Below are 144,179 nucleotides of genomic sequence, written 5' to 3' on the forward strand. Positions count from 1 at the left end.
TTTATTACTGACACTCGCAAATAACGCGAAATTCTTAAGAAATTAAATTTCTAATATGCAGCTGTTTGCTTATTATTTCATTACAAACTCTGTTGCGTTTATTCTGCTTCGCCGATTAATGTGGGGGAAATGGTAGTGCGCTTTCGTGAATAGTTGTATTTGTAACTACACGGTCCACAAATATAAATGTGGCCACCGCCTGTGTTCAACGTCAACGTGCAATAACCACTCACAGGCAGCAGGTAGCTGCACTAGTATTTGATGGTGTATAAAGCTGTCGGGTGGACTGGAAAACAGGGCAGTCGTTGTAAGAGTGATTTCAGGTGTGCCGCAGGGGAGTGTCGTAGGACCGTTGCTATTCACAATATACACAAATAACCTTGTGGATAACATCTGAAGTTCACTGAGGCTTTTTGCGGATGATGCTGTAGTATATTGAGAGGTTGTAACAATGGAAAATTGTACTGAAATTAAGGAGGATCTGCAACGAATTGACGCATGGTGCAGGGAATGTCAACTGAATCTCAATGTAAACAAGTATAATATGCTGTGAATACATAGATAGATCATCTATCATTTAGCTACAAATAGCAGGTCAGCAACTGGAAGCAGTTAATTCCATAAATTATTTGGGAGTAGGCATTAGGAGGGATTTAAAATGGAATGACCGTATAAAATTAATCGTCGGTAAAGTAGATGCCAGACTGAGATTCATTGGAAGAATCCTAAGGAAATGCAATCCGAAAACAAAGCAAGTAGGTTACAGTATACTTGTTCGCCCACCGCTTGAATACTGCTCACCGGTGTGGGATCCGTACCAGATAAGGTCGATAGAAGAGATAGAGAAGATCCAACGGAGAGCAGCGTGCTTCGTTACAGCATCATTTAGTAATCGCGAATGCGTTACGGAGATTGTAGGTAACAGTGGAAGACTCTGCAGGAGAGACGCTTAGTAGCTCGGTACGGGTTTTTATTGAAGTTTCGAGAACATACCTACACCGAGGAGTCAAGCAGTATATTGCTCCCTCCTACGTATATCTCGCGAAGAGACCATGAGGATAAAATCAGAGAGATTAGAGATCACACAGAGGCATACTGACAATCTTTCTTTCCACGAACAATACGAGACTGGAACAGAAGGGAGACCCGATAGAGGTACTCAAAGTACCCTCCTCCACACACCGTCAGGTGACTTGCGGAGAATGGATGTAGATGTAGATGTAATGGAGAAACGCAGAGATTTATCTGACGCGCAAAAGCTTACGAACATTGGTTTCGGGTCAAGGGCGGAAGCATTTCCGAAACTGCTAAGTTTGTAAACTGTTAGAGTGCCACCATGCTTAAAATAGGGTATAACCTGCATGGGAAAATGGTGCTATCTTAAAGCCGGCGTCGAAGCAACTGTGGTGCGCCACGGGCCATAGATGGCAGGAGTGTCCGACGGCCGCCGAGATATGTATGGGTAAATAGATATGCAACTGGTGAGCAACTGACCACACAGAAAAAACAAGGAGATATCAACAGTGTCTCCTCAACGCCCGTTCAGCGAACGAAGACTGAATTTTTCATGTCGACACGGCATGTCATGTCGACCGCAGACAGACGTCCAGTGAGTGGCGTCAGGGGGCGTTTTCAGACGAATAACGTTTTATGCTCCATCGGGCAAATGAACGTTGGCGTGTATGGCGTGAAACTCTGAAAGCAAATACCCTGCACCAGGATGGAAAGTTATAACCTTGGGAAGATTCTGTGGCATTTCCTGGGTGATCTCGTCATTCTTGAAGACGCAGTTGATCAACATAAGTATGCATCTATCCTTGAGGACCATGCCCACCACTACATGCAGATTGTATCTCCTAGGCACGAAGGCATCTACCAGCAGGACAATGCAATGTGTCACATAGCTCGCAGTGTCCATTCATGGATCGAAGAGACGCAGGGTGAGTTTAGCGTAGTCCTATGTCCACTGAACTCCTCGGATTTAAATCTAATCGAAAATCTGCAGGACCATCTCTATCGAACTTATTCGCGCCATGGATCCTCAATCGAGACACCTAGCGCATCCCTTACGGTACCTTCCAGAACCTCATCTTATCTCTTCCTGCACGTCTCACACTGCAAAAAGCCGTTATTCATGCTCGTGACAGGTGGTTACATTAATGTGCTGGACAGTGCATTTTGCGAAGAGTTCAGAGAATCATTATCTGGCGAGACGATAAATGTTTGGAGACACAGGTTGGTCTGAATATCTGCTCTGAAGATTATGTACCCGGTGGTTATAATTAAACTGACGGTGTTCCGAGAGCTACAGTGCGGGCTGTATACATAGCAGGACACTGAAACATCACAGGTATGCCCATTAAGCGGTGCGCTCGTGGAGTGTCCTGAAAAAAAGTAATAAAAAAAATGCAAATGGCTCTGAGCACTATGGGACTTAACTGCTGAGGTCATCAATCCCCTAGAACTTAGAACTACTTAAACCTAACTAACCTAAGGACATCACACACATCCATGCCCGAGGCAGGATTCGAGCCTGCGACCGCAACGGCCGCGCAGTTCCAGAATGAAGCGCCTAGAACCGCTCGGCCACTTCGGCCGGCTGAAAAAAGTAACAGTTGAACTTCCTGCCACCAGGCGAAAAGACGACTTTGTAGGCAGTCAGAATTTGGTGTGGGTGCAGAAATAGAGGAGGAACATATGATGACAGTGATTCCTTAATAGGATGTGGTCACTGATTACAAAATCTGTTCAGTATCGTTTCTCTGAATAGGTGCCCGTGGTCTAGGGGTAGCCGGCACGATAGCTCAGCGTGTTCGATCACAGAGCCGGTTGGCCTCTGTAATAAAAAAACTGAGTGGAAGGATCAACCACCGAACTTGAACAGGATGTCTTGCGGGGTCCACAACGACCAAACACAACGATCAATATCGAAAAAAAAAAGGGATAGCGTCTTTGATTCATACTCAAAACGTGTTCGGTCCCGGCTTCGATCCCCTCCACTGCCTAAATTTTGATAAATAATCAGCATTGGCGGCCGAAGACTTCCGGCGTATGAAGTCAGCCTCATTCTGCCAACGGCCTTGTCAAAGAGGGCGGAGAAGCGGATAGAGGTTCAGGGCACTCTCTTGTCCTAGGGGTGGGAAATTGCCCCTAAAGGCGGAAGAATCAGCAATGATCAACGACATGAGGATGCAGAAGGCAATGGAAACCACTGCATTAAAGACACGTAACGTGTATCCACAGGACATGTGGCCTGTAATTGAAGAAGTGTCATGATGATCTCTCCATTGGCAAAAGATTCCAGAATAGTCCCCCATTCGGATCTCCGGGAGGGGATTGCGAAGGGGGAGGGTACCATGAGAAAAAGATTGAATAATCTACGAAAGGATAACGTTCTACGAGTCGGGGCGTGGAATATCAGAAGCTTGAACGTGGTAGGGAAACTAGAAAATCTGAAAAGGGAAATGCAAAGGTTCAATCTAGATATAGTAGGGGTCAGTGAAGTGAAGTGGAAGGAAGACAAGGATTTATGGTTAGATGAGTATCGGGTAATATCAACAGCAGCAGAAAATGGTATAACAGGTGTAGGATTCGTTAGGAATAGGAAGGTAGGGCAGAGGGTGTGTTACTGTGAACAGTTCAGTGACCAGGTTATTCTAATCAGAATCGACAGCAGATCAACACCGACAACGATAGTTCAGGTATACATGCCGACGTCGCAAGCTGAAGATGAACAGATAGAGAAAGTGTATGAGGATATTGAAAGGGTAATGCAGTATGTAAAGGGGGACGAAAATCTAATAGTCATGGGCGACTGGAATGCAGGGGAAGGAGTAGAAGAAAAGGTTACAGGAGAATATGGGCTTGGGACAAGGAATGAAAGAGGAGAAAGACTAATTGAGTTCTGTAACAAGTTTCAGCTAGTAATAGCGAATACCCTGTTCAAGAATCACAAGAGGAGGAGGTATACTTGGAAAATGCCGGGTGATACGGGAAGATTTCAATTAGATTACATCATGGTCAGACAGAGATTCCGAAATCAGATACTGGATTGTAAGGCGTACCCAGGAGCAGATATAGATTCAGATCACAATATAGTAGTGATGAAGAGTAGGCTGAAGTTCAAGACATTAGTCAGGAAAAATCAATACGCAAAGAAGTGGGATACGGAAGTACTAAATAATGACGAGATACGTTTGAAGTTCTCTAACGCTATAGATACAGCAATAAGGAATAGCGCAGTAGGCAGTACAGTTGAAGAGGAATGGACATCTCTAAAAAGGGCCATCACAGAAGTTGGGAAGGAAAACATAGGTACAAAGAAGGTAGCTGCGAAGAAACCATGGGTAACAGAAGAAATACTTCAATTGATTGATGAAAGGAGGAAGCACAAACATGTTCCGGGAAAATCAGGAATACAGAAATACAAGTTGCTGAGGAATGAAATAAATAGGAAGTACAGGGAAGCTAAGACGAAATGGCTGCAGGAAAAATGTGAAGAGATCGAAAAAGATATGATTGTCGGAAGGACAGATTCAGCATACAGGAAAGTCAAAACAACCTTTGGTGACATTAACAGCAACGGTGGTAACATTAAGAGTGCAACGGGAATTCCACTGTTAAATGCAGAGGAGATAGCAGATAGGTGGATAGAATACATTGAAAGCCTCTATGAGGGTGAAGATTTGTCTGATGTGATAGAAGGAGAAACAGGAGTCGATTTAGAAGAGATAGGGGATCCAGTATTAGAATCGGAATTTAAAAGAGCTTTGGAGGACTTACGGTCAAATAAGGCAGAAGGGATAGATAACATTCCATCAGAATTTCTAAAATCATTGGGGGAAGTGGCAACAAAACGATATTCACGTTGGTGTGTAGAATATGTGAGTCTGACGATATACCATCTGACTTTCGGAAAAGCATCATCCACACAATTCTGAAGACGGAAAGAGCTGACAAGTGCGAGAATTATCGCACAATCAGCTTAACAGCTCATGCATTGAAGCTGCTTACAAGAATAATATACAGAAGAATGGAAAAGAAAATTGAGAATGCGCTAGGTGACGATCAGTTTGGCGTTAGGAAAAGTAAAAGGACGAGAGAGGTAATTCTGACGTTACGGCTAATAATGGAAGCAAGACTAAAGAAAAATCAGGACACTTTCATTGGATTTGTCGACCTGGAAAAAGCGTTCGACAATATAAAATGGTGCAAGCTGTTCGAGATTCTGAAAAAAGTAGGGGTAAGCTATAGGGAGAGACGGGTCATATACAATATGTACATAAACCAAGAGGGAATAATAAGAGTGGACGATCAAGAACGAAGTGCTCGTATTAAGAAGGGTGCAAGACAAAGCTGTAGCCTTTCTCCCCTACTCTTCAATCTGTACACCGAGGAAGCAATGATGGAAATAAAAGAAAGGCTCAGGAGTGGAATTAAAATACAAGGTGAAAGGATATCAATGATAAGATTCGCTGATGACATTGCTATCCTGAGTGAAAGTGAAGAAGAATTAAATGATCTGCTGAACGGAATGAATAGTCTGATGAGTACACAGTATGGTTTGAGAGTAAATCAGAGAAAGACGAAGGTAATGAGAAGTAGTAGAAATGAGAACAGCGAGAAACTTAACATCAGGATTGATGGTCACGAAGTCAATGAAGTTAAGGAATTCTGCTACTTAGGCAGTAAAATAACCAATGACGGACGGAGCAAGGAGGACATCAAAAATAGACTCGCTATGGCAAAAAAGGCATTCTGGCCGTCTACTAATATCAAATACCGGCCTTAATTTGAGGAAGAAATTTCTGAGGATGTGCGTCTGGAGTACAGCATTGTATGGTAGTGAAACATGGACTGTGGGAAAACCGGAACAGAAGAGAATCGAAGCATTTGAGATGTGGTGCTATAGACGAATGTTGAAAATTAGGTGGACTGATAAGGTAAGGAATGAGGAGGTTCTACGCAGAATCGGAGAGGAAAGGAATATGTGGAAAACACTGATAAGGAGAAGGGACAGGATGATAGGACATCTGCTAAGACATGAGGGAATTACTTCCATGGTACTAGAGGGAGCTGTAGAGGGCACAAACTGTGGAGGAAGACAGAGATTGGAATACGTCAAGCAAATAATTGAAGACGTAGGTTGCAAGTGCTACTCTGAGATGAAGAGGTTAGCACAGGAAAGGAGTTTGTGGCGGGCCGCATCAAACCAGTCAGTAGACTGATGACTAAAAAAAAAAAATCGTTTCTCTATTCGTCTACATAATGCATCCCTAACGTGACATGGTCGACGGTTGTTAACAGTGTATCCATTGCAGTCAGCGCGATATGTCAGTGTATGCTATCCTTCAGAACAGGAAGCGACCGGATACATCCCTGATACATACGATCTTTCAGATATCCCTACTAACAGAACTCATATTGATTTAGGTCAGGGGATCTGTAACGCCCCACACCTTGGTATTTTATCGAGATCACGTGGTTCTTACCGAATTTTTCTCGAAGCAAATCTGTCACCTGGCAAGCGACACGTAGTGTCGCCCCATCTTGCATGAAGATAGTTGTATCGACACAGTTGAGTTCTTGCAAAGCTGGAATAACATGTTGCACAAGGAGGTCCTTTTAGCGTTCTGACGTCAGTGTACGCCTAAGGGCGCGCGAGGCAGTGTACTGCGCCACCCTTTAGATGCCGTTAACTCATAGGAGATATATTGTACGAACAAGGTCTAACAGCACTGCAACACGTAGACGAAAAGCAACGCCAGAAAATGTAGCTCACTCTCGTAATACTACAATAACGCGTCCTGACAAGACTTTGCCTACACTCAGCGACATAATCTGCATCACTTTATGTGGTGTGCATACTGTAAGACCTTCGGTACACACACCATCAGGTTATTTGACTTGTCGCTCTTACGAAGTAGGCGAGTGTCAGCAATATGTCTCGTGGTCTTATCGTGGCGTGTTCATCTTCTGCCGTTAGGTCAGATGATAGAAATGCCACTCGCACGCTGAGGCTAGGCGCAAATTGAGACACGTATAGCACGTGTGACGTGACACGACACTACAGCGCGACACGCACGTGCCGCACTGGTCGCGCGGGTCCAGCGCATATTGCGACGCGTCCACCATACTTCGCACGCGCCGACTGGCGTAGCTCTGCGCTGACTGAACCGAAGCGCGCGCAATCTCTCAAACGATTTTGCAGAAACTATTCTCTGAAAATATATGATTTCTGCCTTACTTGTAGCGTTATATGTCAGCTTCGTGACGAAGTGCCCATCACCTCGCTAATGACCATTCTTATTGTGATGTACACATTTTAGTAAAACACTACGCAAAACTCAAAAAGTTTGCAACGAAAATTAGGGGTCGCTATGATTTCGCGTTTGGTGCGTATTACACCACTTGTTGCTGCGTATGAAATTTAGCTAACATGCTGAATTTTTGTTTAGACTTGGGAGGAGATCCCTATCTGCCTCCGATCTCGAGAAAATGGATCCCATGTAGCGCGCTCACTTCCGATCCCACGCCCGCGAGAATGAAATACTCGCAACACCTCTCGTATCTCCTAAACCGCTCGAGACATCGAAACGAAAGTTTGGCGAATGATAGCACACAAGGAGGAGAGTGTTTTGCCAATTATTAAACACACGCAACTTTCTTATCTATGGCGATATATCACTACTTATACTTCTTTTTTTATTTATTTCACTCCAGTGACTGTAATGTTTTAAGAGTTATGGACAGCTAGCGAAACAAGAGCTTCCTAGTATGAAAATAAACATGAAATTTCTTCTTTTATGTTACTGCAAACCGATACTATGAGGTTTTCCTAAGCTATTGAGCTCTGTGATTGCCAATTACTTGTTTAATGAGGCCCTCCGTTTCGGAATTCTGTCTCAATAGCTGCTGTGAGATGAGTTTGGCAAATTACATTGTGACAAAGGAAGTACAATTAAACCAGTCACCAAGAGAAATGTGGCCTTTACTCATAAATGGTGATGCTTCTTCGAATGAGAAAAGGTCAACAACTCACACAAAAACAGATTGGCAATTCTGTTGGAATTTTGGTGGAATCCCCGTAACCCATCGTATTTTTAGTACTGAGCGACTGGAATGGAAACTTACCAAAGGATTTTATTCCTTCTCTTGATCTGAGCAGTATTAAAATAATGAGAGCGTTCCTTCAGGCGAAATGATAGGCACATGCCAGATACTGTTTACTCACCTAGGGCTTGCCAAACTGACAATGCGTGATCGCGAATAAAATAGTTGTTATTGAGAAAAATAAACAATTGATCTGTCGCCCAACTCAATGGTCAGTGTATCGTCAGCAGTGAAGGATAATGCGCGCGACAGGAATGCACAAGCTAGCCATGTGTGCCTTGTGAGATGGAGTTCGAAAAACATTGTCATGAAAGTAGATCTGCCTTTGTCACCAGCACATTTCAACAAATTAAATATATCTAATCATAACACTCTTTTAGGATATTCCTACTTTCGTAATAACGCCGACCATTTTCTTCATTTGTGTAGCCTGTTGTTGTATAATTAGTTTATTAATGCTGATAATGTCCATGCAACAATTGAAATGCTTTTTCTCATCACGGCGAACCAATTAAAACATTGTTATTTGTGACTGCTTTTCGACTGTTTCTAACTTGCAGTGGAAATATGTTGTTCACATGCATGTAGTACAGTGTGTCGTTTTACATTATTACATCCATATCAGAGTAATCACAATGAAACTTCTATACTTCAGATCTTGGACGCTTTTTACCACAAGAACAAAGGGATCACACCTGTGGAGATTATCCCTTTCTAAATTTTTGTAACAGATCGTACAGATACGCTAGCTTACTAGGCAGCGAGAACATAACCTTGCTTTACTTTCCTGCCTTGATTCTTAATCACATGATTTTATAATATTCCTTGCTTCCTTATTCACTACCCTCTGTCCCTTCTTGCGATCTGAAAACATCGCGGAGGCATATGGTGCAATTCCAGCGGCCAATGGCTCATCAGTTACTGAAGTATACATTTTTCTTGACAGAAGAAAAACAAAACAAAACTATGCAGATATAAATAACAGAAAAGTATAACGTGCTAACGAAGAAAGCTGTAGCATTTAAATGGCGAAAAACGAAACACTACCCAAATGCAATACAATTCAGTACACAGTAAGGCAAAATTTATCGTATTGGCAATACTACCACTGCTGATATGCGCCGTTCCGATGTGAGCATATGGCCGGGCTACTTTTCCGCTCCCCTCCTCAAATTTCCCACGGTGCTAGCGAGGCAAGCGCCATGCGCGGCGCGAGAAACTGTGCCTCAACCACAACGCCGCGCGACCTGGCGCACGCGCGTGTCGCGTCCCAGTCGCGTCGCGTCGCTATTTGTGCGGTCCCATTTGAACCCGTGATGTTACAAAAACGCGCGGTGCGCTGCGTCGCGCCACACGCGTTATACGCGTCTCAATTTGCGCCTAGCCTTAGAGTAGCAGATTGACGGTGACCAACTTTAAACAGAACTTGATTAATTTTCACACACATTTATTGTTGTTGTTGTTGTTGTGGTCTTCAGTCCTGAGACTGGTTTGATGCAGCTCTCCATGCTACTCTATCCTGTGCAAGCTTTTTCATCTCCCAGTACCTACTGCAACCTACATCCTTCTGAATCTGCTTAGTGTATTCATCTCTTGGTCTCCCTCTACGATTTTTACCCTCCACGCTGCCCTCCAATACTAAATTGGTGATCCCTTGATGCCTCAGAACATGTCCTACCAACCGATCCCTTCTTCTGGTCAGGTTGTGCCACAAACTTCTCTTCTCCCCAATCCTATTTATTAAAATAATAAAAATCATAGAAATTATGTAACATGATTCTGGATGTTGTTTACAATTGACAGTCTGAAGTTCCTTTGGTCTTGGTACGTTAATCTTATTCTCACATATCTCTGATACTTGACAAAGTGTCTATTCATTTATCTTCATGGCTATGTACAGGAATATGGTAATCTTATTAGGCGCAGACTGAAACTTGACTACAGACTAATGCAGACTGACTAATCGGAGGTCTGTACACTTGTTATAATACCTCGAGCGTTCAGGTATCATTGTGCGAGTGTGATCCGCGAGGAGAAAAGGTTCTACGTTAGCAGCAATCTCATATGCTGCGTTACATATTAATACGCGGATTGGCGGAAGCAGAATTTGGTCAGTCTCTTAAGACAGCGCCATCTCGTAGTGCGGAGACGGACGAACGCTGCGCCTGCGCTGTTGTGCTTAGCGGGGCGCGCTCTAGTGGGAAAGTTGTGTACGCGCTGACTACGCGGAACTATGTACACAACACGTTCAATAAACGTCTGCACCAATACAACGACGTTACGTAAGATTTGATATTCAACTTCTCAAACTATAAGCCACACTATAGTTCATAACAAAATCACTATGTATGAAAGGATGGACACAATAACACTTTATGTGGTAAAGTGGGGTCAGTTGGATATTAATTACAGCAACGTATCTGACTATCAGGGCTCACTAGGTTTGAACGATAAATTACCACCAAAGCTAGTATCAGTCACCAGAAAAATACTAAATGCGAGATTCTACGGAGAGTAGGAATGATGTATTTGCTTTACCAATAACAACTACCTACAGTGAAGCTTATTCTGTGTACTCTGACAATACAACTAAACACTTTCCCAGCAATTTAGGTACCACAGAAAATAGCTTCCGTATATAACTGATGAATACGGTCATATAGATCCGTTACCTCTCGTAGTTGCTCCTCTTTTAAAGCTTCAACAAATGATCGTATATACACTCAATCAGTGTGAACGTTATAAACTTTTATAATCGGAGAATCACAAGACAAAGATATAATTTTATATTGTTTAAATCTCGTTGACAATGAACGATAACCTCTATAAGCAGCGACTTGTTACAACAATATCCTTGACTCTATTGAAATTTTGCCATAATAAAACTATTTCTTTAATCTCAGCCCCCAGAATTAAATAGAATAACTTTTCATTTTTAAGTATTCACTTTTCAAGAAAACGTTAACTTTCTTTCCATTGCAAGTTATTATCAGAAAAATCCCATTCCTTCTCTTTAATTACTTTAAACTTTGCTTTTACCAATATTCCAATCTTTTACTTTGTTGGCCTTTGGATTTACTTCGTTCCGAAAAGATATATTCAAAGTGTTAGTATGCTTACAAATAAGTCTTTGATTATTGTTTTCTTGTAATAGTTTGGGGATAAAGGACAAGTCGGGTACTGCATTTTTCAGTTTAAAATGGTTTTTTTTATTTCCTGCAATTAAATCATTTATAGGTACAAGTCAGCGTTTTGTTTTACGAGTGCTGGTTTTCTGTTCAAAACCTCACTAAGCGGAAATGTAATTAAAAAAATAAAACAAAGACCTGAGTGTCACCGCCACTTTGAACTTCAAATAATCAGACAAAGTTTAACCACTTCAAGAGTTGACTTCCGCAATCCACTAACATTTAAAACTCAAAACACAGCACTCGACGATCTCTTTCAAAGGGAATTAGCGTGTTCTCTCATAAATGATTCTTGATTTGTCGTTTAGAGAAAAGGGGACAAGCTATCAAATTCTTATTAAACTTCCGACTGTTTCTCAATAAAGAACTATTACGTAGGACGACCGTTCTCTTTAATGTAGATTACACATTCACTGCATCCAACGAGATTTCCGGAATTTCCAAAGTTACAAAGTCACGCCGAAGTTACAAAATAACACCCAAACAAATACCGCTACGTCGCTATTCCTCAGTGCTTGCGTACACCTTTATAACCGCGATAACGCAATGCAACGCTACTATCCCTTAGTGCGTGCTTTAATCCTCAACCACAAAATAACCAAACTTTGCGTGAACAGTCTCTTCACATACACCATCCAACGGAAAATCTCACAGAAATATTGAAACACAGGTCGCCTACCATCGCGTAGCTATTAAGCAGCACAAGGTCCTATTAATTACAAATAGGAGAAACTAATCTCACGGGGCTTTTCCTATACCTAACGAGCTACACTCTACCGAAATCGGCGAAACGCACATTTTTTACACCAGCCGATAATCATCTCAAAATATCTTTCGAAACGACTCAGAACTGATTTTAAACTCACTTGACTTGTATCCCCATTGCAGACTAATTCACGTGTCGTACATGTGAGTCGATCTCATCAAACTCTTGAGATAATCTCGCTCGAGGCTCACTACTCGAACAATACTCGGATACTACTACTGAAATTCTAAAAGGACTAGCCAAGAACCATTCTCGAGAAAAAGTATATCACGCTAATTCTGTCTTTAACAATAAGTGTTTCTTCTTAGCAGTCACCGGCAAACGTTCGCAGTGGCCATTGCATGATGTTTCAGCATACTGATATGTATACCGCCAGCACTATGCGCATGGAACACTGTCCGTTTAACTATAACCACCCGATATGTTTTGTGAAACACATGCTGTCACTGGTACTGTATTCAAGATGTTGCAACCAGTCGCTGCTGCTGAATGCACGAGTGTGTGTCGATATGTAATACCTCTGAATTTTTATGTGAAAACTCTTAAAGCTTTTTAAATAAAACAAACGTTATTAACATTCTACACCTTTCTTCTTCGTGTCTATATATTTATTTCTCAACAAAGTCACTCTGGCAACAAACACATTTCTCCCAAAGAGAGACCCGTTTGTTGGTACCGTCACTGTAGAACGGCTGACTTTGTTGATGGAGCCACAACCTTACTTCTGCTGGCACCATTTCATCACACTCAAAGTGAAGTTCTCAAAGGAATCAGATGAAAACCGGATGAGGCCACATCAGGACTGTAAGCAGAATAATGGATGACAGTGTACCCAAGGTGTCGGACTGCCCACATATCACAGCCCTCATGGCTGGCCTGACATTGTCATGCAGAAGGAGAGGGTGCTCTATGTGTGCACTCGATTACAGCACATGTTTCTCACTGCTCCGACATAGTTACTTTACAATCTGCCTTATTACACACTACAATCAGAGTCCTCTAACGGCAGAGGGCTACAAGTACATACACATGAAGAACAAGAATTAGAATGTTAATAAGGTTTGTTTTATTTAAAAATCTTTAAGAGATTTTATGTAAATAAATCGTAGGCATTACTTTTCAGCACGCCCTCATGGTAGGACATTTGAAAGTGTTCCAGTCTTCAACTTTATTTTACAATGAAATGGTACATTTCCATGCGCGAATTCCTTATTGAATCTTTATCTATTAACTCACCTTTATCATCCCAAAAAGCCTGTACCAACAATTTTGTTGCAGACCGTCAATGGTTGAACCCGGGACTCCAGATGGCCGAGCTGAAGTCGGGACCCTCCATGCTGTATTTCGTCAGGAGGCCGAGCAAGTTCAATAGCGTCAAGGGGCAGTGCAGAGTGAGACAGCGGTATTCGGAAGTATTCCTTTATTCAGATTGTTAACAGAAGCGTAATGTCGGCGCACCGCCTGCGCACTGTTCTGCGAGTCCTGCTGTCTCAGCACTCCTGGACTGCTGACACCACTGCTGCGGCCATCAAGGCCAGCCGACGATGGAAGCCAGCCGCACTCGCCCAGTCACCACCTGCCGAGGCGTAGCGATGGGCGCCGCTCTACTGCCCACGATTCTGGAGACTGTCACAGTCCCTGGTCCCCGCTGCCCTCCACCACGTTTGGCCTGCTTTGTCCGACCGAGGGACAAAGGTGGTTGACCGGGCCACCCGTGCCCTTTGGCTGCTGCTGCTTCCAGGACAGGGCTGGCCTCGAACCCGCGCCCTCCTGGACGCCATGCTGCACCTTGCCGCTAGTGGTGCTTGCCGGATGCCGACACCCACCACCATCCCTAATGCTGTTTCAGCACTGCTGCGCCTTGCACAGTGTACACCTCGTACACCTCACCCGGACTCCAGTACGCCAGGTGGGAAGTGAACGTGGCCCATCCTGGACCCGCTGCAGACCGCTGTCACTGCCCTCCTTTAGGCAGACCGTGCAATCTCCAAGTACCCAGCTGCCATTCCATCCCGCCCCGGTGTGGTGTCCCCAGAGGTGGAATACATCCCGAACAAGTACACAGAAACAAAGTACAGGTTTACACAGAAATTTACAACATCGCAGCGTAGACCAGCACAGGTCCGACCCAACTCTCAACTGACCTGGCACACATCCTCGAGCTAAAGGTGCCTGACTGTTTATACTGCTTTTCCCCTTGCTTCTGTCATAGTGTCAGAGAGAGACAGAAACTACGGCAGGGGTAAATTCCCGTATGTCAGCTACTTACACATTGCCACTCCCGGCTCTGGCCTACTGCCTTGCCTCATACATCGCAATAACTTAAAGCAGCGCTACAGTTCCCTGCCTCACTGTTGCTCCACTCCAAAAAATCGTATGTTCAATACGCTGCTACAGCTCTGCGCCATGTTTACCCTGCGTGGCCTACTGGCTGCCAACTATTACCACACACTGCCAGAGGCCCCAGATTTCATCGCCCAACCGCGCCTTTACTGAGTTTCAACAAAATTTCCCTTTCCTACGACTAAGACAAATACTAGCGCAGCAGTTTTGAAACACCAATATGAGATGATTCAAAGTTTTTGCACTAAATGTATAGGACTGATATAGATCACCTCATAGGGAAAACTTTTGTTGGAGCCAAAATGTGCACTGATGCTTCCCGGCGATACCAGGCATTTGTTGCCTTACTCTGCCCAGAACGTATTCTTCCCGTGATGTGCAATACCTCTGTTGTAGCGTCTACCATTGGAGTTTGTTGAGCATCTCCATGATGCTCTCACGCTTTCTAATCGATCCCGCGAACAAACACGCCGCCCTTAATGGGATGACGTGTACCCCTCCTACTGATACAGTCTGGAAAGGGTCTCAGACTGCAACGTGAAGTTTACGAGAAAAACGGTGACAAGCGAAATAATAATAAGTACAGTGGACTTGCAAGATACAACTGATTTATTACTGATCAACAGTTTAACCCAAAGGGCACAGTATTTACCAAACGTTTTGTACAAGCGTCTCTTATTCACAAGTCAGAAAAATACATTACACAATACCTTTCTAATTGAATTAGGGGCACTTGAATAATAAAGGTGAAATAAGTTTCTTTTAAATAGGTCACCTGGGGAAGCGCAACAGGACAATTCACATAATTTCCAATTTCTCATACCCATCAAATATTTCTCTTTAACATGTACATAAGTTCAACCCCCGCTGCACGTAAGGTATAATTCAGAACACTAGTCTCCTTCCTTCATGGTTTTGAAGGTAAATGTATATAAGCAGCATAGGAAACGGAACAGACGCCTTGGCGTGCCAATGCAGAGGAAACTTAATGCAAGATCCCCACTCACTGCAACCCGAAGAACTCAGTGGCCGCCGTATCGGTTGCCATTTTCCCCACGGCCAAAAGAACCTCCCGTTCCCTCTGGTACTGGTCGGCCAAGGCGTCGTACTCCGGACATCGATTTAGACTTGGACTAGGTGCCCGCTGCAGTGCTGCAACAGAAAAGCACAAACACACAGCCACAGCCAAAAGAAACAATGTTAACAGCCCTAGAATACAGTAAGACAAAATTCTGCAAAGATAGATCGCATCAACACAAAGGCAAATTAAAAATGGTTAAAAGAATTACCTGTAGGCTTCAAATTTCAAAATATGTAAAATTGCCCCAGCACAAACAGACTAGTTTTAAAAGGGTAACGATAATACAAAGCATAATATTATCACACCAGTACGTTGCAGTTCCAATACAATATTGACACTCATAAGAAAAGGTAGATGCTAGTGATAACACGGGAAGGCCCGAGCGCAAAACTAGAAAGCTTGAATCTCTACTTCTTCAATAGACAGCTGCGTGGTACATTTTCAAACAGCTGAGCGAAACTGAACGTACTCAGACATTTCTCTCTTTACTTATTCTTATCAACACTAAACTGACACACAACATTTTTAGCGCAACGCAATCTGACTTTCAATAATCCATACAAAAGAATGGTCCTCACTAACAATAACCTATACCTTTCATGAATCACGTACCTCACAAAAATCTTCGTTACTCGAACTACTGCAATACAGCGAGCGCCAATACTGCCAGCTAAATAAAAGATTCAAACTACTGAAGGCACTAACAACTGATAGGCATAGTTAGCAAATGAAAGATTTTGATAGAGAACAAACAATATATTTACCTTAATCATGTTCAAAAGTCATCATATATATATCAGTTCATGATATCCAATATTACAAATTTACTCTTTCTGATGGACACACGTCCAGATCGTCCGCTCTCAAAATTCTGCTATCGCTCTCCCCACATCCACCACTGCTGGCGGCTCATCTCCAACTGCGCAACGCTACGCGCTGTTCACATCCAACTGCCCAACACTAGAATAGCGAATATTCCAACAGTGCCATCCAGCCACAGACTTCACACAGCACAGTCAGTGATTTTCATATAGAGCGCTACGTGGCGTTACCAACATAGAAACCTAAACAGCCTACTCACACACTGACACCAAACTACCGTCACTGACGACTTTAGTGGTGTCAAGTGAGACCTGTTTGGAAGGCAGGTTGTAGGTGTGTTGTGTTTTCAGATGACAGCTGGGTCTTCCTCTGTGCCAGTGATGGCCTATGTTGGTATGATTCCGTATGGCAGCAGGAGCACTCTCGCGCTTGTCCCGCGCACCCTGATCGCAAAATTGTACGTCAGTCTGGTGATACGACCTGCCGTGCTGCCATTCATGACTATCATTCCAAAGGCTATTTTCCAACAGGTTAACGCTCGCCCACATACTGCTGTTGTGACCCAACATGCTCTACAGAGTTTCTGTAAATTAATTACATTTTGATGCTGTGATTTTTTTCTATCTATATTTAAAAAATTTCACACATATTTGTTCACATAATTCTTCTTTAATTACAGCGATTTTCGCCGTGTAACCAAGGTTTCGCACAGCTCAATGTTTATGACGTCACAACTCCTGAACTATGTATCATACAAGGATATAATCTTGTAGGTACATTCATTGGTAGGTGTGGGCACTGTCTCCGAAGTGTGTTATGAATAGAATTAGTAGTAAAGAAGCAATAAATTAAAACGCCGTGGCTGATGCGGCAGTTTTACTTCATGGGCAGCGATAATGTAGTAAACTATAAACTTTTCTCCTTTTATCCTCTTATCGGAATTGTCAGCGAGAAAAAGTTTCGTAAAGCTTCGAAATTGTGTCTAAAGTTTGTCGCAAGTCAGTAAGTGCTCTCGTTCTCAAACAACTGATGAATAAAATTTGGATATTTGCCCTTATTGGGTACACTTCTTTCTTCAGCACCGCTCATTTCATAGGTATGTGGTTCTTACCCCCACAGTCATTATTTCTCAGACAGTAAGTGATATGTGTACAAAGTTTAGCTGAAATCAGTTAATTGGTTTAGGGGAAGACGTGAAACATACATACATGGTATACATTGATTTTTATAGTACGTATGGATTCCACTCTAAGTCAAACCGGATGGTTACGCCTAGGTATGTTAGGGTAGTTATTGTTTAGAGTGATCTGTCACCAACAGTCTGATCTTGCAGTAGCGGATTTCTTTGCCTACTCACGCGCAATATATTTACGAATTAATAAATAAACAAACGGCGTCTGTAAGTGTTTATTTACGTTCAGGATCACGTGACCGTCCTTCCACCAATCATCAGTCATCTGCAGGTCTTTCTGCAGTTCACTACAGTTTCCTAGCGTTGTTACCTTCTTATAGACAACAGCATCTGTAAACACGCTGAAGGAGCTTTCGACGTTGTACAGTAGTTCATTTGAATATATAGTAAACACTAGCGAGACTCTCACACTTGTTTGGTGTACTAATGAAATTGCATTTATGTGTCGCTCTTGTGCCGTTAAGTGGGATGAGTTCAGTTCTACCTACAAGGAAGTCCTGGTTTCAGTCACAAACTCGGTTCGATTCTCGGTAAACTAGTATTTTGTTCGCTGTGACAAAAGTCTTCGGATAGCAGAACACAAACATACATGTGGCGGTAGTATCGCGTACACAAGGTATAAAAGGGCAGGGAATTGGCGGAGCTGTCGTTTGTACTCGGCTGGCTCATGTTGAAAGGTTTCCGACATGATTATGGCTCCACGACGAGAATTAACAGACTTTTGACGGGGAGTAGTAAGTGTATCTAGACGCATGGGACAGTCCATTTCGGAAATCGTTAGGAAATTCAGTACTCCGTGATACACAGTGTGAAGAGTGTGCTGAGAATACAAAATTTCAGGCACTACCTCTCACCACGGAGAACGCTGTGGCCCTTTACCCTTACTTAGCGACCGAGAGCAGCGTCGTTTGCGCAGTACGTCAGTGTTAACAGGCAAACAACACTGAGTCAAATAAGCGCATAAATCAATGCGGGACGTGCGATGAACAAATGCGTTAGTACAGTGCGTTAATGGGCTATGGCAGCAGACGACCGAACTGAGTGCCTTTCCTAACAGTACGATATCGCCTGCAGCGCCTCTCCTGGGGTCGTGGTTATTTAGGTTGGACCCTAGATGAGTGGAAAACCGTGGCCTTGTGAGATGAGTACCGATATCCTACTGGTAAGAGCTGTTGGTAGGGTTCTACATCTACATCTACATTTATACTCCGCAAGCCACCCAACGGTGTGTGGCGGAGGGCAATTTACGTGCCACTGTCATTACCTCCCTTTTCTGTTCCAGTCGTGTATGGTTCGCGGGAAGAACGACTGTCTGAAAGCCTCCGTGCGCGTTCGAATCTCTCTAATTTTACATTCGTGATCTCCTCGGGAGGTATAAGTAGAGGGAAACAATATATTCGATACCTCATCCAGAAACGCACCCTCTCGAAACCTGGCGAGCAAGCTACACCGCGATGCAGAGCGCCTCTCTTGCGGAGTCTGCCACTTGAGTTTGCTAAACATCTCCGTAACGCTATCACGGTTACCAAATAACCCTGTGACGAAACGCGCCGCTCTTCTTTGGATCTTCTCTATCTCCTCCGTCAACCCGATCTGGTACGGATCCCACACTGTTGAGCAATACTCAAGTATAGGTCGAACGAGTGTTTTGTAAGCCACCTCCTTTGTTGATGGACTACATTTTCTAAGGACTCTCCCAATGAATCTCAACCTGGTACCCGCCTTACCAACAATTAATTTTATATGATCATTCCACTTCAAATCGTTTCGCACGCTTATTCGGCACGCATACTCGGCAAACCTTCTCCCTGGATTTTAATTCCTACTCCAAATTTTTCTTTTGTTTCCTTTACTGCTATCTCACCATACAGATTGAATAACATCGGGGTAGGCTACAACTCTGTCTCACTCACATCTCAAGCACTGCCTCCCTTTCATGCCCTTCGACTTTTTCGTAACATCATCTGGCAGACCGGAATTCTTCAGTGACTCCATGGTTTTTCTGCTGTACGTCAAAGTTGGGTCCCGTTTAAGACATTTGTTCGTACTGTCCTCCAACAGTTGATGTAACTTTGCTATGACATTCGGTAGTATTAAGAACGACGGTGGCATTTCCTTTGTCAGCTGATAATGCGACAAGATCTTCATCTCTCTGACGTAAACGGAGCCCCTCCCTCTCCTCTCAGCTGAGGCCAAAAAGCGACTGGTAACAAGTCTCACGTCGTCGGCGTCGTCTCGTGCGAGATGCCGCACCGCCTGTTCATGAAATGATGGACGGTATGGCGATGGGCTCTCCGTTTTCTTCATCATTGGCTAACTTTTTTATGGAGAATTTTGAGGACCGTGCATTAAATTCGGCTCCACTCTGTCCATCCTTATTTTAGCGTTATGTTGAGGATACATTTATGGTCTGACCACACGACGCAGAAGCTCTCGAACAATTCATCGAACACGTGAACAGCATACAGCCGAACATCCTGTTCACTGTCGAGATCGAGAAGGAAGGAAGGTTGCCATTCTTAGATGTTTTACTACAACGACAGGCGGACGGGCGTCTCGGCCACTCTGTGTACCGCAAGCCGACGCGTACCGACGTTTACCTTAATGTACAGAGTTTCCATCATCCTGTTCAGAAGAGAGCCGTTTTGAACAAGTTGGATAGAGCAAAAACTGTTTCTGACGAGGACCACTTGAAGTTCTAAATTAACCCTCTGAAGTACGTGTTCTGAAAAAATGGTTATGGTGCACGCGATATAAAGGCAGCGTTCTCCAAGAAAAGGAAAATATGAAAATGCTGCACACTCACAGGATGAAACACCGACTGCGGTTCTTCCTTTTTGTGGCCCTATATCCAGAAAAATAGGAAGAGGGCTTGGTAGACGGGGTATAAGACCAATTTTTTGCTCTCCTAACAAGGGAACCTCCCCATCGCACCCTCCTCAGATTTAGTTATAAGTTGGCAAAGTGGATAGGCCTTGAAAAACTGAACACAGGTCAATCGAGAAAACAGCAAGAAGTTGTCTGGAACTATCAAAAACGTAAGCAAAATATACGAACTGAGTAGTCCGTGCGCAGGATAGGCAACATACAGGAACCTTCGAAATGAGGAGCGCCGTGGTCCCGTGGTTACCGTGAGTAGCTAAGGAACGAAAGGTCCCTGGTTCAATCCTCCCTCGAGTGAAAAGTTTCAAGTTTTTATTTTCAGACGATTATCAAAGTTCATGCATTCAAACATGATCAACTTCGCTCTGCCAAATTCAAGGACATGTTCAGATTTGCTTGGACACATGCGGGATTTGACGGTCTACACACGGAAAAATTTGAAAACGTTAAAAACGTATGTTTTGACAGAGCACAGGGAAAACTGTGCGACTCTGAAACTGTTGCATTTATTTGTTGCAGTTTATGTGACAAACTCTTATGTTTTCATCACTTATCTGGGAGTGATTATCACATCCACGTTGTTGTTGTTGTTGTTGTTGTTGTGGTCTTCAGTCATCAGACTGGTTTGATGCAGTTCTCCATGCTACTCTATCCTGTGCAAGCTTTTTCATCTCCCAGTACCTACTGCAACCTACATCCTTCTGAATCTGCTTAGTGTATTCGTCTCTTTGTCTCCCTCTACGATTTTTACCCTCCACGCTGCCCTCCAATACTAAATTGGTGATCCCTTGATACCTCAGAACATGTCCTACCAACCGATCCCTTCTTCTGGTCAAGTTGTGCCACAAACTTCTCTTCTCCCCAATCCTATTCAATACTTCCTCATTAGTTATGTGATCTACCCATCTAATCTTCAGCATTCTTCTGTAGCACCACATTTCGAAAGCTTCTATTCTCTTCTTGTCCAAACTATTTATCGTCCATGTTTCACTTCCATACATGGCTACACTCCATACGAATACTTTCAGAAATGACTTCCTGACACTTAAATCAATACTGGATGTTAACAAACTTCTCTTCTTCAGACACGCTTTTTATGCCATTGCCAGTCTATATTTTATATCCTCTCTACTTCGACCATCATCAGTTATTTTGCTCCCCAAATAGCAAAACTCCTTTACTACTTTAAGTGCCTCATTTCCTAATCTAATTCCCTCAGCATCACCCGACTTAATTAGACTACATTCCATTATCCTTGTTTTGCTTTTGTTGATGTTCATCTTATATCCTCCTTTCAAGACACTGTCCATTCCATTCAACTGCTCTTCCAAGTCCTTTGCTGTCTCTGACAGAATTACAATGTCATCGGCGAACCTCAAAGTTTTTATTTCTTCTCCATGAATTTTAATACCTACTCCGAATTTTTCCTTTGTTTCCTTTACTGCTTGCTCAATATATAGATTGAACAACATCGGGGAGAGGCTACAACCCTGTCTTACTCCCTTCCCAACCACTGCTTCCCTTTCATGTCCCTCGACTCTTATAAGTGCCACCTGTTTTCTGTACAAATTGTAAATAGCCTTTCGCTCCCTGTATTTTACCCCTGCCACCCTTAGAATTTGAAAGAGAGTATTCCAGTCAACATTGTCAAAACCTAAGTCGGGCAAGGTAGAAGAATCTTTTTACCCATTCGCCAAGTGTACAAATTAAATAGGTCGACAACATATTCCTGTCAGGTGACGCACATGCCATCACCAGTGTCGTATAGAATATATCAGACATGTTTTCCTGTGGAGGAATCGGTTGACCTATGACCTTGCGAGCAAATGTTTTCGGTGCCCATTGGAGAGGCACGTCCTTTCGTCCACTAATCGCACGGTATTGCGGTGCGATAGCAAAACACATACACTAAACTTATTACAGTGAACAGAGACGTTAATGAACGAACGGACGGATCATAACTTTGCAAAAATAAAGAAAGTAAACTTTTCACTCGAGGAAAGACTTGAACCAAGGACCTCTCATTCCGGAGCTGCTCACGCTAACCACAGGACCACGGCGCTCCTTAGCTAACATTATCCTTAATGTTGCCTGTCTTGCGCTTGGACTACTCAGTTCGTATATTTTGCTTATTTTTTTCATAGTTCCACACAACTTCTTCCTGTTTTCTCGATTGATCTGTGTTCAGTTTTTCAAGGCCTATCCACTGTGCCAACTTATAACAAAATCTGAGGGGGGTGCGATGGGGAGGTTCCCTTGTAAGAAAATTAAGGAGATGATGCGCCCTGTTAAGGACAGTCTCGGCCTCAGGGTCCCTGGAATTTATAATATCCCCTGTGGGTGTGGAAGCAGTTACATAGGTCAGACCATTAGTACCGTTTGTGCCCGCTGTGCAGAACACCAACCGCATATTAAAAGTAGAGAACTGAAGCAATTGGCAATTGCGTAGCACAACCTCACGAACAAATAAAAAATACTGTTTGATGAAACAAAAATTTTGTCCAATGCCTCCATATACTGGGATTCTGTTATTAAGGAGGCTGTTGAAATGGGAATGAGCGAGAAAAACTTTAACCGTGATGGCGGATACTATGTGAGTGGTGCATGGAAACGAGCGCTCGATGCAGAGAAGCAGCAGAGACATTCCTTGCAGGGTTTACGTTCTCACGGAAGCGGTGGCGCCACCAGCGCACACATTGACACCATCTGCAACAGCATTACGTAATCGCCGACCAATCACAAGCCGACCAGTCAGAAGCCATCCATGGGCTATATAAGACCACCACAACAGCAGTGAAGGCAGTCAGTTGCTCCTGACGATGACGAAGGAGGCTATGGTCGAAAGCTTGATATTTTATCCCGAACTGAGAAGGCAAGAAAACCGAAAATGTTTTGCACATTATATAATCAATCTGAAACCTTCCGGTGAATCCAGGTCTCTTCAACATATACAGCCTTCTCTCATGATTGTTAAACTATTTATTAGCTATGATTAAATTATGCTCTGTGCAAAATTCTACCAGGCTGCTTTCTCTTTCATTCCTTTCCTCCAGTCCATATTCACCTAGTACTTTCCCTTCTCTTTCTTTCCTACTACCGAATTCCATTTCCCCACCGCTAATAAATTTTCATCTCCCTTAACTATCTGAATAATTTCTTTTACCACATCATACATTTCCTCAATCTCCTCCTCATCTGCAGAGCTAGTTGTCATATAAACTTGTACTACTGTGGTGGGTGTGGGTTTCGTGTATATCTTGGCTACAATAATGCGATCACTATGCTGTTCACAGTAGCTTATTCACGTTCCCATTTTGTTTTACTCATTATTAAACCCATTCCTGCAATGTCCCTATTTGATTTTGTGTTTATAACCCTATATTCACCTGACCAGAAGTCTTGTTACTGCTGCCACCGAACTTCACTAATTCCCACTATATCTAACTTTAACCTATCCGTTTCCCTTTTCTAACCTACGGGCCCGATTAAGGGATCGCCGGCCGGTGAGGCCGAGCGGTTCTAGGCGCTTCAGTCTGGAACCGTGCGACCGCTACGGTCGCAGGTTCGAATACTGCCTCGGGCACGGATGTGTGTGATGTCCTTAGGTTAGTTAGATTTAAGTAGTACTAAGTTGTAGGGGACTGATGACCTCAGACGTTAAGCCCCATAGTGCTCAGAGCCATTTCAACCATTTTTTTGATTAAGGAATCTGGCATTCCACTCTCCGATTTGTAGAGCGCTAGTTTTGTTTTTCGTGATATCGATGTCCTCCTGAGTAGTTCCAGCCCAGAGATCCGAATGAGGGACTATTTTGCCGGCCGCACTGGCCATGCGGTTCTAGGCGCTTCAGTCTGGAACCGCGCGACCGCTACGATCGCAGGTTCGAATCCTGCTTCGGGCATGGATGTGTGATGGCCTTAGGTTAGTTAGGTTTAAGTAGTTCTACGTTCTAGGGGACTGATGACCTCAGAAGTTAAGTCCCATAGTGCTCAGAGCCATTTGAACCATTTCTTCCGCCATGGCGGATTTGGAGGCGGACATGACTTCTTGTACAGCGTCCTTTAGACGCCTGGAAACGACAAGAGATAAGAGACCACCTCTTCATGTGTGATGGTCACTTGCTTCTGCGTCTTCTTCTTTTCCGGTCAGCGCCAATTTCTCTTGTAGGCGCAGGAACGGGTGTTCGCTGCGTGTGCACCGTCACAGTTGACGCAGGTACAAGGGGTATCCTTCTCTTTCTTGCAGTCACGTTTGTCACGTGCTTGCGCACACTTCAGGCGCGCAACCGAGCCGCAGCAGTGCTTGGCGACGTGGCCGAGCTTTTGGCGGAGGAAGCACTGCCCTACAGTCTTCTTATTCTTGTTGCCGGACGTTCTTGCTAGCGTGAGCAGCGACTCCGCTACAGCTGCAGCTATGCGTCCCCTTCCGCGTCCCGACATCTCGAGCGGCAACAGCGACAGCAGCGATGCGTACCTCTCCGCAGTCTGAGCGGGAATGTAGGGATGCTGTGATCAGCGTTTCTGTTTAGCTGCTGGAGTGCTGACCTCTTCCGTGATCGGGCCAATCACGCGCCTCCGGAATCGAGTGCCGCACCGGTGATTGGGGAACGCGACGCCACCCCGGGCCGGGTGTCGAATCCCGGTGCCTGTCCATTCTGACCGCTGACGCCGCCGCCTACAGAACAAATCGTTCCTGTCATATTTTCGTAGCTCCAGAACCCCACGCTGTGCTGAATTGAAATCCGCTGTCCCGGCTTGTTACCCTTTGTGCAGACGTATTTCTACCACCTCTTTGGCAACCGAATCCCAGAACCTGTTCGCGCTGCATAGCTTCTTAGTTTGTTCAAAGTCTAAGAAGCCGAGCGGTATGGCCGCGCGGTTTGAGGCATCCTGTCACGGACTTCACAGCCCTCCCGTCGGAGATTCGAGTCCTCTCATAGGTATTTGTGTGTGTGTGTGTTTTTCTTAGCATAAGTTAGTTTAAGTAGTGTGTAAGTCTAGGGACCTTAGCAGTTTGGTCCCTTAGGAATTCAAACACATTTGAACATTTTGAAAATCTAAGATGTGTTCCTCGTTGATGCTATGTTTTGCCACAGCAGACACGTCTGTCTGCCCTAGTGGAACGTCTCTGATGTGTGCCGTAAGGCGTTTTGTGATGTATCGATGTTCCTGTCCGATTTACAGCGCTGCACATTCATACTTAATACTCTATACGCCCAGCGTCTGCATTCTTCAACTGGCCCGCGCCATGTTTCCCCATCCTGGTGCGGCACCCGCTTGTGATTTTAGCAGTTAAAATATTTTTTGCATGATTTCTTATAATTAGATTTAACTACTTTCTTGGGGAAACAGTTTTCAAATTCTCTTACAAGTGTATCATGAAATAAGTTATATTTTAAATTAGCATCGAGTTCCTTGTACACCTCATCCCAGTCTAACTGCTGAAGATTTTCTCTGAAATTTGTAATTGTTGAGTCATTAATTGAACGCACAACTTTGGAGGGTAGTTTTGAATTACTCAATGGAGCTATGTCATATACTGTAACTAGCTGAGCATCATCATCAGAAAGGCCATTCTCAACAGGACAATAATTTATGTTTTTAAACCTATCTTGGTCTATAAAAGTGTTATCTATCAATGTGCTGCTGTCCTTTACTACCAGAGTAGGAAAATTAATGACAGATGTCAAATTGAAAGAACCGAGCAAGACTTCCAGGTCATTCTTCCTATTACACTCTTTCAGTGAATCAACATTGAAGTCCCCACAAATAATGATTTGCTTTACTCTATCTGACACATAGCACAACAAGGCATCCAAGTTTTCCAGGAATAAATGAAAGTTTCCTGAAGGGGACCTATATACTGTTACAATTATAAAAGAGCCCTCAATCAGTTTAAGTTGACAGGCACATGCTTGTATATGTTGCTCTAGACAAAACTTTTTTGTATATAGGCTTTCTACACAGTGATAACTTTTGACATATATGGCAACTCCTCCTCCCACCTTATTCTCTCTACTCATACGTACAGCTAGTTTATAACCACGGATATTTACCTTTTCCATATCAGACACAATGTGATGCTCAGACAGGCATAGTATATCTATTACATTATCAGATTCAATGTCATCTAAACAAACCAGGAACTCATCTACTTTCAATCCCGGAATATTTTGGTAAAAAATGGTAACATTATTTTTTACTTTACTTTTGTGAGAATCTACTTTTTTCTTTAATCCACCAATATTTTGGTTAAATATGGTAACATTATTATTTACTTTCCTGTTGTGAGAATTTTATGAGTTTGGGACCTCTTTAGCACCTGCCTACCTGAACTTCTCATTGGACACTGATATTAATCTAAAAAGAGGTACATCCATGAGTACTAGTGTCCCCCCCTATGGATTTCTCTAACAACCCTGCCAGTTTACCCTTCCCTTTCCTATTGAGATGTAGGTCATGCCTTGTGAAATCCCCCCTATCAATAGCCTCGTAGGAACCAATGTCTGACAGAGTGGCCGCCCTACACAACTGATCCAACTCCATATTTACCCTCCTGACAGAGCGGTTCAACTGGGGCTGATCATGCCGCCCGAAAGCAGGCACCAGCCCAACATTGGTATGGGTCGTTGCCAAGGCTATTTTCACCAGGTCACACTCAATACTGTAGCCCTGATCCCTATCAATACTGTTTCCCACTCCACCCACTATCATCACATGATCCTGCTTTGTGAATCCCTTGCACAAGGAACCTATACCCTCTACCACCTGGCTACGACTTGCACTTGGCTTGAAAATGTTTGTGACCTGGTACCTGTCACCTAATTTTTCCTGCAAAATCTGGCCCACACCTCTTCCATGGCTGCTACCTAGCAACAGAACTTTCCTCTTACTTTCTACTTTTTTGAAACAGTTGGTTTCCTAGTGAGATTCTGTTGCATCTTAACTACATCTACTTCTACTGGAGCCTCTTCCTTACCTAACTGTGGTAGCAAGGCAAATCTATTGGTTGTGCCAATTGAGAAACTGTCAGATACTGTCCTCTTTCTGTGGCCCCTCGTTCCCAGCTGCCACTTCCCTCTGCTGTTTGCCATCCTCCCCCCTTAACCTCTTCAGTTCCTCCCTCGCTCTGTCCAAATCAGCCTGAAGGGCTCTAATTTTCTCCTCCTGTTCAGCTATAATCCTATCTCTTGAGCAAACCCTGCAAAAGAATGGAAGAGTCTCGTTTGCTTCCCCAATTCCCACGCCGCTACAATTTCCCCAGTGAAACCACCTGTCACAACAGCTGCAAAAAACCCCTGAACTAACTTTCCTACTGCATCTCACATACTTAGTATCCATGGTAGTTTGGAAATTAGTTAAGAGATTTACTAAGTGATAACGATAATATATTAAATACAGATGCAAAAGGACACTAAATATGTTTTGGAAACTAATATGTAAGTAAACTATTACCAAATGCACTTAAATTTGTGGTATAACGCTAAATATGCACGATCAAAAATTAGGCCTAAACAGCCGAATGTAACCAAAACGAACTTTTCCGATAAGTGGAAGAATACGTAAATAAAAGAAAAACCTTTAATGGCAAGCTTGAAGAGCACACTAATTAATGTATTTAATTAGTTAATCTATACCAAATGCACTTAAGATTGCGGTACAACGCTAAGTATGCACACTCGGAAAGTAAGGCAAAGCCGCGAAATATAAACAAAACGAACTTTTCGCGATTACAGGAACAATACGCAAATAAAATAAAAACCTTTAATGGTGAGCTTGAAATGTACCCTAATGAACGTATTTAATCAGTTAAACTACAGCAAATGCACTTCCAATTGCGGTATAACGCTAAATATGCACACTCGAAAAATTAGGCCTAAGCAGCAGTAAGTAAACAAACGAACTTTTCGCGATTACTAGAACACTACGCAAGTAAGAGAAAAACTTTTAACGTTGAGCTTGAAGAGTACGCTAAAGAACGTATCTAATTAGTTAAAAGTGTTCAACTACAATTAATTACAACCTAGATTACTTATCTTTCACGAGAGCTCTGTCTCCGTACGTGCGGCCTTTAGCAGGGCTACTATAGGTGAGAGCAAAACCCGAAGGTTTTAAAGAGCGCAGGGCACGACAATTCCCATACCTCCAATAGCAGCTGCCAATCACAAAAGCTACTTTCAGCGTCCCGCCAACAAACAAAAATTAAGCTGACGCTGCTGCACTCCCACAAGCGTAGAGAAATTGTGGGCATTCCACTCAAGTGTACTGAAGCTCCACTTACAAAAACTTGCGTCTTATACGCTTTATGTCGTGATGCTACAGCCACTCTCAATATCTTACTTTTAGTGCACTTGGAGCGCTGTTTTCCAGTGAAGGGACACAAGAAGAAGTAAAAACGATGGACTAGATACCGAAGTGGGGTCGAACCGTGTAACCATTATTTCCAGTGACTGCCCCTGTCTTAGAAACCTTTCGAGATCTGTATTTCCCTAGAATGTCCGCGCTGTTTAAGAGTCGCCTTTCCGCGAAGGAAATATTTTCCGGGTGTCCGTAGCAGCAAACGTTTAGCAGAGGGCATCTGGCCGGCAACGACTCTTCAGCAGGAAGCTGACGGCACACGACAGGCGGCTGGTGCCCTATCACCCGTCCTCAAAAAAAAAAAAAAAAAAAAAAAAAAAAAAAAAAAAAAAAAAAAAAAAGGTTCAAATGGCTCTAAGCACTATGGGACTTAACTTCTGAGGTCATCAGTCCCCTAGACTTAGAACTACTTAAACCTAACTAATCTAAGGACATCACACACATCCATGCCCGAGGCAGGATTCGAACCTGCGACCGTAGCGGTTGCGCGGTTCTAAAGTGCCTAGAACCGCTCGGCCACAGCGGCCGGTCGCACGTCCTCCATACGAAGTCCAGCACCTGATATCTGGCACTTTCCCTACTTCCTAAGCCAGTAGGGTGTTAGCACGACTCTTCTGCTGGTATGTTCCGCCTGCTCTGAGCCTCACTCAGCTCACCGCAATTGTTCTAAACCACATCCAGCACACATGTAAGGCTTACGTACGAGTGCAGAGATGAAAGACGGGGAGAAATCACTTACGCAATCACTGTTGTTGTGTTGCAACTGGGAATAAACATGTGTTTCCATAGTCACCCCGATTTCGACTGGATTTAATCGCATTTTAATTAATTTGCATATCAAACTGCCTCTAATTTGCTTATCAAAAAATGTAGCTAACTTGCATAATAAGGTATCGTGGAATGAAAAGAAATGAGTCATACTGCTTCGACGCTTTTCAGTTTTCACAACCAACTCAAAATCTTTCTGAACTCATTACAGAATGATTCTAGGTTAAAGTGGGTTGAGAGAGATGTTCCGCTCCTAAGACGCATGTATCGTTGTAGCGATGCAAGCATTTGATAGAAAGATTAGAAAAAACGCGACTTGAATGCATAGCCACCCAGATCTCTCACCAATCAAACAGCTGAATCAAACGGGATGACTGTTTGCAACAGCAGTTTGATCGATCCTACCTTATTGATAAGTACATGTTCGTATTAGCATGAGGACGATGGTTCAAATCCGCGTTCGGTCATCCAGATTTTGGTTTTCGTGATTTTACTAAATCGCTTAAGGCAAATGCCAGGATTGTTTCTTCGAAAGGGCACAGCCGCTTTCCATCTCCATCATTCCTTAATCCGAGCTCGTGCCCCGTCTCTAATGATGTCGATGGGACATTAAACAATAATCTCCTCCTCGTCTCTTCCGCGGAGATGCTGTGGAACTGCTACCAGCCGGTAATGTGACCGTACACTGCAGACGTAAGTCCTGACAGCGAAGTGTGGTGTATGTGCCAGACGATTCCACGGAACCAGACCAGTAAGGTTGGTCGACGTGGAAACCTGACTATGGCAGAAACTACCTGTTTTGTTTCGTTTTGACAGTTTTGTTTCGAAATGTCCACGAGCCCACTGTGAATGGAGTTGCCCAATTTGTTGTTGTATCAAATTGGATCTTCCAACGTGTCAACAAGGAATGAAGCATTCGCGTCCATGTAACATGGCCTACGAACAGTTGTAAAAAGATCCTAACGACACAGGGACTCGAAACGATTGTCACGCCTCGTCGATGACAACCGGTTTCAAGGCCGACAAAAATGTCGCTTTCAGTGAATGTCGGTCCATCTCAATTACTTTTCTAGCGATCATTGTGAGGGGAACTGCGTACAAATGACTTTGGACTTACACTATGTGATCAAAAGTATCTGGCTGAAAATGACTTACAATTTCGTGGTGCGCTCCAACGATAATGCTGGAATGTCAGATGGTGTTGGCCGACCCTTAGACTGGAAGGTTTCTTGGGGAATGGCAGCCTGTTCTTCACGGAGTGCTGCACTGAGGAGAGGTATCGATGTCAGTCGCTGAGGCCTGGCACGAACTCGGCGTTCCAAAACATCCCATAGGTGCCCTACAGGATTCAGGTCAGGACTCTGTTCAGGCCAGTCCCTTACAGGGATGTTATTGTCGTGTAACCACTCCAACACAGGCCGTGCATTATGAACAGGTGCTCGATCGTGTTGAGAGATGCAGTCGCCACCCCCGAATTGCTCTTCAACAGTGTGAAGCAAGAAGGTGCTTAAAACATCAATCTAGGCCTGTGCTGTGATAGCGCCACGCAAAACAACAAGTGGTGCAAGCCCCCTCCATGAAAACCACGACCACACCATAACACCACCGTCTTCGAATTTTAATGTTGGCACAACACAAGCTGGCAGATGACGTTCACCGGGCATTCGCCATACCCACACCCTGCCATCGGATCGCCCCATTGTGTACCGGGATTCGTCACTCCACACAACATTTTTCCGATGTTCAATCGTCCAATGTTTACGCTCCTTACACCAAGCGAGGCGTCGTTTGGCAGTTACCGGCGTGATGTGTGGCTTATGAGCAGCTGCTCGACCATAAAATCCAAGTTTTCTCACCTCCCGCCTAACTCTCATAGTGCTTGCAGTGGATCCTGATGCAGTTCGGAATTCGTGTGTGACGGTCTGGATAGGTGTCTGCCTATTACACATTCCGACCCTCTTCAACTGTCGGCGGTCTCTGTCAGTAAACAGACGAGGTCGGCCTGTACGCTTCTGTGCTGTACGTCTCCCTTCACGTTTCCACTTTACCATCACATCGGAAACAGTGGACGTAGGGATGTTCAGGAGTCTGGAAATCTCGCGTACAGACGTGTGACACAAGTGACACCAATTACCTGACCGTGTTCGACATCGGTGAGTTCCGCGGAGCACCCGATTCTACTCTCTAACGGTGTCTAATGACTACTGAGGTCGCTGATATGGAGTACCTGGCAGGAAGTGACAAAAATGCACTTAATACGAAAAATGTATGTTTTTGGGGGTGTCCGTATACTTTAGGTCATATAGTGTAAGTACCTTGCAAAACGCCATTGCTCACAGCGACACATACGGCTGCACGCGTTCGACGGACCAAAGAATACATAAATGTAGACAGCTCTCTCCGCGGAGCTGCAACGATCTGGTACATTACTTTGATGAAACCAACAGTCGAGATTTCAATAATATTTGTTTATTACGACTCGTTTCGGCTTATGTTAAAGCCATCCTCAGATTTTTTGGACCCCCTATGGCTGATACTGGCGGCTCCTCGGGTTTTCACGTGATACCACTATCGTACAGTGTACTGTGACCAAAGAAACTGGATAGTATGTGAGTAGTAGCATGTAGAGTGGCCCGGCTAGTTACTATTTTGTCTCACCTCAAATGAGCCAATTCGTCGAGTGCAACGACCGACCAAAGAGGCGTGTAACCCCTAGCGTTTGGAGAATTTAGTGCAACTACTTCAGCGATATTTTGGGGGTGTTTCTCGTACCGTGACTTTTGCCCCCTCATTTAGGCTACTGTAAACATAAATCCAAAAAGATGGTTCAAATGGCTGTGAGTACTATGGGACTTAAAATCTGAGGTCATCAGTCCCCTTGAACTTAGAACTACTTAAACCTAACTAACCTAAGGACATCACACACATCCATACCCGAGGCAGGATTCGAACCTGCGACCGTAGCGGTCGCGCGGTTCCAAACTGTAGCGCCTAGAACCACTCTGCCACCTAGGTCGGCTAAACATAAATGAACATTTTCCGTTACCTCAGTGCTGCCCTCCCGTCTACATCATGATGGGTATGCTGTGGATATTTCTGTCCTCTAAGATGACAACATCCGATTTGACAGGTCTACACACTGTAAGTGGGCTGCTTATGTTTTCTTACTGGTAACGCCACGTAGCGCTCTGTATGAAAATCACTGGCTGTGCTGTGTGCAGTCTGTGGATAGTTTGCATTGTTGTCTGCCACTGTAGTGTTGGGCAACTCGATGTTAACAGCGCGTAGCGTTGCGCAGTTGGAGGTGAGCCGCCAGCAGTGGTGGATGTGGGGAGAGAGATGGCGGAATTTTGAGAGCGGCGATCTGGACGTGTGTCCATCAGAAAGAGTAAATTTGTAGTATTGGATATCATGGACTGATATATATATTATGACTTTTGAACCCTATTAAGGTAAATACATTGTTTGTTCTCTATCAAAATCTTTCATTTGCTAACTGTGCCTATCAGTAGTTAGTGCCTTCAGTAGTTTGAATCTTTTATTTAGCTGGCAGTAGTGGCGCTCGCTGTATTGCAGTAGTTGGAGTAACGAAGATTTTTGTGAGGTAAGTGATTTGTGAAAGGTATAGGTTAATGTTAGTCAGGGCCATTCTCTTGTAGGGATTATTGAAAGTCAGATTCCGTTGCGCTAAAAATATTGTGTGTCAGTTTAAGCACAGTCATGTACAATTTTTCCAAGGGGACGTTTCATATGCATGTGTGGCCGAGCGGTTCTAGGCGCTGCAGTCTGGAACCGCGCGACCACTCCGGTCGCAGGTTCGAATCCTGCCTCGGGCATGGATGTGTGTGATGTCCTTAGGTTAGTTAGGTTTAAGTAGTTCTAAGTTCTACGGGACTGATGACCTCAGATTTTAAGTCCCATAGTGCTCAGAGCCATTTGAACCATTTGACAGAAGTCATGGGATACCACCTCACATCGTATTGGACCTCCTCTTGCCCAGCGCAGCAACTAGTTCCGACAGTACAGCGCCTTTTTATACCTTGTGTACGCTATACTACTACCGTCTCTTGCTATCCCACAACTATTGTCAGCTCAGTGTAAGTGACTGCTACAATGCCTTACATTCGTAGAAGTAGCTCAGTGTACTACTCGATGTCTCTGTCTTGCATTGGCGTCGGTGGTTTCATGCTAAATGCACTGATACTTAGAAACAATATTAATAAGATTGTGGTTCCAGGCAGAAACCACAGTACTCAAAGGATTGAAGGGTGGTTTCTCTGGCAGTGCCGTGTCAGGTGATCGTGTCAATGGAAGTGGGCAGGGCAGCTGGGCAGAGCTCTGCGCTCCCTGTGAGCCGTGAGCTCTGACGGCTGCCGTCTTGGGTGTCGGGTTTCAGGTCGCTGCGCCCCTCTTCCCCCCCTCCCCCCCCCCCCCTGCGACCGACGGCGCTAACGGTGGGTCTGGTCGGACGCAGCCTGCCCCCCACACGTCCCTCCAGCAAGGCCTGCACACACCTGCTACCTTCCAGTTCTGCGCCTGCAGCCCTGGGTCATTGTTGCAGCAGCGAACAGGCTGCCATTACCTGTTTCATCTTCGGTTGCTAATCTTTTCTTTATCTTCATATTGACCAACTACGATCATGCAAAGACTTCAGTTCCTCTTCTTACCAGCCGGCCGAGGTGGCCGAGCGGTTCTAGGCGCTACAGTCTGGAACCGCGCGCCCGCTGCGGTCGCAGGTTCGAATCCTGCCTCGGGCATGGATCTTTGTGATGTCCTTAGGTTAGTTAGGTTTAAGTAGTTCTAAGATCTAGGGGACTGATGACCGCAGAAGCTAAGTCCCATAGTGCTCAGAGCCATTTGAACCATTTTGAAGCTCTTCTTACCTTGGTGTTTCCAATTCTTCTAGGACGTCTGCATCTCCAAAAATGTTCAAATGTGTGTGAAATAGTATGGGACTTAACTGCTATGGTCATCAGTCCCTAAGCTTACACACTACTTAACCTAAATTATTCTAAGAACAAACACACACACCCATGCCCCAGGGAGGACTCCAACCTGCGCCGGGACTAGCCGCACAGTCCATGACTGCAGCGCCCCTGACCGGTCGGCTAATCCCGCGCGGCACTGCATATCCTTCTCATGTTGTATTTACCTTTCTTCTGCCAATATTGTCACTGATTTCTTACTTTTTCTGCCTTTAAAGCCATATGAATTTAGTATGTTATTCTTAACATTTTTTCTATTACTTCCGATTCTTTCGTGTTGGTCCCTTCCAGTAACACTAACTGAAAAAAAATTGTAACACGAAAAAATAGTTAATGTAGAGTACTGAAATTTTGGGAATGCATTTGTTCAAGTAACATAGGTATTTAAGTGATAAACAATAAACATAGCAAGATTTCAGGTTCAGGAGGGTAGGACGTCAAATGGGCCGACTTGGAGCAGCAGAGGCACCACAGGACATTTTAATTTCCACTGTCTATACTTTTACAAATACATTCATAAAAATTTGAAAGCATGATCAGGAAGGATTCAGTATTCATACTCATAGTAGTGATAGCTCATAGTAGTGTGAAATTTCATCATTTTTTCACTTACTACTGGCTGCTTTTGTTGCTATAAGTACACTTTTCTTTCTAAGTAAGAGAGATTCTTCGATGAATTTTGCACAGCATACAAACTATAGTTACATGTGTATGAAACTCTAGACTTTATTTAATTTATGAAAAAATGAATTAATTGTTACATTATAAACTTCTTGTTTAGAAAAAACTCAAATTTTATAGTTAATTATCTCAATTTTTACCATAGTTTTTAATAGATTTGAAAAATTCTAGAGTTTCATACACCTGTAAGTACTGCTTGTATGCTGTGCAAAATTCATCGAAGAATCTCTCTTACTTAGCAAGAAAAGTGTACCTACAGAAACAAATGCAGCAAGTAGTAAGTGAAAAGATGATGAAATCTCACATGTAAAAAAAGGTATTTTGCTACGTTTTTGAACTTTCACTGCTATGAGTGTGAGTCCTCAGTTCTTCCTGGTCATGCTAACAAAGTTTTATGAATTTATTTGTAAAAGTATAGACAGTAGAAATTGAAATGTCCTGTGGTGCCTCTCCTGCTCCAATCCGGCCCGTTTGACGTCCTACCCCCCTTAATGTAAGCGTGAGATAAGCAAGTGCAAATGTGAAATGCACTTGGTCGCTGAATACATGGATGGTTAGTGCTTGTAACACCCCAGTTATAGGACCCATAATAAACCCCCTTTTGTTGCAAAAAGAAATACACTCCTGGAAATGGAAAAAAGAACACATTGACACCGGTGTGTCAGACCCACCATACTTGCTCCGGACACTGCGAGAGGGCTGTACAAGCAATGATCACACGCACGGCACAGCGGACACACCAGGAACCGCGGTGTTGGCCATCGAATGGCGCTAGCTGCGCAGCATTTGTGCACCGCCGCCGTCAGTGTCAGCCAGTTTGCCGTGGCATACGGAGCTCCATCGCAGTCTTTAACACTGGTAGCATGCCGCGACAGCATGGACGTGAACCGTATGTGCAGTTGACGGACTTTGAGCGAGGGCGTATAGTGGGCATGCAGGAGGCCGGGTGGACGTACCGCCGAATTGCTCAACACGTGGGGCGTGAGGTCTCCACAGTACATCGATGTTGTCGCCAGTGGTCGGCGGAAGGTGCACGTGCCCGTCGACCTGGGACCGGACCGCAGCGACGCACGGATGCACGCCAAGACCGTAGGATCCTACGCAGTGCCGTAGGGGACCGCACCGCCACTTCCCAGCAAATTAGGGACACTGTTGCTCCTGGGGTATCCAAACTTTACAGAAGCTCTCCTGCGAACCTTGCAGAACTAGCACTCCTGAAAGAAAGGATATTGCGGAAACATGGCTTAGCCACAGCCTGGGGGATGTTTCCAGAATGAGATTTTCACTCTGCAGCGGAGTGTGCGCTGATATGGAACTTCCTGGCAGAGTACGGAGTACGATGCGCCATAGTCATACGCTCACTACGATGGTCTTCCCTCTCGGTGGTGCAACGTGGCCGTCAATAGCCCGGTCTTCTTGCGACCGTACATTCTTGTGACCACCGCTGCCGGCAGTCATGTACAGGGGTTACATTCCCGCCTATCTCTACTGTATCACAGAATGAACACACAGCTTCCCTTAGCCTCATTACACGACCTCATTCAAACTCGATGAGGTGCTGATAATGGCATCTTAGTCGCCCCAAAGGCATTCTCGACTAACGTCAACTCATCACGTCTAGTTTAAAGATAACTAAAGTTCATGACCACTACGAAGTGCACTCAGAGTAAACCTGATTTGCATCCTGATAGTGGCAACACTAGCGTCATTCTTATGCGACTGGTGCCAAATTTTAATAGTCATCGTCTTTCGTATGTAGAGACACGCCTATCAACTTTCCTTTACGTCGCACAACTCCTTCTTGATGTTGTGATTTTTTCCGTCGGCTTATTTTCTTATTCCTGTAATCCATGCTAGTGTTCACTTCTTTTGCTGAAATACAGTTCTGATTCCTTCAGTAGAGATGTCCAAAGATGATTAAGCGTCTCTTTGAGATTGTTTCTAATAGTCTCCCTATATTTTGGTGGATGTTTGCATCTCTTCTAATTTTCAAACAACAACTCCTTTCTTTCAGGAGTGCTAGTTCTGCAAGGTTTGCAGGAGAGCTTCTGTAAAGTTTGGAAGGTAGGAGACGAGGTACTGGCAGAAGTAAAGCTGTGAGTACCGGCCGTGAGTCGTGCTTCGGTAGCTCAGTTGGTAGAGCGCTTGCCCGCGAAAGGCAAAGGTCCCGAGTTCGAGTCTCGGTCGGGCACACAGTTTTAATCTGCCAGGAAGTTTCATATCAGCGCACACTCCGCTGCAGAGTGAAAATCTCATTCTGGAAACATCCCCCAGGCTGTGGCTAAGCCATGTTTCCGCAATATCCTTTCTTTCAGGAGTGCTAGTTCTGCAAGGTTCGCAGGAGAGCTTCTGTAAAGTTTGGAAGGTAGGAGACGAGGTACTGGCAGAAGTAAAGCTGTGAGTATCGGGCGTGAGTCGTGCTTCGGTAGCTCAGTTGGTAGAGCACTTGCCCGCGAAAGGCAAAGGTCCCGAGTTCGAGTCTCGGTCAGGCACACAGTTTTAATCTGCCAGGAAGTTTCATATCAGCGCACACTCCGCTGCAGAGTGAAAATCTCATTCTGGAAACATCCCCCAGGCTGTGGCTAAGCCATGTTTCCGCAATATCCTTTCTTTCAGGAGTGCTAGTTCTGCAAGGTTCGCAGGAGAGCTTCTGTAAAGTTTGGAAGGTAGGAGACGAGGTACTGGCAGAAGTAAAGCTGTGAGTATCGGGCGTGAGTCGTGCTTCGGTAGCTCAGTTGGTAGAGCACTTGCCCGCGAAAGGCAAAGGTCCCGAGTTCGAGTCTCGGTCAGGCACACAGTTTTAATCTGCCAGGAAGTTTCATATCAGCGCACACTCCGCTGCAGAGTGAAAATCTCATTCTGGAAACATCCCCCAGGCTGTGGCTAAGCCATGTTTCCGCAATATCCTTTCTTTCAGGAGTGCTAGTTCTGCAAGGTTCGCAGGAGAGCTTCTGTAAAGTTTGGAAGGTAGGAGACGAGGTACTGGCAGAAGTAAAGCTGTGAGTACCGGGCGTGAGTCGTGCTTCGGTAGCTCAGTTGGTAGAGCACTTGCCCGCGAAAGGCAAAGGTCCCGAGTTCGAGTCTCGGTCGGGCACACAGTTTTAATCTGCCAGGAAGTTTCATATCAGCGCACACTCCGCTGCAGAGTGAAAATCTCATTCTGGAACAAATTGTAGTTTGTATTGCACCCGTTATTTTTCAGAAAATTCATCTTTCAGATATCTCTGTTCTGTCCACTTTAAGGTTCATCGTTAAGCAATCACAAGTATGTAAATCATTGTTTTACTCTGTTTTAGTTTTATATTCCTAGATATGCGTTCCTCGTTACTGATACTCATATGCTTTATCCATTTTGTTAACTCTTACATCCATTGCAAATTGTTCTAATCCATTCTGTCATACGGTTTCCTCAAGAGATATAAATTTACTAAGTTGCTCTGTTTTGCTTATTTGTGTTCCCATAAATTTGGTTGCATTTTTTTATAATTGTCGTCAATTTTGTGTTTCTAGCTGAAATCCCAAGACCAGTTTTATTCACTAATCTCTCCTGAAGATTTACTAGAGGAATGATGGCTTTGGACTTTCTGAAAGTATTCCAAAATCATCAAGAAGTTATTCACAGAATTATTTGTTCAATTTTGTCATATTGAGCTCTAAAATACGGCTAAATACTAAATGTGGTAAGTTGCCCCTGGTGCAACAACGGTTTTTATTTCATATAGCTGAGACATTTCTCTCATAAATATCACGTTACGCATTGTGTTAAGAGTTTCACTAATTATGTTAATCACTTCTGGTTCAGTACCAAATGATTTCATCTGTTGTATCTCTCTCTACAGAATAAAGTCCTTATTTGTAACCAATAAACATTACTGTTTAGGTTTGGTGGTTAACATTACATGACGAATTATTGATTTTAAGTTAAAAATCTATTAGCGCATGAGGAGTCCGTCTACAGGGTGTTACAAAAAGGTACGGCCAAACTTTCAGGAAACAATCCACACTCACAAATAAAGAAAAGGTGTCATGTGGACATGTGTCCGGAAACGCTTAATTTCCATGTTAGAGCTCATTTTAGTTTCGTCAGTATGTACTGTACTTCCTCGATTTACCGCCAGTTGGCCCAATTGAAGGAAGGTAATGTTGACTTCGGTGCTTGTGTTGACATGCGACTCATTGCTCTACATTTTGGGCAGGCATTGTTGGTGATGTCTTGCTTGGGCCCCATGTTCTTCCACCTACGCTCAATGGAGCACGTTATCATGATTTCATACGGGATACTATACCTGTGCTGCTAGAAAATGTGTCTTTACAAATACGACACAACATGTGGTACATGCACGATGGAGCTCCTGCACATTTCAGTCGAAGTGTTCGTACGCTTCTCAACAACAGACTCGGTGACCGATGGATTGGTAGAGGCGGACCAATTCCATGGCCTCCACGCTCTCCTGACCTCAACCCTTTTGACTTTCATTTATGGGGGCATTTGAAAGCTCTTGTCTACGCAACCCCGGTACCAAATGTAGAGACTCTTCGTGTTCGTATTGTGGACGGCTGTGATACAATACGCCATTCTCCAGGGCTGCATCAGTGATTCCATGCGACGGAGGGTGGATGCATGTATCCTCGCTAACGGAGGACATTTTGAACATTTCCTGTAACAAAGTGTTTGAAGTCACGCTGGTACGTTCTGTTGCTGTGTGTTTCCATTCCCTGATTAATGTGATTTGAAGAGAAGTAATAAAATGAGCTCTAACATGGAAAGTAAGCGTTTCCGGACACATGTCCACATAACATATTTCCTTTCTTTGTGTGTGAGGAATGTTTCCTGAAAGTTTGGCCGTACCTTTTTGTAACACCCTGTATAGTTTACTCAATTCTGCACGGGAGAATTTTTGGCAGTTTTTAATTGTCACTTGTAGAACTGACACTCCCCTGTAGTTATTGCTATTTTGTCTCACTTTTTACATTGTGTGTGGATTAATTGTATTTTCCTCTCTTCTGTAATCTTTTCTGTTTTCCAAATATTCTCAAAAAGCATATGCAGATTCTGCTGCCAGCATTAATTTCCAGCGACGTATCCATAAAGCCATTACTTCAGAATTTTCTGTAACGCGTGCTTCCAATGCAAAGCTGCCATCGTGCTCCAAGCATTTCGATGCATTAAATTCATAATATACTGGTCAGCCAGAACATTATGGCCACCGACCTGCTATCGATATAAACCAGTCCAGGCGATAGCAGCGTCACCTGCCGATGAAAGACAGCCAGTTAGACACGCGCACTGTGTATGCAGTGGCAGTGAGCATGCTTTCCCTGTCTAGAATAAGGAAGACGCACGATCTATTTTAGTTTGACTGATGGCAGACTGTGATGTGCCGGAGGCTCGGCACTAGTATTACGGAAACTGCGCGACTTGGGTGTTCAAGGAGTGCTGTGGTGAATGTCTTCAAATGTATAGAAACCACGGTGAAATTACATCCAAACATATATCGGACGTCGTAGGCTGGGCAGACCGGTAAAACAGGATAGGCGTGGAACTGTGGCGGAAATGACATCAGATTTTAATGCTGGACAGAGTACAAGTGTATCTGAACACAAAGTGCACTGAACCCTCCTAACGATGAACATCTGCAGCCGACGACCCATGCATGTGCCAATGTTAATACCACGACATCGGCAACTACGACTGGAATGGTCATGTGACCATCGGCACTAGACACTGGCGCAGTGGCGGAGCGTCGCATAGTCTCACGAATCGCAATACCTTCTTCATCGTGCCGATGTGAGGGCGCGAATACGTCGTCTTCCAGGGGAACGGCTCCTTGGCACCTGTACTGTGGGACAGAGACAAGCTGGTTGCGGCACCATTATGCTCAAGGGAAGATTCTCGTGGGCATCCATGGCGCCAGTGGAGCTCGTGCAAGGAAACATGACACCCAAGGAGTTTCGTACATTGGTTCCAGACCACGTACACCCCTTTCTCGACGGCAGTGGCACTGTTCAGCAACATAATTCGCCATGTCATAAGGCCAGGAGAGTGGTGGAGTGGTTCGAGTAACACAGAGGCGAGTTACAATTGATATCCTGGCCTCCCGAGTCTCCAGATCTGAACCAAACGGAACACATCTAAGGTGTGACTGAACGTAGCGTCAGACCTCATCGCCCCCCTCCCAGAAATTTACGAGAATCAGGTGACTTTAGTGTGCGGAAGGGGTACAAACGCCCTGCAGCATGCCACCAAAGCTTAACTGCTTCCGTGCCTGAACGCGTCGTTGCTGTTATCTGTCCCAAAAGTGGACATACTGGCCGTTAGGTAGGTGGTCACGATGTTGTGGCTGATCAATATACACTCCTGGAAATTGAAATAAGAGCACCGTGAATTCATTGTCCCAGGAAGGGGAAACTTTATTGACACATTCCTGGGGTCAGATACATCACATGATCACACTGACAGAACCACAGGCACATAGACACAGGCAATAGAGCATGCACAATGTCGGCACTAGTACAGTGTATATACACCTTTCGCAGCAATGCAGGCTGCTATTCTCCCATGGAGACGATCGTAGAGATGCTGGATGTAGTCCCGTGGAACGGCTTGCCATGCCATTTCCACCTGGCGCCTCAGTTGGACCAGCGTTCGTGCTGGACGTGCAGACCGCGTGAGACGACGCTTCATCCAGTCCCAAACATGCTCAATGGGGGACATATCCGGAGATCTTGCTGGCCAGGGTAGTTGACTTACACCTTCTAGAGCACGTTGGGTGGCACGGGATACATGCGGACGTGCATTGTCCTGTTGGAACAGCAAGTTCCCTTGCCGGTCTAGGAATGGTAGAACGATGGGTTCGATGACGGTTTGGATGTACCGTGCACTATTCAGTGTCCCCTCGACGATCACCAGTGGTGTACGGCCAGTGTAGGAGATCGCTCCCCACACCATGATGCCGGGTGTTGGCCCTGTGTGCCTCGGTCGTATGCAGTCCTGATTGTGGCGCTCACCTGCACGGCGCCAAACACGCATACGACCATCATTGGCACCAAGGCAGAAGCGACTCTCATCGCTGAAGACGACACGTCTCCATTCGTCCCTCCATTCACGCCTGTCGCGACACCACTGGAGGCGGGCTGCACGATGTTGGGGCGTGAGCGGAAGACGGCCTAACGGTGTGCGGGACCGTAGCCCAGCTTCATGGAGACGGTTGCGAATGGTCCTCGCCGATACCCCAGGAGCAACAGTATCCCTAATTTGCTGGGAAGTGGCGGTGCGGTCCCCTACGGCACTGCGTAGGATCCTACGGTCTTGGCGTGCATCCGTGCGTCGCTGCGGTCCGGTCCCAGGTCGACGGGCACGTGCACCTTCCGCCGACCACTGGCGACAACATCTATGTACTGTGGAGACCTCACGCCCCACGTGTTGAGCAATTCGGCGGTACGTCCACCCGGCCTCCCGCATGCCCACTATACTCCCTCGCTCAAAGTCCGTGAACTGCACATACGGTTTACGTCCACGCTGTCGCGGCATGCTACCAGTGTTAAAGACTGCGATGGAGCTCCGTATGCCACGGCAAACTGGCTGACACTGACGGCGGCGGTGCACAAATGCTGCGCAGCTAGCGCCATTCGACGGCCAACACCGCGGTTGCTGGTGTGTCCGCTGTGCCGTGCGTGTGATCATTGCTTGTACAGCCCTCTCGCAGTGTCCGGAGGAAGTATGGTGGGTCTGACACACCGGTGTCAATGTGTTCTTTTTTCCATTTCCAGGAGTGTATATTGATTTTTATGGAACCTGCAGAAAGTATAAGAAACGCACATTGTCTATTTAACAGAGGGTTTTACTATGATTCCAGTGCCTTCATTTGTCCACAATTTCAATTCCAAAGAAGGTAGATGCTGACAGGTGTGAACACTACTGAACTATCAGTTTAAAAAGTCATGCCTGAAAAATATGGTCGAGAAGTATTTACAGAAGAATCGATAGAAGACGATCTTGAGGAATATTAAGTTTGCATTCCATAGAAACGTAGAAACACTCGAGGCAATACTGAGCCTACGAATTATCTTAGATGATAGATAAAAGAATGGCACAACTACGTTCGTGGAGTTTGCAGATTTACGGACAGTTTTCGACAAAGGACGACATCGTTAGAGACGGAACACAAGTTCGTACAGCTCAAGAGTGGGAAGAAAACTCGATCCCGACTTATGCAAAGAATCTATACCAGCATTTGCCCCAGTCGACTCAGAGAAAATTCGGAAAACATAAATCTGGATGGTCCTACCGGTATTGAGACTCATCTCTTCCACTGAGCCGTCTTGTTCAGTTTTTCACTTGTCTCGTAAAACAGTATATAGCGGTGTGAGTGTTAGCGTCATTTCAGCTCTGAGCGTGCGTGCTGCTATTGTCACGGCTTGCTCATAATTTCTCTCTCTGTGACGCTCTTTACTATTCATATCAGCAGGAACACCTGTTACACCACTGACCGAGAAGGCGGTTATTACTCAATGCTTACCTGACAAGAAGTCATTTTTCTCTTACAATTGCTTCAGTGATATTCATGGCGGCTAACTATAATCGCTTGAGTAAACGAACGTTTGCAGTCTGCGCTGTTACGGTACCAGTCACGAATATGCAGATAACCGCAGAAGTCGCTAGGTCTTCACTGAGCCACTGCAGTGTGTAAAAGTGGAAATGATGTTTAATATCCATAATTCACGGGTATGTGCTGGGAGTAAGCTATGCCAAAAGGAACATTTAGGGTGTGTCGAGAACAGTGTGTATTTTTCTGAATAAACGTCGAAATAAACATCTCAATGAAGATTTTAAATTAGATGAGCTATGTCTCTTGGTAAGTAATTATTGTCCACTGCCAAATGAATCGCATTCACAGGATGAGATCAGGACGTTTGGATTTAATTTTGTGAAGTATTTGGTGATAATGTTCGCATACCACCTGGCGCTGAGCAGAACGAACTGAGGTTCTCTTGTATGAGGCGTTACTTGTGCAGTCTGCTAAGTGTAGGTCTCAAAGCGTAAGTCATTGACGGGAAGAAAGCTGACATTATTAGTCCAATATTACGATGGACTACATTTTCTAAGCACTCTCCCAATGAATCTCAACCTGGTACCCGCCTTACCAACAATTAATTTTATATGATCATTCCACTTCAAATCGTTCCGCACGCATACTCCCAGATATTTTACAGAAGTAACTGCTACCAGTGTTTGTTCCGCTATCATATAATCATACAATAAAGGATCCTTCTTTCTATGTATTCGCAATACATTACATTTGTCTATGTTAAGGGTCAGTTGCCACTCCCTGCACCAAGTGCCTATCCGCTGCAGATCTTCCTGCATTTCGCTACAATTTTCTAATGCTGCAACTTCTCTGTATACTACAGCATCATCCGCGACAAGCCGCATGGAACTTCCGACACTATCTACTAGGTCAGCATTGCGCTGACTGCACATTTTCTTCAAATGATCGCATAACTCCTTCGTGACTCTATGTCGCAGCTATCAGACGTTATTTGTGCACACATAATTCAGTAAAATGTCGTGAAAGATAAAAAATAGTGCCAGACGAGATTCGTCTTCTTATCGCTAGCAGTCACTTTAACCATTTAGGCCAGTACGATATTGCAGTGCCTGTGTTAACACAGGAACTGTAACGTCGTATTTATTCGCCGACGCCGAACGAGCGACTTCCAAATAAAAGGTCTCCACTGTACGGGAATATACATAATGCATCTACGAGTACAGGCTGCAGACACATGGTAGACAACACGTGGAAGTTTGGGTCGTGCTAGCGTAGCCAGATGGTAAGACGATCGCTCGCGGTGAAAGGGATATCCTGGTTTGATCCCCGGCGCGGCACAAATTTTCATTGTTGCCATTTCATTATAAGCTGATGGTAGTCCATATTCGCAAATGCGGACACATTTGATGTACGAGGGCGGTTCAGAAAGTAACCTCCGATGGGTCACAGTGCGGGTTGTGGGGGGAGTAGCGACGCCATCTGTGCGTTCACGCACTCAACAGGTCAGTCGGCATCAAGCCGTGGTCGAGTGAACGTCGTACCTGCGCTAGTTTAGTTTTTGTGGCAGTTTGAAATGTGTGCTGCAATAGAAAACCCCGCCAAATGTGAAGTGCGTGCTGTCATAAGGTTTTTTACAGCCAAAGGATATTCTGCAGCAGCTATTCATCGTGAGCTTTGTGCCGTGTACAGACCAAGAGTTATGAGTGAAGGAGTTGTCCGTGAATGGGTACGTTTATTTAAAAGTGGACGAGAAAACGTTCATGATGAAGAGAGGAGTGGTAGACCATCATTGGTGACTGACGAACTCGTTCAGACAGTTGATGCAAAAGTTCGTGAAAATCGACGTTTCTCAATGTCGGAGTTGTCTACTGGTTTTCCACAGATTTCTAAGACTCTCTTGTACGAGATAGTGACAGCAAGATTAGGTTACCGTAAGTTCTGTGCACGATGGGTGCCCAAAATTCTTACCGACCACAACAAAACTCAAAGAGTGGCCTCTGCATTAGACTTTCTGTCACGTTATGAGGACGAAGGAGAACCATTGTTAAACAGAATCGTGACCGGTGACGAAACCTGGATTAAGTACGTGAACCCTGAGACAAAAGAACAATCAAAGATGTGGGCACATTCAAATTCGCCTACCAAACCAAGAAAAGCCTCGCAAGATTTTTCTGCCAGAAAACTGATGGCAACGGTGTTTTGGGATGCCAAAGGGGTGTTGTTGGTTGAATTCATGGAACGTGGTACGACCATTAATCAAGACGTGTACTGTGAAACAATAAAAAAGTTACGACGGGCTATACAGAACAAACGCCGTGGTATGCTGACTTCCGGTATCGTTTTTTTGCACGATAACGCCTGTCCTCTCACTCTGCTCGCAGAACAACGGCCCTTCTTGAGTCCTTCAAGTGGGACGTTATCAACCATCCACCTTATAGCCCAGACCTGGCGCCAAGTGATTATCACCTCTTCATGCATTTGAAGAAATGGCTCGGGTCACAGCGGTTTGATGACGACGAAGAGCTCAAAGATGCGGTCACAGGCTGGCTCCAGGCACAAGCGGGTGATTTTTATGCAGAAGGAATTTCAAAGCTTGTGAAGAGATACGATAAGTGCCTCAATCGCTATGGAGACTATGTAGAAAAATAGTGCAAAGATGTAATTGTAAGATGTATATATTAAAATATTTTTATTTAACTTGGTGTATTTTTTTAAATCAACCGGAGGTTACTTTTTGAACGGCCCTCGTATTTATGCCAGTGGTTGTCAAACTGCGACCCGAGGGCCGCATGAGACCCGAATCAAGTGTTTGCCAGGCCCGCGATTCCTAGCTTTGTTTTATAATAACGTTGTTCGAGCATCTAACAGCAAGATCCAAAATCGTCAACCAACGTTAAGAGCTTCTTAAAAGTGTATTTTTCTTGCTCAGTATCAGACACTCGTCGGTGAATTTGGCTGTAAGCTACATAAAGTTTGCCGCCTTCCTCAGGAAGAGAGTAGTAAGTAACCTGACCATTGCGAGGTTACTCACGAGCGTGTGCAACTCGCAGCAATGCTGCCATGTTTTTAAATTTCAAACGAAAGTAACTGGATTCATCACTGCTCATTATCGAGATGGAAATCTTCAAATGTGTACATGTTTTGTGATCGTGTCTCAGAATGCAATTAGTGTTTTATTAATTAATATAACGTACTAATTTTTGTAAGTTAGCAACTAATAGTAAGATCAACACAAGAAGGTGTGGTAAAGTGGCGGGTTGGGAAAAGTGTGGTTGGGAAAAGTGTCAATTTCATTTTTTTTTTTTTTTTTTGTCCTGAACAGCACTGCTGCCTGCCGAGAAGTGGTCAGACTAGTTCTAATATACCTCTTCCTTTTCGTCAGTGACACTGACAGAGGAAGCTTGTTTCGTTATTTTTTATTAAAAATGTTTTTGATTTTGAGTTATCTGACGCAAGTGAAGTCATTAATATTATTCTTGTTACCTTACTTGTATGAAGAGTAATGACTTTTTTACAATATCAGTGCCTGAACAAATGTAATTGCTTGTTATTTATTTCAGTTTCATAGTTTATTCAGTGAATGACTAATGCCCAGATGGCGTCAGCTAGGGAAAAGTGACCACCACTACACGTCGAGGAAAGTGGCGGAGTTGTTTACGCCAGTGAGAGTAAGTTACTTCCATAAAGCCCACACAGTACACCAGATGAAACGGTCTTCCAAACACTTTTATATATAGTTATCACCCGCCACTGCATACCTTTGTGACAATTTTTAATTATTGCATAGGCTGAAAATACCATTTCAGTTTTGAGGTTCTTTTATTTTCCAGCGCTTAAACCACGACCCCGAACACCGCGATGGACGAGCATAGGACGCGATGTACCGGCAACGAGCGCAGAGCTCGTGGAACACCACGTCTTATACTCGTCCATCGCGGCGCTCGGGCTCACAGCACAAAATTGTCACACCTAATGAAGGGCAGGTGAGAGACCGAAACTGGTCGTGGTCTAAGCACTGGAAAATAAAAAGAACCGTACAACTGAAGCGGTATTTTCAGGCTCTGCTATAATGTTCAGTTGCGAATGTTCCTCCAGTAGGAATGTTTGTAATTTTGAGTTAAAGAACTTACACAATTTACAACCGTTTATGTTCTGTTGTATTTAGCCTGAAACAGAAGACCGATTGTAAACGTACTGCTGCAGCCGCTTTTCTTTCTTATTTTAACCAGGCCGTGAAGCCGCATAGGCCGGCCGCGGTGATCTCGCGGTTCTAGGCGCGCAGTCCGCAACCGTGCGATCGCTACGGTCGCAGTTTCGAATCCTGCCTCGGGCATGGATGTGTGTGATATCCTTAGGTTAGTTAGGTTTAAGTAGTTCTAAGTTCTAGGGGACTGATGACCACAGCAGTTGAGTCCCATAGTGCTCAGAGCCATTTTTGAAGCCGCATAAAAAATGTGTCTATGGCACTGACCACATTACCCGCCTACGTACAGGAAACTGGTCAGTATGTAAACCATGCGAAAAATGCGTGTAATTTCAGTCTATTATTTTCTTTTTAACTTAAAAATATTTGGAGTAATACTTTATATTTTGTAGAGTCAAAACGTGTTTGTGCTTAGTTTCTATCAATAACCGTGGTTTGACGAAAATTCGATTTCCCTTTGAGTGGCTATTTTATCCCTCCCTTCCCACGTTCTTACCAATGCTGCCGGAGGTTTCGCCGTACAATGTCAGCATTGACTCTCGAGCAAAAAGTTTTGACGACCACTGATTTAGGCCGTCTATTTTTTTTTTTTTTTTTTGAGGTCAAAAGTGTACCTTCAGGCCTCTGCATCTTAGCATTCCTTTCCAAAAAAAGGTTCGTTAGCAGCGTACAGTCGAAGCAATCTTGTAATACTACTCAATTAATTTATAAACAAAAACCTTTAAATATACTTGATACTAACAATAAGACGTTTGTCAACATTCTCAGCTAAGAGCGGGACATACAGCTCTTGGTACTTCTAAGTACTAGAGTAATGCCGCGCGGTCTGAGGCTCCTTGTCACGGTCCGTGCGGCTCCTCCCGTCGGAGGTTCGAGTCCTCCCTCGGGCATGGGGTGTGTGTTGTCCGTAGTGTAAGTTAGTTTAAGTTAGATTAAGTAGTGTGTAGGCTTAAGGAACGATGACCTCTGCAGTTTGGTCCCATAAGACCTTACCACAAATTTAAATTTTTTTTACTAGAGTAATACACGTGACACTTACGAAACACACTGTCTGACACGATAAGTGAAGTATACAGAAGAAAAGGTCGGATGTCAACGTAACTTCGTACACGTACACACTGTCGTCGGGTATTAACTGATTAGAGTACAAACTGTTTGTGATAGGAAGATTTGGTTCGTATTTAGTGTTCTTATAGGCCCCAGGTAGGGTATGTAACGGGCGTGAACAGCGTGACATGTACAGTGGTCACAGTGAAGGACACGGAGATGCTACGTACTCGTGTGAGACAGCATTATCAGTATCTGACAGAGTTTGAAGGAGTGAAGGACACGGGGATGCTACGTACTCGTGTGAGACAGCGTTATCAGTATCTGACAGAGGAGTGAAGGACACGGAGATGCTACGTACTCGTATGAGACAGCGTTATCAGTATCTGACAGAGTTTGAAGGAGTGAAGGACACGGAGATGCTACGTACTCGTGTGAGACAGCGTTATCATTATGTGACAGAGTTTGAAGGAGGCTCGTTGTGGGCCTCCATTTGGCCAGCTGATCAAATCGTGCAGATTCCAGATTTGTGAGGCATGCGAATGTGACAGTGCCCCGATGTTGTACTGCATGAGAACGTGGGGGCAGACATACTCGTCGCCAAGTTTCCAGTCGACTGTCATCCGAGTACAAGTAATAGACTCAGAGCAACATTCTTTGTCATCATGCACCACTAGTCAGAGAATAGCAGCTGCCCGACTAGGAAATTACAATGAGGAGACAAAAGTCATGGGATACCTCCTAGCTTTGAGTCGGATATCTTTTTGCCTGGCGTAGTGGCATGGACCGTCGTTCGAAGTCCCCTGCAGAAATACTGTACCATGCTGTCTCTGTGGCCATCCAGAATCGCGAAAGGAATGCCGGTGCAGGATTTTGTGCACGAACTGACAGCTCGATTACGTGCCATAAATGTTACATGGGATCCATGTCGGGCGATTTGTGTGGCCAAATCATTGGCTAGAACTGTCTAGCCTGTTCTTCAAACCAGTCTCGAAAAACTGTGGTGTGTTGACATGGCGCGTTGCCTTTCGTAAAAGTTCCATCATAGCTTGGGAACATGAAGTTCATGAATGGCAGATGGTCTCCAAGTAGCCGAACATAACAATTTGCAGTCAATTACCGGTTCAGCTGGACTATAGGACTCGGTTCAATTCATGTAATCACGCCCCACACCGTGACGGAGCCATCACCAGCTTCCACAGTGCCTTGCTGATAAACTGTATCCATGGCTTAGTGGGGTCTGCGCCACACTCCAATCCTACCATCAGACCTTACCAACTGAAATCGGGACTCGTCTGACGAGGCCTCGGTTTTTCAGTAGTCTATGATCCAACTGATACGGTCGCGAACGCAGGACAGGCGCTGTAGGCGATGTCGTGCTGTTAGCAAAGGCACTCGTGTCGATCGTCTGCTGTCATAGCCCGTTAACGCCAAATTTTGCACACTACCCTAACGGATACGTTCGTCATACGCCCCTCATTGATTTCTGCGGTTATGTCACGCAGTATTGGTTTCTACTGAGCACTGACAACTCTAGGCAAACGCCGCTGCTCTCGGTCATTAAGTGAACGCCGTCGGCCACTGCGTTGTCAGTGGTGGGTGGTAATTCCTAATATCTGGTATTCTCGCCATACTCTTGACACTGTGGGTCTCGGAATATTGAATTCCCTAACGATTTCCGAAATGGAATATCCCATGCGTCTACCATTCCGTGTTCAAAGTCTGTTAATGGGGCAATAATCACGTCAGACACCATTTCACATGCGTCATCGAGTACAAATGACAGCTCCGCCACTGTCCTTTTATACCTTCTGTACGCGACGCTACCGCCAGCTGTATATGTTCATGTCGTTATCTCATGACTTTTTGTCACCTCGATGTATAGTTCCACGCGCGGCGCCAAATTTGCGAAGAACTTAGCAGTACGAGCCCACTTAAGAATATGGCTGTGCATGCCTTCTGGCCTGGTTGCATACACTAATTCCGTTGTGAAGGGTTATCACAAGTTATTGTATCGGAGGCAAGCTGGCCCACAACTGCTGTAATTGGACCTTTACATCCGTGATAGTGGCCCTGGGACAGAGAGGACGTTCGAGTTGGTAGAGTGGAGACAGATCTGGGGATCTTGCTGGCCATTGTAGTACCTTAAAATCACGCACACGGTTAATAGAGACACTATTCCTGTGTAGACGACCATTGTTGTGTTAAAAAATGGCACCACGATATTGTCGTATGAGAGGTAACATATGAGGACGCAGAGTCTCCGTGACACACCGTTGTGCCATCAGAGTTCCCTCACGCTACCAGCCTCGATCTCAAATCATACCCTATAGCTCCTCACACAAAGGCGCCAGTAGTAACACTACTGTGCTTCTCCAAAAAATTGGAAGAATGAGACTTCTCCCGGGGTCGCCACTATACTCGCCAGTGTAGTGCAGAACGGTGTTTTATCGATTAACACCATGCATTATCATCCAGCAGAGTCCAGGCTTCCTGGTCACGAAACAACTCCAAACGTAGTAGTTTTTATCTTGATATTAACTGCACCCTGCATTTGTTCAGTAATAGCGTGGGCTGGCTCCTGCTCCAACCAAAGCTGGGAGTGACACAGAATGTTGCTGGCAGTCCATCGTTTGCACGATAAATCATATATCGTAGTGGTGTGGAACAAGTCATTTTAAATTCTGGTGGCATAATATAATTTCTTCTACGAAGCTGAAACTGTTGAGGAGGAACATTTTCAGTTGGTGTTCACTTGTAATCATGTACGTCATTGTTCCTTTTGAACTGCAGTGAATTATTTCCAACAAACTTCATGACTGAAAAAATATACTGTCAAGCAGTAGTCAGAATACCCAACACCTTAAACAGATATTTACAAAATGTTCGTGAGTGAGCGCCGCATATTTTTGTTACAGCACATTTCTGAGCAATCAGTACTTCCTTTCTTAAAGAGAAGTTGCCCCAGAACATTACATCATCTGACGTTACCGAATGAAAACATGCAAAATACACCCCCCCCCCCTCCCCCCGTGGATTTGCGATGATTATCAGTACAAATGTAGCTGAAGGAATTTGGGGAAGAAATATTGAGAATGTATGTTTGGACTGCAGCATTGGATGGTAGTAAAACATGGATGATGGGAAACCGGAGTGGAAGGGAACCAAAGCATTTCAGATGTGGTTCTACAAAAGATTGCTGAAAATTAGGTGTACCGATAAGTTAAGGAATGAGGAAATTCTCCGTAGAACTGGCGAGGAAAGGAATATATGAAGAACACTTACAAGAAGAAGGGACAACATGATAAGCATGTATTAAGCGCATCAAGGAATAACTTCAGTGGTTCTAGAGCGAGCAGTGGAGGATAATAAGTGTAGAGGAAGACTAAGATTGGAATACTTCGACCAAATAATTGAGGGCATAATTTGCAATTACTACTCTCAGACGAAAAAGTTGGCACAGGAGAGAAATTCGTGGCAGACCACATCAAACCAGTCAGAACGCTAGTAACCTATCCGAAAAAAAAAATAATCCTGATAATAATACTGACTATTTCTCTTTCTTAGTTTCGTCAAAAACGTGGCATAAACGTAATATGACACGGGGAATCAGTTACGGTGAACGCAGATATGCTGCACATCATACACTCTGCTTCAGAGGCGCTCAATAGCAAGCTAATTTAATTTAGGTACACGTTAAACTACTAATGTATCATAATGTGAAAGCAATTACAGGCACTCGCTCCTGTTGTCGGACTAATTTCTACGGTTTGTTGTAATGTAGCTTCGAAAATTCGGTTATTTTGTGCAGTCGTTTATGTTTCGCACGTCACATATTGCTAATATTTGGAAAAGCTACTGTACCTTGTTGGTAATTTTATAGGAAGATCAAAGCTTTAGTAAAAGTTTTGGTCCATCGAATGCATCAGATTGGAGCATCTCGAAGGACTTCCAATTTAAATTCTCATCAATGTGAACACTTACAATTTTGACGTTTTTGCTCTATTTCTTTTTCCCTCAAAATGTAGTGGTGTAGTACGTCTAGATATGTAGAACTGAATATGTTATGTCTTTCTGAAACTAAGACTGAGACCACTTGCAGAAAACCACTTAACAGTACTTTTAAGAACATTATTTAACATTTTCCTTTTGCTAGGTGTATAGATTGATTACAGTGCTAGTGTCATCTACAGAAATAACTAATTCTACTTGTTGCATGTTAGACGAAGAGCGTTTACACATATGAGAAACAATAGTAGACCTAAGATAGAGCCTTGTGGAATAGCATAAGCATTTTCCCTTAGAACAATCTCCCCTGCTCATATTGGTTGAATTATTTAGAAGTACTTTCTGCATTCTTTTGGTTAAATATGACATTATCCATTGGCTGGCTGTAGCATCAGTTCCATAAAACGTTGGTTTAGCTGTGTGAATATTGTGGTTCACGCAGTCAGATCCCTTGGATAGGTCACAGAAAACCCCAACTCGTCCTATTCGTCCTATTTTGTTATTTAATGCTTGTGAAATATGGTGGCTTTTCAAAAGTGTTGGAAAATGTTGTTAGTAGTGAAGTGGATCGGTATTTATTGACACCTCTCCTGTCCTCTTTCTTATAGAGTGATTTAACAATAGCATATTTCACTCTCTCTGGAAAAATGCCCTGAGTTAGTGATGCATTACATTTTTCAGAAAAGGCAGCGCTTATTATGTGGGACCAAGTCTTCAGAGCTCTGTTGGAAACAATACCAAATGCAGAGGAGCTGTCATTTTTGAGAGAATACATACACTCTTAATTTCATAAGGAGAAGTCAATGAAACGTCCTTATGACTAAATATTATTTGAGTGGATTTATCAACATACTTCCTTGATTTTTCTCTTGAACCACTGCCCTTTATTTTCTATATTTAAGAAATGATTGTTAGATATACCTGTTACTAGTGGCTGATCATTTACAGGCCTACCATTTACATCAGTAGAGATGTTATCTTGTTCTGAGCCCAGCTGTACTGTGACTTACTTTACTACATTCTATGCGGACTTAATTCAGTTGTGGATATGGCTTGTTTCTGACATAATATGCATGTTCGCTGATTTTAATAACTTTCCTAAAAGTTTTAAGTAGCGTTTCTAATGTGCAGGATGTTTAGTTGGTCTTGCCAACAGATGCATTGCGCTTTTATTTCACAAGGTACGAGACGTGTTTTTTAAGTAAGTACCGTTTTGAAATTTAAAAAATGACGTGCTAAGAGGCCGCGCGGGATTAGCCGAGCGGTCTAGGGCGCTGCAGTCATGGACTGTGCGTCTGGTCCCGGCAGAGGTTCGAGTCCTCCCTCGGGCATGGGTGTGCGTGTTTGTCCTTAGGATAATTTTTAGGTTAAGTAGTGTGTAAGCTTAGGGAATGATGACCTTAGCAGTTAAGTCCCATAAGATTTCACACACATTTGAACATTTTGAACGTGCTAAGATCTCTCAATAATTTTATTTTCACATGAAAGCCTGTACCTTAATCTACGCATTGACGCCATTACAGTCTGATTCTTCCTTGTTTACGTTGCGTACAGAGTGTTTAAGATTCCTCCGATAATCGTGAGTCCCGCCGACTGTGAAGTACGGGCTGTTATTAGATTTCTTAGTGCTAAAGGCCTAAAAGCGATCGATAATCATCGTGAGATATGTGCAGTTTACGGAGAAAACATTATGAGTGATAGAATGGTAAGAAAGTGGGTGACAACATTTAAAGATGGCCGCACAAATGTGCATGATGAACAACGGAGTCGGCGTCCTTCGGCCGTTAATGAAAGCTTGGTGCAGGAAGTGGACAATAAGGTGAGAGAAAACAGAATCTTTACGATTTCCTCCTTGCGGGATGACTTTCCTAATGTTTCTCGTAGTGTTTTGTATGGCATTGTGACCGAGAACTTGAATTACCGAAAATTGTGCGCACGTTGGGTACCGAAAATGTTGACGGATGTGCACAAAACTAAACGTTTAGACAGTGCATTGACTTTATTTGAGCGCTACCACAACGACGGTGATGATTTCTTAAGCCAAATTGTTACGGGCGATGAAACATGGGTGGCCTACGTCACACCAGAATCAAACCAACAGTCCATGGAAGTTGAGCAAGGGCGTCGTTTTGCTGCAAGACAATGCCCGTCCGCATGTGGCGAATCAGACCAAAGATCTTATCACATCTTTTCGATGGGAAACTCTAGATCATCCTCCGTACAGCCCCGATCTTGAACCCAGTGACTACCATCTGTTCCTGCACTTGAAGAAACACCTGGGCGGTCAGCGTCTTCAAGACGATGACGAAGTCAAAACAGTGATGATGCAGTGGTTAACAAGTCAGGCGGCATACTTCTAAGAGGAGGGTATTCAAAAACTCGTACAATTTTATGACAAGTGCGTCAATATTGACGGAAATTATGTAGAAAAGTAAATTAAGGTACAGGCTTTCATGTAAATATAAAATTATTGAGATATCTTAGCACGCCTTTTTTAAATTTCAAAATGGTACTTACTAAAAAAACACACGTCGTACTTTAATTCCTCTAGTGATGCATGATGTTTTACATGGCTACTTAATACTCTTTCTTATTGATTTATGACGAAAGCTATTAAAATAATGATGTTGATTTATCGTGAAGTCGATTAAATTTTATGTCAGTATTTGGTTCATTATAAATTTCATTCCAGATCATCTCTAGTAAACTATTCTTAAAAATATTTGTCCTGGAGTCATTATTTGTGGTGATTACACTCTAAGACAAAAAAAAAAAAAGACGCACCACGAAGGAATTATCGGAATGGGACGGTAATCGGTGGATGTGATTACATGTACAGACAAAAAAATGGATATAGCCTGAGAAAACCTAGGTGATTTGTCAAAGAAAAAGAGCTTCACAAAGATAGAGTAAGTGAATAACTCGTTGGTCAACCTCTGGCCCTCATGCAAGCAGTTATTCGGCTTGGCATTGATTGAAAGAATTGTGGGATGTCCTCCTGACGGATATCGTGACAGACTCTGTCCAGATGGCGCATTAGATCTTCAGAATCCCGAGCTGGTTATCAACCCTGTACATAATGCTCCAGACGTTCTCATTTCGAGAGAGATCCGGCGATCTTGCTGGCCGAGGTTGGTTTTGTCAACCGCGAATCCTAGCAGCAGAAACTGTCACTGCGTGCGATCGAGTATTATCTTGCTGAAATGTAAGCCCAGGATGGCTTGCCATGAATGACGAAGCAACGGAACGTCCTGCTACGAAAAGAAATGACAACCTAGAACACCAGTCTTGGTTGTCGTGCCGTATAGCGAGCGACAGTCAGGTTGGTTTCCGACTGTTGTCCGAGGCGTCAGCAGACACGTGTTCGGCCTGGAATCTTATTGACTGGAGTAGAATTGTCTTCAGTGATGAGTCCCGCTTCGAACTGAGACCCGATGACCAGTGAACACCTGTCCGGAGACGCCCCAGACATTGGTGGGATACCTGAGGCGTGCTGGCCCGCATCGATCAATCGATTGCTAGGTCGCGGTGGTGGGGTACGATCTTTGGTAGTTCTCCGCTAGAGGAATTTTGATGGCACGAAGGAGGACAGTTATAATCTGTGGGCCAAAATGGAAGAAGGACTTGCGGAGCGCGAGACCAGTTTACCTCCGCTGTCTGCAACCGATAGTAAATGTCTTTTGCAGAACACAGAGCTCATTCCGTGAAGACGGTGTTTTGAATTGGCTGTGGGGGCGATGGGACTCTGGAAATTTGCCTGCTCCGAGAGTGCCACATTGTTACCGATTCATCAAATCTTTTGGTAAGACTCTTTCTGCGGCTTCTGCGTCCTGTTTTGTCAAAGTCGTACTGCTGCGACTAGTCTCTCCTTCCCGGAAGGTCTGCTGTGTTTGCTGTTTATGAGGGTTCGCTATGAAAGAACTGAAGTTTTCCTTAATGGAAGCAACTCCGTTTCATTACAGATGTTAGACGCAACTGTTTGTGAAATGTGTGGAAGTTGTGTGATTTGTGTTACAAAACTAACGGAGTTACGTCAATCAGAACTGCCTGTTTAAATCGGTTATACTTCGAGTGGCTTACCGTCGACTACGAAGAGGGCTGAACTGTGTGTTGTTCTTCCTTTCAGATACAGTGAAGTCTAATCTAATCAGAGCCCCTTTCACTGTAACCATTTCAATTAAGCATTTGTAAAGCATTTTGGAGAGGTTGGTAGTTGACCCGCCCTGAGATTTTCTGTGCTAAATCCTGCTGAAATAAGAACGTACTTTTCCACCGTAATTGTTACGGGCAGCCTCGTAAACGAGGTTTGACATCTGAGTTTCGATTGCTTAGCTATTTGAAATAGTGGAGTATACATTAGTAAGAGCTGACCGATTCGTTACTTATGGTTAATGTCTTACTGAAAAACATCTTAGAAGTCAGCGAGTTTGAGTTTCCTTTCATTTCAAAACAGCGTTTCGTGACTGTTCCTGCTGCATAATTAGGAAACGTAACTGTTTGCCAATTAATTTTGGGGGCACGTATGCTTTATTGGTTTTCTTATTCCTGTAACAGGAGTGCTACCCATTCATTGTTGCTTATTGAGCAGATGCTCGTTTTTTATTTGTTTATGTTTGGTTCTTAAATGGTAATATATTAAAATATGTGCCGCCCTTTGAAAAAATGTGCACTGCTACTAATTTTTTTTAAGGTTAGTTTTTAGTCTGCTGTAGCTCACGTTGTACGTGACCCTGCCGCATCCACCAGCACACCCGTCGAAAGCGAGTTCTCACCGCCCACCCAGTCTGTCGAATTATGCTGCCTGTCGCGGAGCTGAATTGTATCTGTATAAGTTCTCTTGGTTCTGTACTTATTTCACCGACGGACGAAACTTGTTGCTTACGTTGCTACTGTTATTACCAAATTTGCTGCAATCATTTAAAATATTATATTTAAAAGCCAATTGAAAAATTTTGTAAATGTTAAGGTTTTGATTACTAATATGCAGTTTGGCTGACTTCAGATACCTGTTAATGATTTATAGATTGCTTAGTTTCTTGATTGTTTAAAAGCTCTTTTGCTGAAGTAAACTGCTAATTTCATTCCCTCGTTAATGTTCGACAAGTTGTTTAATTTCTTACTTGATTTTAAAAATCATTTTACTGACGTCATGAGCTGTTATTTAAATAAAAGGTTATACAGGTTTTCAACTGCGAACGCTGCTTTCTTGCCTTCTGGCCCAGCACTAAGACCCCACACCCAATTCAATACCGACCTGACTGTCGCCGCCATACGACGCGACAACCAGCAGTGAAGGACTGGAGTTCCATTTCTTTTCGTAGCAGGAACGCTTTTGTTGTCATCCGGAGCACCCTCACAACTCAGCGGCAAATCGGCGAAATTTTGCACCAAGTTCTTTGCCCTTCATACACACGAACACAACTTCAATAATAAAGAAGGAAGCCTGAAGGTAAACGGATTCTGGCTTCCTGTGCTGCAGCGAACGACCGTCGCAGGTAGCAAGAGAACCGCACCTGAAGTGACCGCGGAGAAGCCCTTGGACGTCGGCGCGCCAGGCACATATAGTCTGCGACAACGAGCTCGGCTCCAGTCCACCACCAGCAATGGAGGGTGAAACTTTGGCAATGCCACCCACTCGTGCTGGCGAAACGTCAGAAAAATCATCAGTCGAACTTCGGCCCAAGAACCCGAGACAGAAGCCAACAGGCAGTCTGTCAACAAGTGGCCATGAAAGCTTTAACTATTTTGTATTCCACTGCACGTAATCTGTACTGTAGTACACTGAACACGGCCTTGCTCACATGCTGTTTCGCTGACCTATTATGGAAGAAAATGTCATACGGAAGACCGCAAATAAAAGAAAATTATGCTAAGAAAGCAATAGTATGAGGATGAGATTCTCACTAACTCATAACTTACGATTTAAAAAAAGTAAACAAAACACACACACACAAACCCACCAGCAATCCTCCATGCATCCCAAGCCTCATTCTGCTCTCACCCTCTCCTCCCACCCTTTACAGCTATCATTATCCCTCAGCCGGCACTTCAGCAGTGAGCAAGATCATGTGCGAAATTTTAAACGTGGTGTGACGTCGGTGGCATTTGTTACATCATATACAAAAAAATTAGCTATATATTTTTATTTTTTAATTTATCAGCATGATTCTTTCTCTTAGGGATATTGTCCTTTCTTATCACTTTTACTGATATACATAAGTAAATATGAAACGGGTTCTTGAAGGGCCGTTGTTATTCATGTACCCACTTTAGATTATGAACGTGATGACTAAAATATAGTTGCCGTTAACGGAATTGAATGTAATTTTGTTAATTTCTATTTATTGATTGCAAAGCAAGGCTCGAGAGAATTTCGATTTTTGCCGTGGAGCGGCCAAGATAAAACTTACTGAACTCATGTAATCTCTATAATTTAAAAACGTAAATTAATTATCTGTTGCAATTTGCAAAGGTTCTTACAACGAAATCTCTCGCATTTACATTTACTGTTAATATTTTGGAAAATAAATTAATACTTCGGCGCGTAATGGCCGACCAGAGGCTGCATCGGAAGATGAGCTTCTCGCAGCGCAAATTACTGAAAAAATTCTTATTAAAAAATAATTAGCCACTGCGAGCATTTGAGGTGACAATTATTACAAAGAAGCTCATTTTGTGATAATAATAACAATTTTATTTTAGCAATAAATACGAATAACTTACATAAAATATGTGTAGCCGCTCAATGGCTGCCTTCCGTATAGTGAAACAAAACGGTGTGTGCCCCATAAAATACGTCCTTCCTCCTCGGCAGTACAATCGCGTCTCTTTCGAACCTTTTTTATTTTCAAAAACATTAAATAAAGATGCTACTCTTAAATTATCGCTGCATATCAGTTGTTTCAAGAACATTAACTGTATGTTTTATACTAATTATATTCATAAAATACGTTAACTACGGTTTACAACCGATAAAAATGTCAATATTTATGTGACGTACCGTCACAGTGACCTATCAATTGGAAACCTGTACAATATGCTTCTATCACGCATGGATACATGAAAAGCACATAAAAATGTTTGTACATGTAAAATTTACAACCATACGTATGTAAAATGTTAGTAAGTAATAGACTGAAATGAGCCCTAAGGAATCACTAGAGAACTATAAAATAACACGCAATTACCTAGTTTTGTTTATATTACAGATCACTGAAGATCCCTAGCGAGAATAGGAGAAAGACGTTTAGCAGACATAAATAAAACATTTAGTTGCAAAAGACAGATTTTGACTCATCTACGTGATAAAACATAGTTTAAGAAAAAATATGCTACACTTCCTGTTATTAAATTTCTTTTTAGACAGTGGAGTATTCCCGTTATATTTGGATAATATGCAGTAAGATAAAATGTGTGTAAAATATTATGGGACTTAACTTCTAAGGTCATCAGTCCCTAAGCTTACACACTACTTAACCTAAATTATCCTAAGGACAAACACACACACTCATGCCCGAGGGAGGACTCGAACTTCCGCCGGGACCAGCCGCACAGTCCGTGACTGCAGCGCCCTAGACCGTTCGGCTAAAGCCGCACGGCTATGCAGTAAGAAATGAAACCATCAATATAATTAGTAGTAGAAAGGCGTACTAAGAGCTTTACTACTGAGGATGTGGACTTACATTCCAGCAAGATACTGCCCACCTATAGACGGCGAGTTTGCGTTGCTTGTCTTCGTACTTACCAGACCATACCTAGGTCACCAGTTCGCTGGATTTTTCCCCAAGTGAGAACGTTTGGAGCATTACAGGCAGCGTCCTCCATCCGTCTCTGGATTTTCACCATCTAACACGCCGATCGGACAGAATCGTTGCGCACCGTGGTCCTCTCGTGGAGCTGATAAGCGCTTACAATCTCTTATACAAAATTTGGCATTTGTGCTTGTAATCTGCAAACACAGAGCATAATTTATGTAACAATGTTAACCTGAAGGAAGAGGGGGAGTGAATGTACTTTCATTGTCAGAACATTCACAGGAGACGCGATTCATATTCACTGATTACACAGTGCGACCTGCAACTAAACTACAGAATAAAGCACCCTATCTTCAAAACCTAGAAGTATGTTCATCAACGTAACGGATCACAGGAAAGGCTCCATCCTGATGGCTTGTAGCCTGGGCGTGAGGAAGAATTAAAACTAAAATAGCTTCAAAAGTAATATTCTTCAGATAATTCCATGAAAATCGGAGGAAGGCTATGCGTGTGGCCTTTTATTAAGCTGAGAATAGTGTTCCGAAAGACGGTAAACTGATATTCACTGGATATAGGGCGAGCAACGAACATATACTTGGAATAAATGATAATTAGTTGAAACCCTCAGCTGCCGACAGGGGTAATATCTCGATGGCGACAGCTGAAAATGTGTGCCCCGACCGGGACTTGAACCCAGGATCTTCTGCTTACATGGCAGATGCTCTATCCATCTTTTTTTTTTTTTCGTTGTATCTGCTCAGGGCGGACGTCGTAAGACATCCGTTTAGGTTCGTTGTTGATCGATTAACTCAGTTTTTTTACTACAGAGGGTAGCTAACCCTCTGACCGAACACGCTGAGCTACCGTGCCGGCAAACTTTTCACTTTTTTTTTATCTTTGTGTTTTGGTCGTTGCGGACGTCACATGATATCCGTTCAAGTTCGTTGTTGATCCTTTCACTCACTTTTTTATTGCAGAGGCCATCCAGATCTCTGACCGAACACGCTGAGCTACCGTTCTGAGCCACCGGGGACACAGTTGAATAGCGCGACTGCAGGGACTTATCTCTTGCACGCCTCCCGCGAGACCCACATTCCCAACTGTCCACAATCTACATACGTAACGTATCTAACAGATAGAGTTTCAAGTATCATTATTTATTATAGAGAAGCTGCACTGTCACCAATGGCATCTGTTCCTTCGAGAACAGTTACTATCTTCATAATCTAAGTGCACATGCGCGGTTACATTCGAAACAATATTCCTTGTCAAACTTAGTCTCTTATATAAGAGTATCGCTGCACACACTACAGCATACATAAAACAGGGGATGAATTTGTATGGTACACGAGAATAGGAACAAAATAGCCTACTTGCAGATGAAGCCTGCCGACTGGAAATTTCAGATCATTACAGACAAGCTAACTTCTTTGACGCAGCAATTCACAGAACATGAAATAACCAGGGGAGTACACATCATTAACCGAGTGTACGGTAAGTACTGAATTAAATGGGTGAACAGCACTTGAAGATTCGTGCTCTGCATGCAAGATTACTAGCACATGGTGGTACACGAGTTGTTTGAGAACCCGAGTTTTAAGGAAATACGAATTCGCAGTTCTGATAACGTACCGAAACAACGTTAGAGGAAATTTAATCCTGAAATGAAAATAATTATAACGCTCTACTTTTTTTTTTTTTTTTTTTTTTTTAATGGACTTGTAGTCCGGGGTGATATGTTACAATACAGCGTCACCGGTCTATTGCGGTCTAACTGTGTTGGTGAGGCAGTATATTTCCACAGGGCAGTGACTCCGTCACTGCAATTCGCTTTGGAGGTGTGGCGGTGGGACTTGTAGTCCCGTACCACCCTCTGACGGTGATGTACGGTCGGCGTGAGCTCATTCACCACACTTGCAGCGCATCTCTGAGGTAACAACTCCTCTCTCAGTTAATTTTTAAGCACCAGACATTGAAATATGTAGTCTGGCTTATAACGCTCTACAAGCCAGACTACATATTTCAATGTCTGGTGCTTAAAATTAACTGAGAGAGGAGTTGTTACCTCAGAGATGCGCTGCAAGTGTGGTGAATGAGCTCACGCCGACCGTACTATGTCTACGAGGAAGGTGACAGTAGCGATGAAGGTCAAGTATCTTAAGCCGCAGGAGAGAAAAAATCCACTCTGAGCACTACACAATAGTGACCATCTTCAAAGTTGGTAGTACGAGGGTCGCCCAGAAAGTAAAGAACGACATTTTTTTTGTTTTCCCAACTACAGTGGTACGAATGCGAAACTCTGTATGTATGCGTTACTTAAAGCTTCCGGAGTACGCACGCAACTTTTGCAATTCCTCCGACAGATAGCGTAGCTGCAGCAATGTTTCAAAATGGCGTCTGTAACTGATGCGCGTTACAAGCAGCGTGTCGTCATTGAATTTCTCACTGCGAAGAAAGAAGCTGTTGCGAACAAGCCCCTACCACGCCGTAGCGGAGAAGCGAGGCAACTGTCCCCCAATTGAAGCAGCTGATCGCCGCCATTTGCAGGCATGAATTCTAGTACTGGGGTTGTGATTTGAAGGATATGAGACGCAAAAAGAGCAAGATGAAGCACAAATTAAACACATGTTTGTTTAAAAAAATACTGAGTATTCGAGTCTATTTTAAAAGTATACTTAAATGAATGAATTTTCCTTGTTTCCGAAATACGTCAACATAGAGACGCGAAATTTAAGAATGTAAGGCTCTTTCCTGACAAGGTGGAGAGAGTTTACATAATTTGCGTAGATAATTACATGAAACTTTTAAAGCAGCAGAAAGTACGATTATATTTGCCCCTAACTCCTTTGCCATTGCAATATTAGTGGAAAGTCCATCACAAGTAACAGCTAACACACTGACATTTACATCATACAACATTGTAATGGCCATCTCCAATAACATGTCACTGTGAGTAGTGTTAATAAGCGAGATTACTTTAGTGTTTACTAAGTTTTTAGCTTTTAGTTCTTCTAAAATATTTGCTAATCTGCAAATCTTCTGCGTCTGTCTTTTACACTTTTTGTTCACTGTTTTTAACTTAGTCTTATATTGCACAATTTTTGCTTTCTTCCTTTCTTCAACTGTTTCGAACTTTTCCTTCAGCTTACTTGGACTTGAGGGAAATGAATAATTGTGGTCTCCAGTGTTACCAGAAACGTGCACATCCACACACGTTTTCTGCTGCCTCAACATTTCTTGGCTTTGGCTTTGGAGGTTTCCTTGCCTTGGTGACCTGGAAAAGGAACGTTCAAAATTATGCACACTGACAGTATTTCCACACTATTTAACCTAAGCCTATACTGAACGATTTTCAGGACACTACGCCTTTTTCAAATGAGTTGGAAATCCAAATACTGTCGGTATAGCATCGTTCTTCAGTTGATGTCTATTTACATAATTTTCCATGAAACAATTCTCTTCAAAAAGAAGAGAGCACAGCAAATGATTTGCTGTCAGTTGGGAGTTCTCTCTCCGAGTAGCAACTATCCATTTTCGATTTAGAAAATCATTTGTAAGGGGAAACCCAATCAAAAACTTAACGCTCATGATGTATAATTTCTCCATGAAAATACTATATACAAGTAATAGAAAGTAACAAACAACCATAAATGACTGACCTGTGAAATATAATATTGTTTCCGTCTTTGTCTTTGCTTCCATTCTTACTGTTACAGTTAAAAGCAGCACACGAACGAACCATGTTTACACACTGTTTCCCTGCAAATGGCGGCTTCTATCACGTTCAATGTGGGGACGCGACACTAGCGCCAATGCGCGGTCTAGTTTTTATTTAGTAAGTCTGTGGTTGCGAACATTCATGAATGTTTGTATGCAGTAGACAGAAGCACGGTCAGTCCCTGGGCAAAGAGGGTGACGCCATTGCGGCAAGGCGGTTCGGCAGAACTCCAAGATTGGTGACGTTCCAGGAGGCCATCCACAGTTGTCACACCTGACAAGATGCAGCTTGCTAACGCTGTCATTCTCGAGGACGTACAGATAACGACTCGGCAGCTGGTGCTGAAGCTATCAATAGGCAAAGAAAGTGTGGATGAAATCAGTGCAGAAGTGACTTCGTGACCAGAACAGGGGGTCATACCGAAAGGGCGTACACGCCCTTTGTGTCTCCCTGGAGGAGTGCCATAGAACGGGAAGGAGATTATGTGGATTGAGTTCAGTAAATAATTACTGAAGAAAGAAAGTGGTACATTACTTTCTGGACGACGCTCGCATATTCTTAGACAATCGTTGCCTCTCAAGCTAAGGAAAGCAACTAGTACAGGACGAGTCGAACTGCTTGAAAATTCTCCGGCACTCACTCGGGGCAAGCGCACCAACAGGGTGGGTTTCCCATACGAACACACATGTGGGAAGGCAAGGATACACGTATTATTTTGCTAAAATGGGATACAAGTCTTTTACAAAGCACTTGTTTATTCAGCAGGCGCTAAGGGCTATATACCGCGTGATCAAAAAGTCAGTATAAATTTAAAAAGTTAATAAACCACGGAATAATGTAGATAGAGAGGTAAAAATTGACACACATGCTTGGAATGACATGGGGTTTTATTAGAACCTAAAAAAAGTATTACTAGACGCGTGAAAGATCTCTTGTGCGCGTCGTTTGGTGACGATCGTGTGCTCAGCCGCCATTTCGTCATGCTTGGCCTCCCAGGTCTCCAGACCTCAGTCCGGCTTTGGGGTTACCTGAAGTTGCAAGTGCATCGTGATCGACCGACATCTCTAGGGATGCTGAAAGACAACATCCGACGCCAATGCCTCATCCTAACTCCGGATATGCTTTACAGTGCTGTTCACAACATTATTCCTCGACTACAGCTATTGTTGAGGAATGATGGTGGACATATTCAGCATTTCCTGTAAAGAACATCATCTTTGCTTTCTATTACTTTGTTATGCTAATTATTGCTATTCTGATTAGATGAAACGCCATCTGTCGGACATTTTTTGAACTTTTGTATTTGTAGGTTCTAATAAAATCCCATGTCATGACAAGCATGTGTGTCAATTTGTACCTCTCTATCTACATTATTCCGTGATTTATTCAGTTTTCGAATTTAATATGACTTTTTGATCACCCAGTAAATAATATATCAGTAAAGAAACGGTCAGTACAGCCACGTTACACGGTGTTGTTAACCAGAGGATTAATTTACCGCATTTGATTCCTATTTAACAACTACAATCTTCCGGCAGGAAATGAAAGTTTTCCAAAGAAAAATTCGTTTCAGACTGGCAGTAACACACTTCAACATGAATAGAAGCAACAGTTCACGAGTATATTCTATCATAGTGTGTACACTTTGGTTTTTTATTGATAACCGCAGTAAGTGACATTTCGAATTTGTGATTTTCTTCAAATGTGGCTATAAGAATTCTTTACATTATCGCAATACATCAGATCTGTTTTATTATTCCAGATCTCTGTGTCTCTCGTGTCCTGTTTCCGAGGACTGCTAGGGCACAAAGAATGTTGCGACCCAGAAACCCGACAGCAAACTGGGGCCGCGGATGAAGCAACGCGAAAGAACAGAAAGCAGAGTTCGCTAGGAACGTAACGGTAGCTCGCACCTGACGACACAGGCGTTTTCACGTGACGAAACCTTCACACAACCGTACCTTCGAGGTGCAGGGCCTATTAAATAAAGCACGGAACATATTACACACACGCACTTAATAACAATCTGTTTGGAACTAACTATTTCATCTCTCATTCCATACAGTGAACCAATAGTTCTGTTCACTCAACTCTTAGACGGTAATGGAAAACAGTATGAAGGTAGGGTCCCTAAGAAAGAAATGAACAATATTTGAAGCATACATTTGTCGAATTTATTATGAAAGTAGTAGATTCATCTAAGACATGACGGAATAGCGACGCTTCTTTCATAACAAGAGTAACAAAATAAAGCGTTTGTATTTCCTGGATGGAAATTCGTATAAAAGTGCTCACTTCCCTGTTATGTTATTGCGCTGTTACTATTTTGTCCAGTCTCCGTTCTTCCTAATATCACAAAAATTCTCTTCGGCGTTTGTTTACTTAGGGTTTGTAGCTCTTGTAGTGAAACTGTCGCCCACTCTTCTCTAGTCGCTCTTTTCAGTTCACATACGGCCTTAAATTGCCTTCCATTGCGGTAAACACGTCCTACACTTATTCCCCAAAGGTTTTCCATGGGGTTAAAATGCAGTCTGCGTGCAGGCCAGGGCATACCATCGATATCTGTTTCTTAAAGCCACTTTTTTGTGGTTCAGAAACCTGGACAGATGCATTACCTTGTTGAAACATTAGACTTTCTTCCCTTACGTCCCCATACGTTCTGATCCATTGTGTCTTTAGCGTCTCAGTGTACATATTAGAGTTCATTCTAGTGCTGACACAAGCAAACTGTAATTTTCCTTCAGTGCAGAATGCTTCCCAAATCATAACACTTCCACCGCCAAAATTTCTGCTCATTCTTACCTGATGCTCTGTTTTCAGATCATGCCAATCATACTGAAATCCAAGCGAACCATCTAAAGTAAACTTGTTCTCAATCATTGAAGATCAATTTATCCCATCCTTAAGTCCATGACATACGTTTTTCAGCAAACTCCGGTCTACCCTGTTTATGTTTTTTGGTGTAGGGGTAGGTCTCTGCAGTCGTTTCTTGAATGCAAGATGATTTCATTTGATAATATTTGTCGTACACGTCTCGCAGTTTCTGACAGCTGTAAATCGCCAACAAGCAGAAAAGAACATCGGTTTGCGGTCAGTGCTTTGCACAATATGAAACGAGACTCGTCCGACTAGGCAACGCGTTTCGAGTCATCAACAGTCCAATGTCGGCGTTGACGGCCTCAGGAAAAGCGTAAAGCTTTGTGTCGTGCAGCATCGAGGGCACATGAGTGGGCCTTCGGCTCCGAAATCCCATATCGATGAAATTCATTGAATGGTTCGCAAGCTGACACATGTTGATGGCATTGAAATCTGCAGCAGTTTGCGGAAGGGTTGCACTTTTGTCACGTTGAACGATTCTCTTCAGTCGTCGTTGGTCCCGTTCTTGCAGGATCTTTTTCCGGTCGCACCGATGTCGGAGATTTGAAGTTTTACCGGATTCCTAATATTTAACGGTACACTCGTGAAATCGTCGCACGGGAAAATACCCGCTTCATCGCTACCTCGGAGATGCTGTGTCCCATCGCTCGTGCGCCGACTACAACTCCTCGTTCAAACTCACAACGTGCCATTTTAGTAGCAGTAACCGATCTGACAACTGTGCTAGACACTTGTTGTCTTACATAGGCGTCACCGACCGCAGCGCCGTGTTCTGTATTTGAATACCCATGCATGTACCAGTTTGTGTAAATCAGTGTATTTGAACGGTTCAGATTCTTGGCGATTCGACGGTTAGAGAGTCCCATTTCCTTCTATGCAATGATTTTTGCTTTTCAATCACATGATTTTTGTTTTTTCATGATATGACAACTGTTTTCCTCCTGACTGTGTCACAATCGTGGTGTATAGTACAGTATACACACTGTCACCAATGGTGTCTGTTTTATACCTGCAGGAAAGGAACGTACACACACACTAACACCGCACAGAGCCGATTGCCTTTATAACCCGTTCTCACCTGAATAGCTGATGTCTTGTTATGTACTGCACAACTTACGTCAAATGCGATACTGTTTGACTCCATTTGTCAGTATACTGGATCTCATGCTAATGCATGTAGATTGTGTGCAACTATTCCAACCGAGAATGTTAATTTTCGTACAAATATCCATGCCCTTATACTGATTTCCACTACCGCATACGTCCATCATGCTCTGTCACTAATATTCAATTTCTATGCGGCACCTCAATGTAGAATGGTTGTCTTGAACCGCGAGTTAAGTGACTCCTAACAGAAAGACTAGTCGAAGAGAGAGAATTAAATTTGAAAGGATCAAACCAATCGTACCACATAGCTGAGGGTCCTATAGAGAGTAACCCTCAGAGATCGCAAAGCGATACACAACGAGCTGACTCAACGCCACGGTCAGAATAATATGGAGATAAAACCAGAAATGCGGCTTCCTTTTAAGAAAAAAATGGAATGGAAAATGACGGATATTAGCAGGTTATAACATTTTCATATCATAATAGTCAGTGTAAACTGTAAAAAACGGTTGTCAACTGAAGTCATCCAAAAGACACACGAAGGAATCAAACGTACATCAATAGTGAACTACAAGGTACTACGGATCTCCGAGCTCACCAGTCTGTGTCAGATGGAGAGAACATCCAGAAGGTTGTATCACATATTTCAAACAGTACATGAAACAGAATTAGGCGTAGTAGATATACAAGATGCAAAAATCTTTACAAGTTCGTTTTTTCTCAGACCTCGAAAAACAAAATCTTAACGGTATACAGAAATTTCAAACACTCTTAGAACACGATATTTGAGGCAGGTCCATACAAACTTCTGTCGCAGCGAATCAAAGCTCCTGCTGTAGTTATTACGCTGACGGGTTGGCTGTACAACAATTGAATGATAAAGTCAGAATGATTAGTATCTACTGCAGAAATTGTTTTCCCCAGTGACTACCCTAACACACACACACTCTGGAATACACACAACAAATCACTACACACAGAATACACTGAGGGGTGTCTTCAGGGCAAGATGTGGCTGCGCAAGTGACAGCTAAACTGAAGATTTGGAGGTTTCCGAGCCAATGTCATCTTGTCAGACGGTCTGCAATAGTCAGGACCACAGATGTCAGCACTCCAGAGTTTTCTGTTAAATGATACACTGATACTTCAAACAATTCCAGAGGTCTGGAAGACCACCAAAGCGGTAATAATTAAAAATAAAGTGACAAAACCCTCGTGGAATGCTAATCACAGAGGCCAGTTTTGCGTATCAACGGGCTGTGTGACCGACTCCGGGACAACAGGGAACTTCATGACTTCACCCAGCGCTAGCACGGGTTTATTTGTAGGAAGGAATTAACGGCATCATCAAACAAGCACTCCATATAGTAGATAGTCCCCATAAACGTATGCAGTTACGGTAGTGATCTACAGGCAGGTGACCTCGACAAATTCTGGTGACCTGTGATGTCCCTAAAGATGAGAGAACATAGGATACCTACAACATTTCTCAAAACCTTTTGTACTGGTTGTGGAGACAATGGTATGCAGTGAACTACAACAACGCAACAATGCAAGATCGTCCCTTCTTTTTGCAACCGCGCTCATCGCATCCACAGCCTTCGTCAGGTAATTTACTGGCACAGGGTGATGTTGTGTCAGAGAAACAACCATGCCTGTCTTCCAGATTGAGTCGCTGTACAAACATTTCCTTTCACTTACCACTCATTGCTCTCGGTCATAGGGCTAATCATACAAAATAAAGAAATGATGACTTTGATTATGGTAGCGGGAAGCTATCACACGAATAACCTGAACTGATTAGTGTAAATCGCATTCATTCAACGCCGCATCATGTGCGAACATCCATAATGTTCAAATAATGTCGTTAACATTCCGTCTACAGTACATAATCTTCAGATTCGTTGTTAATTAACAGTTCAGTGAAACCTAACACTGATATTTGTATCATTACTGATTTGAACAGTTATTCTTACCTCTGTAGTGAACAGTACTGTTACGAGGGTTGGAACTTTAACGGTGACAACACTACCGTGGGTACGCGGCGCAACAGATTCAAATAATTTTACTTACGCCTATCTTACCTCAGCGCAAATGGACTACCCCTTCCCACCCCTTTCCACAGTTCGAGAAGATCAGCCTCGTATAGCGGGCTGAATAATGTAGTGATGTCACGATGTTTTCGACACAGCAACAACGTGAGTCGGATAAAAATTCAATATGACGGAGAACTTGTAGCACGACAGTCTCATACAGATCTTTAAGACTCTAGCTGGGAATCTCATTGTCTTACAGAGCGGTGGATAGGTGAGTAAAAGCCAATACGTGACAGACACTCGTCAGCCGTGTCGGTCCCGTGTTAGTGAACAAGTCTCTGATCTTGACGCGTTGCTTGACAGTGCCCGACGCCTAACGACTCGAGACCTGGCCGTAAAGATAAAATTAGCGCATACGACTGGGCTTCACATTCTGAAGGAACTCCTTGCCATGAGAAAAATTCTATCATGATGGATCCAGCATGATCTGATAGAAATGAAGGCGTATCTACGATATGAGGTTGTTCGTACCTAGTCGGAACGCTGAGAGTGAGAAGGTAGTGCTTTCTTACCCACTGTCATTGTGCTGGATGAGACATGGGCTAAATTGTACGAGCCCTAAACGCCGATCATACGAATAGCGTCAATGTCACCACGACAATCGAAATTACGCCAGAATCTCAGCAATATGAAAGTAATGGTTATCCTCACACACGACTGTGATGGTGTTGTCCTAATGCTTACCGTTCCCCAACGGCAGAACGTCACTTCACTGTATTACTCTTCATTTTTGGAATACGTTTTGCGGCCAGTTTTGAAAAAGAGGCGGAGACACTGACTGAAACACAACCAAATCTGCGAGACGATACATTAGCGCATACACTACAAGCTGATTTGCTCGATCGATGAGACTCAGAGCTACTCCACAATAACTTTGACAAGATTACTAAGTTCAAGGAAGCACTTGGAGGCGTTCCCTTCTGAAATGTCACACAGATTCGTCGAACAACAGACTGCTGCCTTCGATCAACGTAATTGGAGCTGCTAAGAGTGTCCTGCGATTTCCACATCGCTCACTATGGGAACTCAAATGGGAATGCCTAAAGGAAAGGCGACGTTCTTTTCGAGGAACACTCTTGCGAAAATTTAGAGAACTGGCATTTTAACCTGGACGCGGAACGATTGTACTGCACCAACACACATTTCGCGTAAGGACCATGAGGATAATATACGAGAAATTAGGGCTCCTATGGAGGCATATAGGCAGTCGTTTTTCCTTCGCTCTAACTGCGAGTGGAACAGGAAAGGAAATGAATGGTAGTGGTACAGGGTACCCTCCGACACGCACCGTACGATGGCTTCCCGAGCTCGTCTGTACATGTAGATGTACGGGTTGTACACAATGCTGGTCACCTCGGGTGTAGGACTCGTCTCAGCGCGGATGAGTTCTCAGGACCATCTCTGACCAATGTCTGCCCAGATCGGTTAGCCTTATCAGTACTCCATACTTTGAATAGATCGTTTCCTATTACTAAGCTGTTTACGCTATCATTAATGCATTACTGTTAACATTCCTTTGGTGTAGTTAATACATAAATAGACTTTACCTGGTAACCATATATATTTGATAGTTCTCGAACTTTGTTAATAGTTTATAATCAATTTCGACGTTTTGGCACCTGTTTAGTTAGTTACATCCCGACTTAGTGTCTCACACATTTAGCCATCCCCTTCCCCTTGCTCCAATCCTGAGACAGGTAAAGACAGCTAGCGGCAGCAGGACCACCTGCTGTTCTCCAGTGTTTGAACGAGAAGTGGGTGCTAAACCATGCGGTTAATGAGTCATTCTACTAATCCCTTTCTTTAATATTGTTGTGTTTGTTGCACTGTAGCCGTCTGCTGATTTTTAGCAGAATATAAGGGGCCATAAAAATGTCGGAAACATATTGTTTTACGTAATGAAGATTTCATATAGAATCATGGAATTACGAACGCAAGGATCACTGAGCAATTTTTGTAGGACTTCAATACCTATTCCCTTCCTCAAACTTTGGAATGGAGTGCAAGAAAAGGAAGAATAGGTGCGTATGCAAATGACATATTGGTTCTGGTTTAAGGTGACTCCAGCTCTATACTGGAAGAGAAAACATGTATCTTGCTATAGAAAACATGACGAGGACGTATTCACATTCAAAACCATATAACTACTCTTAAAAGGGAAGCTTCAGAAAAAACCTGATTTAAGTCAAGGGACATATATGTGAAGTGGAGACCTGTAGATATCTAGGAGCATATATATATGCACATATATATATATATATATATATATATATATATATATATATATATGAAAAAATGAATTATATCAAACATACCAACATAGCGACAGTTACAGCCGGCAAGTTAAAGCACAAACTACGCGTAGTTGGCTCTCCCACATACAGGCCACCCATACCAGGAGCCCAGATGCACTAAAAGTATGGTCATATAAACTCTGCTGTAGGAGGTATAAGACGGTACTCCGCCTGACGCAAAGGGGTGTGCTTACTGGTGCCTGTGGAAGAACACCAGTGTATATATTTCTTACCATTCTGGGAATCTACCCAGTTGCTGCAGTCATTGTGTGTTAGGGGGTATGACAGAAGCTTCGCAAGAAAGACCCAGAAGAACTAAAAAAGTAACAATCACCAGAACAGAGAAGATGGTCCAGATATGAAACAGCACCGTCGATTTACCACAGCAGACGTTCGGATACGAAACTTAACGGCCAAAGAAGTACAATTTGGGAAGGTCAGTCCCAGTCGGGACGTCACTTAGTTCTTAGCTATCTCATTTACTCTGAATCACAGGAGAGATATAATGCACCCCTTAGCTCACCAATTAACTGAAAACTGAAGTTCTTTCTTAAGAAGGACATCAACAACAAGGACAAGTTACAGGCGAGTAGATTTAAACTGAAGGCACAGCCAGCAACGGACGTGAGGAGGGCTAGATTAGGGAGAGAAAGAGGAAAGAATACGACGAGGGAAGAGAGCAGGCAGAAAGTGGCGAGATGAGAAACGAAAATATAAATAAACGTAGCTGAAAGACGATGGAAGCATTTGCTTTACTGTGTGACTCTGAGAATCTGGCCATATATGTTCCTTCTTAAGAAAGAAGTTATAAGGTTTAAAAAAGGAGTGTTTCAGCTTTTTCGCAAATGCACAAAATTGAGGCTAGCTTGTTCCAGAGGCAGACATCAGTAACAAGACTGAACAAATGGTTCAAATGGCTCTGAGCACTATGGGACTTAACTTCTGAGGCCATCAGTCCCCTAAAATGGTTCAAATGGCTCTGAGCACTATGGGACTTAAGGGGCTCCGGAACGCCCTATACTTGCAATGTTAAAATAACGCTTATAAATTACATCTTTCCTCACAAAGTATTTGAGGTAGGAAGTTGAACTTTTTATAGATTATTTATTGGAATGTGGGCTACAACTTAACACAGGGATTTTACAAAATTTTAGTTCAGTTATTAAAGATGATTTTTTTTCAATTGTAATGAAAATTCACAACATTTTTTTGCAATTTTTTATTTGTATATTCAAAAATATACAGTTTTTTGGAAAAAGGCTGTGTTAAATTATGCAGAAGGTACTGTGTAACATTTACTGAAAGTTTGAAACAAATATGTTTGGAAGATCCTTAGAAAACATGTAATTAGTATGAGAAAATAAAAGTTTTGGGAATCGAGCGACAAAGATTGGATTAACTTTTTAGTGCATTCCAGGTCCATAGGATGGATTATCTTCATCCTCTGCAAACTCCTCCTCCAGCTTCTCTTGTTCCTCCTCCTGTTTACTCTTGCTTGTATTTCTAGACTCTTTACAGCCCTGTCTGCAGCCCGAAGGCGTTCCTTGTCTAAAGCAAGCATCGCTCGTTGTTGTGTTCGTAGATTTTGCTACCATTTTCTTCAGTTGCAGTTACTGCAACACTGTTCCAAAAGGTGGTCATGTATGAACACTTATCACATTTCAGTTGTATTTCACTAGCAAGTCCTACGTGCTTTATTATGGAGAGTTCCAGGCCAACTTCACTACAATGAAACATCTTACACAGTTTGAAAAAATTCCTTTGAGAACCGACATATCAAATATTTCATTCACATCCGATTCGCCCATAAAACATTCATAGTTTTCACTCATTGAACCAAGCTTCTTCTGTGAAGTACTTTCTTTCCCACTTCGACTGCTATGGGCAGGTGTACTTGAGAGGTTAGGTTCACTCACTTGGTTATCGTCTTTATTGTTTACAGTAATAACACATACCTTTGGCTTTCCAACATTTCTCCTTTTCTTAAAAGCCTTCAGAGGATTTCTAATAACTTTACTTTTACTCATTATTATACTTCAACAAAACAGAGACTCAAGAAACAGAATTAATTACGAATATTTTCGAGATAACGACAGAGTAAATAAACATGAAACAATCGACAATCACACCAGCGATATATATTGAACCATCACAGGTTAGCCACAACACATACTTTATCTCACATCACTAAAATGTACCTGATGAACACGGACGTTAATAATAACACCATTTGACAGCAGTTTAACAGCGCCACAGTGGGTCACGCCCATGTAGAACACATTTCAAAAAAAATTTAAAAATAGTTGTAGTCTTCGGAATTGAATAAATTATATATCTATTAAAAGGTTATAGTCTGCAGATTCAGAAAGCGCAAAAAAGTAAAAATTGAACTTTTCATGAGAAACTTTTCATGATTTTGAGCCTTTCCGGAGCCCCTTAACTACTGAGGTCATCAGTCCCCTAGAACTCAGAACTACTTAAGAACTACTTAAACCTAACTAACCTAAGAACATCACACACATCCATGCCCGAGGCAGGATTCGAGGTTCCAGACTGAAGCGCCTAGAACCGTTCGGCCACACTGGTCGGGCAAGATTGAACATACCCCTTGGGATCTCCCAGAGAAAGAGGCTATACGATTCCATCCCTCTCTGTACTACATCATTTTAATTGTGTTAATTACAAATTGTCCGCTTCCTTAGCTGAGTGGTAAACGTAGACGGCTGCTGTGCGAAGAATCCGGATTCGATTCCTGGTGCTGTGAATGATAAGGGGAAGGGACTGATAAGGGGAAGGGGTGCGCTCAGCCTCGTGAGGGAAGCTGAGGAGGCCTCTGAATGAGACGCAGCTGCACCACGGTTTGGAAAGTTGGCAAAGCGGCAGAGAGAACTGTGTGCTGACCACATGTCCATCCATATCGCATCTGCATCACGTCACAGCAAGGCGGAGGACGAATTGGCGGCCGGTCGACATCCCTTGGGCCTTCGAGGCCTGGAAGAGCAGCTGTTTCCTTTTTATTATACACTGCAGTGATTTTGTTGATTTTTGGAAGCTGCAGTAGTGACATTATTCAGCACGCTAACGTATGTCGCATCAACGGGTAGTGTGAAAGTGTAGCTCTGTAGAGATTACATTTTATGTTTTATCTTTTATTGTCTTGCTGTATTCATTATATTTAGCAATAAACGTCAATGCATTCAAACAATACATCAATCAAAAAGCTAATGTACGTCTCTTTGCCTTAAGGGAGCTATTTTTCAACTTTAGAAGGGAGGCTACGAAAGAGAACGCCATATTCTAACGTGTGAAGTAACACCGACAAACTTCGAGTGATGCAGAAGGTGTCTTTAGGAATTAGGAACAAGATGAGGGTAGGAATCGTGATGATTACAAACTTTCAGTGATGATGGAAAAGTTTAAATGTATCAATTTCAGTGAAGGGACGCCTTATAGCGCGGACCGGTACGGTAGGTAACTTTCAGGGTGGTATAACGGACCAAAACAAGAAAAAAATGACAAGTAAACGTGGGCTCTAAATGATATACCTTAAGACTTATAAGCTATTATTCAACAGAGGTGATTTGTTTCATAGTAGTGAAAATAAACAACGTTTCTTAGTTCCTCAGGCATGCATTTTTGAGTCGATGTTTATTCTTGACCCGTTCATTTCCGGACCAGAGTTCCTCTACTCAGACTGCTTCGCCATCATCCCTAAAAGTTTGTAACATCATCACGCAATCACCCTGTATACAGGCTCAACATTAAGAAAACCGACAAACTGCACGAACCTTACTGGAAATGGAGGAAAAATGATCCTATGAATATGTGTCCGGAAATGGACTGTGTGTGTGCAACGATAATAAATTTTCCCGAAACACAGTACAGAGCTGCATTACATCCACAGCTCAACAGATGTTCAAAATGGCCTCCATGGGATTGCAAGTGATAGGGATAATGCAGAATCGTACTTTGACTTGCATCGTTACTTGTCTGGAGCTGGCACTATCCTGGAGAACCCGGTCCTCCAAATCTGGTATACGCACAGTCCGCCGCATCCCTACACTTTCCTCTGTCTGCAACGACCCATGATCACACAAACGCTCTAAAAGGGTTTGAAACGTTATGTGATGTGGTTGATGTGGAGTGGTGTGACAGTACTTGTTCTGGGTATAGCCGTGCTGATTCTCGAAGTATTCTGTTTGCTTGGCTGTACATAAAACATCATCTCGACTTTTTTCCGACGTCAGCATCGGACCATTCGCTGTTTGCAGTACGCTACGTCAACCACACTGCCTGCCACACACAAGAAATACACGGCACTAGGCCGGAGGAACTTTCATTCGTCGGTGCTATCTATGTGGCAACGATTCATTTTCGGACATATGTTCATAGGACCTTATTTCTTTCATTTCCAGTCCGGAATCCGTCCCTGCAGTTTGTCGGTTTTATTAATGTTCACCTGTATAAACACATAATATACAGGCGCCGGCGCCTGTAACTCCGACTTTATGTAGCGTCGTTGGATGACGTTTCCGGAAACAGGTTCCTGTTCTCATTTTCTTTCTGAAGACACCTTCCATATCCCCTCGAAGTCTGTCAATGTCATTTTGAAACACCTCGTATACGATCACTTACAGTGTGCCTATAGTGTGCTGTCAACTCAATCACGCACAAGCACACTCAATTATTTACACAGTGACGAACTGTCCACACTATTCCACATAGGCTCGTTCACACATTCACTGTTTTCAAATAAATACCTATCCATTCTCTTTGTCACTATCACCCAAATGAACAATGTGAGTGCGGGAGGGTCTTGATCCCATCGTCACAAATGAACCGTTTGTAGTCACGGCAAGACAGACCGACTTTCAACTGCGATAAACATGGTCTCATGATCGAATGCTTACTTGGTGCACCAAGTACGGAGATTACAACGAGCATCACCGACACCGCCGAGCAAACACCGCTTGTAATCATTAAACCTGAGAGCCAATCAGACCGCAAAATCCACACCTTTGACCCGTCTCTAGGTAACACCTGCATTAAATGATATGCATGCATCTTGGATCTAAGGTCCACAAACTCGACAATCTGTGCCCATTCACTTCGTCTTTCATTAGACCGATACCCTGAGGCTTTATGCGGTAAGGATTATCCAGACGTGTAGAATCTTTCAGGGTGGCACCTTGTAAGAGGTCCGAGCAGATGTAATTTCGATGTATTGCTCATGCGCTGCCTGCGATATGCAAGGTATAAGAAAATCTCTGACCAGAGAGCAGTCTTGACTGCAGTAGGAACTGTGTAGCTGTAGCAGTAAGTTGTTGCTAGTCTGGAGTCTGCTCTGGTCTGGTATGGTGTATCGTGTTGGCTGGCCCGGTCGCGGTGCAGCGATGCCGGAGCCTCAGTATTATTGTATATGGTAAAAAGCAGCCTCGCGCATATCTAGTAATGTTATCTCAAGTGCCATGTAAATGTTTAAAAAAAATCTTGTAATAATAATCTTCTTCATAAAAAGTAACTTTTAATAACCATTCATTTCAATTTAAAGAATTTACTAATTTCTCCGATCCATGATCATCCCGATTATTGCAATATAAAAATCAGTTGCTTCCTTTCATAAATGACAGATAGGTCGGCCAGCATTGCACAGAGCTGTGCCGGAAAAATTTATTGTAAGAGCAGATATATCCGGCGACTTCATTGAGGTAAGAATTTTTCCTTTTTTTATTCAGAATGATCTTTCAGGGCCATGACGCAGCACTGCTGTCGTCCAAAATTTACCAGGTTAAATTCACAGTGAATTATTGAAAAGTCATGAGTGAGCGACAATTTAATTGAGAGGTTACTTACATTGTTTTATTACCAGGTTACTTAATATATTTTTTTTATTGGGACGTTACACTGAATGTGAACGACATAATTATAATTTTTACTGTTGACAGGTTTAGGAATTTTTCTGTTATGAGGTCACGCTAAATGTGAATGAATTTTGAGCTTAGATTAAATCAGAAAGAATTTTGTGGGTAGATTAAATGTAAATGAATTTTGTGAGGAGGTTACACTGTGAAAGAATTTTGTTTTGAGGTTACACTAAAATTAGAATCATATCCATTTTTTTTTTTTTTTTTTTTTTTTTTTTTTTTTTTTTTTTTTTTTTTTTTTTTTTTTGTGGGGAGGTTACACAGACGTGTAGAATCTTTCAGGGTGGCACCTCACTACTTCATATGGATTTCAGCCTTCCACTAAATAGCAGAACCTTTCCGTATACATATAAAGCAACTTCAGATCTGCATGTGGCGTTTGGATATGTCCAACACCTACATTTACACATTTCACGAACTCTACTGAAACCTGAGCATAATCTTTTGAGCAACAATTTCTTTACTGCAACTTAAAATTTGAAGTAGCAATATAATCCCTGGCACCAAACACCCATCCCATTTCTGTAATACATAAATTTCGCGATGGTTTCTCAAATTCTCCATGGTTTAGCCGAATACTCAGTTGTCCAGTAATTTGAAGAGATCTTATTAGAAGTCACCTGCTTTATCTGCTTCAATCAGTCACGTTGGTTGAAGGAGTACGTTGATGTTAACATCAAAGAAAGAGCCCACACGACGTATGACTTTGAAAAAGATTTCTTTAAATTAATGAACAACGCAGAATTCGGTAAAACCAATGACAATTTGAGAACCCAGGTTTCTTTAAATTAATGAACAGCGCATTATTCGGTAAAACCAAGGAGAATTTGAGAAACCACACAGCAATTGACATAGTAAAGACATGGGATCGACTTTATGGCGCAAGGGATTATATTACCAGGCCAAATTTTAAATTACTCATTATTTTCATGAAGAATTTGTCACTCTAGAGATAGCTAATATTCGATGGAGTAGATACGTACAAGTAATGCAACAAACTTTTTTTCTGAAAGCAGATTGGTTTTATTCAGCATTCCAATACATTCTTTTATGTACAAAACGTTATTTTTCAACATAATCTCCGTTCAATGAGAGAGCCTTAGTTCATCTTGCTGAGAGAGACCGAATGGTAGCACTCTACTGCTCAACGTCGGAGCCAGAATCTTTTTTCTCATCAGTCTACTGAGTGGTTTGATGCGGCCCGCCACGAATTCCTTTCCTGTGCTAACCTCTTCATCTCAGAGTAGCACTTGCAACCTACGTCCTCAATTATTTACTTGACGTATTCCAATCTCTGTCTTCTTCTACAGTTTTTGCCCTCTACAGCTCCCTCTAGTACCATCGAAGTCATTCCCTCATGTTTTAGCAGATGTCCTATCATCTTGTCCCTTCTCCATATCAGTGTTTTCCACATAGTCCTTTCCTCTCCGTTTCTGCGTAGAACCCCCTCATTCCTTACCTTATCAGTCCACCTAATTTTCAACATTCGTCTATAGCACCACATCTCAAATGCTTCGATTTCCTTCTGTTCCGGTTTTCCCACAGTCCATGTTTCACTCCCATACAATGCTGTACTCCAGACGTACATCCTCAGAAATTTCTTCCTCAAATTAAGGCCGGTATTTGATATTAGTAGACTTCCCTTGGCCAGAAATGCCTTTTTTGCCATAGCGAGTCTGCTTTTGATGTACTCCTTGCTCCGTCCGTCATTGGTTATTTTACTGCCTAGGTAGCAGAATTGCTTAACTTCATTGACTTCGTGACCAGCAATCCTGATGTTAAGTTTCTCACTGTTCTCATTTCTGCTACTTCTCATTACCTTCGTCTTTCTCCGATTTACTCTCAAACCATACTGTGTACCCATTAGACTGTTCATTCCGTTCAGCAGATCATTTAATTCTTCTTCACTTTCACTCAGGATAGCAATGTCATCAGCGAATCGTATCATTGATATCCTTTCACCTTGTATTTTAATTCCACTCCTGAACCTTTCTTTTATTTCCATCATTGCTTCCTCGATGTACAGATTGAAGAGTAGGGGCAAAAGACTACAGCCTTGTCTTACACCCTTCTTAATACGAGCACTTCGTTCTTGATCGTCCACTCTTATTATTCCCTCTTGGTTGTTGTACATATTGTATATGACCCGTCTCTCCCTATAGCTTACCCCTACTTTTTTCAGAATCTCGAACAGCTTGCACCATTTTATATTGTCGAACGCTTTTTCCAGGTCAACAAATCCAATGAAAGTGTCTTGATTTTTCTTTAGTCTTGGTTCCATTATTAGCCGTAACGCCAGAATTGCCTCTCTCGTCCCTTTACTTTTCCCAAAGCCAAACTGATCGTCACCTAGCGCATTCTCAATTTTCTTTTCCATTCTTCTGTATATTATTCTTGTAAGCAGCTTCGATGCATGAGCTGTTAAGCTGATTGTGCGATAATTCTCGCACTTGTCAGCTCTTGCCGTCTTCCGAATTGTGTGGATGATGCTTTTCCGAAAGTCAGATGGAATGTCGCCAGACTCATATATTCTACACACCAACGTGAATAGTCGTTTTGTTGCCACTTCCCCCAATGATTTTAGAAATTCTGATGGAATGTTATCTATCCCTTCTGCCTTATTTGACCGTAAGTCCTCCAAAGCTCTTTTAAAATCCGATTCTAATACTGGATCCTCTGTCTCTTCTAAACCGACTCCTGTTTCTTCTTCTATCACATCAGACAAATCTTCACCCTCATAGAGGCGTTCAATGTATTCTTTCCACCTATCTGCTCTCTTCTGCATTTAACAGTGGAATTCCCATTGCACTCTTAATATTACCACCGTTGCTTTTAATATCCCCAAAGGTTGTTTTGACTTTCCTATATGCTGAGTCTGTCCTTCCGACAATGATATATTTTTCGATGTCTTCACATTTTTCCTGCAGCCATTTCGTCTTAGCTTCCCTGCACTTCCTATTTATTTCATTCCCCAGCGACTTGTATTTCTGTATTCCTGATTTTGCCGGAACATGTTTGTACTTCCTCCTTTCATCAATCGACTGAAGTATTTCTTGTGTTACCAATGGTTTCTTCGCAGCTACCTTCTTTGTACCTATGTTTTCCTTCCCAACTTCTGTGAAGGCCCGTTTTAGAGACGTCCATTCCTCCTCAACTGTACTGCCTACTGCGCTATTCCTTATTGCTGTATCTTAGAGAACTTCAAACGTATCTCGTCATTATTTAGTACTTCCGTATCCCACTTCTTTGCGTATTGATTCTTCCTGACTAATGTCTTGAACTTCAGCCTACTCTTCATCACTACTATATTGTGATCTGAATCTATATCTGCTCCTGGGTACGCCTTACAATCCAGTATCTGATTTCGGAATCTCTGTCTGACCATGATGTAATCTAATTGAAATCTTCCCGTATCACCCGGCATTTTCCAAGTATACCTCCTCCTCTTGTGATTCTTGAACAGGGTATTCGCTATTACTAACTGAAACTTGTTACATAACTCAATTAGTCTTTCTCCTCTTTCATTCCTTGTCCCAAGCCCATATTCTCCTGTAACCTTTTCTTCTACTCCTTCCCCTACAACTGCATTCCAGTCGCCCATGACTATTAGATTTTCGTCCCCCTTTACATACTGCATTACCCTTTCAATATCCTCATACACTATCTGTTCATCTTCAGCTTGCGACGTCGGCATGTATACCTGAACTATCGTTGTCGGTGTTGGTCTGCTGTCGACTCTGATTAGAACAACCCGGTCACTGAACTGTTCACAGTAACACACCCTCTGCCCTACCTTCCTATTCATAACGAATCCTACACCTGTTATACCATTTTCTGCTGCTGTTGATATTACCCGGTACTCATCTGACCAGAAACCCTTCTCTTCCTTCCACTTCACTTCACTGACCCCTACTATATCTAGATTGAGCCTTTGCATTTCCCTTTTCAGATTTTCTAGTTTCCCTACCACGTTCAAGCTTCTGACTTTCCACGCCCCGACTCGTAGAACGTTATCCTTTCGTTGATTATTCAATCTTTTTCTCATGGTAACCTCCCCCTTGGCAGTCCCCTCGCGGAGATCCGAATGGAGGACTATTCCGGAATCTTTTGCCAATGGAGAGATCATCATGACACTTCTTCAATTACAGGCCACATGTCCTGTGGATACACGTTACGTGTCTTTAATGCAGTGGTTTCCATATCCTTCTGCATCCTCATGTCGTTGATCATTGCTGATTCTTCCGCCTTTAGGGGCAATTTCCCACCCCTAGGACAAGAGAGTGCCCTGAACCTCTATCCGCTCCTCCGCCCTCTTTGACAAGGCCATTGGCAGAATAAGGCTGACTTCTTATGCCGGAAGTCTTCGGCTGCCAATGCTGATTATTTATCAAAATTTAGGCAGTGGCGGGGATCGAACACGGGACCGAAGACCTTTTGATTATGAATCGAAGACGTTACCCCCTTTTTTTTCGTTATTGACCGTTGTGTTTGGTCGTTGCGGATGTCGCAAGACATCCTGCTCAAGTTCGGTGGTTGATCCTTCCACTCAGTTTTTTATTACAGAGGCGTGGCCGGCACTTGGATGGGTGACCATCCAGGCCGCCATGAGCTGTTGCCATTTTTCGGGGTGCACTCAGCCTCGTGATGCCAATTGAGGAGCTACTCGACCGAACAGTAGCGGCTTCGGTCAAGAATACCATCATAACGACCGGGAGAGCGGTGTGCTGACCCCACGCCCCTCCTATCCGCATCCTCCCCTGACGATGATACGGCGGTCGGATGGTCCCGGTAGGCCACTGATGCTTGCCGCGGAGTGCATCCTTCACCGGGCCAAACAGATGGAAGTCGGGAGCTGTGAGATCCGGGTTGTAGAGTGGCTGAGGAAGAACAGAACAATGAAGTTTTGTGAGCTCCTCTGCCGGCCGAGGTGGCCGAGCGGTTCTAGGCGCTACAGTCTGGAACCGCGCTACCGCTACGGTTGCAGGTTCGAATCCTGCCTCGGGCATGGATGTGTGTGATGTCCTTAGGTTAGTTAGGTTTAAGTAGTTCTAAGTTCTAGGGGACTGATGACCTCAGAAGTTAAGTCCCATAGTGCTCAGAGCCATTTTTTTTTTGAGCTCCTCTCGGGTGCGCAGACTTACGTGAGGTCTTGCGTTGTCATGGAGAAGGAGAAGTTCGTTTGCGCTTTTGTGGCGACGAACACGATGTAGTCGTTTAATCAGTTTTCTGAGGATAGCACAAAATACTTCAAAGCTGAGGATATTAAGCAGTTTAACCCATTCAGGGTCCAAGAATATTTTCGCTGTTACTTTACCAGCTGAGTGTGCGATTTTGAACTTTATCTTAGGAGCATAGGTGGTGTGGCGCCACTCTATGGTCTGTCGTTTTGCTTCATGTTCGAAAGGTTGAACCTATGTTTCATTTCACATAGCGATGTTCGACAAAAGATTGTCACTATCAGGTCCATAAAGCGCAAGCAATTCCATACAAATAGTCTTTCGTTGCTCTTTATGGTCTTCTGTCAGGCGGCGAGGAAACCAGCACGCACACACATTTGAGTACCCCAACAGATGGACGAGCGTATCAGCACTACCTACAGAGGTGTCCAGTTGTGATTGGGCAGTCACCTCGAATGAGAGTATCCGCACCTTCCAACATTACAGGACTCACAATTGTGTTCGGCCGGCCCGCACGCGGGAGACCAGACAAGGTTTGTGACGTTGCTGCGATGATGACATACACCTCGCCCAACAACTCACCGCGCTTTTGTTCACTTCGTAGATATTGTGCTAGCTCCTATGAATATCTAAGAGGCTCTGGTTTTCCGCCTAAACGAACTCAATGATAGCTCTCTGCTTGGGATGCACTGTGTTACAAACATCATTTTGAAGGCTATGTATAGCGTCACCACCTATCGAAACTTCATGAAACTATAGGGGCTGAAGCGGGGATATTCCACGATGTTCCACAACAAATTCCTCAGTTTTTCAACCGAAACTGGCCGAGAAAAAATGTGTTGCATTGCCTGTTGAACGACCCTCGTATATATTGGACCTATGGTATCGTGCGCTGTCAATACCACGTCACGCCAATTCGCGTTTAGAAGTTGTCATCAGCCATGTGACTGCAGCCCCAGTCTGGGGCCGGCCCCTGGACACAGCCTCTTCAGTCAGCACGCAGGGTCAGCTCCGCCACGGAACCAACTTAAAGGACGCCAAACCGACCTGTTTCCGTCCAGCCTGTCTGCCAGTTCCGTTCTGTCTCTCTAGTCTACCTGTTGTGTCTCGACACTCAGCCTCCATCACTACTATGAATATTCGGACTCGTCCTGTTCAAGATCTTGCAACGTTTATTCATCTGGATCTTGCAACTGGAGTTCAATGTAAGTAAAAGAGGTTTATAAAGCTCTACGTGCGCATCTTTAAAAAAATTGCACGCCACGAAGGAATTATCCGAATTGGACGAAAATCAAAAGATGTGATGTGCATGTACAAACAAACGATTACAATTTCAAAAAAAATATGTGATTTATTCAAGAGAAAGAGCTTCAAAAATAGAGCAAGTTAGTAATGCGTTGGTCCACCTCTGGCTCTTACGCAAGCAGTTTATTTGTCTTGGCATTGATTGACAGAAGTCGTGGATATCCTCCTCAGTGATATCGTGCCAAATTCTGTCAGAGTCCCGAGATGGTTGGAGTCCCCTGCCCACAATGCTGCAAACATTCTCATCTGGGGTGAGATCCGGCTATCTTTCTCGCCAAGATAGGGTTTGACAAGCAAGCACAAAGGCAAGCAATATAATCTCTTGTTCCGCGCGGGTGGGCATAATTTTGCTGAAATGTAAGGCCAGGATGGCTTATCATGAAAGGCAACGAAACGGTGCATAGTGTAACGTCGACGTATAGCTGTACTGCAAGGGTGCAGTGGATGACAACCAAAGGGGTCCTAGACCATCACTCCAGGGTGTTGGATCGTATAGCAAGCGACAGTCAGGTTGCTATCCCACTGCTGTCCGAGGAGTTTCCACACACGTCTTCGGGCTGGAGTATTATTCACTGGAGTACATTTGTTTTCAGTTATGCATTTTGCTTCGAACTGAGACCCGATGACGTGTCTGGAGATGCCTGGGCAGCAGTGGGATACCAATCTGACTGTCGTCACCATTTTTCCCGACAACCAAGAGTGATGGTCCGGGGTGCCTTTGCATTTCATAGCAGGACCCCTTTGTTTGTCATCCACGGAACCCTTACTGCTCGGCGATATGTCGACGATATTCCACTCCCTGTTTTGTTGCCTTCCATGGAAAGCAATCCTGGGTTTACATTTCAGTAAGGTAATGCCCGGCCGCACGCGGCGAGTTTCTACCGCTTGTCTTTGTGCTTGCCAAACTGTACCTTGGCCACTTAGGTCTCCGGATCTCTCCCCAATTGAGTACGTTTGGAGCATTATGGGCGGGGCCCTCCAACCATCTCGACAGTCAGAACAAAAGCGCTAATTGGACTTAATTTGGCGCTATACATCCAACAACTCTGTCAATCAGTGCCAGCCCGAACAACTGCTTGCGTAAGGGCCAGAGATGGACCAACGTGTTATTGATTTGCTCAGTTTTTGAACCTTTATCTCTTGAAAAAGATCACCCTATATTACTGAAACTGTAGTCTTTTTTTCCTGTGGATGTACATCACATCTCTCGATCTCCGTCCCATTCAGATGATTCATTCATGTTGCGTCTTTTTTTTTTTTTTTAAAAAAAAAAAGTATTTTGTTCTCCGTCATAAAACCCCTCAGCTCCTTGGCATCCACCAGCAGACAATCAAAAAATTACCAACGAGGAAAAATAATATTTGTTTGCTGCTTGGTCTTACTTCTAGTCAACACTGGCGACATCGTTTATTGGTTGTTTCACTTTCCGCCAGCTGTATTTATTTTGTGTTGTTTCTGCAGAACTGTGTACATTATCCGTGCTTGCCCGCCACATTAGTTCACCGTTACTACGCGTGTTTCAGAACACTCGTCCTACAACTGACTGTGTTTCTTGTGCTTTTCGGAGACTGATATTTATAGTGACTTTAATTCGCACTTTCAACCAGCCTAGCTCAGGGGTTGCGCTCTGTTTTTTGTACAGGTGTTATTTTTTTGTGTGTTTGATCAGTCCAGTCTCTCCCCCCCCCCTCTCTCCCCCCTCAAGAGCTGTCAGTAACTCAGTTTTAGTTTGAGGCGCAGTAGATGTAATGCTAAGGTAAATGGTGACCATACTGCTCGCTGCACAGACAAACACAGCGGAGCCACCACCAGCAACCGCAGCACCGCCATAGCCATCAGAGCCTGTTTCCATACCGCCATGCCCTGTATTTGATTCTCAACAAGAGGATTACACTGAAGTTAGCTACAGGCAATCTTATTTTCTTGCAACAGTCGGAGTATCAGCGTAGCGGTTATCCTGCAAGCTTTTGCCTCACTGTCTGCCCTGAAAGCGTTTCTCGCGAAGAACTAATTACTGCGCTCTGCAAGTACTACGATGAGAATATTAGCCTGGCAGCTACATAAGCAGCGGGAGATTGACCCAGAAGATCTTACACGCCGTTGTACATTCAACTGTGAGTGCGGGCGTTACTGTAGTGATGCTATGATTAGGCACGCCATTACTCGAATATGCCGGATCCTGGCATCAGTGAACAGCTTAATAAGTACCTCGATCCTATATTGATTGACTGGTCCATCGGCTATTGGTAGAATATTTTGTACATTATTAATGAAAACACACTTGTGTAGTATTCTACAATTTTTATAGCACAAACCGGTTTTCGGGTATTTACGCCATCATCAGGACAAAGATGTGTATGTGGTACAGTGAAATTTTGCTGAAATAATGGAATTTAATAAACGTATGTCTATCAGCGAAAGTATAGAACTGAATGGAGAGACACAGTTCCCTTACTCGTCACTTTTAACTGCACATACTACTTATAATCCCATTCAGGACATGTTGTAAATTACCTCTTACTCAAATGCCCCATTTCCTCTATTTCACTTACTATAATTTGTCTTAGTGTGTCAAAAAAATGTTATTGTTTAGTCACAGGTGCTTCACTTACCCGCTTAATCTCACTATCATATTTTAACCGCTTATAGTTTAGGACCTATTAAAGACAAGATCATTTCGTTCAGCCACACCGTTAGAGAATGCCACCAAAGTTTATTGTCCACTTTATATTCCTCTATGAACAACTGAAGAAGGCACATGCGAACCCACACAAATCCATTTTTGACTGAAAATGCTTTGAGACCAGAATAGAGTTCTTTATACAGCTACGCTTTATTTGCAGTGCAAAACAACGTAAGTGTCAATCAGGAAGTTCGTAGAATCGTATGAAGAAGAAGGCAGTTGCAAAACAGCACCTGTTCAGGACCTATGATATTTTGCTACCGACAAAGAGTGCCCTATCTAAGCGAGGTCAGTAGCAGTAGAGCACACGTCAATACGGAGTCGCCCGCTAGGTTGCGCACGCATAGATTTTCGATTTCATCAGCTGTTCATGCTTGCAAGAAAAAGGATAACCAAGGAACTTCTTCAGCTGTTCTATCGTGTTTCGGTGGCCTATTATGGATAGTGGTAGTGAAGATTAATCAGGACGAGCTACAAAAAGACGTCCAGCTCCTGAAACTGAAGAGGAAGTTAATTCAATTTAAGAAAGTCAATGTCGTGTGACTAGGGCCTCCCGTCGGGTAGACCGATCGCCTGGTGCAAGTCTTTCGATTTGACGCCACTTCGGCGACTCGCGCGTCGATGGGGATGAAATGATGATGATTAGGACAACACAGCAACCAGTCCCTGAGCGGAGAAAATCTCTGACCCAGCCGCGAATCAAACCCGGGCCCTTAGGATTGACATTCTGTCACGCTGACCACTCTTTTCTTTTTTTTTAAATCTCATTTTGTTGGCTTTCGTTCGTTGCATCTGCTCGGGGCGGACGTCGTAAGATATCCGTTTAAGTTCGTCGTTAATCGGTTAACTCAGTTTTTTTATTACAGAGAGCAGCTAACCCTCTGACCGAACACGCTGAGCTACCGTGCCGGCGACTACACAACGACCAGTCCCTGAGCGGAGAAAATCTCTGACCCAGCAGCGAATCGAACCCGGGCCCTTAGGAGTGACATTCTGTCACGCTGACCACTCAGCTACCGGGGGCCGACAGGGCAGGCAGGCGAACCTCAGGTGAATCACGTGGGAAAAATCCGCTCCCGCCCGTACAACTGGCCCGACTGCAGACACAAAACTGTTTTAATGAGTGTACATTAATACAACAGTTTAATTACGGATGCTTTAATCTATACAGTTAGTGCATAATACTACACTATTCTGCACCTCTTCAATAAAATGCAGAATAAAAAATGTCCACGATACATATTTGGCTGGTTTGGTTTCAGCAGCCACATGTCAAAGGAGGCGATCTCGGCAAGATGAGCCTACCGAGGAACGCAGTGCTGTGTTTCACTATGTGGTAAACTTCTTCATAATAATAATACATAATAGAAATAATAAATACAAAAAATAATGAACAGTAACAATGGTAATATTTTAATAAATAAACAACAGTACAAAACACCTTTTTAAACGTTATGAAATGCTATACAAATCAGTGAAAATAAAATACGATAAAAGGGTAACTATACAATATTTCATGGGTGTACTCTGCATCACTTATCAATAACGCTGATCAATGAGCTTATCACTTGATTATTACAGAGACCCCTTAATACTGTTACAGCTGCATGATTTACGTTTTCTGGTGAAGTATGATGGCTGTGAAAAGATAATGTGTAAGGTTGCCATCCTTTCGTTACACTGTATAACAACATTCGACATCGTCGAAGCTGCAGCCTTGCACAGCAAGGAGTAGTGCCTCAAAGAGATTTAAGGGATGGGTTACGTCAAAACAGCTGTATAAAACCTCAGAATATAGCTAACATCGAAGATCATGTTTTCAGATACCCATTTCGAGTGGCACATATGGAAAAATGGTTCAAATGACTCTGAGCACAATGGGACTTAACATCAGAGGTCATCAGTCCATTACGGAAAGATGGGAAAAAAGACAAGGTATCCTCCCAGTGTTTTAAACATATATAAACTGTGGGTGCAATATTTACAAAAATATGAACAAGTTGCTTATCTGAAAGAGGGGAAAAAGAAGGGCAATCCTGAAACAAAAGTGAAGTACAAATATTTTGTTCATTACTGCAAAGAAGTGTTTATTACTCTCTTGGCCGTCTGAGAATAGAAGTTTAATCTGCTTATGAAAAACTTAAGTCCAGATACAGGAAGATACGAATGGTGTAAAGCGACATAAACTTCAAGTAGACTTAAAGGTTCATGAAAGGAAAGCTGCAAACATTTACCAGGATCTGAAAGAGGCTACAATACTAGTGCAAGAAGGCGGTCCTGAGCTTGGAACCAGTTAACGCATCTCTTGTGGCTATATGCAAAACGTACCACTTTCGCATATTCCAGTCAATGCGATGTTTTACTGCCGTTAGCTGTGTTTGTACGTTTTGGAATACACAGTGTTTCAGAGCGTCACGCCTCCTTTTATCTGTACACAAAACTCTTATGCAAGAAAAGTCCAAATGAAGTGGTTTCATTTCTTGCTGATTCCATATCCAATAACATTAGCCCTAACATTAAGAAACGTTATGTATTCATGGGTGCCTGAACGTCACAGAATACAAGCAATACCGTTGTGATTTTTTTTCATTCTCTGGTGAAAGGAAGCCATTTTGAAGCTATGCGCCATGTATATCCGTCACGTGGGCATTCATATCTATCATTGCGATAGGGACTTTGATCACTTGGAACTGCTGAAAGAAAAAGAAAGAAAAAGAAGATACTTTGTACACTGCAGAACAGTGCATTGATATTTTAAAGTCAGCGTCTACAAGCAATGCTATGTATGCTGAAGTTAATCAAGGGTTACGAAACATACTTTTCCAAAATAGATCCCAAACCTATTGATACAAGTTCTAAGGAGAAAAAAATTGGGCTGTAACGTCCAACAAAATAATACGGTGTATAGGTACTATTGCGACTACAGCAACATTGGCCAGCAATACACTTACTCAAGTTTCAAAGTTCAAGATCACTGAACTTCCCAAGAACGGTCCTATTCGTGCCTATAAGGAGTAAGTACCACTAAAAGTGCCAGAAGCAAGAGACATAACGAAGTATGCAGACACTATCCTTAGTGAGTTTAAATCATCATATCAAGAACTGATAAAGAAGTATGGAAACGTTACTAGTGATAACGCAGGGAGTGGCAATGAATTTTGGAACACTGGCAGCGATTATACTTTCGTAAATCACAATATTTTTAATGTATTCTTCTTAGAACCTTGGGTTTTTTATGTCATATGGTCATTATCTTTCGTAATAAGTATCGAGAGTTGCAAAAGACCCCTGTCCACGTTATTTATATATTTTGTGAGAAGAACTCGATAGACACACAGAACCAAAGTTCTGGGAGTCATTTCTTGCACTGCCAAATAACTCATATGTCTTTGTACACTTAACAACAAAATAACTAAAAAAAATATTATCTCAAGACTGTGTTTGTTGGAAATGTATGTTATTTAAATTATATTACACCGCTTTTCCAATTTTGTTTTGTTCCTTAACTTAACGTTAACATTTTCCATCACCAAAAAAGAAGATGCACCAGTTTAAAATCTTTGCCCTAACAATATAACGCTGTACCACATACACTACTGGCCATTAAAATTGCTGCACCACGAACATGACGTGCTACAGACGCGAAATTTAGCCGACAGGAAGAAGATGCTGTGATATGCAAATGATTAGCTTTCCAGAGCATTCACACAAGGTTGGCACCGGTGGCGACACCTACAACGTGCTGACATGAGGAAAGTTTCCAACCGATTTCTCGTACACAAACTGCAGTTGAACGGCGTTGCCTGGTGAAACATTGTTGTGATGCCTCGTGTAAGGAGGAGAAATGCGTACCATCACGTTTCCGACTTTGATAAAGGTCGGATTGTAGCCTATCGCGATTGCGGTTTATCGTATCGCGACATTGCTGGTCGCGTTGGTCGAGATCCAATGACTGTTAGCAGAATATGGAATCGGTGGGTTCAGGAGGGTAATACGGAACGCCGTGCTGGATCCCAACGGCCTCGAATCACTAGCAGTCGAGATGACAGGCATCTTATCCGCATGGCTGTAACAAATCGTGCAGCCACGTCTCGATCCCTGAGCCAACAGATGGGGACGTTTGCAAGACAACAACCATCTGCACGAACAGTTCGACGACTTTTGAAGCAGCATGGACTATCAGCTCGGAGACCATGGCTGCGGTTACCCTTGACGCTGCATCACAGACAGGAGCGCCTGCGATGGTGTACTCAACGACGAACCTGGGTGCACGCATGGCAAAACGTCATTTTTTCGGATGAATCCAGGTTCTGTTTACAGCATCATGATGGTCACATCCATGTTTGGCGACATCGCGGTGGACGCACATTGGAAGCGTGTATTCGTCATCGCCACACTGACGTATCACCCGGCGTGATGGTATGGGGTGCCATTGTTACACCACCTCTTGCTCGCATTGACGGCACTTCGAACAGTGGATGTTACATTTCAAATGTGTTACGACCTGTGGCTTTACCCTGTATTCGATACCTGCGAAACCCTACATTTCATTAGGATAATGCACGACCGCATGTTGCAGGTCCTGTACGGGCTTTTCTGTATACAGAAAATGTTCGACTGCTGCCCTGGCCAGCACATTCTCCAGATCTCCCACCAATGGAAAACGTCTGGTCATAGGTGGCCGAGCAACTGGCTCGTCACAATACGCCAGTCACTACTCTTGATGAACTGTGTTATCGTGTTGAAGCTGCATGGGCAGCTGTACCTGTACACGTCATCCAAGCTCTGTTTGACTCAATGCCCGGGCGAATGAAGACCGTTATTACGTTGTTCTGCGTACTGATTTCTCAGGATCTATGCACCCAAATTGCGTGAAAATGTAAGCACATGTCAGTTCTAGTATAGTATATTTGTCCAATGAATACCCGTTTATCATCTGCATTTCTTCTTAGTGTAGCAATTTTAATGGCCAGTTCAAAATGACTCTGAGCACTATGGCACTTAACATCTAAGGTCATCAGTCCCCTAGAACTTAGAACTACCTAAACCTAACTAACCTAAGGACATCACACACATCCATGCCCGAGGCAGGATTCGAACCTGCGACCGGAGCGGTCGCGCGGTTCCGGACTGAAGCGCCTAGAACCGCTCGGCCACATCGGCCGGCTAATGGCCAGTACTCATCTTTGTACCTGATGATGGCCTAACAGGCGAAAACCGTTTTGTGAAATAAATAAACATTGTAGAATGTCACACCTGTTTTGTGTGTGTTTTCATTCACTACAACCTGATTCTAGCTTGCAACATGTTTTGGAATTAATGGAGCGACAGAACTCATCTGACAGTGCCGCCGTGGACTTTGACTCCGCCTCTATTTGTGCAGCTCAGAGTTTCCGTAAACAGGTTGTGTCGCGTTCGCGCGCCGCGGCGCGCAGAATCAGAGCCAGGACGGCGTCGTAAACAGGACGTGTTAGGCTAGCGGAGTTAAATCGTGCCCTCTGCGTTCCGCAGCACACAAGCGGCTGACACGGCCGTGTCGCGACGTAATGCCGTCGGCACGCGGACTGTGCTTTTGAACGTCAACGTTGAGCGTGCCGAATTCAGCGTGCAGCTGAACGCTCAGAAACGATGCGACTTGTGCCTACGGTACGTGTGCCTCAAGTGCTACACGCGATCGCTGCGCGATCCAGGGGCAGTTGGCGGCTGTATCGTGCGCGCAAAATTCCCATGTTAACTCTGTTAAAACGTCAATTTCCTCCGAGCTCAATATGCTAGTTATGTTGTTCTGCCTGCAGTAGCCGGCCGGAGTGGCTGAGCGGTTCTAGGCGCTACAGTCTGGTATCCCGGGACCGCTACGGTCGCAGGTTTGAATCCTGCCTCGGACATGGATGTGTGTGATGTCCTTAGGTTAGTTAGGTTTAAGTAGTTCTAAGTTCTAGGGGACTGATGACCTCAGATGTTAAGTCCCATAGTGCTCAGACCCATTTTTTTTGTCTGCAGTATACATAAATAAAAACGTCAATATCGGTGACACTTTACAAGGCTAAAAGGAAAGTACCTTGTCCAATCAATAAGGTTATCGGCTTGTAGAAGTTCCGTAACAATTTGTGCGATATAAATTTTCGGTAGTTCTGCAAATAAGGTAAACATTATCTCATCATTCTCACTTCGTAGTAGAACCTTAAGGTCAATTTCATTTGATCACTTTTCTGTTCAGTAGTAGAATCCTTAAAACATAATAAATACAACTGCCGCCGCAGGTTCGAGTCCTCCCTCGGTCATGGGTCTTTGTGTTGTTCTTAGCGTAAATTAGTTTAAGTAGTGTGTACGTCTAGGGACCGATTACCTAAGTAGTTTGGTCCCTTAGGAATTCACACACATTTGAACATTTAAACATTAAATACAAAACATAAAGCAAGAAAGTGCAAAATATTTTACTGTTTTGTAGATTGAGCCAATCGAATAAACCTCACTCCTCAGAAAGAGCACTCTTACATTTACATGACATCGAATATTAAAGAATACGCGTTTACGAAACAAATATAGAAAGTAGCAGAACTTAAAATAAAACGCGAAAATTAGTAAAAAAGAACTGCATTCAGTGAGACATGAACCAGCAACACTGCGTCTGATTCTTTACAAGTCTATGACACTACTCATTGCACTCCATTGACTATGCATAATTTATCTCTATACTTTATATGTTACGATCTCGTAAAACCTTTAATCACAGACATGTTACTACTGACATTTAATTATAACAAACTGTACCAAGAACAATGCGTTTTCGATGGATCCTCAATGCGCCATTGCCTAGAAACGGCATACTCTCATTATAAGCAAGTTACAATAATTCCTTAACAATGAATATGAGGTTCTCATTTTTTCATTACAACGGATCATACAATTAACGGCGAGTTTTAGAGAGAGCCTCAATTTACTGGTGGTCGGAAACGGCATATGTACAAGTACATGTAGGCTTCAGCTAAAAGCCAATATAGTGCCTCAGGACTATGTGCTGAAGAGAGATGGCATCCCCTTTGGCGATTATGAAGAAATGAGACAACTTGCGCTTATGTGCAGATTTTTAAGGCAATGGTAACTCCACAGACAGTGATTGACTCTTTTTCTTTTACCAGGTCCTGATGAATTCGTTGACAAGCTTAGTGAAGGTCGTTCATTTTCCAGTAATGATCGTCGTGTCACTCACTTGCAGCTTCGCTTGGATGAACAGTCCGAACGAGTTTTTGTGATCAACACCTACATGGTTTTATTTAAGTTTTTGCGGCTTCCCTTCAGCAGTGCATCTGCCACTGGAATTTTTAACGTTACTTAGAAGAGTTGACTGCTACAGTTCTTTCTTGTACAAGCTACGAGTATGTCAACGATATTGTAATTCTGCGTTGTACCCCCAACGAACAGATTTCCAGTCTCAGGAAATTATTTCAGGTGCCCTCAGATGCTAGGCTAAAGCGTAATAAAGTTAAGCGCCCCTTCTTTCAGAATGAGATTGAATATTTGAGACATGTCACCCCAGTAAGCTGATATTGCTCGCAGTGGATGTATCCTCTTATAGGATTGGTGCTGTAATCTCGCGTGAAGTTTGATCACGTCTGAACTACTCAACAAAGCACAATGCAACCCCCTGTATATTCAGAAGGATGTTCTTGATATCGTATATGACGTGACCAAATTCTATCAATATTTTGTGTCACAAAATTATAGTTGGTGACGGATCACAAACCTCTCACCCCACTATTCAGCCCTTCCGAGCTAGTCCCTCCACGCACGGAGCAAAATCTGCAGTATTGGTCTTCCCTTCCAGTTATCAGTATGAAATTGTATGCAGGACAACTGCTAAATATTCGAATATGAGCACTCTTTTTCACCTACCAGCCAACACTAATTTGGCATTTCACACCTCCGAAGAATCTTGTTTTCATGTTGGTTTCCAGGACACTGAAACACTTACTTTTCCCGTCAGCCACTGACATACTGTTCAAGCGACAGCTGCAGATCCCATTCTCAACATTCTGTTGCAGTACCTCCACACAAAAAATGGCTCTGAGCACTCTGGGACTTAACTTCTGAGGTCATCAGTCCCCTAGAACTTAGAACTACTTAAACCTAACTAACCTAAGGACATCACACACATCCATGCCCAAGGCAGGATTCGAACCTGCGACCGTAGCGGTCGCGCGGCTCCAGACTGTAGCGCCTAGAACTGCTCGGCCACTCAGGCACCTCCACACATGTTGGTCACATGGAGTTAAGAAAATTAGCACAGTTTCTCGGTCCAGCACGGTGCTCTGGTACCGAGCCCCGCGAGTTTCGAATCGGCGCCAGACTGCATTGTCGTCGATTACCACTAGAGGTCTCTACGCCGTCACGCCGTAAGCCATGGTTGCGCGCGTTCCTGACCCGCATATAACGGAGGGCGACACGGTGGAGCACGTGGTTCCAGTAGCCAATAGCGTCGTACCCTATCATGTATTTAAGCGCCTGCCTCTCGCTGAGTTAGGCAGTCTGACATTCACGTGAGTCTATCGACATCTCGCCTACAGACAGCGTGTTTACATTACTTTGTTTCCGTGTACGAGTGGACGCTGTGAATTCGTTAGGTTGTCGCTAGCGATCTTATTGCTTCTTGCGTTTTGTTGTTCGTAAGGTCTTGCTCGGTCGTTCTTCGTTGTTCGTGTGCGTCCTTTTCCGTTCGTTAGTTTGTTCGCGGACTACCCTCTTTTGGTCCCGCCGCGCTTCGTTTTCGGCAACCGCGCGACCATTCCGGTCGCGGTTACAGCTGGTGTCATCCTCTTATGTACAGACACTGATCAGTCCTGTGCGTTTTTACCACGTTTGCTTCAGAAGGAAGTTCTTTGCCTTCTCTATCAAGGCCATTGGGGCATTGTCTGTACAAAGCGGCTTGCCTGACGCCATCACGATTCTGGCCTCCTCAGGGACTGCCGCCTTATCCTGGCAGGACCACCCAAGCCAGACAGGTCTCTTAGGCAAGCGTCAGATGAAGAGCAGTCCACAACACAGGTAGGCAGGCGGAGGGGGCCGGGAGGAGGCTGCTAAGTGAACATAAGCCACCTCTCGTAGAGAAGACAACCTCGACGAAAAATAGGAGAGATGGGTCCATAACTGCAGTGAAAGAAACTATATAAGGGAGACAACCTCAAAAGAAAAACAGGTGTGCAGACCCACCACCTAGCTACCTGGCTACAGGCAAGTATCATGTAACGGGGGGACTTGTAACGTTACTCAGAACCTCCAGAAAAAAGCAAGTTGGACAGATAAACTAAAGACGTCTTGGCGCACAACAGGAATATAAGACTTGGAATCGACAGTGTACTCAGACGGGCTACTCGGGGTGTCCACAGTCTCAAAGATGAAGCAGCAGAACTAGGAAATGAATTAAGTTCACGATAATTGACACGTCCATCATAACAGAAACCAAAAAGAAATGAAGAGGTTCAGCAACAATAAACAGGTATGACACGATCTGCAGCGGAATCCCTCAAAAGCAAAGAGCTTGCGCTGGAGTTACTGTCCTACGGAAGAAGACTTTAACAAACAAAAACGGTCTTTCACCTTCATTGATGAAATGACAGTTGTGGTCAGGATAAAGATACCACGAAGTTATCTGTCGGAAGTTGGCGTGTGTGACCGAGCGGTTCTAGGCGCTTCAGTCTGGAACCGCGCTACCGTTACGATCGCAGGTTCGAATCCTGCCTCCGGCATGGATGTGTGTGATGTCCTTAGGTTAGTCAGGTTTAAATAGTTCTAAGTTCTAGGGGACTGATGACCTCAGCTGATAAGTCCCATAGTGCTCAGAGCCATATACCCCAGAAGACGGGACGTGATGATGACTTTGAAGTCTTCTATGATACTTTGCAAACAACCCTATAGAATATAAATAAAAATAGTTATCTGATAGTAGCAGAAGATTTAAATGCAAAGATGGGTAACACCCCCATAGTGTATGTTACTAGTTCTGATGGGGAAAATGTAATAAACAATAATGGATATAGATTGAAGGTGTTGACATTAAATAATGAACTAAAGATAACAAACACATTCTTCAGGCATAAACAGATCCACAAATATAAAAATTCATCTTAAATGGCGTATAAGGTATTAAGTTATAGGACATTTAAGGAGGTGGATTTTTAAATATATCCAGCTTATGTAAACAAATGTGCTACTGCGTACAATATTTTTGTGACATAACAGTCATCTGTGAGGCACATGGCCATTTGCACAAGGTGATTTACGTTTTTAAACATTTTAGTTATGACAAACATTTTATAATGTGCTGCTTTTTATCTACATGGCAACTTGGCGTGGGGTCCAAGTTAAAATGGACACTTTTTATAACAAAGTTTTTTAAGACATGGAGATGACAGCAAAGTCTGTCAAAATACACTCCTGGAAATGGAAAAAAGAACACATTGACACCGGTGTGTCAGACCCACCATACTTGCTCCGGACACTGCGAGAGGGCTGTACAAGCAATGATCACACGCACGGCACAGCGGACACACCAGGAACCGCGGTGTTGGCCGTCGAATGGCGCTAGCTGCGCAGCATTTGTGCACCGCCGCCGTCAGTGTCAGCCAATTTGCCGTGGCATACGGAGCTCCATCGCAGTCTTTAACACTGGTAGCATGCCGCGACAGCGTGGACGTGAACCGTATGTGCAGTTGACGGACTTTGAGCGAGGGCGTATAGTGGGCATGCGGGAGGCCGGGTGGACGTACCGCCGAATTGCTCAACACGTGGGGCGTGAGGTCTCCACAGTACATCGATGTTGTCGCCAGTGGTCGGCGGAAGGTGCACGTGCCCGTCGACCTGGGACCGAACCGCAGCGACGCACGGATGCACGCCAAGACCGTAGGATCCTACGCAGTGCCGTAGGGGACCGCACCGCCACTTCCCAGCAAATTAGGGACACTGTTGCTCCTGGGGTATCGGCGAGGACCATTCGCAACCGTCTCCATGAAGCTGGGCTACGGTCCCGCACACCGTTAGGCCGTCTTCCGCTCACGCCCCAACATCGTGCAGCCCGCCTCCAGTGGTGTCGCGACAGGCGTGAATGGAGGGACGAATGGAGACGTGTCGTCTTCAGCGATGAGAGTCGCCTCTGCCTTGGTGCCAATGATGGTCGTATGCGTGTTTGGCGCCGTGCAGGTGAGCGCCACAATCAGGACTGCATACGACCGAGGCACACAGGGCCAACACCCGGCATCATGGTGTGGGGAGCGATCTCCTACACTGGCCGTACACCACTGGTGATCGTCGAGGGGACACTGAATAGTGCACGGTACATCCAAACCGTCATCGAACCCATCGTTCTACCATTCCTAGACCGGCAAGGGAACTTGCTGTTCCAACAGGACAATGCACGTCCGCATGTATCCCGTGCCACCCAACGTGCTCTAGAAGGTGTAAGTCAACTACCCTGGCCAGCAAGATCTCCGGATCTGTCCCCCATTGAGCATGTTTGGGACTGGATGAAGCGTCGTCTCACGCGGTCTGCACGTCCAGCGCGAACGCTGGTCCAACTGAGGCGCCAGGTGGAAATGGCATGGCAAGCCGTTCCACAGGACTACATCCAGCATCTCTACGATCGTCTCCATGGGAGAATAGCAGCCTGCATTGCTGCGAAAGGTGGATATACACTGTACTAGTGCCGACATTGTGCATGCTCTGTTGCCTGTGTCTATGTGCCTGTGGTTCTGTCAGTGTGATCATGTGATGTATCTGACCCCAGAAATGTGTCAATAAAGTTTCCCCTTCCTGGGACAATGAATTCACGGTGTTCTTATTTCAATTTCCAGGAGTGTATTTATGCGATCTTGGCTTTTGAATGTTTTTAGCAAGTTAAGAAGATCACTCCTTCTGTCTTCTCATAATGAGACAATTCAATCAAATTGGTACTCTTTCACTCACTCTATTGTTCTCAGCCAGCAACAGCTTTCGCCAGAACAGCTCTTGAATGAAGCCGTCACAGGACTGCTTCTGCCGCTGCGTCCTCTGCAATGATCGGCCCTTCCTCTGGAACACAGTTCAATGTGCATGATGCATGGGACTGCCAATGGAAAGTTTATCACGAGAAAAAGATTGATTAACCAACAAAACGGTAACGTTCTATGTGTTGTGGGGTAGGGGTGGGGTAGGGGGTGGAATGTCAGAAGTTTCAACGTGATAAGGAAGCTATAAAATCTGAAAGGGAAATGTTAAAGCTCAGTCTAGATATAGTGGGTTTAGCAAAGTGAAATCGAAAGAAGACAAGGATTTCTAGTTAGATGAGTATAATGTAGTATTAACAACAGCAGAAAATGGTATAACAGGAGTAGAATTCGTTATGAATCGAAAGGTAGGGCAAAGAGTGTGTTGGTATGAACTGTTCAGTGATAGAGTTGTTCTCATCATGATTGACAGCCAACACCGACAACAATAGTTCATAGAGAGAGAGAGAGAAGGACAGAGACAGAGAGATGAGTATATATGAGGATACTGAACGAATAATTCAGTACGTAAAGGCAGATGAAAATCTAATAGTCATGGGGGACTGGAATGCAGGTGTGGCGGAAGGAGTAGAGAAAAGGTTACAGGAGAATTTAGACTTTGGATAAGGAATGAGAGGGGAGAAAGACTAATTGAGTTCTGTAATAAATTTCAGCTAGTAATACCAAATATTGTGTTCAAGAATCATAAGAGGAGGAGGTATACTTGGAAAAGGCGTGGAAGATACGGGAAGATTTCAGATGAATTACTTCATGGTCAGGTAGAGATTTCGAAATATTGTAAGGCGTACCTAGGAGCAGATATAGTCACAGATCACAATTTAGTAGCTATTAAAAGTAGGCTGAAGTTTAAGAGACTAGTCAGTAAGAATCAATGCACAAAGAAATAGGGTAAGGAAGCTTTAAGGAATAAAGAGCTGCCCTTGAATTTCTATAAGGCTCCAGGTACTGCGATAAGGAATAACTCATTAGATATTTCAGTTTCAGAGCAACAGACATCTCTAAAAAGGGCAATCAGGTAAGTTGGAAAGAAAAACATAGCTACAAAGAAGGTAACCGCGAAGAAACCATTGGTAACAGGAGAATTTTTTGTAAAATCTCTCTGCCAGCTTTGTAAAGGCCTCGTCGCTACTGTTGTGGAGGCCGATTTGCCACTATTCGTACGGTAGGCCGAGCTTGTGGGTTCGTGAAACGGCTTCTGGTGCAGTACACCGCTAAGACAATTTCTCACTGCTATTACACAGCTATGCACCAGCGTCAGATAATAGGGGAAGAGAACGAAGGTTCTACAATACTCCAACGAATTAGTAATGAAGTCACATAAATGAGTAAAAAGATATTCGTTGAATATTGAAAATTGCAACACTGTTTGTAATATAATACAAGAAAGGCTCTCATTGGCTAAGTGCAAATTATCGTAGGTAAACTTCACAGCACATTGCAAATGCAATTTACAACAACTGTCTGTTCGTTTCTAAGAGTTCACTAATCGACGTTCGCTGTCTAAGTCAGCCCTCCATCTTCCGAGTAGGCTTCTGTCTGTTGTCGTTCAGTCCCTGGCGGATTGTGCTCGGCCGGCCAATGGCCGAGGCGAGGTTGATACCTTCATCCTCAGAACCAACCGTGACGCTGGTAGAACTCGGCAAGTGGCGAGTCTCTTTGGCACTGATGCATGGGGGCTTAGTTATTAAATTTGAAAATAATTTTTTATTTTTCGTAGCTGTATGTCCGATTACGCTGTTTCGTAAACGGTTGGCCCTGATTAGTATTTGTACGCAATCTGACTGCATAGAACAACAACAAGAATGAAATGAAAATTTCCGTTAATACAATTAATTAATTAAGTCCCCAGCAACTATAAAACCTACGAAACCAAAGCACAAGTATAACTGTTCTGTGTGTGGAAGTATGACTCAACGTACACATCTGGCACGGTTCTTCTTCAATAAGACAAGAAATTTCAAATACCATTTATACTGACGTGATAAAAAAAATTAGAAATACTATAATTGCGCTAGAAAACCAGAATTACACTCTAATAAAAGAACACAAGCCAGATGCTTTGTTGACTGAACCTGTAATGACGCATTATTCGGGACATTGAAATAATGAGAAAAAAAAAGAAAAGTAGTTTGTTACCTTCATTTATATTGATGAAAAGCACTCTAATCATTACAATATATCCACACCGACTCGCTACTACCACATCTCAACAAGAACTGACTACTGCCACATCTCGACAAGCACTCTTCACTACGACATCTCCGAAAGCACTCTCTACTACGAGTTCTCAACAAGCACTGCACTCCGCTACTTCTCAATAATCACTGCCAGTGGAGGCGGCGAAACAAAACTCTCTGGCGCTGTGGCTCAGTGTAGCCACCTTTCATATGCCCTTCCTCCACGGGCTAGAATTTGATGGTATTTTTGCCAGCATTGGTGGTGAAAATACCACCAAATTCGTCAAAAAAATAAAGACAAAAATAAAAGATAATATTAATACGTAAATATCACATAATTAGATAAAATTTTGGCTTTGCACTGACCTTTCAATAACCTAATATATAAAATACAGTAGGCAATACAAATTCTTTCGTACATGTGACTTTACATAATAGTTTACACAATACACAAAAAATCAGTTTATACAAATGTTCACATAAAATACTTTTAATTATTAAAAAAAACAAATAGTTGATAGTTCCAGCAGCAGCACCCAGCAATGGTCAACAGGTGCAAACACCAACAAGTGACATCATTTTAGTAAAAGCAGTTCCATCTGTGGCACCCAGTAATGTTGAACAGGTGCAGACCACAAGAAGCAACATCATTTCAGTAGAAGCAGTCCATCAGTGGCACCCAGCAATGTGGAGCAGGTGCTGACAGCAACAAGTGACATTATTTCAGAAGAAGCAGTTCATCAGTGGCACCCAGTAATGTTGAGCAGATACAGACACCAACAAGTGACATCATTTCAGTAGAAGCAGTTCCATCTGTGGCACCCAGTAATGTTGAGCAGGTGCAGACACCAACAAGTCACATTTCCCAGCAGAAGCAGTTCCATTAGTGGCACCCAGCAATGTTGAACAGGTGCAGCCCCCAACAAGTGACTTCATTTCAGTAGAAGCAGTCCATCAGTGGCACCCAGTAATGTTGAGCAGGTGCAGACACCAACAAGTGACATTATCTCAGTAGAAGCAGTTCATCAGTGGCACCCAGCAATGTTGACAGGTGCAGACACCAACAAGTCATTATTTCAGTACAAGCAGTCCATCAGTGGCACCCAGCAATGTTGAGCAGGTGCAGACAGCAACAAGTGACATTATTTCAGTAGAAGCAGTTCCATTAGTGGCACCCAGCATTGTTGAACAGGTGCAGACACCAACAAGTGACATCATTTCAGTAGAAGCAGTCCATCAGTTGCACCTAGCAATGATGAGCAGGTCCAGAGAGCAGTCCATAATATTCACTATCACTTATCACACTGTTCATCAGAGTTTATAAGCAGAAATTAAACATGTCCTAGTGGCACCAATCATGTAGAAAAAGTCCAAGTAACAGTCCATAATATTCACTATCCTAATCACACAGTTCATCAGCAGAAATTCATCATTTCTAAGTGGCACCCATTATGTTGAAAAAGTGCAGGTAACAGTCCATAATATTCACTATCACTAATCACACAGTTCATCAGCAGAAATTAAACATTTCTAAGTGTCACACATCAATGTTGAACAAGTGCAGGTAACAGTTCATAATATTCACCATCACTAATCAGACAGTTCAGGCATGAACAATAGTTTGAATGCACATACAAATGCTTTTACAAAATTATTCTCAATGCTCTTACACTAAACATACAAATTCTAATAAACACAAAAATGATATCAGATAATTGTCATATTAACTATTACAAATACTCAAATATCAGTAAACCTGTAATATTTATGGGTGTCAGTGCAAGCCACAACAAACAAATAAAATAATATTTAGGAGATAGGTGGGTAGGATTAAGAAAGGAAAACACACAAAACACACTCACTCCTCTTTCATCCACATTAAGTACTACTGTGTAATTGAATAGTGTTAATTGTGTAAATGCTATTCTGTCAAAATTTGATGTTCGACATGTGTATCAAGTAGTAGTGGCAGCAATGTATAACAGTCAATAATAGTTAAGTCAACGTCATAGTCATCATGTCAAGACCAATGTTTGCCAAGCCAGATCAAAATGTACGGTTGCTGAACAACTGTCAGTGAGCCAAGATATGCAATTACTTCCTCTCACCAAAAAAAAAAATATGTACTGCTTATTGATTTAACAAAGTGTGTGTAGACAATCTTCCTTCTAGTTGAGTGTTCTAGTCTGCTATCTTCATCCTCCTTGTTCCATATAGACCAACAAAAAAAAATATGCACCTCACTTACTTTACCTCTTATCCACCAAAACTCCAATAATCATCAGCATCACATAATCTCAATACCTCAATAATACCTCTTACGTCGATACATATAAATCTTATCATCAATATCATTTACCTTACCTTTTGTCCACAAAAACTCCAATAATCACCAACTACATATAATCTCAATACCTCAATAATACCTCTTCAATACATTGACACATATAAACCTTATCGCCAATATCATTTCACTTCCATAACAACTCTTTCCTCTAGTCAGTCTCCTCGAACAAGTACAGATAAAATCCTAATGCAAACCTCATCATCCCATACAATCCGAAGACACACTGTCAACACACAACCTCTGTGTAATCCATCTGACCCAAATCTTCCACTCATTATAAATTATAAGATGGATTTTGGTTACCTTGTCCATCATTAAATAAAAGAAATGCATACATGACCTCTAACAGACTTAGTTCGAATAACTCTCAGTAATTAAGTACGATTACGGAGTGTGAATGATCATAATATTTCACAGTGTGTACACCACTTCAAGAATTATGGCAAACAGAAGCAAACATGTGGAGTATTTCTTGTGTCAAGTGTCACTTCCTAATTCAATTGCTCACGAAAAATGCACTGTAATAACTGTCAATGGTCTAAACCTAGTTTTGGTATGTCATGTCGTTAGCTTCCTTCCTATTAGCATAAATTTATACAACTTCCATAAAACCTCCAGCTCATGTGACTTCTACGAAGTTTCTTGTACTAATGTCGTTTATGTCGAATTATAGCAGTTCATTCTCGTATCTTAAAAATATAAGTCACTGAGCGTAAGCAAAACATGCAATAGCGAGTAAATATACCAGTAGAGAACAGAATGTCAACAAGTAGATGCAGCACAATTCTTACAAAGAGGCTCTGCCAAGCGAACAATCTATAATTAATACAATAGTGTGACCTAAACTCTATGTTTGTACACAGTATATCAGCATTTCTATATACCAAATTAAAGAGTAGTTATGACAACAAACAGAAATGTATAAATATGCAATCCATACGCATAGCAGCAAACATATATCTTATGTAATAAACAGGTCATTAGCGTCATATCAGCATAAGCAAATAAATGTTCATATGTCATCTTAATAAGTAAACATGAAGGCGCAAGCAGATAAATCACAAAGTATAACTTACATACATATCAGCACAACTAATCAGGTGACAATTATAATTTAAATAAATAAGCACAGCAGACACATAATAAAAAAATATGACATCAGTGAAAAAGCAGTGCAGCCAAGCGATGCATAATATATACAAATAACAACCCTGTTCATTAATAAAACATTGACAAAAATCAGCAAATGTACGCAAGCACGTCGCTTCACAAGTAAGTTCATAGAACATGAAATTAGCACAAAGTATGAATCACGTAATCGCGAGCAGCAAATTACGTCTAAAGTACGTACCTAAGTGGAAATATGTTACCTGAAAAATAAACTCAATTAATAGTTACCTTTTTAGTTTATTAGTTTCTTCTTGGAAATTACATTCTTTCTGAAATTTTCTCGATAGCAAGTCCTCTTAACCTCGGAGACACACAGAATTTACCTGAAGTTCTTAAATATTTTATGCAACCGTATCCTGAAAAATACTGAACGTTAATAACATAATTCATCAAGTCACTATAGCTTTATACCGAATTTAGTCGGAGAAATTAGATTGTGTATTTGTTTACGGCTGTCAGTGCATTCGCACTGAGCGCTCGATCAGCTGTAGGCGCGTGACGTAGGAAGCAATTGTTTGCGGTCAACGACTGCCTTGTGCGGCGCGCAGACTTGACTGTTGCTTTGAGTATGTGCCGCCACCAAAACACAGCGCGGTATCCTTGTACTCTCTGCGTGTTTACATGTAGCTGTTAGTTTCTCACAAGTATGTCATTCCACAAAAATTTTTCAAAAGTATATCATTCCACAAAAATTTTAACGTTAGATATATGATGTATTCCCTTAGAGCGTCGTGATTTAAGAGTTTCTACTTCAACAGTGTTATCATGAATAATTTTGCGAATTCTGTATGGACCGTTATAAAGCAGAAAAAATTTGCGACACAAGCCTTTTCCTTTGTGAGACAAACGATGAGACTTAATTAACACCTTTTGACCAACTGACAAGGTTTTTAAACGACCAGGATGCTTAGCTGATTTCTCTCTTCTAGCAGCCGCAGATGCAATATTTTGTAGAGCCAGGTTGACAACTTCAGAATGCCGCAGTTTCCATGAAGGCGGAAAAGGAACGATTTCAGATATGCGATTTGTCGGTGCTTTGTTTTTTAATATCAGTATAGGCGGTAAAGAAGTTGAGTCATTAGGAATTTCATTCAGAATGTTTTGAAAAATGTGAAGATACTGATCCCACGTTCTGTGATTCTGATGACAATAAAGTCGACACAATTTATTGATTTCCTTCATCCATCTCTCTGAAGCGTTAGATTGAGGGTGAAAAAGTGAAATGAAAATTGGTTTAATTTTACGACGCCGTAGAGTATGAAGCCAAATTTTAGAACGAAACTGTGATCCATTATCTGATATAACCTTATCAACATGACCAACTTCTTTAAGAAAATGGTTAATGAAAGCATTAGATACTGAACGAGCTGTTGCTTTGCATAACGGTGTAAAACACACATATTTTGATGTCAACTCCACTGCTACGAAAATGTACGCAAAACCATTAGTAGAACGAACCACTGGACCGAACAAATCGACTGCAGCCATGTCCTTTAATTTCGCTGGAATGATAGGAAACAACGGTGCTCTGTGAGAAATAGTTGGCGGCTTAGCCTTTTGACATAATTTGCATTTGGCCAGAAAAGATCGAATACGTTTTTCCATATTACTGAAGTAGCAATTTTCCCGTAATTTATGAAAGCATTTTCTGGGACCAAGGTGTGCATAACTGAAATGCGTATACCCAACCAGCTTATTAACCCACTCATCAGGAATACAAACTAACCAAACAGAGTTGTCGACCGATTTTCGTTTAAAAAGAATGTCATTGCGAACTAAATAATGCTGTCTAATCGCTACGCTTTCCTTTCTCCTCCACTTCTCCTTAATGTCCTTCCAGATTGGATCCTTTTTTTGCTCCTTAGCGATATCCTGGAGCGAAGACGAAATAAAGTTCTCAAACGCAATACCTTGAATATACATCAAACAATAATTGTTTTCCTTGCAGTCCTCTTCAGCACTTTGTTTCAAACCCATAGGTGCACGTGATAAAGCATCAGCAACAATATTTGAAGAACCCTGTATGTAAACAATACTAAAATCAAATTGCTGTAGGTACAACGCCCATCGTGACAATCTGCCATGAGTTAATTTTGTCGACATAAGAAATTCCAGAGCTAGATGATCGGTGTAGACCTTAGTATGTCTGTCATACAAAAATATGCGAAATTTTGTGAAAGCCCATACAACAGCCAAAGCTTCAAGTTCCGTAATCGAATAATTCTTTTCTGATTTAGAGAGAACACGACTTCCAAATGCAATAGTCTTCTGTACTACAACGCCGTTTTCTTCTATCTCTTGAAATAAATGTGCACCTAGGCCTTTGTATGATGAGTCCGTCGCCAAACAAAAATCTTTAGATTAATCCGGATGTGAAAGAAGTGGAGCAGCAACTAAAGCATCACGGAGTAGTTCAAATTCTGACTGAGCTTCCTTATCCCAACACCAATTAGAATTCTTTCCAGATAGTTCACATAAACGAGGTGTGGCCAAATTGTCCAATCTAACAAAGCGTCTAAGAAAATTACAGACACCAAGGAAACTACGAACATCACGTTTTGTGGTAGGTACAGCGTAATTACGAATAGCGTCTAATTTCTCTGGATCAGGGAGAATACCTTCTGTAGAAATAATGTGACCGAGAAATTTCACCTGAGAACGACCAAATTCAGATTTTTCCTAGTTCACTGTAATGCCAACTCTTGCAAAGATACGTAATAATGAATCCAAAATTTTGTTGTGCTCACTCCAAGAACGTTTAGCAATAAGAATGTCGTCAACATATGAAGTAATATTGTCACGAAGATAAACAGGTAAAATTTCATTTAAACTACGAATGAATGCTGCTGAAGATACAGTAAGTCCAAACGGTAATTTCCGAAATCACATTTAGGTAAAATAGTCATATCAGATTATTGTTTACTTACTCTCTAGATAGATTGATAGTCGAAGAGTTGGTTTGACAGATGCAAAGAATAGTAAAAGAGTAGGCAGCGGTGCAGAAAACGAAAAGGGAAATAGCACCACTACAGCTCGGGGCCCTATGCACGCTACGGCACATATTCACTTAGTGTACTGTATCCCCTGAGGACTTAGTGGCCAATTTGGTGGAAGTGCGTACATAAATTGATCTAACCATGAACATGGATGTATGTCATTCTTAGAATTGCAGAAGATCTTAAATTTCCGAACAGTCAAAAAGTGTTTATAGTCAAAGTTTTCGCCACGTGGCGACAAAGACCTACCGCGTCTGTCCCAGTCCCAATGTCGATTATTGTCAAGTTCGCGCGCCTGTCGCTCTCTTGTTGCATCCCGTAAATGAAACAAATTATTTTCTTCAAAGCCCTCTGCTATCTGTGATTCTAAATTTCTTCTGCTGTCTTTTCCTACAATTTCGCCTTCGATTTGTTTGACTTGCTTTCGTAATGCCTCAACTTCCCTTTTAACGCGTTCATTAAATTTTCCCTGATTTTCAACATGCTTATTTATGTTCTGGTACTCTTCGGTTTCTGCAAATGGCAATGGTGCTGTATCATCTGAATCTCTGTCCCCATTTAAACTAAGACTTGTCAATTTATCTGAAATCTCCTCAACTCTTTCCGATAAATCACCTATTTGTTCTTTCTGTTTATTTACGTCTTCCGTAAGTGTCGTGACTCGGGTTTCAGTATTAACACATTTGGTAGTTAGCTGTTCATATTGTTGTGTTAGGTTATTTAATCTGTCATTTGGTACGGATTCCTCGATTCTCTCAAATATTTCCTCCTTATCTTTTGTACGTTGTAAATTTAACTCTGAAAATTTCTGTACTATCACGCGATCTCTTTCTTCCTGTTCTCTACACTGTTCCTTTTGTCTAATCTCTACTGCAATTAATCTATTATTGTGAGCATTCAAAATCGGTTGTACTTCTTCTCCGATTTCTTTCTTTAATTCATCTTTCATGTTTTTGAAACATGTCCCTATTCGTGAATCTAACCGTGTTTCCATTGTTTCCATCTCTGTTTCTAAACGTGTTGCCACTGTTTTTAATTCAGATCCTAACCGTGTTTCCATTGTCCCCATCTCTGTTTTTAATTCAGATCCAAACTGTGTTTCCATTGTTCCCATATCAGTTTTTAATTCAGATCCCAAAGTTCCCATCTCGGTTTTAATTGTTCCTATTTGTGATCCCAGTGAGTCTAACCGTGTTTCCATTGTTCCCCTATCTGTTTTTAATTCAGATCGTAAATTTAATATTGCACTCATCAACTGCTCCATATTAACTTGTTCGAAATTCTTTTCGCCCCTAACATTTCCCGCAAAACCAGTTTCCTTCGTCATAGCCGTAAAGCTATCTGTGTTCGATACTATTCCAGAATCTTCTATCGTTAATCTCGTATTCTGTGAATTTTCTGATTGAGAACAATTTTGAAATGGTTCCGGACTATCTTCCCGACTTATTAAATTGTTTTCCACTTCATTATTCATGACACTGTTTTCCTCTGTTGGCGAGTTCGCCATGTCAACAATTTCGTCAGTCTGACTATCCATCATTTTTGCCTTTTTCATAGATCGCGTAATCATTTACAAAACATACAAAACTCGTCACTGTACGAAAATTACACACAATGACTCCTTATCTCCAACAATACCATTCACACGAAATGTTTCCCTCAAACACGATGAACGAACAATTGAAATAATTGCACTAAATTGTCAAACCTGTAGACAAGACAACAAATTTAAATTTTGAAAAATACCATTAGAAGAATGACAATTACTAAATCTACACATGCAATATAGACTACAATTACTAAACTACAAATTACTACAACAATACTACTGTCTACTATTTTTACAATCAGAAGAATTCCAAGGGACGATCCGGAGCAGCGGTCGCCACGTGCATGGGGGCTTAGTTATTAAATTTGAAAATCATTTTTTTTATTTTTCGTAGCTGTATGTCCGATTACGCTGTTTCGTAAACGGTTGGCCCTAATTGGTATTTGTACGCAATCTGACTGCATAGAACAACAACAAGAATGAAATGAAAATTTCCGTTAATACAATTAATTAATTAAGTCCCCAGCAACTATGAAACCTACGAAACCAAAGCACAAGTATAACTGTTCTGTGTGTGGAAGTATGACTCAACGTACACATCTGGCACGGTTCTTCTTCAATAAGACAAGAATTTCAAATACCATTTATACTGACGTGATAAAAAAAATTAGAAATACTATAATTGCGCAAGAAAACCAGAATTACACTCTAATAAAAGAACACAAGCCAGATGCTTTGTTGATTGAACCTGTAATGACGCAATATTCGGGACATTGAAATAATGAGAAAAAAAAAAGAAAAGTAGTTTGTTACCTTCATTTATATTGATGAAAAGCACTCTAATCATTACAATATCTCCACACCGACTCGCTACTACCACATCTCAACAAGAACTGACTACTGCCACATCTCGACAAGCACTCTTCACTACGACATCTCCGCAAGCACTCACTACTACGAGTTCTCAACAAGCACTGCACTCCGTTACTTCTCAATAATCACTGCCAGTGGAGGCGGCGAAACAAAACTCTCTGGCGCTGTGGCTCAGTGTAGCCACCTTTCACTGGTACCAGCTCGCATCTTTGCTCCTGTGGTACTTTTGTCCTGGCTGTGGCTTGTTCGGACGACACAGCAGAAATGCTTTAGCTCATCAATGAATGAAGGTAGTACAAAAATATTCAGGGAAACTTAGGAATACAGAAATAGAAGTTACTCAGCAATTAAATAACAGGAAGTGCAGGGAAGTTCAGGAGAAATGGCTGCATGAAAAAGTGAAGAAATCGAAAAAGAAATCATCGTTGGAAGGACTGAATCAGCGCACAGAAAAGTCAAAACAAACTTTGGTGAAATGAAAAGCAAGAGTGGTAGCATTAAGACTGCAATGGGAATTCCACTGTTAAATCCTAAGGTGAGAGCGGATAGGTGTAAAAAGTACATTGGAGGCCTCTATGAAGCGGAAGACTTGTCTAATAACCTGATACAACAAGAAACAGCTGTTCATAAGACGAGACAGTGGATCTAGTATCAGAATCAGAATTGAAAAGAGTGAGCCGTGTTCCAGCTCGCGTTGGTGCTGTCTGTAGGTTTCCGCCCTCTGTTGGAGGCCTGACCGCATCCTTTAGTTGGCATGGTGGCGGTTGTTTGTCTTCTTCTCGTCTTGACTGGCGCCACTCGTTTCGCAAGCGTTGCCTGTTCGCTAGAGGCAGCAGTGGCGGTTATCGATATGTAGTAACTGTTGCCCTATCTTTGGGGCAACGTGGTTGTTTTTCCGTGTCGTGTGAGTGTGGCAGTTCGGTTGGGGACTCCGCACAGTACGAGAACACGCCTGGACCGCTGGCAGCGCGCATAGACTGCCGGATGGAAGGGCTGTGGACACGATGGTGCAGGACCTCGTCGTAAACCAGATCCTGCAGGCTTTAAGATGAGTGCATTTCATTCCAAGTAGAGAAACCTCCACCACTGTGACATCTCGTAATTCTCCAGTGGCTTGGGTTCGTGTTGCTGCTCATAGTGGCGCTGAGGCGAAGAGCAGCGAGTGGAGTGCTTGGGGAAGGCGGATCTCGTTAGCTTTCCTAGATTTCGTATTACTGTTTACTGCGGTCAGCTTGTTGCAATTTGTTGTGTTCAGCCAGCGGTATTTTTCCTGCCTGGTGACCGCTAACGCCCCAGTTACCTGCCCTTGGGGTTAGTGTATGTAACGGCAGTGTACGTTTCCTCGCCTTGCCACTGCTGTCCGGTAAGGCGTGTAGTCTTGACAGCTCTCTTGATTGTGGGCCGTTTGTGATTCTTTTACTCTGGTGGTAGTGATTCTCGTTTCGGGCGCTCTAAGCACAGTCTTCTGGGGGCGTAGTGCAGTCCGCCGGTTCCGGCTTTGGTGTGTTGTTCCATTCTTTCATTTGGTTTATCGGAGGTCGGGTAGCTTCAGCAAGATTGTCATTAGTCATTCGTTAGACTGCCACTAGTCTGAGTTACCATCTTGTGAAGTGAATGCAACTCTTGGCTGCCTATCTCATCGCTCGCGGAAGTGTTTGTTGCCGGACCTTTTCAGAGGTCGATTCCTGGAGCATCGTCTGTGACTGGTCCCTGTGTTTCATTATTGTATTATTTATTACCATATCTTGTAATGCCTACATTAAAGGTTATGTATGTCTAGTTAATAGTTCCGGTCGCCTTCTGGAATAAATCTAGCAGTTTAAGGGTTGTGTTACGACGTTACCATCATCTTATTTTTCCCGTTTAGTGGTCAGTTGCTTGTTTCTTTTAATTAACCTTTGCTTGTATTTGCTGTTTTACAGCAGGTTTCTAATTTTTATGTAATTGTCGTTCCTGGCGTGTAAGGCCTTCAGACGTTAATGTGGTCATTTGCTTTAAAAAAATCGATATTTATATTTTAGCAGTAAGTCTTAAAACTTTATTTACTGCCTTTCCTGGCCTCTGACACCGTCTGTTGTGTTTGTGGCCACTTACCTTTTAATATTTTAATACCTGTAAGTTTTAATTGCAGCGAGTTCTTAAACATTCTTAATTTATTGTCATTCTTGGCGTGTAAGGCCTTCAGCCGTGATCACAGTGGCTTGTTTTTTTTAACATTCTTTTTATCTGTATTTTATGGTGATTTGCTAAATTGTAACGCACTGAAAACACTATTATTTATACAGTTGTTTATTCCTTCATTAATAACGTGTGGTATTTGTTTATTTATTGTTGAGTCTGGAATTACTGTATTAAAACTAAAAGTGTGTAACTGTAAAAGGCAATCAATAATAACTGATTACGGTCCAGTCCACAATCGTAACCGAACATGCCTTCCCTTGACTATCAGGTCACAGAGTTTTGGAAGAATTAGATCAAATAAGGCAGAAGACATAGATAGCATTCCATCGTAATTTCCAAAGTCATTGGGCGAAATAGAAACTGAACGACTATTCACCCTGGTGTGTAGAATGTATGAGACTGGCGACGTGTCATCAGACTTTCAGATGAATATCGTTCCCGCAGTTCCGAAGACAGTAAGAGCTGACAAGTGTGAGAATTATCGCACAGTCAGCTCAACAGCTCACCCATCGAAGTTGCTGATAAGAATAATACACAGAAGAATGGAAAAGGAAATTGAAAAACAGTTAGATGACGATCAGTTTGACTTTAGGAAAGATGGAGGCACCAGTGAGGCGTTTTGACGTTGTGGTTGATAATGTAAACGAGACTAAAGATAAACGAAGACACTTTCGTAGGGTTTGTCCTTCGGGAAAATGCGTTCGATTATGTCAAATGGTGCAAGATTTTCGAAATTCTCAGAAAAATGGGGGTATCCTGTAGGGAAAGACGGGTAATATGTAGTGTGTACAAGACCCAATAGGGAACAACAAGAGTGGAAGACCAAGAACGAAATGCTCGGATTAAAAAGGGTATAAAGGCAGGGATGTAGTCTTTCGCCCCTACTGCTCAGTCTGTACATAGAAAAAGCAATGTCGCAGCTTGTAGTAATAAAAGAAAGGTTCAAGAGTGGAATTAAAATTCAAGGAGAAAGGATATCAATGATAAGACTCGCTGATGACTTTGCTGTCCCCAGTGAAAGTGAAGAAGAATCACAGGATGTGTTTAATGGAACGAACAGTATGATGAGTAGAGAATACAGATGAGAGTAAACTGAAGAAAGACGACTGTAATGAGAAGAAACAGAAATATGAACAGCGAGTTATTTAACATCAGGACAGGTGATCACGAAGTAGGTGAAGTTAAGGAATTCTGCTACCTAAGAGGCAAAATAAGTCATGACGGACGCAGCATGGAGGACATAAAAACCTGAGTAGCACTGGTGAAAAGCGCATTCCTGGCCAAGAGAAGTCTAGTGGTATCAAACATAGGTCTCAATCTGAGAAAGAAATTTCTGAGACCGTACGTCTGCAGCACAGCATTGTATGATAGTGAAACAGTGACTGCTGGAAAACCGGAAAAGAACAGAGCCGAAGGTTGTGAGATATGGTGCTACAGAAGAATGTTGAAAACAAGGTGGACTGGTAAGGTAAGCAATGAGGAGATTTTCCGGAAAGAAATGCACTGATCAGCCAAACCATCATGACCAATGGCCACCGCGACGTTGGATCCTCCTGGTGGGGCTGCGGGCATCTGATGCCGTAACAAAAGTGTAAGTGGTGCATACATGGATGGGGGATCACCCAGGCGAAGATATGGGCTGCAAATAGGGAAATCTATTTAGATAAGCGACTTCGATAAAGGGCAGATTATTATTACGAAGAGCCTGTGAACGAGTATCTCGAAAACGGCAAAGCTGGTCGAATGTCCACGTGCTACTGTCGTGAGCATCTACGGAAAGAGGTAGTAGGATAGTGAAACTACCAGTAGGCGCTAAATGGTTGGTCGTCCACGACTCTGCACAGAATATGGGGTTAATAGGCTTGTCTCTCTGTAAAGTAGGAGATGAGGCATCTGTCCCGAAAAAGCACCATGCTCGTGCACGCAGAAGTGTTTTGAAGCACACCGTTCACCGTACACTGTTGAACATGGAGCTCCGCAGTAGACCACCCCTACGTGTTCACATGTTGACCCAACGACATCTTCAATTACGATTGCAGTGGGCACGGGACCATCGAGATTCGACAGTCGATCAACAGAAACGTTTCGGCTCTTAGGGCGAATATAAAGTTTTGCTACACTAGGTCGATGGTTGTCTCCACAAACGTCGTCATCGAGGTGAACGGCGGCTCGAAACGTGCAGCGCACCACGGACGCAGGCTGATAGGAGCAGTATTATGCTACGTGAGACATTCTTCCGCGCTTGCATGGTACTGGTGGTAGTAACCGAAAACACGCTGACAGCTGCGTATGACCTGGATCCCTTCGTGCTTGATGTGTTCCCCGGCGGCGATGTCATATTCCATCTCTGAGCCAGAACCGTGCTACATTGGTTTGAGGAGCATTATAGTGAACTCACGTTGATGTGTCGTCGACCAAACTCACCTGGTGTAAATCCTATGGAACCAATTTCTTCGCTATCGAGCACCACTACCGTGTGCGGAAATCAGCGGCCCGTTATTTAAGTGAGCTAGATGACCTTTGCTTAGACATCTAATGTCACATACCTCCACAAACCTGCCAAAAAACTGTCAGTTCCCTGATACGCAGAATCAGTGATGGGTTTCGTTCCAAAGACGGACAAACAAGCTAGTAAGCAGGTGGTCCCAATGTTTTTCTCATCAAAACACTGAAAAGAAGAAGGGACATCTATTAAGACATCAGGAAATAACTTCCATGATACTAAAGGGAGATGTTGTTGTTGTTGTTGTGGTCTTCAGTCCAGAGACTGGTTTGATGCAGCTCTCCATGCTACTCTATCCTGTGCAAGCTTCTTTATCTCCCAGTACCTACTGCAACCTACATCCTTCTGAATCTGCTTAGTGTATTCATCTCTTGGTCCCCTCTACGATTTTTATCCTCCACGCTGCCCTCCAATACTAAATTGGTAATCCCTTGATGCCTCAGAACATGTACTACCAACCGATCCCTTCTTCTAGTCAAGATCTGCCACAAATTTCTCTTCTTCCTAATTCTATCCAATACCTCCTCATTAGTTTTGTGATCTGCCCATCTAATCTTCAGAATTCTTCTGTAGGGAGAGGGCAAAAACTGTAAAGGAAGACAGAGATTGGGATACATGCAGCAAATAATTGATGACGTAGGTTGTAAGTGCCTCTCTGGTTGGTTGGTTGGTTTGGGGAGTGAAGGGATCAAACTACGGGGTCATCAGTCCCTGCCATTCTTAGATGAAGTGGTTGACACAGGGGCGGAATTCTTGGCGGGCCTCATCAAACCAGTCAGAAGACTGGTGACTCAAAACAAAAAGAAAACAAAGCGTCTCAGTGGTTGCATAAACGAAGGTGTGTGTCGAATGATTGTGACGGACGATCACTGAAGAGAATTGTTACGAAAAATGAGGGGACGACCGTTGCTAAAGTCACTGCAGAATCAAATGTCGCACTCGCGAACGCTGTCTACACCAAAACAACACGAAGAGAGCAGTGGAAGCAGGGAATTGCAGGGTGCGCTGGAATTCCAAGTCCACTCATCAGTGATGCGGACGCCTGTAACAGGGAAATGTCGTGCCGCAGTCATAAAACCTGGACTTTGGAGCAATGGAAGAAAGTCATTTGTTCGGATGTACCTTGGTTCACACTGTTTCCAACTTCTGACCGAGTTTATATTGTAATGTTGATCCATTAAGTTGTTCTGAAAGCGGTGCTGATATTCAAGATAATAAAAGCGGGTTAAAAGCTGTGAGCTATCTGGGGAAGTTATCCTTGCATTACTGAGCAACTGTTTCACCAGGTATCCAGTCTAGTTTACCAAATTGCCAGCAAGACTAACATTAATTATAATCTTCTAATAGTCATCTTACGACAACCACTGATATATATATATATATATATATATATATATATATATATATATATAATTTAAATAAAAAGAAATAAGTCAGTTTATATTTGGACATTTATTTTAACATTGATCATTCTTCCGGTAAAATTTCAGCATATTAAACATAACTAAACTGATGCCTTATTTAGGATAGTGAAAATGTGAGTTTGTAATCTTATGGAACACATCAAATATGGAGCCAAGATTGGGAGATTGCGTACAACACTGCATTCATAAAATAACACACGAAAAACGTTGAAACATATGCAAGAGGAAATTAACCACAACCAACCGATTCAATTTTCACCCAAAGAAGTTATGGTCTAAGCGCAATCCTGTCCATCATGAAATTACCACACACTGGTATACTAAATTCCTATTAATTGTCCGTGAGCTCTTCTCGAAAAGAATAGCTGAGGGCTACTTTGAAGATTACACCACATGCTTCACGTGGTCAACTTGGTTTACACAAAGAGTGTAAATCCGCAATAATTTTGATAATTAAAATAAATTACATCGAAACGCAATTTACAAAAGAAAAAACCTCGAACTGGTTACTATCGCCTTACTATTAACCTGATGGGTCAAACAATTATATAAGCACGTGGTACTGGTCTCACAAAGTACACCCCACGTGGGTTGAACATAAAGAAAAGTTGCTATATTGAAAAATATTGTCAAGACGAGACGTTATAATCTCACGCACATTCGCATTTAAGATTGATGATCTTAGAGTTACGGATCGTCAACACGTGGTTCCACTTTGCTCACAAAGTAGTGACAAAGCAACTACTGGAAGATATTCTGAACTTCACACTAGAATTACACTGCGTTGCAATTTAAGATAACATAAGATATTTTAGATCTAAACCTGAAACAAAGGTGATTAAATTTTCAGTTAGGCTGAACTTAAGAAATCCATTGTCCTATGGAGTTAGCAGAGACGCGCTTAGCCAGAGATCTTACCACTTTAGACGCTCGCCGCAGACAGACTGGCATGGACCCCTACCGAGGGTACCTCACAGATACAAACGGAAGTGACCAGAGAGGCAGCTTCCTACACCAATATGACAAGGGACGGACAGGACCATACGAAGAATAGAAACCTATCTGCTTTTAGAAAGCGTAGCTACCTGTTCTGACATTGGTCCTACTGTCCTCTACCAGACAGGCTTGTCTGCTACCATCAAGCTCGCAACTAGACATATATTTGCTCATACATCCTTTCTCACAGAAGGGAAGAGGGATGACAGTATCTTATCATATACACTATATAAAAGAAAGTGCATGTAGGTTCCGGATGAGACTGTGTGACATGAATTACATATAAACTGTGTTTTAAAGTGTAGTAGTGTGACAGATCGTTCTTGATTATGTGTAAAAGTAACACGTTACACTGCTCAGTCTCCTCCCAGATAGAGTCAGAAACACCACAGTAAACTTAGAAGTGGAATGTATGACGTAAATGACAACAGATTTAAGAAATTAACATGAAAGGAATCCAACAGAGACCTTTCAATATCAAAAGAGAGAAACTTGACGGGAGTTCAGAGATGATTTGGGCAGCCATATCGTGGTATTTCATGTGCCCCGTGGTTATTCTGCAAGGCCGCATTATGCGACCATTTTGGCTGATGATGCCTACCTCGTGACACATAGTTTGTCCCTCGACTATGAAGCTGTGTTCTAAGATGACAGAATCCCTGTTCACCCAGCTCTATCGTCCAGGAGCAGTTTTGTGAGCACGAGGATGACCTGTCGGATCTCTCCTGGCCCCCACAGTCACCAGATCTCAATATTATTGGGCCTTTGTGGTCTACATTGGCAAGATGGATTCGTGATTACTGTCCACCTCCATCATCATTGCCTGAAACTGTCACTGTTTTGAAGGAGGAATGGCTTAAGATTCCCCTGAAAACCATACAGGACCTGTATTTAATTATAACGAGACAGTTGGAAGCTGTTTCGAATACCAATGGGTTTCCTAAACTATGTTAGGCATTGTAATGTAACGTGTTGTGTTTTGGTGTTTACAAATTTTTTTCGGCCCCCTATAGTCTCATTTCCCACGTAGATAATAAAATTCTCTATATTGTCATAATGGTACAAAAGCATGATAAGTGCATCAAATAAAGTCTCCATCATGTAATAACCGTACCAGAAAAAAAAATTTGTTGTAAAAGAATTTTAAAGACTGGCATGGGAAACATAATACATAGATTTTGTTTTAGTCTTTCATTTTTATACTAGCGTTAGTTCAAAAAAAAGTTCCTCTGTATGTATGTGTATAGATTTCCAGTCATTACTGAAGTGTCTCTGCACAAAAAGTTTGCTGATATACATGCGAAAAAGGTATCCCTCTATATAGTCTATGTGTAAATTTGTATTCATATAAACGCAATGTATTGCGAATACATAGACAGAAGGACCCTTTATTGTAGGATTATATGATAGCGGAACAAACACTGGTAGCAGTTACTTCTGTAAAATATCTGGGAGTATGCGTGCGGAACGATTTGAAATGGAATGATCATACAAAATTAATTGTTGGTAATACGGTTACTAGGTTGAGATTCATTGGGAGAGTCCTTAGAAAATGTAGTCCATCAACAATGAAGGTGGCTTACAAAACACTCGTTCGACCTGAACTTGAGTATTGCTCATCATCCGTACCAGATCGGGTTGACGGAGGAGATAGAGAAGATCCAAAGAAGAGCGGCGCGTTTCGTCACAGGGTTATTTGGTAAGCGTGATAGCGTTACGGAGATGTTCAGCAAACTCAAGTGGCAGACTTTGCAACAGAGGCGCTCTGCATCGCGGTGTAGCTTACTGTCCAGGTTTCGAGAGAATGCGTTTCTGGATGAGGTATCGAGTATATTGCTTCCCCCTACTTATACCTCCCGAGGAGATCACGAATGTAAAATTAGAGAGTTTCGAGCGCACACGGAGGCTTTCCGGCAGTCGTTCTTCCCGCGAACCATACGCGATTGGAACAGGAAAGGGAGGTAATGACAGTGGCACGTAAAGTGCCCTCCGCCACACACCGTTGGGTGGCTTGCGGAGTATAAATGTAGGTGTAGATGTTTCCTCCCCATCCCCCTCCCTACAATTTTCTACTATTTGGTAAATGATAGTCACTCTTTCTCCCTTTCAATTACTGTATTAAACATCTTTCGCAGAGTCTGATTTCTGTCTTAGTAAATAAATACTCTTCTTGAGTGAACGCATTTGACAGGTGACATTACACGGCATGCGCACGAAGCAATGGTAACTGTACTTTATTCTGATTGGCCGAGACCTGCAGCCTGCTTGGTATTCGAATTTGTCGGCTGATGTACATATGTTTGTGACTGGTTTGTTTACAACATTATGCAAATTCAATGAGTTGCACGAGTCAGTGTATTTCGAGAAACTGAGCACATTTCTGGGTGGATGCTTATTCATCATTGAACAAGATTAGCACTTTATGTCTGTGACGACGATACTGAATGGCAGAGAATAACTTTTGTTTCATTTTCTTGGTCCTGCTTTTTGCAGGCATGTGTGATGGCACTGGGAGAGTATATAGGTAAGTTTTATCGCTTCTGATTTGCATGGTAAATTTAACTTCATTATTTTCATCTCAGAGCCTCACACATGGAATAATCACTGTCCGCAAATGCATTTAAGTTCATTCACTTGATTATATCATTGAAATTTTGGTCGATCATTCTCGTTGTGTTATCCTATTTTCTCAAAGGGTAGTAAATTTTTCTTTTTTTTTTTTAACTGGATCGAAAGGCCTCTCAGAGTGTATGAAACCCAGGGAAAGTGGTAAAGTACATTAATTATTTCGCTCCACAGTTGAGGCGCAGAGAACAATAAGGGCGGAAAGCACATTGTCATCAGTTTTGAAATTGTAGCGTGTATACCTGACATCTGCTGATCTTATGATGAACCAGCTTTACCTACGTCTGTAGGTCCATATTCTACGCATGAATATTCATGGAAAGCTGTCTCAGAGATTTATAAGATACTCGTTTCCTTATGGGACCAAAGTGCAAAGCATAATTATGTTGCTCTGCACTGCTCAATTGCTGTCTATGATTGCCAAAATAATTTCCTGTCTGCATCATGTACATGATAATAGTACTTCGTAATTGGAGTTATATGGGTAGTTTTATCTGAATCTGAAGCTACAGAGTGTGTTTAACGAAAATGGTGATAACGGGTGCGAGAAAATGTTGGAACAGATCATAGTTGTGAGAGTTGTGCATTTTGTATCTGTTCTTTATGTTCTGATTCCAGTTTCACGGTAATTACAAACTTTGTTACTGTCAAGAAATGCTATCTTCACTGTACATGGAAATTTTGTGAATTAACATTAATAAAAAATATAATCATAAATATTAATTAAAATTTAATAACATAAAGTCGGTACATTATTTTTTCATCGAAAATATACGATTGTGAGACTTGGTTAAAAACTAATTCAATCCTATGAGACTAGTTGTTTTTCTACAAATTTGGTTTTTACAAACATCTATTTTTCTCAATACTTCGTGTCAGTGCTTTGGGCCAATACGATTCTCAGTGCTTCAATTGCATTCACGAGTTTAAAATGGTCTATTGTACAACAGCCTCTTCTAGTACCAACTCGACTGTTTGACTGATTATAATCCATCGTTATTTTTCTGTGCTGTAGGTAATTATTTTATAGAATGGATGACACATTTTTTTCTTGTACAACTGTTTAAAAGTTGGTACAGTTAAATGTTAGGGCTGTGTAACAGTAAAATTTCAGCACAGTGTAGCTTAGGGACACAAGAGAATTGACAGTTGATTGTAAGACTCGACTATCATTCCGAGTGATTCAGGGTAGGGAAATATTTCGTTTTAGTTCATAAATGACTCCACTACTACAATTTTGTTACTTCTTGTTACGTTTTTGAATGGTTCTACATTCAGTGCTATGTAACTGCGGCATATAATAATGGTGAGTTAAACCGTTCACACACGTGCAGCATTTGTGCTACTAAATCCCAATGTTCTCGTTGTTATGAATTTTGCTTTTAAATCCGAATACAGGCAAGGAAAGAAACGAATGTTTATGCAAATTCTGTTTGGTAGGCACTAGGAAACGCAATCAAGTGTGGTAGTACGGCCATGTGATGTACAAAAATTCTGGATCCTATTTCGTTCCTGCTCACCAGTTAAGCCTTTCATGATCGATAAAGATATGCTTTTCCGTTTAGAAAAATGTTGTTTGTTAGGACATTAGCTATTCTGGAAGAATACACTCGGAATGGATTACACGAGCACTTTCCTACGAACAAAGACATTAACTGGGAAATGCCTATTCAAACAGATCTGTTTATTCTCTTGCAACATCAGTTTTAACATTTGTGGTTCATAGGCAATCAGCTATAGTCACAAAGTACGTAGTTATCTTCGACTATTGAAATTACCTTTCGACAATCAGAGACTCGTGTCTTTAAACAGTCGTTTAAAGACACTGTATGCCTTTTACTTTCTCGCTTCTGTAAACCGTGTAATGCAGTCTAGGTACAAAGACATCGGTAAACAATAGCTTTGTGAATGAATGGCAGTAGAAACGTAAAACTGAATGACCATGCTCCACGAGGCGATAAGGGAGGGAAGTACATCGTAATGTTCGGCTACTAAAACGAAGCCTGTGAGTTCCTTCATAGGCGTCTCTGTCCACATGAGCGGCACGTGAAGTTATATCCCTTCCGTCAGATAGCACGTGTGTCGTATTCCCAGTGGAACAGCCGAAGTCTTTCACTATTTGTTTATCGCAGTACGGTAAAATATGTACTGACGAGGAAAACACGCAAACTCGAACCGCTCAAACCGAATAAAAATTAATTTACAATACAGAAACAAATTAATTTACAATACAGAAACCACCCCCTATGGCATTTCATCCACATGTCTCTGCATTTGTGTACATTCGACGTTTGAAGGTAAAGAGATTACAGAAGAAAAAGTCGCCGAAGAACAGTACCGCACCATAGAAGACTCAGTTATTTTATACACTGAAAACTGTGCTATACGTCTTGTTGATTTTGTACTCTTGCTGACTAACAAATCGCATGTCGTGTTACATTATCCATATTTCATCTTCTATCTACAAAATGGTTCAAATGGCTCTGAGCACTATGGGGCTTAACTGCTGAGGTCATCAGTCCCCTAGAACTTAGAACTACTTAAACCTAACTAACCTAAGGACATCACACACATCCCTGCCCGAGGCAGGATTCGAACCAGCGACCGTAGCGGTCGCGCGGTTCCAGACTGTAGCGCCTCGAACCGCTCGGCCACTCCGGCCGGCTTCTATCTACACTCCGTTACCTCTAACAGATTTCTGCGCCCAGATACATAGCTACTCTATTTGACCAAAAGTATCCGGATACCCCACATTAAGCCAGAATTGACGACTAGATTCACGAGAGAAGGCTCTGTCAGTATAAAATGACGTGGGTTGTGTTGTGTCAGCTACTGTGAGAGTCTGCACTGACACAAACAAGGAAAGAGAAAAGTTGCAATGGCCGGTTCTGTACAACACTTTAAGATTAACCGATTACTTTATTTCTAAAATGAAAAGAAACTTAACTTGTTGTGCCTGCTAAGCGCAAGTACATTACTCTCTATTATTACTCGCTGAACGCAGGCTGAGTAACGTCTTCCTATTACTCAGTACTGATCTTCTCGTTGTCTACGACCGAACTGGGCCGACCAGCGATGAGCGGCTGGTTAAATCAGCGTTGACAGGGGCTGCTGAACTCTTGTCTTCTGGAGGTGAGGCGCTGCCCACCTTTTCCATTGGCGCGCGGTTCAACACCTTCTTGATGCTGTTTCGTGGCGCTGCGCTGGAGAATGTGCAGTCGATGCCTTAGGAGCGCAGAGGTAGTATGTTGTCGGTAGAGAAACAGCAACAGCGAAAAGGCTTGGTCAGCAGAGCTCAATGACTTCGAATACGGATTAGTCACTGGATATCACCTGAGTCCCAAATCTATCAGGAACATTTCAACCCGTCTATCGCTATTCGAGTCCATTGTTGTTGATGTGATTGTGAAGTGGGAACACGAAGAACCAATTACAGTTAAACCAAAACCAGGCAGATCTCGGGCACCGGCGTACTATCGGCAGTAGCCGGTCGGTGTGACCGTGCGGTTCTAGGCGCTTCAGTCTGCAACCGCGTGACCGCTACGGTCGCAGGTTCGAATCCCGCCTCGGGCATGGATGTGTGTGATGTCCTTAGGTTAGTTAGGTTTAAGTAGTTCTAAGTTCTAGGGGACTGATGACTACAGGTGTTAAGTCCCATAGTGCTCAGAGCCATTTGAACCATTTGAACTGTCGGCGGTCTAGCTAGCACACAATGACCGTGTAGCGAGTTAAAATGGATGGGGTACAAGGGCCAAGCACCTCATTAAAAGCCACAAATTTTTGTAATCAGCGCTAAATGACACTTGAGGTGGTGTGAAGAGCGCCGCCACTCGATAGTGGATGAGTGCTAGTTAGTGAACTGGAGTGATGAATCACCCTATAGCCTGTGGCAATCCGATGGAAGGGTTTGGGTTTGACGAATGGCTGGAGAACGTTTCTGGTCATCACGTGAAGTATGGAAGAGGTGGTGTTACAGTATGGGGCTATTTCCCGTGGTTGGTGTGTGGTCCCCATACAGCATTATGTACTGGATACACTAGAGGGACAGCCATTGTTTGTGCCAACATGACAATGCATCTTGTCATAATGCAGCATCTGTGGGGCAATGGTTTGTGGGCAGTAACATTCCTGAAATGGACTGGCGTGCCCTAGTCCCGACCTGAGCACAATATAGCACCTATGTGATGAGTTGCAACATCGATATCGCTCCAAGCCCCAGCATCAAACATCACTATCTTCTCTGGTTTCGGTTTCTGAGATAGAAAGGTCTGCGATTCCTCCACAGACACTCAGACACCCCATTGACAGTTCTCCAACAGAGTTCAAGCGTCCGCAAGGGTAAAGGGTGGACATACGAGGGGTGTTTGAAAAGTCCGTGTAAAAATAAAAACTACTTACGTGTTTGGGGTAAGCCTTTTTTATATTTCGACATTGTCTCCTTTTAGACTTATACACTTCGTCCAACGCTTTTCTAATTTGTTGATCCCTTCCAAATAATAGGAATTGTCCAAGTCTGCAAATTAGCTATTAGTTGCTGCAATCACCTCCTCGTTTGAATAAAATCTTTGTCCTGCCAGCCATGTCTTCAAATTGGGGAACAAATAGTAGTCCAAGGGAGCCAAGTCTGGAGAATAGGGCGGATGTGAAACGAGTTGGAATCCTATTTCCATTAATTTTGCGACCACAACTGCTGAGCTGTGTGCTGGTGTATTGTCGTGATGGAAAATGACTTTTTTGAGGTCCAATCGCCAGCGTTTTTCTTGCAACTTGGCTTTCAAACGGTCCAATAACGATGAATAATATGCACCTGTAATAGTTTTACCCTTTGCCAGATAGTCGATGAGGACTGTCCCCTGCGAATCCCAAAACACAGTCGCCATAGCCTTTCGGGCCGAAGGAATGGTCTTCGCCTTTTTTGGTGCAGATTCTCCTTTAGTAACCCATTGTTTAGATTGTTGTTTGGGCTCAGGAGTATAGTAATGTATCCATGTTTTATCCACAGTGACGAAACGACGCTTAAAGTCCTGCGGATTCTTCCTGAACTGCTGCAAACCATCCTTGCAACACTTCACACGATCCCATTTTTGATCAAGCGTGAGCAGTCGTGGAAGCCATCTTGCGGATAGCTTTCTCATGTCCAAATGTTTATGCAAAATATGATGTACCCGTTTATTCGAGATGCCCACAGCACTAGCAATCTCAAGCACCTTAACTCTTCTGTCATCCATCACCATATCATGGGTTTTATCAATGATTTCTGGAGTCGTAACCTCCACAGGTCGTCCAGAACGTTCAGCATCACTTGTGCACATATGGTCACTCCGAAAATTTTAAAACCACTTATAAACTGTTCTAATCGAAGGTGCAGAGTCTCCTGAGTGTTTTGCCTTTATAAAGTGATGTTTAATCACCACACGAAATTCTTTTTCACCCATTTTTTGACAATCACTCGACTTCCTTGATTCACACGAATGGCAAACACAAAGAAACAGACTAATGGGGCTGAAACTTGGTGTGCGATCTTTCCACAGATGCTACTAACAAAACATGACCTCGATACGTGCCGGTGGTGCCATCTCTCGGCCTTAGCACGGATTTTCCAAACGCCCCTCGTATCCGATATTGATGTCCACTAGTGAGTGTCTGTGTAGTTTTCATCAAATAGTGTACATGAACACATACGTGACATGGTCCGGTTATGAAGCTACTATTCCAGTTGAATCATTTGCTAATTCCACTACTATGGTTTTTGATATTGCACCATTGTAACGTATGTACAAAGAAAGTGATGTAGCATGATCACTTGTTACCCTCGTAAAGCGTGCGTACCTTTCCATACCGCTGTGTTTTAATCATTTCACTGCAATTCCTGATTCGATAACGAATAAGGGAATAATGTACAAGAACATTAACGATAGCAACTTCTACACTGGAAAAGATGACTTCGTATATTTATTTTTGCCAAATCATACATTAGTGAGTCCTAATGATTTGTAGGTAATAAGTGTACGTTACAGGCTATTTTTACTTTGTGACTTGTACTTTTGCAGAAGCATTAACCTTTAAACGTCATATCCAGAATTTTATAGATAAGTGATCTTCATGAGTGGTAGAGCAAACACATCACCATATTCGGTTTTAGCCGTCACAGTTGGGGTACTTACCAAATAACCAACCCTTTGCTGCATTGAAAACAACCTGCTGGAGCGATTTCATTTTATTATTTATTCTGGACGGTGTTGAACCTTCCGGCTGTTGAGGAAATTTAAAATAAATGACACTGAGAAGCTACCAGTCGCGATCTAGCGTCGTGATTTTTATTAAATTCTTCTGTTAATCTCGAGAATTAGAAGCTCGTCATCAGATGGAAAACAGGACAGAACTAGCAGAAGGGTATGTGAAGACTGGGTTAGAGTCCTGCCTCGGTAGCTAAAAACTTAAAATTCATGAGATTCACAGTCAAGACTCGTTCAGGATGAGACCATATAAGGCAATGTATTGTACCTGGAGAATAGTGCACGTATAGTCGAGACAGCTTAAGAAGATCCCTGACAACTCGCGGCACTGTTGACAGCTCTCAGCTGCGAAGCGCCAACAGCTGCAGGTGAAAGTAGTAGCCTACTACGGAGCTGTGGCAACACTGAGCCGTTGCCATAGTGACGTTTACAAAGTCGCATTACGTTATTGGTTGAGGCAGCCACGCGAAGCTGCAATTATCAGGGATTAAGTAACGCGGATTCAACCGGATATGGTGTCCTTTCGTCTCGTTTCTCCCGGGATAGTTCCTTTCTTTTCTTTTCTTTTTTTACGTCCTACTGTACCAAAAGTTTTTCTGGGAACGCTCAAATATACCGCTTTTTGTGAACGCTCAAATGTCCCGCTTTTTTTGTGATTGCGTTTGGGTAAAGTATTTTACGCTACCGAACGTCTGATTTGCAATTTACTGCTCAAGTATGTACGCTAGGAAGCACCACTTGTACAAATTGCTCTACAATCATTGTTTATTTATTGTTAATGTTTTGCACTGTAGTAGTACCGTTCCTTGTTAAAAATTGAATTTGAGATTGGTTTAGACAGTAAGAATTTCTGTTTCCATTGTGATAAACAGCCTGAAATAATAGTATACACTTGACAATTTTAAATCTATGCGATCATTGTTTCGTCACGCCAAAACGAAAGTATTATTTTAACAGTAATACAAAAAGTGAGTTTCCTTTACCATTAGTTGTGGAGACACTCTAGAATGTACTTTGTGCAAATCAAACTGTGCTATTGGAACAGTTTTGCAAATTCTGGAGCAATTTTTGTAATTTCAGAAAAAGACTGCAGCACACATAAAATGAATGTTATCGTTTCAAAATGGAATATGCAACTGTATCAACTATAACAGGGCTGGCTAGAGACGAATGTCAGAAAAGCGTTCCAATATATAACACTCTCCCCTAACAAACAACCATTCAGTCGTCTTATTGCAACAGCTGGTTTCGGCTGGTTTATATTTTCACTTTGCATGCAAGTGAGAGATGACGACATCACCGACCCGGCGAAGCAGAGACGTGGGGTGGTGAGGAGACAGAAGCATAAAAATTCTAGATGTTCGTATTTTATTTACGTTTCATGAGATTCTAACCGATGATTTCCAAATGCAAACAGAAAATCCTCTCTTTAAAACAGAAGATATTTTAGTTTAAAAAAAGTTCAGATCATGCACCTTTTTATTTTTCAGAAGACAAGGGGCAACTTTCAGCTTATGAGAGTATTTAATGTTTTTTAGGAATAAGCTGCAGCACACAGGATGAAGAAATAAATGGACGAGACGATTGAAGCATTGCCTACGTAATACAGGGTTCTAGGTTCGAGTTCCTGTCAGGTACACCACTTAATTTACATGGAACCTGTAGACATGTGCGGAAGATATTTTGTGAGTGACATGCAGCTCTTCTGTAGGGTGGAAGAGAAAAAGCATTTTAATGAGTAGTAGTATGTATTCACACTGGAAAAAAATACTGAAGTAGTAGTTGCATGTGTTGTCTTGCACAGAAATGCAAGTGTCAACAAGTACAATGTGGGTTGGTAAATAGATTGGAACTCTTTTGCGCCGACAGGGCTAAAATAGAAACGCTTTCGTCATGAGTGTTTTGCAGAATAAGTAATTTTAGTCCATTTCGTACGTAATCAGTTACGTTGTTCATTGCATGTATATAGGCTCTAATGACTTATCGGGTGCCCGGGGAGTCCTGTGGTGAATGTCTTCAACTCGTAGCAATTCCAACGTGAAACCACGTGCAGGTCACCGCTCGTTACGGATGTCGGACGTTGTAGGCTGGGAAGACTGGTAAATCAGGACACGTGGCGAACTGCGGCGGAACTATCAACTGACATCAATGCTGGGTAGATTACAAGTGTGCCCGAACAGAAAGCGCACCGAACACTCCTAATGATGGGCCTCTACAACCAGCGACCCATGCATGTCACCACCACGACATCGGCAAATACGACGGAAATGAGCACGTGACCGTCGGCACTGCACGTGGGCACAGTGGCACAGCGTTGCATCGTCTGATGACTCCTGATACCTTTTTCATCATGCCGATGGAAGGGCGAGAATCCGTCGTCTTCCAGGGGAACAGCTCCCTGAAACCTGTACTGTGGGACGGAGACAAGCTGGCAGCGGCTCCATAATGCTCTGGGAAACATTGGCGAGGGCATCCATGGGTCCAGTGGAGCTGGTGCAAGACATCTACATCTACATTTATACTCCGCAAGCCACCCAACGGCGTGTGGCGGAGGGCTCTTAACGTGCCACTGTCATTACCTCCCTTTCCTGTATGGTTGGCGGGAAGAACAACTGCCGGAACGCCTCCGTGCGCGCTCGAATCTCTCTAATTTTACATTCGTGATCTCCTCGGGAGGTATACGTAGGGGGAAGCGATATATTCGATACCTCATCCAGAAACGCACCCTCTCGAAACCTGGACAGCAAGCTACACCGCGATGCAGAGCGCCTCTCTTGCAGAGTCTGTCACTTGAGTTTGCTAAACATCTCCGTAACGCTATCACGCTTACCAAACAACCCTGTGACGAAACGCGCCGGTCTTCTTTGGATCTTCTCTATCTCCTCTGTCAACCCGATCTGGTACGGACCCCACACTGATGAGCAATACTCAAGTATAGGTCGAACGAGTGTTTTGTAAGCCACCTCCTTTGTTGATGGACTACATTTTCTAAGGACTCTCCCAATGAATCTCTACCTGGTACCCGCCTTACCAACAATTAATTTTATATGATCATTCCACTTCAAATCGTTCCGTACGCATACTCCCAGATATTTTACAGAAGAAAACTGCTACCAGTGTTTGTTCCGCTATCATATAATCGTACAATAAAGGATCCTTCTTTCTATGTATTCGCAAAACATTACATTTGTCTATGTTAAGGGTCAGTTGCCACTCCCTGAACCAAGTGCCTATCCGCTGCAGATCTTCCTGCATTTCGCAGCAATTTTCTAATGCTGCAGCATCATCCGCTGAAGGCCGCATGGAATTTTCGACACTATCTACTAGTTCATTTATACATATATATTGTGAAAAGGAATGATCCCATAACACTCCCCTGTGGCACGCCAGAGGTTACTTTAACGTCTGTAGACGTCTCCCAATGGGGAACAACATGCTGTGTTCTGTTTTCTAAAAACTCTTCAAACCAGCCACACAGTTGGTCTGATATTCCGTAAGCTCTTACTTTGGCTATCAGGCGACAGTGCGGAACTGTATCGAACGCCTTCCGGAAGTCAAGGAAAATGGCATCTACCTGGGAGTTGTATCTAATATTTTCTGGGTTTCATGAACACATAAAGCGAGTTGGGTCTCACACAATCGATGTTTCCGGAATCCATGTTGATTCCTACAGAGTAGATTCTGGGTTTCCAGAAATGACATGATACTCGAGCAAAAAACATGCTCTAAAATTCTACAACAGATTTATGTCAGAGACATAGGCCTATAGTTTTGCGCATCTGCTCGACGACCCTTCTTGAAAACTGGAATCACCTGTGCTCTTTTCCAATCATTTGGAACCTTCTGTTCCTCTAGAGACTTGAGGCACACGGCTGTTAGAAGAGGGGCAAGTTCTTTCGCGTACTCTGTGTATAGTCGAATTGGTATCCCGTCAGGTCCAGTGGACTTTCCTATGTTGAGTGATTTCAGTTGCTTTTCTATGCCTTTGACACTTATTTCGATGTCAGCCATTTTTTCGTTCTTGCGAGGATTTAGAGAAGGAGCGGCAGTGCACTCTTCCTCTGTGAAACAGCTTTGGAAAAAGGTGTTTAGTATTTCAGCTTTACGCGTGTCATCTTCTGTTTCAATGCCATTATCATCCCAGAGTGTCTGGATATGCTGTTTCGATCCACAGGAGCATGACCATCAACGAGTATCGTATAATGGTTGCAGCCCACATACACCCCTCATGACGATCCTATTTACCGAGGGCAGTGGCATTTTCAACAGTATTATACGTCATGTCACAAGACCAGGAGAGTGATCGAGTGGTTTGAGGAACACAGTGGCACGTTTCAGTTGATGTGCTGGCCCCCCAACACGCCAGATCAGAATCCGATCGGACACATCTGACGTGACGTCAAAGCTCACCCCTCCTCCCCCGAATTTAGGTAAATTAGGTGACTTGTGCTTGCAGATGTAATGCCAACGCCCTGCAGCGACCTACCAAGGCGTCATTGCTCCCACGCCACGACGGGTCACCGCTGTTACCCGTGCCAAAGATGGACATACCAGATATTAGGTATGTGGCAGTAAAGTTCTGGCCAATCAGTGTATTTTTTCATTGTAATTGTACGTAACATCTATGTACCTTTAAGAGCTTTGGCCCTGTAGGTAACATTTTATGTGAAATAAAAAATTGTCAGCACAGAAACAGCAATGGATTACGGAGTAATGTACTGTGGGACGGGTGTATTAAGATGGACGGATGCGGCACGTTTGATAATGAATGGAAATTTAATTATTTGGTGGAAGGCATTACTGTTGTTAGTATCGGTGGTAAGTGGAAAAGCTTGGAAGACTACCGAGAAAGTGTACTGAATTAGAGAATACAGAAATTTGTGAGAAGAGACGAAAAGAAATCAGGACCTTCTAGAAAATGATTGCTTCACTATTGTTGCAATGAGTTACAAATATTTTGACACGAGCATATATTCCGAAATTGGACGCAACAGATGATTTTGCAAGGATTAAAGAGCTTTGGAGATAAGAACATGTTCCAAGAATTAAGATTTATTTCAAGATAATAGCAGAAGATGTCGAAAACAAGAAATAAACAACACCTAGAATAATCTAGAATCAGTCACATCAAGAGAACGCAAACACACTGTGATTCTTCAAGATGCACACCGAGTTAGTTACGTGTTACGTTGTACACAAAAGGATCTGTAAATTTTAGTAAGTGTATGGACTGTGTTACAAGTAGAGAACGATAGTTATTGTTTAGTATCCTGATTCGAGAACTCTTTCGACTGTTAGACCAAACAGTGTGTTCTGGTCAAAGCTTCCGATCATTGAAATGCCTGTTAGTAATGGAAGTGATGACTAGACCTTTAAACGCATAGTCAAGCAGTCTTCATTGTTGAAAGTGTAAAATTTTGTGTGCCACATTTACCCGACCCAATCCTGTCTTGCATCCTATTCTAAATTAGTTGTCGAAATTTTATAGTGTTCTCAGAGATGAGGCGACTTGCTGGAGCAGCCGTAATTTTTTTAAATTTGGTTATTAACTTTCTAATTGATAATATAGCAACGCCATCTTGCTGTAGACCAGCAATCTTTAAGACACAGCAGCATCGCAGTAGCAGCAAAGAGTTTCCTTCACTGCATTACGACCATGAAGGAGTACGAGCCTGAGCACGACACAGGTGAGCCATACCGGTGCTTCAGAGGTTATTACCGTCATTTCTGTTTTGCATTGTTTGAAAACCACAATTCTTAACCAATTATTAACTAGTCGCGTACAAAGCAGCAAGAACCATGTTAACATTCCTTAACAAAATCAATTAACAGAATTTCGTTGTATATTAATTACAAAATGTTCAAATGTGTGTGAAATCTTATGGGACTTAATTGCTAAGGTCATCAGTCCCTAAGCTTACACACTACTTAACCTAAATTATCCTAAGGAAAAACACACACACCTATGCCCCAGGGAGGACTCGAACCTCCGCCGGGACCAGCCGCACAGTCCATGACTGCAGCGCCTCATACCGCTCGGCTAATCCCGCGTGGCTATATTAATTACACAAGCAGCGTAAAACATTTTCTCGCAGTCAGAATTTGCAGCTGTGTGATATAAGTAGAACTGTGTAGTATTGGAACATATCACCCCGGACTACAAATCCGTTTAAAAAGAAACACTTTAGTAGATCGATATGAAGTAAGGATGCACGGCTGTAACACATCCTTTTTGGTGCAACTGGACAGCTCAGCGCACCCTGCACAACAACACTCTTCATCATCCGCGCCGTCATCATCGTCTTGCAATTGGATATCCAGCGGCGAGTCGGATTCGGTGTCAGTGATAGAGGCTTTTCGCTTCTTAGGCTGTTTCTTTTTGATAATTCCTTTGGTAGTCTCTTTGGTTACGGTTTTTCCTTTAGTTACAGTTTCTCCTTTGGTTCTCTTTTTAGCATTTGCTCTGCTCTTCATTGACTCATTTTGTCGTTTTCTGTTACGCAGGTTGTCGACTCGGACTACAAATCCGTTTAAAAAAAAAAAAATAACACTTTAGTAGATCGATATGAAGTAAGGATGCACGGCTGTAACACATCCTTTTTGGTGCAACTGGACAGCTCAGCGCACCCTGCACAACAACACTCTTCATCATCCGCGCCGTCATCATCGTCTTGCAATTGGATATCCAGCGGCGAGTCGGATTCGGTGTCAGTGATAGAGGCTTTTCGCTTCTTAGGCTGTTTCTTTTTGATAATTCCTTTGGTAGTCTCTTTGGTTACGGTTTTTCCTTTAGTTACAGTTTCTCCTTTGGTTCTCTTTTTAGCATTTGCTCTGCTCTTCATTGACTCATTTTGTCGTTTTCTGTTACGCAGGTTGTCGACTCGGACTACAAATCCGTTTAAAAAAAAAAAAATAACACTTTAGTAGATCGATATGAAGTAAGGATGCACGGCTGTAACACATCCTTTTTGGTGCAACTGGACAGCTCAGCGCACCCTGCACAACAACACTCTTCATCATCCGCGCCGTCATCATCGTCTTGCAATTGGATATCCAGCGGCGAGTCGGATTCGGTGTCAGTGATAGACGCTTTTCGCTTCTTAGGCTGTTTCTTTTTGATAATTCCTTTGGTAGTCTCTTTGGTTACGGTTTTTCCTTTGGTTCCGGTTTTTCCTTTGGTTACAGTTTCTCCTTTGGTTCTCTTTTTAGCATTTGCTCTGCTCTTCATTGACTCATTTTGTCGTTTTCTGTTACGCAGGTTGTCGATGTTTTCTGGAGAAGTCAAAACCTCAGCTAAAGCTCTGGACTTCTTCCTTGCAGATGCAACTTTATCTAGGATAGGTGTCGGCGAAATATGGTCCAAGAGTTTGCCAGGGGTTATTTGAGATTCTTCTGTTGCCACTTTCGAGGTCATATCTGTTGCTTCTGATGGAGACTGCATGTTTTCCTGTGGATTTTCCGCCCGTTGCGAACAGCCCAGTTGTGGTGAAGCTTGTATGTGTTCAAGTCCCTGATCGTTATCTACGTCTGCAATTGCTTCTTCCGAGGGATTAGGTATCTCCGGCCAGTGCGAACAACTTGGTCGAGGTGAAGTAGTTTGCATGTCGTTCGTTGTTTTCCTGGTGTTGATCTGAAGCTGATGTTAAAAACGCGTATTCGGGGATGACATCAGGATTAAACGGGATGATTCCTGTGCTTCTGAACCGCGATATTGCATTCTCTGTCGTAGCTGCTTGTACCCATGCCTTTGTAAGCAGTCCTCCGAACACTAGTCTGGAAATTTTTCTGTTTGGATTCATTTTAATGTACGAATTGCATGCATTGTAATAATAGCATTTCAGAGCTTTAAAAATTCTCTGTCTAGTGGCTGCAGATAGTGTGTGGTGTGGCTGGGTAGACAGAGCAAAATTATGTTTTTTTCTTCCGCAAACTCTAATGTATCCACGCTGCTGCAATGAGAGCTATGTCCATCCAAAATAAGCACGACTGTTCCCTCAGGCTTCCTCGGGTCAAAATGGTTTCTTAGCCACAGAAAAAAAATATCAGTTGTTACGTACGCCGACTTTTGTGACACGAAAATCGTGGAACCCTGTGGCATACCGTCCTTGTACTCGGCATTTTCATTCTTTCCCTTCAAAACACAAGCTGGGGGTAAAAACATGCCCTCTCCATTGCAACAAGAGACTACAAATATGGTTTCACCCTTTTCACCGGATGTTATCGCTGGAACGCTCTTAGACCTCTTTGCTGCCAACACGTAACCTGGTCTATTATTCAGCTGAAGTCTGGACTGGTCTACGTTGAATATATTTCCCGGCTTATCATGGAGGTTATGCTCTACCAAGATGTTTTGCAGCAATGAAAAACAATCTGAAACGTTTTCCGTACTTAAACCCCTTGACCGTGCTTGTGAAACTCCTTCCTATTTGCAGATTAAGAGTTCCGGATTTCTTTTTAGGAATAAATGTAGCCAGTTCATTCCAGCAATTTCTTTTTCGCGGTTAAATTTGTGATGGTTATATTTCTCAGATAGTTTATATGCCATGGTACGTACTTCTGTCCTTGTCGGTGCAAATCCGACGTTTTGTAATTTTATAATATGTTTTACCAACTTTTTCTCACATTCTTGTGTTAGTACAGGCGGCCCACCCAAAGCTTTCTTCGGAAAGCAACCGTTTGCTAATCGTCTCTTCAGCGTTGACCATGGAACTTGAAACTCCTTTGAGGCTTTATTCAGGCTCATCCCATTTTGCCCCGCTTTTACGGCTTCTTTTAGTTGCTCCTCTGTCCAATCATGACAGCTGGATCCTTTTTGTCTTTTGTAAAATGTAGGCATCTTTGCCTGGAACAATGGCGGTAGTTAGAACATTTACTTTTTTAATCACTGACAAACCAAACTGTACTTGCAAAAAAATAAATAAAAACTAATTTTTAGATTAACGATTGTATTGAGAAGTCGGATAAAACAGAATATAATTCTCGCATGGGGTAGGAATTTCATGACTAGTCAAAAACCCTGGTTGGGATGAATTCTAAATAAAAGCTTTACACTTTACATATAAGAAAAGTCCTTCACCGTATCACCTCTGCCCGAGTTCACCATTTCTCCCTTTTTTATGGGTGAATCGGTGAATAGCACGGCAAGAATTTCAAAACACTAGGCGCAACGATTTCTAGGTTATGCAGTACATAAGCAGTATAAGAAGGCAGAATATATCAAAAAATACCCCGCGGACTACGCTACCTGAAGTAACATCTACAAATGCATGTGACATATAAAAATTATTTAACATCGAAAACAGTTTTGTACAAAGTACTTACGGTTTTTAAAACGGGGCTGGTTTTCAACACGTGCACACTGCACAGATGATCAGAGACTGTTGACATGCAGCCATATGAGAAATCTGTTTAACCAGTAAAGAATTAAAGCAATTCACCATTTCACCCGATTCACCATATCACCCTGACCTACCCTAATTGAGTGCTGTGTTGAGCAAATGTATTTGCGCACATGGCACCGTAGATCAGTTGCCCTCTTCAATTTCGTAGGGGGACTGGTCCTGTAAAAGCTAATTGTCATGGCTAATCCAAGCCGAATTAGCTCAGGCATAAACGAGTACGGGTTAGCCGGCCGTAGCAAGTTAAGACTGTTAGATCAGCGGACGCTGTGGAGCAAATTCCCCGGTACGCCGGCGCACAAACTAATGATACATCACCACATACTATCACAAATGAAGACAGAGATAAAATAGCACTCGAACTTGCACCACAACGAGAATACCCAAATCGTTAGAATATAAAGACAAAGAAATCAGCAACTCGGCCGAAGACGAAAATTACATAGACTCTGACCCCGAAGAGGTTACCATGCACCAAAGCGCGACATGTGTACAACAGAGTGTACTCCATAACTAGGACACTGATTTTCAAGCAGTCACTCCGAAAAGAACCGGAACAAAACGGAAAAACACAGGCCCAACACGACAAAATGAAAAAACAAACAGCCATAGAACTAGCCAATAAATTTGAAACACTACTAATGGCACTAGAGCAAATGGAAACAGGCGAAAGCCAAATCCAAGAGACCAATAACACACCTTAACAGGAGACGAGAGCAAACCAAAAACAAAAAGAACCAATAACAAGAGTCCCACCAGTAACGATTGTGTACACCAGCCACTACCTAACCATTAACACAGAAATTAAAAAACACATAAATGGACTAATAAAAGCAACTTTTAAATGTGATCGCGTAAAGTATCATTTTGAAACAATGACAGATCAAAAAACCGCTCTTCAATTTTTTCAAGCAAATAAAACCTGTTTTATACCCATCAGTCTCCAGCTGAAAGAGCCTTAAAGATTGTGGTCAAACATGTATCAGCTGAAAGACATCGAATAAGAACTCAATCGGATTTCAAAATGCTGCAGTGTACCAGTTTAAATCACGAGACATAAACACGAACAAGTCAGTACTACATACGGTATACTGTCTAATGGCTCCCACCAGGACTAGGCAACGAAACCATCTACGATGTAAAACGTGCAAACTGCAAAGAACAACACTCTGACTCCTTGAGAGGTTGCACTGCTTTCCAGTTTGCTCTCAGAATTTAAGATTCACAAGTGCAAAGTATCAGAAAAAGAGCAACTCAGGCAACGGCAAATTCAAGACCGGTGAACACACAAAACCCTCGTGAATTTTCCAGACTGCCAAGAAGAGAAACAGAGCTTCCACAACAACAAAACATAGCCACCAGCACCAAAAGGTATGGACACGAAGACACCTACAAACCCAAACCCAGAGCCTACAATCAGCTGCAACATTTGATTCTGCAAAAATTCTAAGCACTCTCATTGGGGTCCCCGACTTCATAGCAAACGACCAACATTATAACACATTGAAACTCATCACAGTAACGTTTAAAAAAATTATTAGCCCGCCAGACATAATATCAAAAATTGTGGTCATACTAGAGAGAATATTAAAATTTTTCACACATCGGAATGGTCAATAGGCATGTCACGCGCCAAGCCCTTAGATTTTGCACATTGAATGCAGATGGAATTACCCATCGAAAAACGGGACCTCAAGATTTTATACTAAAACACAAGATCGACATACTGCTCGTAACGGAAACCCATCTGAGGTCAATGAAAACATCTAGATCAAACAACATGACAGCTTATAGGACAGATACGGCAAACAGACGGGGAGGGGGAACTGCTGTGTTCTTACGAAATACACTTACACACCATAGAGAAACCCTACCGCAATTAACGAACTTAGAAGCAACAGCAGTGAGGACTGAAACTGCACATGGAAGAATAACATTTGATGCTGCATACCTCAGCTCCAATCAACAACTAATCGAAGAAGACTTATTTAACATTTTTGATGCATATGACAAAATTTTATTGGCGGGGGGGGGGGGGGGGGGGTCCTAAATGCTAAACATTATGCGTGGAACTCGCGAAGAACCAACCCCAGAGGAACAAAATTACATGAAACGGAAGAACAACTCCAATGCATTAGCCTTGGCCCGAAAGAACCGACTAACTTCCCGACAGGACACAACCATAGACCAGATGTCCTTGTAATTATGATAAAGAAACTACGAATAAACCCAAGACTTAACCACAATCAACGATTTAACATCGGAACGCGATCCAGTTGAAGGCCAACTGACAAAAGCATGTGAACCACAATTCCGGTACCTAAAAACACATACAAACTGGGACCAATATAAAGCGTACCTCTGTAATAATGTACGACCAGTACTAGCATTAAATAATAGACAAGAGATAGAAGAAGCCATAACCACACTCACAAATAAAATTCAAACAGCGTATAGACGAGCCGCTATAACATGGACAAGCGAAAACCAGCACCATGAAAACTTTTCTCCTTTCCTTCAATACTTGAAGACCTTAAAGAAGAGCGTGCGATAAAGATGGCACAAATTTCGAAGCCCTGTCGACCCCAGAAAATTACAACAGTTATTCCGAGAAATACACCGTCGCGCAGTTGAGTGGAGAATCGAAAACTGGCAAGACAGAATGGACCAGGTCTTCTTACAAAGCAGAGAGGACTGGAACACGGTGAGATGTTTTTGCGAACAAAACCACCAAAGACTACCATCGAGGGACCAGCTGGTTCAGTTTTCGATTCGTTATTTAAAACGGAAATATTTGCAGAGACTTACGATGCGCAAAACACTGTCGATATCCCCAATAACGAAAACCTAGACACCGAAGACCGTAGAATAAGGCAAAGAGCGAGAAACATCAGAAACATACCGAGCGAACAAGCACCACTACTGGCGACTCCGACTGAGATCCGAAAAAATGATTACGAATTTGGGCATAAAATCAGCCCCAAGCCCAGACGGCGTAACAAATGAACAATTAAAACAGCTATCAAGAAAACCAATAGTGCTGATAACAGGAATTTTCAATGGATGTCTCAGATACAAATATTTCCCGACGCAGTGGAAATCATCTACAACTGTACCAATACCAAAACCTAGTAAAAATTTAAAACTGCCCCAGAACCACCCACCAATGAGCCTCCTCCCAACCTTATCCAAAGGTTTCGAACGAGTAATCCTACAAAGTCTAAAACATGCACTACTTGAGAATGAGAGCATTCCATCAGAACAGTTTGCATTTCAGACCACAATATCGGCACAGATGCAACTCTTACTCATATCCGAAAACATCTCGTATAACATGAATAGGGGCTATTACATGGCAGCAGCTTTCCTAGATGTAGAGAAAGCTTGTGATAAAGTCTGGAAAGATCGCCTTATCGTAAAACTACAAAAACTAAATTGCACCCCAGACCCCTACATAAAAATCATAGATGACTTTCTCTCACACAGGAAATTCTTTCTAAAAATTGACAAACAACAATCAAGCATAGAATCACTGGAACAAGGAATCCCTCAAGCGTCGGTTTTATCGCCGACACTGTTCGTAATTAATGTTAACGACGTACCTCTGTTACCTAACGTAGTATTGGCTCAATTTGGAAGTAGTAGTACAACGATCGCTGCGATAACGAGGATGCAAAGACAGCCAAACACCTTAGAAGAATGGTCACGCGAAAAGCATGTCAAATTAAACACAGAAAATTACAAGCAATAATGTTTACGAGGAAGAGGCCAGAATTATGCAATAGATCACTAAAAAATGGAACACCATAAATCCGACAATTCAGGTCAAATATCTTGGAGTAATGTTGGACAATAAGCTGACTTTTAAAACACCTGTCGTACATAACAAAAAGAAAACGATAAAACTAGTACATAACCTATTCCCACTTTTGGCCAGCTCTGACATGAGAATCCAAACAAAATTAATATTGTATAAAATAACAGTATTACCAGCTGTATTATACGGTTTTTCAACGCAAACCAGCAAGTGCTGTAAAGAGTCCACAACCGATGTTTCAGAATAATGCCTAAAGCCCATCGGTGGAATACAATAAACGACTTACATGTTGAACTCAATATGCCAACAGTCAAACAGGAAAAAACTTGAAAACTGTTGGAAAAAAATGGACCGATTAAGAAATACAACCAGACACCTAGAATATTCTGGAACAATCGGACCTCAAGAATGGCACAGAGTGAGAGTTTGAGAGGTGGCAGAAGCTCTCTCCCATATTTCTATCTTTGAGTAATTCGATTTTCCTCTCTAATTGCATGCAGTGAAAAGTTGCTATTCCTTCACACGCGGACTTCCCACGCAGCGTCTCTCGTCACCCAGGTGGTCCGGAGACAGGCGGGCTCTGCTGATCTCGAAAGGCTTATGCCGACGGGTGTGAGGGAGTCGAGTGAATGCTTTCCAGACGCCGACATTGTCATAATAGCCGCAGAGACACGCCAGCGGGGGCCTGAAGGAGCGGCTGGGCTAGAGATTCCGTTACTTCGCAGAAACGTAGCGAAAACACTTTCTGGCGGGCTACCAGCGAGGCGTGGGAATGACTTGTGTTCCCAGGCAGTCAGGGTGGGCAAATTCCCGCGTTTTCTGCAAAATCGTAACTGTGATTGGCTTGCTAAGGGATAGCTCCGTGACGTAGCAAAATCGGCGCAGAAATTGGCGCCAGGAATCTACATTGGAGGGATGGTAGTGCTTCGGCAATAGAGTGGAATTTTCCGCCGGTTTTCGAGTTGCTGATTGGAACTTTTAACCACGGCCACTGTCGTGGGGGCGGGAATGTTCTGTGTTCAGCTTGTACAGATGCTCTTGAGAGAGTCGGCTCTCGACTTTCGGTCGGACTAGGTTACAAGACTGAGCTCTCCCTGCTCTGCAGACCCTGCCTTCCGTTGGCTGTCTAATATACTTTTATTTAATTGTAACTGTTTGACGAAGTTGCTGAAGTTTCGACTTCAACGTAACTTTCTGAGTACAGTTGGCAATTGAGCGTTCTGCGTACAGGCGGCCTATGTTGTCTGTCTTGAGCAGTTTTGGCTAAAGTTGACTGTATCGGAGTTACTGTGTGACTTCGCTTGTTAAAATCAATCACTGTACCATCAGTGATTGTGTGGCGAGCCTTCTTCGTCTCCCTCAGAGGCGCATTTGTATTGCTAGGAAGTCTTTAGTCTGGAACAACCAGACCAGGATAATTTGTTTCGGGCTATACTCGCGACATTATCATCACCATGACGGGACGTCGAAGCAACCAGCCATCGCCTCCGGTACGCCAGATCGTGTCATTGCAGTTAAGAAGACAGCTTGGTAATGTACGTCCGCAGCACTGGCAAAGCAGGTAATTTTGCTAGGTGATAATCAGAGCTCAGCAGAGCGCGCCTGTTCGTCTTCGGTGTTCATTGTCCAAGTTCTCACTACTGTAGCAACAATTAATGTTGGGTTGGTTGTGTGTTTCTCCTAAGATCTGAGTTGCAAGGAATTGGCTCCACACACCACTTCCTCATAAATGTCACAATCTAGTTTAGGGACAACTTCACCTTCACAGCATTTATTTGAGTATCCAATTTGAGCCAATTTGACGTATTGTAAATGTTGCATGTGTTTTGTTTATTATTTTGAGTTTAGTCATAATAAATCATATTGTTATTTTGGACAGAACTTTCATTCTGGTAATCGGTAGAGCAACCCTATCATTTCTCACTACATTAATGAAACTTTCCTTTATTTAACTTATTTATCAAATTAAATTATTGCAGGTGCCAAACTCTTTCCTACTCCACTTGCAGGGTCGATTACAGTCAGTTCGCATTTCTTTTTAATCCTTGTGCAACAGCAAACGTCGGAGTTAGAATAGGGGGGGGGGGGGGGGCTTAGAGCATCATTTACATATGAAGATTCTACAAGAATTTAGTGTTAAATACACTGCTAGCGCTGGCACCTCGCATAAAATGGCGACCCTTAGCCTCGGATATTTCCTGTGAATCACTGATAAGCAAACAGTATTCTTAGTCGGGACATTCAATTTTTTTCTCTACTTTTTTTTAATGATTAGTACCCAACTTCTTTCTCTTGTAGTTCCGTGATTAGTTTTAAGTAGCGGCGCATGATTACTGTTTTTGTTTTCAGCGTATATATTTGTTTGTTTGTTCATTGTTTTATGTGTTTCTTTGATGTGGTGCCCGTACCACATCACACTTTGTCGGGTTTGTGTGCGGTTTCTGTACCACAACAAATCGTGCATGTAATTACAGCGTTGGAACGGCGCTGTTGAAATTTTATGTCTATGTGGAAAAATATATGGAGTAGATTATTTTTATTGTGCATTTTAGATAAATTTGTTTTTCATGAATGATCACGAGAAGTAAAGCACGACTATTATCGAGCGAAGCTAAAACAAACAAAGGATAGCATAATGGATAAGGGGCAGTTTACTGACGGGGATAGGTTCTGAGATGAGATGGGAACATTTTTAGCAGGACAGGACGACAGGGTCATTGATGAGGAAGGCGATTTGGACGCGATCTTAGAGCAACGTAGCGGCCGTGAATATGATAATGAGGTAGAGGATGAAACAGAGACAGGCTCACAGGTCGAGACGGTAGCAGAAGTTTATAATCAAACGAACGAGAGCAGACAGGGGACAGCTCGGTCACGTCAGAGCTCTAGCGCCCAGGTTTCCAGAGTTACATCGCCCATGTGTAACGAGGACCAAAAAGATGACATAAACTCAATACTGAGCTTCCCACGATCAATGAAAGAAGAAGCTGACGAACAACGCAAGAAGGAGAAGGAAGAAGATGAGAAACAGCGTAAGAGGGAGAAGGAAGAAGATGAGAAACAGCGTAAGAAGGAGAAGGAAGAAGCTGACGAACAGCGTAAGAAGGACACTGAGGCAATAATTTCGCATATAGGGGAAATTCGTGGGGAATTACTAACAATAAAGAAAGAATGTGGAGAAACAAAACAAATGTCAATGGTAGCACAAAAAGTAGCAGGCCTAGCCAAAACGGCAGCAACAGGGTAATATTGCGGTTACGAACATCACGAAACGAATGAAAGAAGTAGAGAGTCGGATAGCAAAACTAGAGCGAAACGGGCACATGAGCACTGCGCGTTCGGATACCAATGGTGGAGTACACAGAATTGTTTCTCCGAGGAAAAGCCCGCCGTGCTCTAGCCCAGTGACAGAGTGCGGAACTAACAATGCACACGCAGAAACAGCGAGTAATATCTCCAATAATTGTAGCTCACTTAGGAGAGGGAATTTTGAGTGCCACTTCCACTATGATACAGAGTAGCACATCACAGTTATCAGCAAGATAGATCAGGACACTCAGCAGACGTGAAAGTATCGGAAACGAGTGACAACACCAGTGCGAGGTTCAGACAGGATTTTGATCACAATCACTTCCTGTCGATACTAAAATTCCAGAAGTTCAAAGAAAATGGAGGGTCGATGCGTCCGAAGAGATGGGTGATGCCGTTTACAAATTCATTACCGGCATCATGGCCCAGGGCAAAATTAGAATTCATGTGTGGACATATCGAAGTCCAAGCCGCGGAAAAGATGTTGGGTGTGGCAGCGACGTGTCGGACTTATCAGGAATTTGTTGGTGCATTCCTGCGGACCTACTGGTCAAAGGAAACGCAAGACCGGATTAAAGAAGAAATAATATTTTGTCCTGAACTGGAAGTGTCCGGGCATAGA

The 144,179-nt window shown here is 42.9% G+C and overlaps 1 non-coding gene across 1 annotated transcript; it reads left to right on the forward strand.

Annotated features, from left to right (window-relative positions):
- Positions 1 to 37,295: 37,295 nt before the first annotated feature.
- On the forward strand, positions 37,296 to 37,370 carry Trnas-cga. The gene has a single exon. It is a non-coding gene; the product is annotated as a tRNA-Ser (tRNA).
- The last annotated feature ends 106,809 nt before the right edge of the window (positions 37,371 to 144,179 follow it).

This window comes from Schistocerca americana, chromosome 3 (assembly GCF_021461395.2).
Source record: "Schistocerca americana isolate TAMUIC-IGC-003095 chromosome 3, iqSchAmer2.1, whole genome shotgun sequence".
In the NCBI taxonomy this organism is placed as follows: domain Eukaryota; kingdom Metazoa; phylum Arthropoda; class Insecta; order Orthoptera; family Acrididae; genus Schistocerca; species Schistocerca americana.